Genomic DNA, 141,634 nt, shown 5'->3' with positions numbered 1-141,634 from the left:
GGGATGCAAGGACCACGCCTTTCTTCCAACACCAGCATGGTGCCATATAACAGAAGCACAATAATATTTGTCAATGAGCAAGTCCCATTTTTCTTTTTCCTATGCCTCCATTTCCCCAGCAATGGCATCCAGGACTGGGAAAAGGCTGTCTGGAGTGTTGTTACTGCGGGCAAAGCTTCCGACCACCAGGCCAGAGGGAGACCACTGATGACAAATGGAGGGACGCGGTCGCTGATCGTGCGTTGGCAGGGAGAAGAGGGACTGTAGGGTTCACTTTGATCCATTCCCTCATTTTATAGGTAGAGCAACAGACCCAGAGAGAATAGATTGACTTGACCCAAACTACACCAAAAGGCAGGAGAAGGGCTAGGGAAAAACACCGTCTTTCTAGAACCTGAATTATTTAAGGTCAACCTCTTTCCACGCCAAGGAAGCTTTCCCTCCGACTGCCACCCAACTTAGTCCCAGACCCAAGACCTGCCACTGATCGAGTCCACGACCCTCTGCTCCTAGGTCTTGAGTACAAAGCAGGAGCAATCGATTGGTTTTCCCTGTCAGGCGCTACCGAGCGCTGATTGGCTCTGGGTAGGACCCATGCGTGGGAATTGAGGGTGGGGAAGAAATCGCGCGGGAACTGGAAGGCTTGGGGCCCCGCCCCGGCGTCGCCGCAGGGAGACAGCGTCCTGAACACCGTCTGTTCCAGGAAGCCCAAACGCTTTGTCCGGCCCCAGGGAGCAGGAGAGGGTCCACTCACTCCTTGCTGAGTGTTTTAAATCGTCTTCCCTTTTGGCTGCTCCTCGGTGTCCTCAGAGGCCTTCCCCAAACCCTCAGGCTCCATCGCCTCCATCATCAGAACTCCTCTTCCCTCGTCCACTATCTGTTTGAAGCAGTGGTTTTCAACAGCCGTGCAATGAAAATTGCAAGTGGTCCTGCCCAGCTGAGAGCAGGGAGAACATCTCCCTCTTTACCTCTCCCCTTTCGCTGCAGCCCTCCGAAGCCCCTCCTTGAGGAAAACTTAAGGGCAAGAAGTGGCTCTTTATACGGAGTAGTCCGCTCCTGCCAGGGCGAGGTTTCTGGAAATGCAGATTGGACCAAGCCAATCCCCTGGTGCATAGTCAATGGCTCCCTAGCACCTAGGGCAGTGGTCCCTAATCTGAGCGCTGCCGTTTGAGGGCAGAGAAGATTTGGTTTTGTTGTGGATTTGATCTTAAGCATCCTTCCCATCAATTCCCATCCCACCCACGTCCTTCAACCTGATACACAAGCGTCCAACCAAAAGTCTGGCTTGGGTGGGAATGTGTGCAGTGCTGCCACTAAGATCTGGGTGCTGTTTCTGAGTGTGTCTTTTTCAGGGCAACGCAAACCTGAAACTCATCCAACCATGAAAGAAACAATTTCAGCTTTTGGCACATTTGAAAGACTGAGAAACAGAAAAGGTAAATAATTAAAAAAAATCAGAAGAGTTTCATATAGACTGAGTGAAAAGAAAAGGAAGGAGTCGTGGGGCAAGTGTCAACTTTCTTATCCCTGGACACCAGCAGCGGGGAGACATGTTGTCATGGTGGCATGGATAGAGCAGCTTCCTTCAGGAAAGGAGAAATGTAGGTGAGGAGCAGGGGAAGGCGGTGGACGGGTTTGAAAGTGTGTGGACCCTTCTGGGTGCAGGTGCCTTCACTAGTCATGGTTTTGGGTTTCCTCCATTGTTCTGTCTGGAGCCATCAGTTCACCTGTGCTAGGTGGTTTCACTCATCTTGCTGCTCCTGGTGGTCCCCACAACTCATTGTGGAACTCATCTGTTGGTCTGTCTGTCTATCCAATCTTCCAGAGTGTCGTACTCTTCTGGTCTCTGAAAGCAGCCCTCTGGGACCAACAAAGGGGTATTGAAATTCACAGCAAAGGGATGGACCGTTTGTATCCTTTGAGAAACTTCTGGGGTAGGTTCAGGCAGCAAAAGCAATTTGTGCTCATACTGAAAGCCCAAGGATTCTGATAAAGAGTTTACAGAACAGGGCCAGAAAAATTGAGAAGCAGGGGTGATGGCAGTTATAAAAATTAGTCCCCAAGCCCCAACATCTCTGGGAAACAGTTTTCAAACTCCAGGAAAGTTTGTTAAATTGAACTCACTCATTCTAACTTTGGTTTTCTTTTCTTGAAATAGGGCTATTAGGGTGAGTGTCCAGATTCCTTGGCAGAATGGGAATTTCTTTGTCTACGTCTGTCACCACAGGCACATGTGTTTTTTTCCTGTTGAGGTGCTTTTTCAAATCTAAAGCCTTGGCCAACCGGTGGATGATGCTGTTTTTTTGTTCCCCTTAGGTGACTCATCTGTAGCTGATATTTCTTACTCAACATTTGGAAGAGGACAGAGACTCCTTGAAAATTTAAATCACCTAGGTAAGCCTGTATGGTATGTTCTAATCGCTGTGTCAGCCATTAAAGTACATTTAATCTGTTTCATCAAGCACAAATTTTTAGTTATTAGCTATCTCCGCATGTTATCCAGGTCCTCCCTGCTCTCTTCCTTTTGAGTCACACAACTTTTGTAAATAGTCAGATCCTTTTCAGCCTTCCCATACTCTGTTCTCTCTGTCTAGAATTTTCCTACTCTTCTTGTAGGGTTTCTAGGTTCCTTCAGCCCTCAGGCAAGTTTCATTTCTCCAGCAAACGTTTTCCTCATCTTTTCTCTCTCAACCTGAATTAAGCATCTTTTCTGGGTTCCCCAAATGCTTTGAGCATTTGCCACATTTTATGGCAAGTGGTGTGTATATGCCACACTGCCCTGAAGCACAGGGACCTGCAGGTGTTCCATTGTGGCCACCATGTTCGGTTCATAGTTGAAACAACAGCCCAGATTGGTAGTCAGTGGGCTTTGTGTGTGTGTGTGTGTGGTGCTGGGGATTGAACCCAGGGCCTTGTGCATGCGAGGCAAGCACTCTACCAACTCAGCTATATCCCCAGCCCTCAGTGGGCTTTTTTTTGTGTTTATGTGTGGTATTAGGAATTGAACCCAGAGGCTTTTTACCACAAAGCCACACCCTTAGCCCTCTTTAATTTTATTTTTTATTTTGAGACAGATTCTTTTTTTTAATATTTTTTTTTTAGTTGCAGATGGACACAATACCTTTATTTCATTTGTTTTTATTTTTATGTGGTGCCGGGATCAAACCCAGTGCCTCACACATGCTAAGTGAGTGCTCTACCACTGAGCCACAACCCTGGCCCCTTGAGAGACAGATTCTTGTTAAGTTGCTGAGGCTGGTCTTAAACTTAACCATCTTCCTGCCTCAGTCTCCTGAGTCACTGGGCTTATAGGTGTATACCACTGTTCCTAGCTATTCAATGGGCTTTATAAAAGGAGAAATAAAGGTGTTTATAACTTCATAGATCACCTTGCCTGCTTATGTTATACTTGCAGCAGTTCCGGTTTTTTTCCCCCCAGCTTGTTTGTTTTGTTTTTGGTACTGGGGATTGAACCCAGAAGCATTTTACCACTGAGCTACATCCCCATCCCTTTTTTATTTTGAGACAGGGTCTTGCTAACTTGCAAAGGGCCTCACTAAGTTGCTGAGGCTGACCTTGAACTTGTGATTCTCCTGCCTCAGCCTTCCAAGTTGCTTGGCATGTGCTACCATGCCTGGCTAGCAGTTATGTTTTGTATATGATTGATGGGCTTAGGAGGGCACTGTTTCATTCTCCCTGTGCCATGCCCCCTGGTCTGTAGGTAACTGAGGCTGAAGCTGAGCTTCAGTTTTCTAGACTGAGAAATATGGAAAGGAGGATGGAGAACTTATAAACTGTAAAGCACTGTGCAGATGTTAGTGTTAGTTCACCATTGTCATTCCTGCCAAATCGTGTGGAAGCTTTTTATAGACTTAAGACTGTTTGGCTGCAACTAGCCTCAGCCCTGGGAACTTTTATTTCTCTAAATAAAATATATCATGCCCAGTTTAATGCTCTCTGTACTCTTTATATTTGTGCTAGTTGAATAAAATTCAATGGCATACTGGTACAAGAATCACAAAGAAATTGGAGACAAGCTTGCATCTATGTTTAACTCAGAAATTGTCTCACCTTGATGGTGTCACCTGGCTAGATGTGAAGCATTAAGTGATGTGTGGATTTCAAATGTTACGGAGAATCAGTGTCCTTGAAAACTGCTTATTTTGTTACATTTGTAACAAGAGTCAACTTCCACTCATCTTTCCCTGTGTTAATTCAGATTGATTTATTTTCTGCTGTTCATTATTGTTTTGAAGAGGATTCTGTAAGATTGAGAAGTCTGTTGTTCAGTCTGCATCACTCACAGGTGGTGATCAGTTGACAGCAGAACAAAGCTCACAAGAGCATCTGTTGGTAGAGGCTGCCAGCTACTCTTAGGGATTGGGGTGGGTTTTGTGTATTTGTTTGGTTTTATTTTCTGATACTAGGCATGGAGCGGAAGACATTACTCATGAGCTCTACCACTGAGCTCCAGCTCCAGATCCTGTTAGGAATTACTGACCCATCCCAGGATGAAGCTTCTGAAAATGAATTCCTGTGCTGCCTGCTCAAGCCCCTGCTTAGTACCCAAAAGCCTCTTTTTCCCAGAGACAAACTAGGGCAGGGAGATGCTTGCTGGAGTCCTAAGCAAGGAGGGTTGATCTGCAGGTGGACTCAGGGAATTTGGGCCTTCACTGTCATCTATACAGATAATGTTTCCGATGTGTTGGGGTATTCAAGATGGCAATTTTCTTGTGGAAGGAAAGCTTGACATTCATTTACTATCAATTTTTTTAATTTAATTTATTTATTTTTGGTGCGAGGGATTGAACCCAGAGCCTCACACATGCTATTGTACACTCTACAACTGAGTTTTACCCACAAGCCTATTTTTAAAGTTAAATTAAATTCTTAACTGACACATAAAAACATGAAAAAGCATACATATTAGTGGGCTAACAGAATGTTTCTGCACCTGTATACATGGGATGATATTGACATCAGGTTAAATATATCCATCTCCTCAAATATTTGTCATTTCTATGTAGTGAAAACTTTTCAAATCTTTAAAAAATCCTTTCTTATAACTTTTTGAAATATACAGGACATTATTGCTATTTATAGTGACCCCACTGAGCAAGAGCACACTGGAATTTCTTGCTTTTAACTGTGGCATAGTTTTCATTGTTCAGTCTTTTCCCATCCCTCTCCTGCCTGCTCTCTCCTGCCTTTCATTGTCCTACTTTCAACTTTTGTGAGATTGATTTTGCAGATTCCACTTGGGACATCAGGTGGGATTTATCTTTCTTGCCCATATTTCACTTAACATAAAGATCTCCAGTTTCATCCATGTTGTAAATGACAGGATTTCATTCTTTTTATGGTTGCATAGTATTCCATTGTTCATGTGTGCCTCATGTTCTTTATTCATTCATATCCAGGCAGGAGAAATTTTCTCTTACTCAGGGGAGGGTTAACCATTTGTTCTAGTCAGGGCTTCAACTTACGTAGGGCAATTTGCTTCACTCAGTCTATCAGTTCAAATACACACACACACACACACACACGCACACTTTTTTTTTTTTTAATGGTGCTGGGATTGAACCCAGGGATGCTCACATGCTAGGCAAATACTCTAGACCTGCCACAGTCTTGGCTGGGCACAGAATCACGAGCCACCACACACCTTGTAGATTCAAACAGCAATTCTTTATTCCCGAACTCACACCGGCCTCTACACACGTTCTGGGGAAATCCAAGTTCTGCCGCCGCCCAATTCACCTACTCCACGAGTCTTTCTTTTCCAATACTTTCTGAATCTCACGAGAACTCAACGGGAACTCAAAGATCGGGCGTGCCTGAGGCAGCAGGATACGCCCTATTCCCCCCCCCCCAGGGTATACCTTAAACCTGGAACTTCCCTAAACCCAAGGACGGGATACTCCCTAAAACCTGATCAGCTCTAAACCCAGATCCGCCCTGGTCCTTGAGCAAGGTCACCTTACTAAAGCATACATGCAATGTCCCAGGGAATGTCCTCTAAGCAACATGGGGTACGCTGGCAAGGAAATTTTGATGCATCATTCCTACTTGGCAATGGCCCTCAGCATAGACCCAATCCCCCAATTTAAATAGTAATCTCATCCTGAACATCCTCCAAGAAATACTTAGAATAATGTTTGCTCCAATCTGGGTACACTGTGGCCCAGTCAAATTAACACATGAAATTGACCATCCCAGTGATACATGCTATAATGGGTATAAAACTTGAAAATTTTATGCTAAGAGAAAGAAAACCACACGTATCACAAAGGACCACCGGTATGTGATTCCATTTATATGGAATATTCAAAGCAAGCAAATATATAGGGCAGAAAGGTTAGTGGCTGCCTAGGGTTGAGGGGATGGTAGGATTTTGAAGTGATGATTGGCAAGTGGCCAGGGTTTCTTTTTGGGGTGAAAATGTTCTAAATTTGACATGGTTCTATGGTTTGTCTCCCAGAGGACATGCAGGTGTTCAATACCCGAAGTCATAAGTCAATGGTATTAAGATGTAAAGGTAAAATTTCTAAGCTGATTCTAAGCTGCAAAAGTCTGAGTTAAAGTGCAAAAGAGTAGGGCATTGTAAAGCTTCTAGATTACAAGGCCTGGGCTAAAAGGTAAAAGTCTATTGTTACAATTCCTCTGCTATCCCCGGAACCTGTAATCTCTGTAAAGTTGTTAGGACAATGTGGGAACTGCCCAGTAAATATCTCCATTGATTCCCTGGTTGTTTAATAGCTAAGGGCTCCAGGTAGCATATAGGCCCCAGAACCAATCAGTTTAAATGTGTACCCCGTTTACAAGTGACCAATCACCCCTGCCCAAACTGTTCCCACCAATGAATGGACTAATCATGTATCAGAATTGTTGTTCAATTTTCCCGCGCCTCATGATGATTTGTTCTGATGCATGCAAAGCCCACTGCCCTCTCCAAAAAGTGTACTTAAGCTCTGTTTGACCTCTGCTCTGGGCTCTGGGCTGCTCTCCCTTCTTGAGTGAGCACGGAGCCCCAGCACGCTGGAATGGATCCCTAATAAATCCCCCTTGCCATTGCATGAAGCTAGTCTCGTGTGGTCTCTTTCTCCGACGCTTCGCCGGACCCTTACATTTGGTGCGTTGGCCAGGAACTGCGCATCGCCGGACAGGGAGACCCAACGAACTGCTTCGGGGGTAAGTAAGGCGCCTTTCTCTCTCTTTCTCTCTCTCTCTCCCCTCCTTCTTCTCCTTTTCTCCCCCTTGTTCTTTTTTCGTGATCGCTCAGGTGCGATCGCTCAGGTTCGGTCTCTGGCGGCTCAGTGGTGGGCGTAAGTCCCCAGAGGGCATAATCTCTCAGAGCCTCGGGTGGGGTTGGCAGTGTGTGTGTGTGGCTGTCAGTGGAGAGCGTAAGCTCCCCCTGCCGGTGGCAGGCAGACGTGTCTAGGGAGGCACAGGCCACCCCCCCAAGGGACGCTTTGGGGGACTCGGGGGGACGGAGGTGCCCCCCATCAGGTAGAGGGGCGGATGAACCCTCGTCGGTGTGTTTTGCTGCCAACCCGTCTGGCTTTTTTTTCCTCTGGTTAAGTCGACTGTCTGCCTTTAATTTTTGCTTCTGAATTTGTGTTAAACATTTACTGTGTGTCCGTGTTTGCGTCACGTTTGTATTGTCTCTCTGCGCTTCAGAGTGGCCCACCCTCGGAGTTGAATGGCCCCCAGGAGAGTCCCTCCATCTCTCTCTCTAATCTGCAAAGTCAGAGATATTGTCTTTCAGCCGGGGCCGCATGGCCATCCAGATCATGGCTTCTAACCTTTCAGGACCTCTGCGAATCTCTTCCTGCATGGGTGGGGTCCGCGCAGTCTGCTGGGAGGATTCCACCCGCGGTATGGTGGATCTGTCCTGTCCCTGTTCCTCCCGGCCCCTCCACCCACCTGTCCTCTCCGCCCGTGGCCATCTCCCCTCCCGGGAGGGGGGGGAATGCTCCCGCAGGTTTAGGGGACGGGTGGACGGAATCGGGGGTGAGGTCCGGCAAATGGTTGCCAACGGGCACATTTGCACCACAGCAGAGCGGGCGGGGTTGGCGGGGGACTGCCCCCCACCTCCATCCGCCCGGTGAGCAAAAAAAAAGTGGCTCGGGGGCACCTGGCCCTCTCCCTCCCTCATGGGGGTAAAAGGGACCGGGTCCCCAAACCACAGAGTGTTACAGCCCTCCCTGGCCACAGTGATCACCAAATCCCGGGGCCGAACAAGCGAACGGGTCTTCCTAGAGTCGGGCTGCTTGGAAATGCAGCCCAAGGCCGGTGATAAATTCCAACTAAGGCTAAATACTGAGACTAGGGAAGCAATGTTTTCTTTCCCTCTCGTAATCGGCTTGAATGCAAATAGAGATGCCTGCTGGGGATTTAACAACTTTGACATCTCGCTTTGAATAGAGATGCCTGCTGGGGATTTAACAACTTTGACATCTCGCTTTGACTTTTCTCAAAGCCCTGTCCTCATTATTAAATTGGTGTTAATTGGCTTTAGAGATGGGAACCAAATTTTCAGTCACAAATTTGAGTCTCCACTCTGCTTTCTTGGGGAAGCCTAGCACTCGAAACAACTGCAAGAGGAGGATGAGCTTTTTGGGAGCCGGCTACTAAAAAGTTAGGAAAAAAAAAAGCCTAGTGCCTAAGGTCAAACCAAATTGGAGGAGCTAATCTTGTGGGTGGGAGATAAGACTAAGGGACTCCCAGCAGCTGCCAGAGCCATTTTGCTTTGGGGAACTCCCTTATCTCTTATCTGTACTTTAAGGATTACTCCACCTTTGTTTACTTAAAAAGAAGGGACACTGAATGCAGTAAAGCCAGTCACACTGAGACCCTTGATTTTATACCTATAGTTGCCCCTACGTGAAAACATCTGGTCCACTTGTGGGAAAGTCTATGGTGCCACTGATGGGAGTCATAATTAAATGAGAGTTCAAAACCTGGAGGGATATAGTCTTATCTGGTTGTCTGATTGTTTCTTAAAGATAAACTAGGTTAAATGTGTGTCTAAAAAAATAATTTTTTTATTGTAACAGTCTGGTATCTGAATGGGTTTCTAAAGCATTACACTATCTTGCAGTTAAAAGTTGGGTTTAAGCAATTGTTTAGTTTGATTTCAGATAGTTCTAAAGAGTTTCAATTTTGAACTGGGTAGCCTAAGGAGATTTCACTAGGTATACAGTGCATTGATTTGGGCAAGGATAGTAAATTATGATTTGGTATCTGTTTCTCTCAGTGTGTAAAATTTAAAAAAAAAGTGTTAAATTAAAACGTTGGTTTGGCTTATTAAAATAACATTAGATAATTAAATAGCAACAGTCTTAGAAATTTTTAAAGCTTAATTTCAGATATGCATGGTAGTGTGTAGTTCTTTTTTTTTAAATTTTCAGGCAAATTTAATGTAACAATGCTACTTTAGAAACTTCAGAACAAGCAAAGTGGCATAGAGGTTTTAAAGAAATTTCTTCTGATGGTAGAGATCCTATTTCCAGTTTTATGTAAGCAAGTTTTTCTAGTGTAAAAAGATATAAAATTTTGGGAATTGCTTCTTAAATTTGTATCATAATTTTCAACATCCAAATCTGGAAAATGTAACTTAAGGTTAAAATGCCTTAGGCCTAAAGTGCCTGCTCAAAATAGCAGTTTTTCCCTGCTCCTTCCAGACTTTAGCCAGGGCTTAAGCTGATATGCAAACAGAAGAAGCTTGGAACTCAGGCCCAAGGAAAAAAAAGGGTAAAAGTGTCTTTTTATGGGAACTCAAACTAGATTAAACCAAAGAGTAAATTGTATGGCATTTACTAATTACTGGCCGGTCAATTTTTTCTAGGACTTTTGCCTTTTCTTAGATTCTATATTTTTTTTGAGCTCATGATTTTTATCCTACAGACAAGTTAATGTTTTTCTGATAAGTTCTATTTTTGATCAACTGGAGTTTTTTTAAACATTGCAATGAGATTTCACCTGAGAAAGCTGCAAGGCCTTTTGTGTTATGTGTTACTCTTGTTATGTGTTGTATGTCGGTATGTCTGTATGTGTGTATGTCCATATATCCTGCAGTGATATGACAATTAACAGATGAGGAGCGCTCATAAAAAAATTAAAAATGGATCCAAGTATCTTTGATTCACGTGATTCAAATGGTTCAATTTAGATTGGGTAAACAGATAAAAGTAAAGATGTCTTTAAAATCAAACTTATAAGTTTCTCTAGGTGTTCAAAAAAGGCCCTGATAAAATGTTAACTCTGCTTAAATTTAAAAAGTTTACAAGTATTGTTTCAAAATGTGAACAAAAGGAGGTTAGTAGATTAAAAAAAAGAGAGAAACTAAAAAGTTCTAGGTATGGAACTAATAGAGAAAAAAATTGTGTTTCTAGATAGGAGAGTCTATGTGACTAAGTAATCAAGAGGGTTTAAGTAAGGGATGAAGGAGGTTTATGTAAATTGGTTATGTGTATAAGTTTTTGAGTAAGTTACACAACTTTGGTTAAACAACAACTGTTGTTTTTCAATACTTTTCTTGTGCTCTCTTGCTCTGCATAATGAAGTTCCTTCAAATCCGATTACAGAAAGTCTCAAATCAAACTTCCAACCAGCTTCTGCTTAGGCACTACCAGCCTCTGATGACCGATGGACCCCCAACATCTTCAAGAGAACAATTCACTCAGTGCTGAAGCTCACTACCAGGCACGATGGAGTGCAGCGGACATGGGACAGCGGGAAACAACAAGTTCAGAGAACCTCTTAATCTGCCATCCTGGATTCATGAGTCTTTATGTCCTTCTAAGCTTCCTCATGGTTCTTGGTCTCTTTTCTGTCAGCCCCCCAACATGGAACTTCTGCCAGAAATTGATCTTTGCTCTAATTTTTATCTTCATTCTGTTCTTATTCGCTCTGATGTTCTTCAGGTGCTGGTGATGATATCTGGAAAAACCTGCCAATAGACGGGTTGCCTGCTATTTATCTAAGCCCTGCCATCTCCCCCTTAGTCATTTCTTTAAAAGCCAAATATGGTTAATGTAAAATTATCAATGTAATTATGGTAATTTTAATGTGTTCATATCTTCCAGGTTTACAAGTCTGTAAGGTAGAAGCTTCAAAAAAACATTATATCAAGCTGGTGTTCTAAAGTTGTATGGTAATTTTAGGCTTAAAAAAATGTTGGAGATTTATTTATATCATTTGTGTTCTATAACTGGACTTGTTATCAGTAAGATATGTAAAGTTCTATGTTGCTTTCTACATTGAGACACAATTTAAATGTGTTTTTAAGTCAATGAGAGCCTAATCTGGGTGAAGGTTTTATTGTAAAACACAGAAATACTTTGCTACTTTCCAACAAGAGGTTAGAAGCTTCCAGCCTTCCTTTAATTCATGTTTTAGATGTGATATTATGTTGTGTTAGCTAATATTCATGTAAACTTGAGCAACAATTTATGTAAACTTTTTAAAATGATGTCTAAAAAGCAAAGATCAGCTTCAGAACTATAGTATTTAAGACTTATAAAGCGCCCCACCTTACTTGAGATAAGGCTCTATGTCCCATCTCACTACATGTGGGAGCGACTAAAAAAAATAGACCAGATTTCAGTGCATTTAAAGTTGTGCCCAAAAGTTGGTTTTTGTCACGATTGCCAGGATATCAAACAGGGGATTATAATGTACAACTCTGCCAAAATTCTAGGTAGCTATTACATAGACTAAATATGTTTTTACCCTAGTTAGTCTTGTTTTGTAGTTTGCTTTTAGATGGACTAAGGATTGCCTGTTAATATTTTAAAGAGGTACTGCTTTAAGAACTCACAACCTGGGTTAATTTAAGATAATGAGTTATAGGGAGTTGCCACGTACAGGATAGAGAGATAGACATTAAAGTTCAGTACCCTTAATATAAGGCTGTTGACTTATTTGCTAGATGTTTAAGATTAAGTTTTAAAATTAAAAATTTGGCTCTTGCCCTCTGAGTCAGTCTGAATCAGGGAATAGGGAACTTTTTCAAAGGGCTCTGCAACTCTAGGCCACATAACTTCCCGAGCAGGGAGATTAATGAGACCAGTGGAGGGCAGAAGGCCAATCAGTGCATTTGCTGTAAAGAGGAGGGTCATCAGAGAAGGGAGACATCCCTGATGCTTCTGAGGGAAGCCGTATGGTCAAGCAAGGCCTGGACCCATCCTAGCGCAAATGGCACTAGCAGAACTGAGAAGCTGCTGTGAAGTTCCCGAGGACTCCCTGACTGTTAACAATAGGTAGAACAGAAGTCAGTTTGACTTGCTTCATCTTAAACACTTAGCAAAGACAGTCAAAGCCAAAGCACAGCTGTTCCTGGACATCTTAAATGATAATAATAGTTAAATATAACCTCCAACAATAAGTAAACTGGAGGTTACAAAAGAGATTCTTAGACAAAAATGCCTGATAACTGTCAAAGGGACTGCTAGAGTAGTTTTAGTCTAAGGCCTTTATTTCTAACCAACGCAGGTAGGCTTGATGTTTGCTAACATGGTTATCCCACCCTAAGTAGCAGAATTAAAGATTTCTCTATTAGACACAGAGGTCATACTAGTAAAAGGATTTTGCAGGATCAGGTGGCATTAAATTATTAGACTATATCTTAAGGAAAAAGACATCTGTAAACCTAAATGTTAGTTGTTGTGTTTACATCCCTGACATCTCTGACAATGTGACAAATATCCTTAAAGATTTACATGCTCAGATGGAAGCCATGTCCTCAGCAACTTTGTCGTGGAAACAATATCTTAGCTCCTAGTTCCTGGTACTGCCTGATGGAAAACATTGTTAATCTTTGTCTTGGTTATTATACTCATTGGCATATTCTTGTGCTGTGGCATTTATTACTGCATCAATATGGTTCCAGTACTAATGAGTTCTTGTTTCTCTTATAGACCACCTATCATTCAAATGGCTCTCCAGCCTATTACTTCTCAATTGGACTTTTATCATGGACCACTCGATAGACCCGATATTTTTAAGGGGGACTCCAAACTGCTTGTCCCACGCCATCCCTTTTCAGCCTGAAGAAGCCAGAAAGATTCTCTTCTTCCCCCTTCCTCACAGCAGTAAGGAGTTCCCAAATTAGAGGGGGGAATGAAGCCAGATTTAAAGTTAGGTAGTCAGTGTAGCTAGATAAATCGGGGTCTAATATCGAGTGAAATCTAAAATGGAGGCCATGCTGAAATCGATTCTAGGAAACGCAGGACAACTCATAGTAATCAGACAACAATATGCTCCACTGGCAGAAATGAAAAATGAGACCTTCCAATAATTATGATTCAGTACTTTTAAGATTAAAAGTAGTCAGAAAAAGGAGTGGGGAATGTAAAGGTAAAATTTCTAAGCTGATTCTAAGCTGCAAAAGTCTGAGTTAAAGTGTAAAAGAGTAGGGCATTGTAAAGCTTCTAGATTACAAGGCCTGGGCTAAAAGGTAAAAGTCAATTGTTACAATTCCTCTGCTATCCCCGGAACCTGTAATCTCTGTAAAGTTGTTAGGACAATGTGGGAACTGCCCAGTAAATATCTCCATTGATTCCCTGGTTGTTTAATAGCTAAGGGCTCCAGATAGCATGGCACGTAAGCATATAGGCCCCAGAACCAATCAGTTTAAATGTGTACCCCATTTACAAGTGACCAATCACCCCTGCCCAAACTGTTCCCACCAATGAATGGACTAATCATGTATCAGAATTGTTGTTCAATTTTCCCGCGCCTCATGATGATTTGTTCTGATGCATGCAAAGCCCACTGCCCTCTCCAAAAAGTGTACTTAAGCTCTGCTTGACCTCTGCTCTGGGCTCTGGGCTGCTCTCCCTTCTTGAGTGAGCACGGAGCCCCAGCACGCTGGAATGGATCCCTAATAAATCCCCCTTGCCATTGCATGAAGCTAGTCTCGTGTGGTCTCTTTCTCCGACGCTTCGCCGGACCCTTACAAAGAGAGTAGAAATTTAATTCAACAATGGCATTTAGAGGTGGGGCCTGTGTAACGTGATTAAGATTCAGTAAGGTCATTACAGTGGAGTCCCTGTGAACACAGACTTGCCCTTTCTTTCACAAGATATAGTGTCTGATTGACTAATCCCATCACACACTTTTTGGATGGGCATCTTCTTTACACTTCTTGGGTTTCTCTTTGATAGGGAGATATAAACAAAAAAGAATTATTATAAGGGAAATTGCATCTTCTTAGTTGGACTAACAAGGTAGACTTTGTTATGGATGGGTACATAAAACCTTTGTTCTTTCTTTCTTTTTTTTCCAGTACTGGCATTGAATCCAGGTATCTGTGCATGCTAGGCAAGCATTCATTCACAGAGCCACATTCCCAGCCAAAAACCTTTATTCTGATGATATTCCTTATGAGAGAGAGAGAGAGGGAGGGAGGGAGGGAGGGAGGGAGAGGGAGGGAGGGGAAAGAACCACAATTGTTTCACAGCTGAATAGCTTCAGGCGCAAACAGAATCAATTGTGAAGATGTTTGACAGTCCAGAAACTGCAAGGCAAATGCAGTCAGCCAGGGATGGTCAGATACTATTGGACTACCTGCCAGACAAGCATGGATTTAGGCAGGAAGATTTAGATACAATCTGCTGGTATGCAGAATTCCAATATGAATGTGGAAATTACCCAGGAGCAGCAGAATATCTTTACTTTATTAGAACTTTGAACCCAATGACAGATAGAAATGCTTTGAATTCTCTCTGGGGAAAAGTGGCTTCTGAATTCTTAATGCAGAATTGGAATGCAGCCATGAAAGGCACTTACATATTTAAAAGAGAAATGACATAGATAATTATTCTGTGAGTTCTCCACTCTAGTCTCTTCAGCAGTGATCATGGCTCATTTATGGTCTCTTGTTTTCTTCAACCACTCCAAAAATTGTGATAATATGATTGATTTCTTCCTTTACCAGCCACAGTATCTTAAGGCAGCTCAGGCAGTGTGTTCACATATTTTCTGCCACATGACTCCTGTGGTCATAATGAACAAAGATGTTTGACAATGCTGGAAATACTAAAGAATCTAGTAAAAGTTATGCAGTCAGAGTCTCATACATCCAAAGACCCTATTACAGAATTTGTTGAATGCCTATATGTTAACTTTGACTTTGATAGGGCTCAGAAGATGCTGAGGGGATGTGCATCAGTGCTGTGGATGAATTCATGAGAATTTCATTGAAAATGCCCCATCTCTTCCATATTTGAGATTTTTGGTTGTATCCACCAATGTATCAGTATTAATATGTTGGTAGATTAAACTGAACATGACTCCAGAAGAGGCTGAGAAGTGGATTGTGAATTTGATTAGAAATGAAAGACTGGATCCAAGATTTATTCTAAATGAGGTTGTGTGATATGAATAACAGTGCAGTCTCACTTTATCGGCAAGTAATTGAAAAGACCCAAAGCTTTTCTTTTAGGAGCCATATGTTGGTCATGAATATTGAAAAGAAACTTATTCAGAATAGTAGGTCAGAGGCTCCTAACTGGACAACCCTAGATTCTGGGTCTACTAAAAAACAGTAAAGAATAGATGAAAAAAAGAAAGATGAAATAATAAAGCCATTATGTAAAGGGTGACCTACATTTTAAAAGCAATTAACATATTCCGTATAAATTCGGAGCAATAGAATAAAATTGGCCCCGATCCATTAAAAAGAAGGAGAAGGAGAAGGAGAAGAAAGAAGAAGAAGGACAGAAATCAAACTAGGTGCAATGGTACATGCCTGTAATCCTAGTGGCTTGGGAGGCTGAGACAGGAGGATCTCAAATTCAAAGCCAGCCTCAGCAAAGATGAGGCACTGAGCAACTCAGTGAGACCCTGTCTCTAAATAAAATACAAAATAGGACTGGGGATGTGACTCAGTGGTCAAGTGTCTCTGAATTCAGTGTACCCCCACCCACAAAAGAGAGTCAGAAACCAGACACATGAACATGCTCCCACCATGATGCATTACAGCCAAAGGGAAGTCTCGGTAAGAATCTGTGAGCTGTGTATGCAGTGGTGCACACCTGTAATCCCAGAAATTTTGGAGTTTGAGGCAGGAGTATTACAAGTTTGAGGCCAGCCTTGGCAACTTAGTGAGATCCTGTGTCAAAAAAATAAAAAAGGGGCTGGAGATGTGGCTCAAGCAGTAGCGCACTCGCCTGGCATGCGTGCAGCCCGGGTTCGATCCTCGCACCACATGCAAACAAAGATGTTTTGTCCACCGAAAACTAAAAAATAAATATTAAAATTCACTCTCCCTCTCTCTCTCTCTCTCTCTCTCTCTCTCTCTCTTTAAAAAAAAAAAAAGTTGAACGCCAGCCTGGGTGCTGAGTCTCAACATAAACATTTAAAAAATAAATAAATAAAAATAAAATAAAAAAGGACTGGGGTTGTAGCTCACTGGCCAAGCACCCCTGCGTTCAAATCCCCAAATTTAAAACAACAACAACAACCACAAAAGAAGCTGTGTCATGCTGTCTGGTCAGCTTCCTATAAGGCAAAAATAAACTCTTTTCTTTATAAAGTGGTCTGCTTCAGGTATTTCATTATAATATTGAAAAATAGACTAACAGGCATCATGATGGTTATGCAACTTGGATTTACTAAAAGTCACTGAATTGTACTCTTTAAATGGAAGAATTGTGTGGTACATGAATTATCTCTCAAGAAAGCTCTTAAAAATAGCAATTACTCATTTTAGCCAAGAGAGAGGTATATTTGGTATTTTACAGATGATAACATGGTAATTGATTTTGTCTGTCCTTAGACAAAATTATGAAGTGGTCTTGTTTGTCTCATTTTATCATGGCCCCAGAGTAACCTTATCTGAGGTTGGTATTCCAGGAGACTATTTGCATCCAAAAGGAGAACAAAATGACCTGACTGTGTCAGACCTGTTAGTGACAACATCACATGGAGGTCTAGCTGGGAATGTCAAATCACTTGTCAGGGGCTGCTTTTTTTTTTCCTTCTTTCTTTCTCAGCTGACACTTAGGAATGTCTCAGCTGACGGTCCCTTGGGGACACATAGGAATGTGAGTAAACACACTTGGAAAGTCCACAGCTCTGGTCCTAGCCTCCTGCTGGTGTGAGCCTGGCCCCTGTGGCTGGGACCTTGGGAGTTGGTGGGGATTAAGGGTGTGCTGGGAGAGCGCACGTGCTATTTACATGGTAGGGATTTTCTGCGCTTCTTTTGTTGGTTGCTATTTCAAAATATTTAAAAGCAGAAGTTTGGGGCTGGGGATGTGGCTCAAGCGGTAGCGCGCTCGCCTGGCATGTGTGCGACCCGGGTTCGATCCTCAGCACCACATACCAACAAAGATGTTGTGTCCGCCGAGAACTGAAAAATAAATATTAAAAATTCTCAAAAAATAAAATAAAATAAAATAAAAGCAGAAGTTTCCCTGCCTGCTCTGCCAGGGAGGCTCCGTCATACCCCAGCGACCTGCAATCCTCTTCCCCCTCTGTTGATCCCCAAGGATTCCCCCAGTTGTTCGGGGAGGGTTTGTGGGATGGAGGTGAAAGGGAAAGGTCAGGGGCTGCTGTCTTTTCAGGCCCTGGCAAAATAGAAATTTTGCCTGCCTTTCCTCTTTGTTGTAGAAATCAAGGCTGATTGACCCTTATGTCTGCATAGACATTGAGGGGCACCAGAGGATGCCAGGACCCCACATTGGGTAGGGCAAAGTGTTTCACTCAGCCCTGCTTTTGATCCAGTGGAGACAACATATATACATACATATATATATATATAATGCCGGTGGCGCCAACAGCAGGAAGCAGTATTTCTCCCATTAGACGCTGTAGCTGGACAGTGTCATAACCACCCCTTCTTTGAGTGGCTAGTACTTTCTTACTGAGAAATGTGTTTTGGTTTTTTTTTCCCCTGAAATCATAAGGCATCAAAAGCTTTTCTGGTACAAAATTACATCAGTAAGAAGGATGTATCCCACCCACTCTTGTCTGGAGGGTCCAAGTCACTTTGAGACAGAAGCAACCTCAATTCCCAGCCCAGTGGGGAGCTTCAGATAAGGGTTTTCTGAACACAACATTCCACATTTATCTAGTTTCCAAGGAAAATAATTAGACATTTATCTAGTTTAAATTAAAATTAAACATTTATCTAGTTTCCAAGGAAAATAGAACATTGGGCCCGTTGCACACATCACTGTTATGCGTAGTCTCTTTAAATTTTTTTTTTAATTTAAATGTCATCTAAACTTTACCCTTCCCCCTAAACCTATAGTGACTGTCTTCCTCTGGTGAGAGGCTCTGGTGGGTGTTCCTCCTGACTTGGTTGACTACAGGTCAAGTCAAGGTGATTGGGCCAGGATAGTCCATTTTTGGGGGTGGGTACTAGGGATTAAACTCAGGGGCACTCAACCACTGAGTCACATCCCCAGCCCTATTTTGTATTTTATTTAGACAGGGTCTCACTGAGTTGCTTAACACCTTGCTTTTGCTGAGGCTGGCTTTGAATTTACAATCCTCCTGCCTCAGCCTCCCAAGCCGCTTGGATTATAGGCGGCGCCACCACTTCTGGCCAAACCACAGTTCTGGAGTAAGTGCTGTCTACTCCATTTTCAACTTGGGGACACTGAAGTTGAGGAACATGAAGTCTTGTCTCTGTGTTGTTCTTGATACTTGAGCTCAGAACAATGTTGCTCCCAAAGCTCACTCCAGCCTTCTGTCTCATACTCTTGTCCAATACCCCTGACCTCAAGCCATACTGGGTTTCTGTTTGGGGTGACAGTTGGAGCTTTCCCTGGGCAGTCAGCATGGCGGTGCAGGCCTCTGCTCCCTGTGTTTCTGCTCCAACTCTGGAATGCGTCTAGCAGAACTGTATCCAAATCTTGCAAATACCCACCCTGTCACTAACATCCAACTCCCAGGTCTTGGGGTTGTGGAAATACCATGTCACACGCTCTGATTCCACAGACAACATAGGGGTTAGACTCATGTATCATGGGCCACAGAGACCCAACCATCCTCTCCTTGTATTAGGATAAGAGCCCTGTTATGGTTTGGATGTAATTTTTCCTCTGAAGGTTCATGTGTTGGAGGCTTGGTACCCAGTATGGTGATATGGGAAGCAATGGGCCCTTTGAGAGATGGAACCTAGTGAGAGGTTCTTAGGTCAATGGGGACTGTTCTAATGCTCTTGGAAAGGATTATGGGACTCTAGACTCTAGTCTCTTGCATTGAGATGTAATCTCTTGCTATGGTATATACTCCCATCATTGCCATCTGCCATGATATGAAAGCCAAGAAGCCCCTTATCTGAACTGAGCCAGTGCATGTGCCATGCCCTTGAACTTTCAGAATTTTGACCTAGATAAATCTTTTTTTTCCTTATAGCTTGCCTCAGGTGTTTCATTATGACAAAAAACAAACAAACAAACAAAAAAACAGACTAATTCAGGCCTTTCTGGCAATACCAGGTTCCTGAGACCCAAATCAAGCTGGACAAGGAAAGGGTCTAAATCTCAGCTCTTGGACTTCCCCCAACTTTCCCTATATACAGAGTACCTAGGAAGTGCCTGTTGTTTTCACCTCTCAGGATTGTTCAGCAGACTAGGCCCTGACTTGGGCTGAGGTCACACAGCTACATGTAGTGGCCCTCTGAGTAGTTTCTAGGGATTTGGGCTGGGCTTGATATGTTTGTTTTTTTTTTTTTATGTTGGAGATTGAACCCAAAGACAGTTCACCACTGAGCTACATTCCAGTTGTTTTTGTTTTTTATTTTGAAATAGGTTCTTGCTAAATTGTTGAGGCTAGCCTGGAATTTGTAATTCTCCTGCCTTAGTCTCTCTGAGATTATTCACTGAGTTTACAGGCATGAACCACCCTTCCTAATCCTGATGTTGTTTTAAATTTAATTTATTTCTGTTCAGTAGTACTGTCCAGGCAGCAGTTGGGGTAAAAAGTGTTCAATAGGATTGGATTTTTAAAATGTTTGTTTTTCCTGTACTTAATATTTTACTTATTTCTCACTTGCTTAGTTTATTTTATAGTTTATGTATTTTATATCATGTTAAAGAAATATTTCCCAAACATAACCAGGTGTGATGGTATACACCAACATTCCCAGCCACTCAGGAGGCTGAGGCAAGAGGATGCAAATTCAAGGCCAGCCTCAGCAACTTAGTGAGACTGTCTCAAAATAGAATTAAAAGGGCTGGGGCTGCATGGCGTGGTGGCATATACCTGTAATCCCAGCAGTTTAGGAGGCTGAGGCTGGAGGATCCTGAGTTCAAAGCTAGCCTCAGCAAAAGTGAGGTGATAAACAACACAATGTCTCTAAATAAAATATAGAATAGGGCTGGGGATGTGGCTCAGTGGTAGAGTGCCCCTGAGTTCAATCCCTGGTACCAAAAAAAGGACTGTGGCCAGGCATGTTGCACACACCTATAATCCTAATGATTCAGGAGGCTGAGGCAGGGGGATCATGAGTTCAAAGCCAGATTCAGCAATTTAGTGAGGCTTTAAGCAACATAGCGAGACCCTATCTCCAAATTAAAAAAAAATAACAAAGTCTGCTGGGGCATGGGGGCTGTGGTTATAGCTCGATGGTAAAGCACTTGCCTAGCATGTGTGAGACACTGGGTTTGAGCCTTAGTACCACATAAAAATAAATAATAAAATACAGGTATTTTGTCCATCTACAACTAAAAAAATAAAAAAGCTGTTGGGGATGTAGCTCCATGGTAGAGTGCTTGCTGAATATGCAGAAAACCCTGGTTTTAATCTCCAATATTGGAAAAAAAAAAGAAAACTTTCCCAGGACTGGGGTTGTGGCTCAGCAGTAGAGCGCTCGCCTAGCATGTGCAAGGATCTGGGTTCGATCCTCAGCACCACATAAAAATAAATAAAATAAAGGTATTGTGTCCAGCTACAACTAAAATAAATAAATAAATAAATAAATAAATAAATAAATAAATAAATAAAACCTTCCTAAACTACCACTCCCATTTTCTTCTTCAGCTTTATAGTTTTACATTTTACTTTTAGGTCCATGATCCATTTACAATTATTTTTTCCATATAGTATAGCCTTGTGATTGAGGATTTTTTTCATGTGGAAATTTTGTTGAAGGGGATTATTCTTTTTTATTTATTTATTTTTTTAAAAAAATTTTAAATAATTTTTTGAGAGAGAGAGAGAGAATTTTTAATATTTATTTTTCAGCTCTCAGCGGACACAACATCTTTGTTTGTATGTGGTGCTGAGGATCAAACCCGGGCTGCACGCATGCCAGGCGAGTGTGCTACCGCTTGAGCCACATCCCCAGCCCTGAAGGGGATTATTCTTTCACCATTGAATTACCTTGATATATTTGTCAAAAATCAATCATATTAAATTTAAGTCTATTTCTAGATTCTCTATTCTGTTTCCATATATTTATTATTAATTAATTCCAAGTGTGACCACAAGAACTGGGAAACATCTCCAGTAATATCAGCAAATGCAAATCCATCATGTCTAATATATCTTTTTTTTTTTTTTTTTTTGAGTACTCAATCTAGGGGCACTCTTATGGCTAAACTACATCCTTGTTCCTTTTATTTTAAATTTTGTTTTGTGATAGAGGCTCACTAAATTGCTGATCCAAACTTGGAATCCTCCTGTCTCAGCCTCCTGAGTCTGGGATTACAGGTGTGCATCACCTCACCCAGTTTGCTGACTTCATCCTCTGCTCTTCTCAAACTTAAGTCACTATAGTCACAGGGATCGTCTTGTTCTCTCAATGTGACAGGCACATTCTGGCCTTCTGGTCTTTCCTTGATACTCCCTCTACCCTAGATCTTCTTATGTCTTTCTCTTTCATTTCTCTCTTTCTTTCTTTTTTCTTTTTTTATACCCAGGAGTGTTTAACCACTGAACCACATCCTCAGCCCTTTTTATTTTTTATTTTGAGGCAGGTTCTCACTGAGTTGTTTAGGGCCTTGCTAAATTGCTGAGGCTGGCTTTGAACTTGGCAATCAACCCTCCTGCTTAAAACTTCCGAGTCTCTGAGATTATAAGAGTGCACCACCATGCTGTTCACCATTATGTTCTTGTAGCAGGCGATCTTGAAGTGCTTACCTATGCACTTCATGCGTACCACCACCACGTTGGTCCAGGGGATCTGGTTGGTGAGGTTGAAGATGGACATGGTGGCTGCTCACAGACTTTGGTGGGAGAACGAGGGCTCCATGCCTTGGGGCCACTGGCTCCAGGCTCCACCAGCCCTGGGCATGCTCAACCATCTTGTTTTGATTTTTTTTGATGGGGGGAGGGACAGGGGTCTTATATGTTGCCCAAGCTGATCTTGAATTCCTAGTGATTCTCCCAAAGTAGCTGAGACTATAGGTGCATATCATCGTGCCAGGCTGTCTGTTGAGGTTATTGTCTTTCATTACAGGAGTTCATGAAAAAGTTGATGTCCTTTGGCTATTTCTGTGAATGTTTAGGAGAAAGACGTTAAAAGTCTACTCATAAATTCCCACAGAAGGGGCTGCACCCCAAGGAAACAAGATCAGAAATTAGACTAGTAGGTCTTGGTGTCTGGGGCTACCCTCCTTCTTCAGGGGGCCTTTCTGCCTGTTCTGAGCTCACAAAAGGGGCAGAAGAAGAAATGGTATGTTAACTTTATGTCACTATAATAAATAAGATAATCAACTTATAAGGAGAATTTTAGAGGTTTTAGCTCATGATTAATTGGCCTGTTTCCTGTGGGGAGGCAGTGCCTCATATTAAAGTATGTGGTAGAGCAAACCACTCACCTCACAGCAGGGAATTGAAAGAGAGAAGGAGGAAGAGGCTGAGGTTCCATAATCTTGAGGGCATGGCTGTGGTGACATGAAGACCTCTCTCCAGGCCCCAGCTCTCAAGGTTTCCACCACATCCCAAGAGCACCATGCTGGGGATCAAGCCTTTAACACTTCGGCCTGGGGGACATCCCAGATACAAACTGTAATAGATGAGGACCCCTGGACCCATATATGGAGATGCTATTTTCTCCACTGTCCAGTGTGATGTTCCCCAACATAGCCCCAGGTTATCCTGATTATGAGATTCTTCTGGTGCACATGGACACCCAGTCATTGAATTTGGCAGGACCTTGCCACCCTGGGCTTCAGGAAAACCCTCTCTTGGTGGCTCCTGGTTTTCTCCCCTTCTTTCCAAATATGTCAAGCATGCTCTTTATCAGGCCTGCTTGACATATTTGGATTCACATTCTTCTCCAACAACAGCTTGTCCCAGCTGTGGATCAACAACTGCAATAAGAAGATGAAGCCACACTTTGTAGCTCACTGCCTGAGGACCCGGCAGGTGTGAGGGCAGCCACATCCTAATGTCTACATTTCTTCCAGGTCCCCTCTTCCCCAGGGTATTCCCAGCAGTCTCCTTTCCTCATCAAGTGCTTTTCATATCCTTGTCATGACTGACAAGCTAGGCAAAGGGTAACATGTCGGTTCTCAGTCCATACAATCTCCTTTTGACCTCCTATGGGATTCTGTTCTTAAGAGCTTGGAGTTTGTTAACTACCACGATGGCCACAGAAGTTTGGATTCTCATTAATGTTGGATGAATTGGAGAACAGGGACAGGGAGAAGGGCATTGGAGTGAGATGAACATCAGAAGTTGATTATAAGGCTTTCTCTAGGGCCTTGGTGAGTATCCCATGTCCTCTCTGTCCCTTCTTGCCCCATCTACCTAATTGGTTTGCTAATAACCACTTTGTCTACCTTAGAGAATCACTATGATACTCAATGTGGCAATAATTTTCTATTGTTTTCTGACTGTAATTTCAAATCCATTGTCACAGAGTTCATGGTGTGGGGCCCATGAGGAAGCCTAGGCCTTCCCCCCTGTGGTTGATTGTCCACTGTTGTCCCACAGAGGAGTATCCTCTGTTTGGGCCAAGCAGCACCACCTGCCTCAGACATTTATCCAGACTATACCAGCATATACTCTCGATAAAGATGGGGGCAGGCTTCAAGGGTCAAGCAACATGATTCAGCCCAGTAAGGATCTTCATTCTGGGAAGGCTTCATCAATTCTTACTACCTGCTCTTACCCTATGATGTAAACTGGGCCCAGCCATGGCACCATGGGACTCTGTACCCTAGGTCTAGCCAGAATGCTTTTTACATTTTGATTTGGAGCTGCCTAGAGGTTGTAAGCACTGGACTGAGGTCCCTGTACACATTTCTTCAGACCAGGACATGACACTTTTTTTGCATCTTCCAAATGAGTGCTGGCCACAGGCTCCTCTCCTCTGGATTTACTCTCAAAATCCTTTTGCCTATAATCAGGCTTTCTCCTGGCCTGCTCTGAGCCTTGGATGACCCTAAGAGTGAACCCATGGTTACCTGAGATGAGCCAGGGCATGACCTTGGGCACCAGCATGGTCATCTGACTTCCCCTTCTAGTGTCCTATGGGCCTCTTTTCCAATTTGCTGTATCCAGGAGCTGTATCTAGCATCTTTAATGCTCTCCAACATCTCTCCCATCACCATAATACTTACCACACTAGAAACTGTGTCATTTACTCTTTCTAGGGCAAGATTCCAGACCCAAAGTTGCAGCACCCTTCACTGGGGACATCTCATCTCTTTGCCTGCTTGGCTTTGGAGGAGAGGGAAGGGGTTTTAGTTATCTGTGGAAGGAAGCTGGTTGGGTACATCAAGACAGGAGGGAGAGGCATCTTCACTGCTGCCACGTGTATGGGGGAATTCCAGGGAATGACTCTAGGCCCTGTCCACCCCACAGGTAGCAGTGCTTGCCAGGTTTGGAGACTGGAAGGAAGGCTTGAGTTCCTGGAAAGTACATGGACCTTCCTCTGGGCTTAGTCTCCCACAAAAGTCATAGGACAGGTCTGGAGCTGGCAGTGAGGTATCTATAGTGTGAAAACGCTTACAGGCTCCAGGATAGAGCACAGAAATGGAGTTCTGTTTTCTCTTCTAAAATGCTTGGCTTGGGGACAGGTCTTGGCCTTCCCGGGGCCTTCTCCAGGGAAGCTTCCACCTCCCAGGCCATTTCTGTTTAAGCTTGCTGAGGTAATCGATAATCCTGTGTATTAGCAGCCTATGTGGAGGCGACTTGGAGCCCTCCAGGTTGAGATTGCTGCCTTAGGCTGGGAAGTCAAACCAGCAGTTCCCAAACCGATGGGCCCAGAATGTTTCAGCACCGCGGGCTGGACAGCGCCTTAGGGGCCGGCGCGCGGCGCCATCTCTGCACAATCGACTGTCTACACCTCAGCCAGAATTTCTTACTGAGAGGACGAGGCAGAGGTGGTAGGGCTGGCCCTGAGCCTGGGGAGATGTCGGGTGCCTTGCCTGGGAGCTGGCGGGACCAAGAGGGAGAGACTTTGATGACAGCAGTGCGACTCAGGGAGGGCTAGCGTAGTGGCCCAGGAACGCTTAACAGGTTAGGGCTGCCTTCGGGATCAGGAAGGAGCCCAGGGCTCTGGCTAGAGCATCGGTCTTTACAGGTCTCCCATCTCCGAACCTGACCTGTCTAGGCCAGGTGCATCCCGCCTGCCCAGACTCATTCCAGGCAGGTCCACGCCCCAAGGCTCCCGTTTTCCAAATCTCCTGGACTTGCTCTGCTTGACTGGGAGTTCCTCGTCCTGCGCTACTGTCCTTTGGTGCAGAGGCCCTGCTCAGTCTTTCCACTCCCACTGCGCGGCCCCAGGGCCTGCTCAGGGCTGGGCACACTGTAAAAGGAGATCCATGGTTATCCGTCTGAGGACGAGTCTCATCTTTCTTTCCTCCAATGAGGATGACTTGAGTGGAAAGCAGGGCGGAAGGGCGGGTACTTGAGCAAAGCAAGGTCTGCTTCGCTGCGAAGCCCAAATCCTGGGTTTGTAAACGCAGCGCGGGGTTGTGCAGCTTGGTGTTATGTAAAGGACGTGAGCGGGGAGATCCCCACTCCGCCCAGAGGCCACACCGGGACTGCAGAGCCAGCCTTTCTTCCCTAGCAATGCCGTAGAGGGGGCCGCAGACCCAGAGTGGGGCTGTGAATCGCCTCACGCTGCCCAGCGAAGTAGGGGAGGGTCCGCGCGAAATGGGGCCTGAAGCTTTGGGGAAACCTCAAGGAAAACATGGGCGAAACCGCACATCAGCTTCCCTGAGTGCGTGGCCTCAGATTGTCCTCCCGCTACTGTCATATGGACCCTAAATCAGTGGTCTCACTCCCCTTCCTGCCTTTGGTCACAAGAATCTCCAAACAAACAAACTATATATATATATATATATACATATATATATATATATATATATATATATATATATATATATATATGTATTGGGGATTGAAGGTAGGGGCACCCCAGCCTTTTTGTTTATTTTATTTTATTGTTTATTTTATTTTATTGTTTGTTTGTTTGCTGAGGCTGGCTTTGAACTAGAGATCTTCTTGCCTCAGCCTCCAGAGCCACTGGGATTACAGGCTGCGCCACCTGCCCAGGTCCAAACAAACTCTTAAAGTTGTAAAACAAAAACAAACTCAAATCACCACAAACTTAGAGATCTAATTGACTTTTATTAGCGATTCATAAAGTGGGTAGAACCTCATCTAAAGATTTAGAGAAGATGTTCAGATTAGTTGAACAGAGGAGATTGGCTTTATAGATAGGAAAGGGCAGAAGCAGAAATAAGGAACAAAAGGCAGATTTTCAAAGTTAACTTGCCTTAAAGGATTATAACAGGATTTCCTTATCGTGCCAAACTGATTGGTTACTATGAATCTCTGGTTTTTTTTCCCCCTGGGGGTTCAGGGAGGATGTCGGGGACAGGGTGGGAATTAGTCCTTTTCAAAGTTCATTTTGAATATATGGCAGTTAGCAAGAGTTTGGTCTCATTTCCTCTGGAATGGTGAGACCTACTTCAGGGGCTCAGTCCGAAACCATGGCTTCCCAAAATTTGCTTTTTTTTTTTTTTTTTTTTTTTTTGAGGGGAGAGGGGTACCAGGGATTGAACTCAGTCAGCAGCACTCAGCCATTGAGCCACATCCCCACGCCTATTTTGTATTTTATTTAGAGACAGGGTATCATGAGTTGTTTAGTGCCTCACTTTTTGCTGAGTCTGGCTTTGAACTTGGGATCCTTCTGTCTCAGCCTCCCGAGCTGCTGGGATTACAGGTGTCTGCCACTGTGGCTGGCTTCCCAAAATTTTCTATCTGTGGTTGTTTGGATCCATGGATATAGAATCCATAGATATGTAGGAATAACTTTATTTCTCTAAGCTCTGAATTGTTGGAGGATTGTTCTTTTTTTTTAATAGTTTTTTTTAAGAGAGAGTGAGAAAGGGAGAGAGAGAATTTTAATACTTATTTTTTAGTTTTCGGCAGACACAGCATCTTTGTTGGTATGTGGTGCTGAGGATCGAACCCGGGCCGCACGCATGCCAGGCGAGCGCGCTACCGCTTGAGCCACATCCCCAGCCCCGGAGGATTGTTCTTAAACATAATTTCTCTCTTTTATGCTGACTGTAGAATTTGTTTAACATTGAGAAAGCATAGACTATTTCAAGCCTTTTCAAGTTATTGATTCCTTTAGTAACACTTTTATTTTCCTCCTTTTTTTGTTTGAGACTGAAATGATTAGAACTAATTCCTAGTTAACTTGGAAACATACCTAGGGGTTTTCAGGAGACCACCACCTTGACAGAGGAGAGTATGGGACTGTTGGGCTACAGGAGGCAGAGAGGGCAGCGAGAGACTGGTACCAGCAGACCTGGGTCAAAGCGCTGGCTCCACCACTGCTAGCTGGGTCACTTTAGGTAACTCGTTCAACTTCTCTGAGTCAGACACTACCAATAGTGTAGTGTCTTCTTTTCAGTTCTCCTCTATTAGTTATCTTCAGATCCTGAGAGTTCTAGGACTTGGACTTAGTGTGGTGTGTTAGCCATTAACATAGACCACACACATTTGTGCCTTTCCACAATATCAGAATTTATTGAATAACAATCAATTCACAAGCTACACCACTATCAGTAGGAGCTGTTCACTGAATACTTGTATGTCACCTGATACTAATAAGCCGGGCAATCACAAGTCCTTTTATGCCATTCCAATTTTAATTTCTAATGTCTGTGACATAGCATATATCCCACAATGATTATGTGTGTGTGTGTGTGTGTGTGTGTGTGTGCGCGCATATATATAGTTCACAGAAAGATTAAAAAAGGGTTAAGGTGGCAGCAGTATTATAGGATGCTATGCCAAGAGCACAAGCAGAGAGAAATGAATGCAAAGAGTCAAGAGTCACTGTAGGTGGTCATATAAGTTCATATAGGGATTTTTAAAAATATATATATATATTTTTATTTTTTAGTTGGACACAATACCTTTACTTTGTTTATTTATTTTTTATGTGGTGCTGAGGATTGAACCCAGGGCCTCACATGTGCTAGGCAAGCGCTCTACCGCAGAGCCACAACCCAGCCCATATAGGGATTTTAATGAGCCAGTTTCATAGAGTTGTCAAGGCAGAGGGTCTGGATAGACTGCAGTTTCAGTTTTAGAGAAGTGTCAGCTTGGAATGGACTTTGTGTCCTCATTACAGGCTAGAGGAATTGTGCTGTGCTGAATCCCCAAGGGACAGGAATAGAGTTTTGCCACTGTGGAGATTTTTCTGGGCAAGGCTCAATGACCAGGTGATAGGGTCAGGGTGCTGCTGTGTCCAATCTTGGGGTGCTCTTCCTTTTATGGGCCTCTGGTGAGGGGGTAGCTTCATTTGATGGTCTGGTGTGTTGGATAAGCTTATGGGCCTGGTTTTTCCAATATCAGTTTGATACGCCCATGCATCCATGTGCTTCTGATTAATTTGTTAAGTTTACAGGTTGTCATTTTTACTAGCATAATTAATCTATTTATCAGTTTGTTCCTTATGGTTGGACTAGGCTGATGGTGGTTGTTTACTTGTACAAAGTTTAGAGTCACTCTGCCTCAGCACTTAGACTCAAAATGGAGTAACTCATGGCAAACTACTGCTTCGTAAAATGGAGTAACTCAGGGTTCAGCACAACCTGAAAACTACTGTTCTCTACCTCGTGGAGCAGGACACAGTGTGCTTACCACACTTAGGCTGCATCCTTTTCTTCCTGGGCCTCTGTCCACAGAGCTCTGATTGAATCATCCCAAAATCGGAGGCCTAAAGTGTGACTAGACTTAATCCAGAGTAAGAAACACAGGCCCATTCAATGGCGATGGTGCTTCCTAGTCAAAGACTTTTTATGGGAACTTTTTTCTCCCCAGCAGTGATGGCAATCTAACATAGCCTTGTGAACTCTAGGCATGCCCTGCCACTGAGCTACACATGGGGACATTTTAAAGTTTCAGACAAATTGGAGGATAGTTAACATTTTATAGTATGCATGACTGTTGTTCCATAACTCTTTAAAGTTTTTCAATTATTATATAATTTCCTTGACAAAATTTTGGAATAGTATTTCTAGATTCCCCCTCAGGAGTACTTTGGAAGGGAACTGTGTAGCCTCTTGGACAAAGCCAGAATGGATGGGAGAGGAAGTAGAGATTAGGCATATTGTTACCTTTTTTTTTTTTTTAAAGAGGTACCAGGGATTGGACCTAGGACCTGGCTCATGCTAGATTAATGTTCTACCACTGAGCCACATCCCCAGAACTCCCCAACTTTGCTTTATAAAAAATTTTATTTTGAAGCCAGGTGCAGTGGTGCATACCTGTAATCCCAGTGGCTTGGGAAGCTGAGGCAGGAGGATCACGAGTTCAGTGACAGCCTCAGCAACACTGAGGCCCTAACAGTGAGACCCTGTATTTGAATAAAACACAAAATAGGGCTAGGATGTGGCTCAGTGTTTGAGTGCCCTGAGTCCAATCCCTGGTACCCCCCCAAAAAAAATTTATTTTGAGACAGGGTTTCACTAAATTGTCCAGGCTGGCCTCAAACTTGCGATCCTCCTGCATCAGCCTCCCTAGTAGCTGGGATTGCAGGTGTGCACCTCCATTTCCATGTAGTTACTTTGGAAGCAGAATCAAACCTTAGTATTTTATAAATAAAAGTTTGCCAAGTGATATAATCTTTTATGATGTTTATCTTAACCCTATCTAAAAACCAAACATTTTATTTTTTTAATTTTTTTAGAGAGAGTGAGAGAGGAGAGAGAGAGAGAGAGAGAGAGAGAGAGAAGATAGAATTTTTAATATTTATTTTTTTTAGTTCTCGGCGGACACAACATCTTTGTTGGTATGTGGTGCTGAGGATTGAACCCGGGTCGCACGCATGCCAGGTGAGCGCGCTACTGCTTGAGCCACATCCCCAGCCCTAAAAACCAAACATTTTAAAATGATCACTTGACAATAAATGCATGTCAAGTTTTCCTTCCACGAGGTATTTGTCACCTTGAGTACCCAATGCATCGGAGACATTATCTATGCAGAGAGAGTGAATGCCTGAATTCCCTGAACCAGCCTGTCTACACCTCTGCAAAGCAGTCCACCTTGCTTAGGGCTCTAGTAAGCCTCTCCTGGCATACCTGGGCCCTGGGAAAAAGAGGCATTCAGGTGGCAGGAGTCAAGCAGAGGCTGAGCAGGCCGCAGGAATTCATTTTCAGAAACCTCATCCTGGGGTGAGTCAACACTCCTCACTGCAGCATGCAGGTGCAGGGTCCGGGCTCCTGATGGTGTGCTCTCATGAACTTTGTTCTGTTCTCACCTGACCAAGGCTGATCATCTCCTGTCACCATGCAGATTGAGCAGTAAACTTCTCAATCTTGTAGATTCCTCTTAAAAACAATTAACAGCAGACAATAAACTGATCTAAATCAACACAGGAACAGGGAGAGCTAGGTGATAGGTCACTATTTTATCACCTGTAAACAGTTTTCAAGAATGTTATGGCCCCTGAACATTTTTAATGCACCCTTCACCTACTGCTTCAGTCAACAACAGGCAGTGGCTGTCTGAGGCAATTTCCATGTTAAATGCAGTTCCAGGCCCGGGTTCTGTTCTTTTCTTTTCTTTTCTTTCTTTCTCTCTCTCTCTCTCTTTTCTTTCTTTCTCCTCCTCCTCTTCCTCCTTCTCCTTCTCCTTCTCCTCCTTCTCCTTCCTTCCTTCCTTCCTTCCTTCCTTCCTTCCTTCCTTCCTTCCTTTCTTTCTTTCTTCTTTCTTCTTCTTTTTTTTTTCCAGCACTGGGGTTTGAGCTTAGGAGTGCGCTACCACTGAGCTACATCTTTGGTCTTTTATTTTATTTTGAGATAGGATTTGGCTAAGTTGCCAGGACTGGTCTTGAACTTGTGATCCTCCTGCTTCAACCTGCCAAATAACTGGGATCACCAGCGTGCAGATCCTATTCTTCATGTTATTCTAATTATTGTGCCATTGTAGCTGAGGATAACTATTTAATATATTCATCCCTTATAATTATCCTGAGAATAGCTGTTGGGAAAAGTATAAACGGCAGCCGTACCCCAGAGAAAAAACCCCAACATGGCGCCTAAGGACTTCTCCTTCCTACCTTCTTCTTCTCTGCAGTGGCGCGAAAAGTTCCCGCCCTTGTGAACTCTCCCAGCGGCGCCAATTTCAAACCTCGCTGGCGGGGAACCTTAGCCCCAATGAGAACTAATGCCTGGGCGCAGGAACTCATATCTGGAAGAACTTGCCAATAAACGGGTGGCCTGCCATTTATCTAAGCCCTACCATCTCCCCTTTAGTTCTATATAAGCACATAGCTTTTTGCAATAAAATTGGAATTCTCCCGGCGAAGTGTCTTTGCGTGGGGAATTCTTTCAATAGCCAGCTATGGTAGATGGTAGTATATGCAAGTGGGGAGGCTAAGGCAGGAGTATTACAAATGCGAGAATTCAAGGCCAGCCTCAGCATCTTAGTGAGATCCTGTCTCAAAAAGAAAAGCGGGTAATAGTGCTGGAGAGGTAGCTAGTGTAGAGTGCTCATGTGTTCAATCCCCAGTACTGTAAAAATAGATAGATAAATAAACTCAGAATGAAAAGCATTTGATTTTTGGCATGCTGTATTTCCTTTCTTTATATAATAAATTAAAGTCCTCTGTGCTGAGGACAATAGTATCCTAAGTGGTATAAACAGTAATCTGGCTGGGCAGATATATGTGGTATATGCCTATAATATAGTGGTAAATACCTATAATTCCAGCAAATGGGGAGGCTGAGGCAAGAGTATTGCAAGTTTGAAGCCAGCCTCAGTGATTTAGCAAAGCCTTAAGTAACTTATCAAGACCCTACTTCAAAATAAAAAAATAAATAAAAAGGGCTGGGGATGTGGTTCAGGTAAAGTGCCTCTGGGTTCAATCCCTAGTATAAAAAATAGTAATCAAGCTTCAGGAAGAACTAGTAGCAATGAACTAATAGTAATATTTGTAACTGCTTCATAGTTTATAAAAATGTTCACACTATTTGCTATGTGTCTCAAACTAAAAATATCTTCTGCTCATCTCCATCCTCAGTCTTTTAATAGCCACTAACAGGACCCGGGGCAAAGCTCCATGGTTCAGCCTGTCTCAAAGCAAATACTGTGTTTACCAATCTCAGCTGATAGCCAATTGAGATGAGCACTGAGGATGTGGGAATAGATGGAGGTATCTTCCCTATAGCTACTGGGGGAGACAGATACAAGTTACTATGAATTGTAGGGAGTTGTGAAATAGTAATAAGCATGCAGAATCCAGAAAATGTGCCTAATTTTACCCAAGAGGAAAAATTATAGGATGTTTCCCTGAAGACATGAAGCTTGTACTAAGACTTAAGGAGGAGCAGGAATTTTTCAACCCAACAAGGAAATAAGAGAATTCCAGGAAGAGGGAATAGAGTATAGGGAGGTAAAAGGATTGTAGAAGACTGGCATGTAAAAAAAGGGTTTGACTGGAGAGAAGGGCAGCCCAGGATGGCCTCTGTGTGACATGCCAAGGTATTTGAGACCTTTAAAAACTCATAGTCTAGGGATGGCAATGTGGCTCAGTGACAGAGTGCTTGCCTGGCATGTGTGAGGCCCTGGTTTCCATCCCTAGTACTGAGGGGGGCGGGAAGAAAAGCTTAGCTTAGGATAAAAAATTGTAATGCATCTAGACAATGATATATTGTTCAGCACTAAAAAGAAATGAGCCATAAAGAAGACAGGCTTGGTGGCAGGTACTTGTAATCTCACCTATTTGAGAGGCTAAGGCTGGAGGATTACAAGTTTAAAGCCAGTGTGGGCAACATAGTGAGACCCTGTCTCCAAAATAAAAACTAGAAGGGGCTGGGGATGTGGCTCAGTGTACAGCACCCCTAGGTTCAATCCCCAGTACTGCCAAAATTTTTTTTTCCTCATGAAGAACTGTGGAGGAAACTTCAACACCCCCGGACCACAGCCATGACCTTTCTCCCCTCTGCCTCCTGCCCCCATGTTTTCTCCCCTGCAGGAAGTGTCAGGCTGAACCCTCAACACCACCCTTGGTGATTCATGCCTTACTCCTCAGGGTTGAGGGGGCTGCTGCTCCCTAACAAGCCTTCTCCACTCCCTACCCAGCCAGCCTGTGTCCTTTCTTCTTTCCATTCCTTTTATTCTTTTTGAACCACTCCTCTTCAGGTTTGTGACTTTTGTCTTCAAAGTCTTTGTCTCTCTTTCTCCCCCCTCCCCAAAGTACTTGGTTTGAACCCATGGGCTTGTGCATGCTAGGCAAGTGCTCTACCACTGAGCTACATCCCCAGCCCTTCTTATTTTATTTTGAAGCAGAATCTTGCCACGTTGCCCAGCTGACCTCAAATTGCAGTCCTTCTGCCTTAGTCTCCTAAGTTTCTGGGATTACAGGCATGTACACTTCTTTTTTGTTTTAAAATATATATATATTTTTAGTTGTAGATGGACACAATACCTTTGTTTCATTTGTATGTGGTGCTGAGGATCGAACCTAGCACTTTCCACATGCAAAGCCAGCGCTCTACCACTGAGCCACAACCCCAGCCCAACATGTGCACTTCTTTGTCTTCATTTTTAAAAGAAGTGGAAAGGAAGCTTAGGCTGTCGGTTCCCCTTTCTTAGCAAAATTTCTGTGGATCTCCACCATGTGGAGGTAGAGCTGTGTTAAATTTTCAGGAAAGCCTGGGGCTCCATTCCCAATCCACCTGGGACCCTTAGTCTTTTTGGAGACGTGTTGGGACATTCCTGATTCCTTTGACCCCTATGTGGCCTAGGGAATGTAGGTGGGAGATCTATATAAATTTGTAAGACAGATAAAGTGTGAAAATTTCAGGAACCAATGGTGACCTCTATTGTCTCTGGAGTGGTAGAGAATGCAATTATTCTCCATTTCTTTCATCTTTTGGAAATTCCCTCTCAAGTCTAACTGTAGGTTATGCTGTCATTGTCTAGAGTTGGAGGATGGCTATAACTTCATGATTATGAAAAAACACACAAGGAGTTGGAAATCAATTACTTGAGTCCACCTTACCAGAAGTTCAGGTCCCTCATCAACATCCTTACTCACTTTAATCTCTCTTATTTACCAGATGAGAACATGTCAGCAGTCACTAAGAACCCATCACAGACACTTCTAGTGCTGATCCTGGGCTCCCCCATATCCTGGGAGGGATTGAGGTGTTGTAACTGCAGAAAGGAACTGAAATTTAATAGGGCTCAACCTTATCAATCCCTGGCCTCCAATCAGGGCAGCACTTGTGACATATGTAGGGAGATTAGAACCATCTGCTCTCCCCATCAGGGCGACAGTGAAGGTACCAGTCACTGAGTGACTGTGCCCTAGTTATTAACCCAAAGGCTCCTGAAGTACATTCAACTGTTATTAGGCTAATGTGGGGGGCCAGTTTCCAGTTGAACCTCTGCCCTCCTGGGACTGTACGGTAACTCAAGGTGATAGGGTGGGGCACCATGGGAACCTGCTCCTGGACAGCCATTTGCTTTGGGAGCCTTAGGCTGGGGCACTGCCTGCTTTCTCTCAGGAGGCATCCCTGCCCATCAGGTTACCAGCATTGCCCTCATACTCTCAGTGCTCTTTCTCACCACCTGGTGATGTTCGAGGTGCCAGCCAGCACCCACAGTTGCGGGTCAGACAACCTAGTCACCTGCACAAGGGGGTGTGTCACCCGGGCTACATTCCAGCAGTCTCTCTACCAGAGCCAGTTGACCTGCAGTGCCCTCTGGTGGTGCTGGAATGGGCCTGGGACCCATGGCCATTTCCAGGAATTGGTATTGGCTCTGGGTTTGGCTCCCTAGAATCCTCTGTTGGCTAGGCCAGGGAGCTCTGAAAAAACTCATCTCTCTTCAGATGCCATATTACATCTCAGGTTGATGCCAAGGACTACCTAGGCAGCCGGTAATTGCTGGGCCTAGAGTCATACTTGTCTTTCTTTTCTGAACTGGTTGTCACCCAGGGGAGTTGTACTGGGCTTCTTGGCATCCACCAACCTCAAAGCCATCACAGCTGAGCCCACCTCCTCTTCTGGACATTGGAGGAATAGGAGGGATACAGAGGTCAATGCAAACTGGGGACACCCAGAGTAGAGGGAGGGATATCTTCACAGTAGGGGATAAGTATGGGAGGAATTCCAGGAATTTTCTCTTTTTTTGCACCATCTGTAGACTGACACATAGAGGAGTCATGATTTGTATGTGGGTTGGGGGGTGTGGTCAAGCCTTTGAAAATTATGGAGATTCTCCCTGGCCTCAGTCTTTGCACATAAATCATAGGAAAAATCTGAAGGCATCAATAAGAAGAAGCAATATCTTCTTAGCAGGCAAATTTCAACAAGTTCCTACAGGACACAGGATTCAAATGTGGCCCTGGACAAGAAACTGGGCTTCTCTGACCCAGATAAACTTGGATCTTCTGGGATGCTGCAGGTTCAAACCAGCAGTTGTTCAACTGTTGAGGGACATGAGGAACTGTGAGTTATTGGGTCAGCGTGGAAGCATCTTGGATTCCCAATGGTTCTTGGGTGGGGGTTGGAGGCAGGGAACCCTGAGCTGCCAGAGGGGTCATACTACTTCAGCACTGAAGACTGGACAGCGTCCACAGGAAGTCCATGATACTGAAGATCATCACTTCCCACAGAGGTAGAAGGCAGATTGGAGCTTCAGGACCTGGGCTGTGAGTGACTTGGGCCCTGTCACCTGTGCTCATAGGGTTTGGTCTGGAGATTCAGGGGAGTTAGACTCTTTCCAGTTATCACATAAATAACACTTTAGAGTTCTTTAAATTACTTTTTACACACGATCTCTTTACCTTATATAGTTCAAGAAAGTAAGCCCGAACATCCTCTTTAATAGAAGAGGGAGCACAGAGGGAATAACCAATCCATCTAAGTCACACAGCCAAGGACAAGTTTGAACCAAGAAAACTTCAGCATCTGCTGAAGTTGTACCAGATCCATCCCCACACATGGAAACTATGGTGAGAATTCCTTATTAAGGGGGGCACCAGAAGCTGAACAGCCAACATAGAAGAGAAGTCCCTTGGTGGGGTTGAGTGTGACTTAAAGCCCTAGGAGGGCCAATCTGAAATTAAGGTGAGAGCCATGGTTAGGCTGGGGCTCACACTGGCTTTGAGGAAGAGTACCCAGGCTCTTAAAACAAAACAAAAGAACCCCATGACTGGGCTGGGGATGTGGCTCAAGCGGTAGCGCGCTCGCCTGGCATGCGTGCGGCCCGGGTTCGATCCTCAGCACCACATACCAACAAAGATGTTGTGTCCACCAAAAAATAAATAAATAAATAAATAAATATTAAAAAAAAAAAAAAAAGAACCCCATGACTGTCTCTACCTGAAGTCTGTGATGGCATTCAAGACCCATCATAGTCCATCCATCCAGACTAAACTTCCCAGCATCCACTCATTTGGGCCAGAGGTCATCTGCTTTCTGGTCAATCTACACTGGGACTGGGGTGAGGCAAGAGAGGAGTCAAGGGGCAAATTTCAGAAACACTAATTCTCAGGTTCGTGCAAATGCAGATCAGAAGAGGCACGAACCCAAGAATGAGTGTCTTCTCTCCTTCCCCCAGTTTTGCCTTCATTATAGGCCTTAAGCTCCTAGGGAACAGAGACCGTCTTCTAACCTCTGAAGGTCCTCAGTGCCTCCGCAGAGAAGGTCTCACAGTTAGAGCCCTAATAAGCATTTTTCCGGGCCAAGCCTCAAGAAATGTCTTTTATTCCTTTAGGAAGAGTGGCCTAGGATGGGAAGGGCAGTTTCCTGTGTGCTACATGAACCAGTCGATTCCAGTTTGATTGCCAGAGATGAGATGGACAGGAGAACCCAATGTTTGTGGAGGAGGTTTAGTTCTATTTCTTTTTATACGCGTGCAACAATCCTATAGAGTGGTGGTGACTTGATCTAAGCCACACAGCCTCGTAAGGATAGGGATAGGGCTAGATAACAAGTTCTTTGACGACGAGACCTAATCAAGACAAGACCTGGTGATAGCTACTTGAGCACATCGAGTATATCTACGCTCTACTAATGAGGACTGGACGAGGGAGCAAGATCCATCCATTGCTTTTGACTGCCAATAAGTGCCGAACGCTGATTGGCTCTGGTTTAGAAAACGAGCGGAAGGGCGTGCGCTAGGAGCTGCTGCGTGAGAGGGGCGTGAGCCAGTTGGTCTGGCGCCATGGCGTCGTTCAAATGCAGCACCGTGGTGTGCGTGATCTGCTCCGAGAAGCCCAAGTACCGCTGCCCCGCCTGCCGCGTGCCCTAGTGAGTGGGGAATTCGTGGGGGTCGGGGAGCGCGAGTGTCCTGCCGGGTCTGGGCTGGGCTCTGCGGGAGGGCCGTCGCCTTCTGGGCTGACTTGGGCTGTGGTCTCTGTCGTTGCAGCTGCTCGGTGACCTGCTTCCAGAAGCACAAAGGTAAGGCCCGGGTGTCCCCGCTTTAGCACCTGGCCTCCTCGTGTGTGGCACCCCCCCACCCCACCCCAGTGCCTTCAGGGGATGTGGGCCTCAGGCTGCGCCTCCTCCAGGCCTTGCAGCGCCGGATCCGCCCGGAGCCCCTCAGACCTCCCAAGCAATTCTGTCTCACTCGGGTCACCATTTGTTCTGTGAGAGCCTTGCGTCCTCAGTCTGTCTCTAGTGTCCTGTACCTCTCCTTGTGTGGGGGGACCCCTGTAAATGCTTTCTCGGTTTTTAACAGTCAACCTACTTCTATCCTGGCTTTATTCCTACGTGCCTCTGTCGTTTTCTTTTTAAAAAAGAGTCGACTGCTTTAAATCTCCAAAATTGTGATCTAAATAAACCTTTTCTAAGTAAAAATCAAACAAAAACCCCTAGACTGCTTTCGTAGCAAAATCCTCCATAGCTGTTCTTAGCATGCTAGCGGGCCTCTCACCTTTTGGCAGAAGCTGCTCTGCTGAGGTTAACTATAATGTTTCACTCTCGCTCTTTTTTTGTGGTTCCGGGGAGGCATGCACGCAAGGCAAGCACTCTTCCAACTGAGCTTTATCCCCAGCCCCAGTTTCTCTCTTTTAAATAGTATCTTATTAGAAACAATGATGTAGACCTATTTACAATAAAAGGAGCAAAGTCCTTGATAGTGTTTGCACTTAACAATCTGCACTGTATCATTAAGATCTGTAAGGTATCTTGAAACTGACATATGCGTGTAGAAAATTTAATTGCCACTCTCTAGTTTGTTTAAATTTGTGGAATTTTCCACGTTTTATATTAGTTACATCTGGGGAGGAAACTCAGCAGTGGAGTGCTTGCCTAGCATGCTCTAGGCCTGGGTGTTCTCTCTCTCTCTCTCTCTCTCTCTCTCTCTCTCTCTCTCTCTCTTTATATATATACACACACACACACACACACATATATAAGTATATACAAGCATATTTATATGTGTGTATATATATGCACGTGCACACACATATACATGTTTTACGAAGATAAAATACATTTCTGCTTTTTTTTTTTTTCCGTACTGGGGATTGAACTCAGGGGCAATTAACCACTGAGCCACATCCTCAGCCCCTTTTTTATTTTTGAGACAGGGTCTCACTAAGTTGCTGGCCTCGGACTTGTGATCCTCCTGCCCCCACCTTCTCAGTTGCTGGGATTACAAGTATGTGCCACTGCGCCTGTCTGCATTTTTTTTTTAAGACAAGGTATTTTAGCCAGGCATGGTGGTAAATGCCTGTAGGCAGGAGGATCTCGAGTTCAAAGCCTGTCTTAGAAGTGGCCAGGTACTAAGCAACTCAGTGAGACCCTATCTCTAAATAAAATACAAATTAGGACTGGCTTTATACTGCCAAGTGGCTCAGTGGTTGAGTGCCTCTGAGTTCAATCCCTGGTACCAAAAAAATAAAAGACCAGGTATTTTAGAAAGTAAAACTCATTAGTTCTACTACCCAATAAAATTGTGGCTAAAAGCTTAATATAGATTCTTTCAGATTATTTCCATTCTTGTGCCATTACATAGGGCTTTTTTCTTTAACTTATTATTTTTCTTTATATATATATTTACTTGTTCTAATTAGTTATACACAACAGTGAATGCATTTCGACACATCACACATAAATGGAGTGTAAGTTCTCATTTGTGTGGTTGTACATGAGTTACACAGGTCACGTAATTATTTATACACATAGGGTAATAATGTCCAATTCATTCTATTATCATTCCTACCCACTCTCTCTTCTCCCTTCACTCCCCTCTGTCTAGTCCAAATCACCTCTATTCTCCCACCGCCTTATTGTGAACTAACATCCACGAATCAGAGAAAACATTAGGCCTTTGGTTCTTTGAGATTGGTTTATTTTTACTTAGCATAATATTCTCCAGTTCCTTCCATTTACTGGCAAATGCCATAATTTTAATCTTTTTAAGCTGAGTAATATTCCATTGTATATATATACCACAATTTCTTTATCCATTTATTTGTTGAAGGGCACCTAGGTTGGTTCCATAGTTTAGCTATTGTGAATTGAGCTGGTATAAACATTGATGGGGCTGCATCACTGAAGTATGCTGATTGTAAAGGACTTTTTTTTTAATCCCTCAGAATTTCAGCTATGAGCTGGGAGTGGTAATCCCAGCAGCTCAGGAGGCTGAGACAGGAGGATCATGAGTTCAAAGCCAGCCTCAGCAACTTAGTGAGGTACCTAGCAACTCAGTGAGATGCTGTCTCTAAATAAATGTGGCTTAGTGGTTAAACACTCCTGGGTTCAATCTCCAGTACCAAACCCCCCCAAAAAAACAAAACAAAAAAACAAAAAAAAGAATTTCAGCAATGAGATTAGACTACCTAAACACACCCTTATTTGATTTTACAGCATATTTTGGGCACTTTAAAAGAATCAGGATATAGAGTTTTAGTTCATTGATTTAAAGGACGTATTAGATGGCTGATATAACCACTGTTTAACTAGATCCCTACTGGTGGATATTTGAGTTGTTTTGCTATTCCTGATACAGGCATTGTTAAAGTATGATATCTAAAATATTTAATAAAGGAATCATTTCTGGGCTGGCGGTGTAACTCAGTGGTAGAGCACTTGCCTTGCATTCGAAAGGCCCTGGGTTTGATCCTCAGTATACACACAGTTTTCTAACAGGAATTTCTTTTTATTTCTCACTGCTAGGGATTGAACCTAGAGGCACTCTACCTACATCCCACTCATTTTTTTATTTTGAGATGGGGGTCTTACTGCATTGCTGAAGCTGGCCTGAAACTTGTGATCCTCCTGCCTCAACCTCCTGAATCACTGGGATTACAGGCATGTGCCAGCTCTAAGAAGAGTTTCTACACATTTGTTGGACACTGTTCATTTGTTGTCTTGGTTTCTGTGAATATCTCTTGTGCTTGACTTCTCCCTTCCTGAGAGTAGTGTACCTCACTACTCTCTGGGGCTCTTGCCTCCTTTTCTTTTTATTGTATTTTTGTGTTATTGTGGATTGAACCTAGTGGTGCTCAACCACTAAGATATATCCCCTGACTTTTTTTGTGGGGGTGGGTACTGGGGATTGAACCCAGGGATGCTTAATCACTGGAGCCACATCCCCAGACCTTTTTATTTAATTAATTTATTTATTTTGAGGCAGGGTCTAAGTTGCTAAGTTGCCAAGACTGGCCTCAAACTTTTTTTTTTTTTTTTAAGAGAGAGAGAGAGAGAGTTTAGAATTTTAATATTTTATTTTTTAGTTATTGGCGGACACAACATCTTTATATGTGGTGGTGAGGATCGAACCTGGGCCGCACGCATGCCAAGCGAGCGCGCTACCGCTTGAGCCACATCCCCAGCCCCATATTAATTCTTTTTTTTTTTTTTTTTTTGGATGGTGCTGGGGATTGAACCCAGGGACTTGTGCATGCGCAGCAGACACTCTACCAACTGAGCTATATCCCCAGAACTTCAAACTTGTGATCCTCCTGAGTTGCTGGGATTACAGGCATGCACCACTGTACTCAGCTTAAACATTTTTTTTCTGGACAAGACCTCACTAAGTTTCCCAGGCTGCCCTTGAACTTGTGACTCTTCTGCTCAGCTTCCCTTGTAACTTGACATGGTAGGCATGTTCCACTCAACCCAGCCCTCTCTTCCCTTTTTGAATGTTGTTTCTCCGTTACTTCCCTTTGCTTTCCCATGAAACTTGGGATTCTGTCTTTGACCTTCTCTTTTTTTGGGGGGGTGGGTACTGGGGATTGAATTTAGGGGCACTCAATCACTGATCCACATCCCTAGCCCTATTTTGTATTTTATTTGGAGATGGGATCTCACTGTATTGCTTAGTGCCTTGCTTTTGCTGAGGCTGGCTTTGAACTTGAGATCCTCCTGCCTCAGCCTTCTGAACCCTTGGGATTGTAGGTATACACCACCATGCCCAGCGTATATCTTTCTTTTCTCCTTTTCTTTTCTTCCCCCTTTCCTTTTTCCTTTCCTCTTAACACCCAAATATATAGCTCCGTTTACTTTTTGGGGCCCTAGAAACCAACAGCTAACTCCAAAATCTGCCCCTCCTTTCATTCCCTCCTGAGGTGTAGCACAGCCTTAAAGTTAGACCTAGATTCAAATTCTGCCTCTGCCACTTAACTCTGGACCTTGGATAAGTTTCTTTATTATAGGAAAACCTAATTGTCTCATCTGTAGTGTCTTGAATGCTCTGAAAGGGTCCATTGAGACACTTTATCTGACAGGGCACTTGCTGATTAGTCACTGACACTGGCAGCTATTGTAACAACCCCCTTTCTGATTAGATGCTTGCCCCTTTTCACAGCATATTGTTTACTAATCTTGTTTCTTTAATCTGCCCCCATAACCCTTTCCTATTACCATGTGCTCTGTTGACTCTTAAAGTTCTTCATTGGTTGTTTTGCCTTTAGTTTTATCCCCTGAGTCTCTGGTTTACCAGCAGTACCACCTCCCCCATTTCCTAATATCTCTGGAACATTTTCAAAGAAACCAGGCAGCTCAAGATAGGAAAGAAGTGAAACTATAGCACTGGAAGCAGGGTTGGGAGTCTGAGGTCCGCAATGCTTGTCCTGTATCCATGTGGCAATCAGAAGCTTATTGCCCTGCGACCTTGTTGGTGCTGGGGCGATATTTCTGGAAATGCAAATTTTACTCTCCTATGCTAAGAACTCTGGCTTTCTAGTATGGAAGGCAGTGTTCTCTAAGGAGACACATTGTCAACGGTGTCACTGTTATCAACTTGGTTGAGCAGAGATTGGTGACACTATGGAGAATTGGTTCTGGGGCTCAAATGTAGATAGTGCAATGTGAGAGACCATTCTGCACCACTAGAAAACTTTTCACCCTAAAGGCCAGTGGTGCTTTTGCTGAGACATTGGTGGGGAAAGACAGACTTCCTGTGGGGGCCATTCTTTTGCTCTGGCTTCCTCTTTTGCTCCAAGTACCTGCCAGGCTGCCCTGTCAATCAACTGGCAATTGCTTATCACTATCTCCTAATTCCTGACTCTGCTCTTTTCTGCCTAGGCATAGACCTTTTCCTCTGCCAATAATGCTCTTCTTTCTACCTAACGCTCCTCTAAGAGTCATCTTGGTGATGTCTCCTGGTTTTCTCAGGTGGACTTAGACCAGATCCTTCTTCTGTGTGTCTAGCTATCTCCCATGACTAAACCCTTCAAAGGTGGGAGTGGTGACTTTCATCTGTGTATTCTCAGTGGCACTGGTACATATAAATTTAACATCTGAAATTGCTGAGAAAATCATGATGCTTATTGAAGACACTGTGAGCCACTTATCATAGTGAAAACCCTGTAGATTAGGGAAGGAGAATGAGAACAGGTTCTTGAAATGTGTGAACATAGCGTCCTTAAGCCCTTCTGTTAGGCTTAGGGTTTTTCTCATCCTGTCCCTCTGATGTCTCCCTTCTTCCATATCCATCTCCACCCAGTACACATGCTTCTCCCTTGGCTTGGTGAGGAGGTGCAGCCTTATCACTGAAATAGAAGGTGTGTGTGTCTGAGATTTGTCTTTTTCAGAGCAGTGCAACCCTGAAACTCGTCCCATTAAGAATAAAAGATCAGCTGCTCCTGTGAAAACTACACAGCCTGAGGAAAACAAAGGTATGTTGTTTGGATGATTGATTTCAAACAAACCTAGAGGAGTTTTCAAAGACAACTAATGGAAAGAAATGAATCTAAGACATGGGCTGCAGAATGGCTTTGTTAGGGAGCAGCAGTCTTCTCATCCTTGACCCCAAGAGTGGGTCATGAGTTGTCATGGGTGGTGAGAGAACAGCCTGACACTTCCTTCATGGGAGGAAACCCAGGAGCAGGAAGCAGTGGGGAGAAAGGCCATGACTGTGGTATAGGAATGTGAGGTGGGTTCTGCTGGTAGAGGCCTTTTCTGGTCACAGCTTTGGGTTTCCCTGCCTGAGCCTGACTAGCTGTCAGTTAACCTGAGCTAGGCTGAGGCAGGTTTCCTTTGTTTTGGGTCACTTCACTGCTGCTGGGGACTCCTCCTGCTGGGGTGATGGGCTGTCATTCCATCTATCCTATCCATTCATGTAGAATTTCCTTCATATGTCCTGGGTTATGCATTATTCCAGGCCTCTGGTTCCACTAAAGAGGTATTGAAGATCATAGCATAGGGATGGGCCATCTCTGCCCTTTGGGAAACTTCTAGTTGGGTTTAGGAAGGGCCAGTAATTTCTGCCTGCGTGGAAGCTCAGGGACTTATGTTTGGCATGTTTCTACACATCAGCTAGTTCACTGGCCCATGGAGGTGGGGTGTTAAGAATTAAAATACCATGTTCCAAGCTCAAAGACCAGAGGGAAACATAGTTTAAGTGCTAGGATGCATTTAAGTAAAACCACCATTTTTTCTTTCACCTGCTTTTCCTTTTTTATACAAGAGTAGTATAATTGTGAATTCCAGAGATATTTTTAACTACTTGTATACCCCATCACTGTTGGGTATGCACTTTTTTTTTTTCCTTCGGGAGTACGTGTTAACATCCGATGCACTGGCTTTGACTGTTAAACAGATTATGCTGTGTGTTTCTTAGATGATGACTCCTCTATAGCCGATTTTCTTGATAGTGATGAGGAAGAAGACAGAGTTTCTTTACAGAATTTGAAGAATTTAGGTAAGTCTGTTCTGTATTTATTTCCTTGTTAACCATTGAGATAATTTTATTGTATAGAATTTGTTTTTGGTGGTGCTGGGGATCAAATCCAGGGCTTGTGCATGCAAGGCAAGCACCCTCCCAACTGAGCTGTATCCCCAACCATCTACCCACCTTTTTAAAAACGCATTGGAGATCAAACTCAGGGACTCACTCATGCAGATAGGCACTCTATCACTGTGCTACACCTCCTGCCCCAATTTCCTTATTAATTTTTGAAATATGACTTAAGCTATTAAAAATGGTGTGGCATACAGGGCCTTTCCTTTCCAGCTGTACAGTTCTGTAAACCTGAATGATTTCACATCTCCTGGCCTGGCCACAATGCCCATTGTTTCTTTTGTCTAGAATCTGGATATTGCAGGTTGGCAAAATTCTGTCCTTCCTTCAAAGTACAGTTTAAGTTTTCTTGGCTCAACTAAGCTTTTCTTGACCCATGTCTCTCAGAATTAGGCACTTGTCTTTGCATATTGCCTTGAGCTTATCAGTTAATGTACCACTCATATTTTATGGTATTTTGTCTTATACATCAATTTGTAGGGTAGGGACCAGTATTTCCCTTATCTCCTGTGCTGGATTTATAGTCCATTCCTTAGTACAGGCTAGTATCACAAGATTAAAATTTTCAGGGGGGAAACAGATGTTAATAATGTACATTTTGGGGGGCTGGAGATACAGCTCAGCAGTAGAACACTTGTCTAGCAGGTGTGAGGCCCTGTGTTCATCAAGACTATACACACGCAAAAAGTGTGTAAAAATAGCACATTTTTTTGTAGTACTTCTTAGTCTACTATTTGTATGAGTTCTATGTAAAATTAATTTCATTCTTTCCAGTCAGTCAGGCTAATGGGTTGGTCTTAGCACTTGATACCACTGTAGTGATGAGACAGTTGTAAGGCAGGGTTTGGTTCCAGCAGAAATCATCTCTAGGATACTAATACAATGTAAGTATACATCTCTGGATTACCTAATACAATGTAAATGCTGGGTAAACAGTTGTTATGCCGAATTATTTAAAGAATAAGGACAAGGAAAGTCTATATATATTTGTATAGGCAAAATTTTGTAACTGAAAAATTTTAACATTTTCAACCTGATTAGTTATATCCATGGATGAGAGACCTATGGAGCTGGGGGTATGACATAATGGTTTACAGGGATGCAAGAGTTTATTACATTTAAAACATTTAGCTTTTAGCCATCTCTACATGTTCCTACTTGAACTTAGGCTTTTTTGTTGTTCTTTTTTAAAGGGGAATCTGCAACATTAAAAAACTTATTGCTCAATCCACACCTTAGACAGTTGATGATCAACCTCGATCAGGGTGACAACAAAGCAAAGCTCATGAGAGCCTATATGCAGGAGCCCTTGTTTGTGGAGTTTGCGGACTGCTGTTTAAGGATCGTGGAACCACCACAGAATGAGGATTCTTAAAATGCATTATTGTGCTCTTTGGTCAAGCACATGCCTGACTCCCAGACTTTGCAGGGGGGTGGGTCAGGAAGCAGCTAACGTTGTTGGCCTCCAAACATGGAAGGTGGCTTCCCAGATGCAAGCTGACTGCTGAGGTTGTGCAGGTATCTGTTTCTTGACAGGTGTGTATGTTTCAGGCCATGGGGAGTACTCAATATAGCAAATCCTTTATGAAGAGAGCTTGACATTCATAGGGTTGTTTTCAAATGTTTTATTTTTGGTACATAACTTATTTGTCATGTTTCATACTTATTTCAGTTGAAAACTGATCAGTGTTACTAAGTAAAATCAAGATATGGTGGTTCTCTTGTACATTGCATTGTTCATTGTCCTTGGTCCCTGATTTGATTGTTTGAAATTAAATAAGTCAACAACTTATTAAATAAGGTTTTGTTCCTTTGAGGAACTAAATGCAGTTTTTCCCAGCCAAAGTTCTAAAGCCCACGTTTGCCTGTTTTCTAAAGTGCTTGTGGGTGAATGGGTGCCCCACTGTAGTGACAGATCAAACTCTAAAACAGCCTCATCTGCTACCGAGTTTGATCCATGAAGTAGTGAGTGAAATGGTAAGTTCTCTGTGGCCTGAATCCTGGCTTAATCACTAGCAACCCTCACACCTCTCAGTGCTTAGGCTACAGGCCTGGGCCTTGCAGCCTGGAGTTGTTTCACGTGCATACATTTACAGTTGCTGTGGGATAGTTTGGCAGTTGTGTGCTGATTAAATGTCTTTGGCAAGGCATCTGGCAGGAAAAGGCCTCATGGAAACAAAGGCACTACAGATCACTCAGCCAGGTAAGAGCAGAGGGTGAGAGGAGGTCATACATGGATTGGCCTGTGTTTTTCTAGCAGAATCTGATTAAAGCCAGTAACACTAGAGGGTGAAGGTTCAGGGCAGGTGTCGGCGTAGCGCAGTGGAGACTTTCTGCAGTGAAACCTTATCGAGCCCTGGGGAGAAAGAGATTTAGCTTAGCCCCAGCTCCCAGGAGTGCCAGGTCTTAAAGGTACCTCACAGAGCCAATGTTAGAAATGTGAGGTGTGAACAAGTACTGGTCTGAGGGCCATACCAGTGGCAGGACTTCATTAATGTATTTTTTTAGAATTCTGAAATAGAATCCAATATCATATTTCACATCCATTCAGTATGAGACAGATGAGGAAACCCTAGGAAGGGGTAGAAGTTATCACTTGTCACATTCCTATGACTGCTTCCAGCTGGAAGATCAAAACATTTACACTTCTGTTTACATTTATGCTGGCCTGTGAGTTTTCATGGGAGTGAGACTCAGGCACTCAACCAGTGAGCCACATCCCCAGCCCTTTCTTGTATTTCATTTAGAGATGGAGTCTCACTGATTTATTTAGTGCCTCTCTTGCTGAGGCTGGCCTCCCGAGCCACTGGGATTATAGGCATGTGCCACCATGCCCAGCTTCATGGGAGATTTTATTCAGATTATGGCCTATAGTAATTCCTCTGCTTTGGAAATTGACAAAGCAGAAGGAAGGAAACAATTTCGTTTGCTCCTTGCTGTGGCCCGTGCAACACACCGAGTGTTAGCTCTCAGCTTCACTCAGGTCATCCAGTGAAAGGGGCAGAGCCAAGACCCAGATCCTGAGGTTCTGCTTCTGAGCGCTAACACACCTATCAACTTTCCTCAGCTGATTTATGAGGATAGGCTTGCTAGGGTGAACTAAAAAGCTGTGTGTGACATGGGCTTCCTGAATGCTGGCTCACTGTCTTCTCTAGCTGCTCATATTATAAAAGCAGAGGACTTGGACCATTGATACCCGTTTCTCATTTCCTCAGCTGGAAAAGGAGAGATGAACCAAGTAATGAGGAAAACATGGTGCCAAATCCAGTGTTTTGTGAAGTGACAAGTCAGTCCCACTTGGGATTAAGTAAAAGGACATTCAAGCTCTGTATGGTGGCACATGCCTATAGTCCCAATGACTTGGGAAGTTGAGGCAGGAGAATCAAAATTTCAAGGCCAACCTGGGCAACTTAGTAAGACCCTGTCTCAAAAACTAAAAAAAGCTGGGGGTATGTAGCTTAGTGGTAGAGGACTTGGCCTAGCAGTAGCAAGGTCCTGAATTCAATTTCTAGTACCATAAGGGGTGGGGACTAGAAGGTTCTGGAAGATAGAGTCCCAGTTTCAATAATGGAAATAATCAGAACTTGCAGCTGGTTGGGAAGCTCAGGCTTCGGGTTTACCCAGAAGGGTTAGGGAAGGGTCTCCTCCCAGCCTTAGTCTCCCTGCATTCCCTAGACAGGTGTGAGGAGCTGGACCTGTGGTAGGTTAGGACTGCTATCCCATCACACATCTTACCTGAGGTAGTGCTCGGATGGACCTGACACCAGCCTGGTCTTGTTGTGCTGTCTGGACACTGGAGCTCCTGGAGCTGCCTGAGGGAAGCTGGAGGCAGGCATGGACTACCAGTTTTCTCTGAAAGCCGCGTATACCCACAGCTGCATTGGCCAGGACTAGTCCTAGAGGCCAAAGCCGGATTATTGCCCCTAGGAGCCTGGGCTGCATTGGGGGCAGTGGAGAGGAGTTCGGGGAACCATGAGCTTGGGAAAAGTGTTTTTCTTCCAAACCATCCAGTTCTTTAGAAGCAAGGAAGGCCATTCTGATCTTAAAAAGAAAAAAAAAAATCTTTTTTAAACTTTAGATTTCTCTAGTCTTTTTTTTTTTTTTTTGAAGGGGGGGGCGTTCTAAGGATTAAACCCAGGGGTTCTTAACCACTGACCCTAGCCCTCTTTATACTTTATTTTGAACCAGGGTCTTGCTAAGTTGCTGAGGCTGGCTTTGAACTTGGGATCCTCCCGCCTCAGCCTACTGAGCCACCGGGATTACAGGCGTGCACCACTATGGCTGGCTTTCTAGTTCTTTTAATGGAAAATACAAACCAAACTATTTTTAATAAATCAGTTTAACAAGATGAATTGAAGGTACCTGATGTGAACAGCTGGATGCCAAGAAATAGAAGGGGTCCATGTGGCAGAAAATAAGGCAGTTGCATAAGCAACAGCCTTTCTGATAGGCCATAGAAGTTATGCATTTAAAGTACACAAATCCATGGTTTAGTATGTTCCAGGAGTTAAACTCATGCCACTGTTTATTATCACTACCACCACGGGAGGAGCTGCCTCTGCCTGTCTTGCACAGGAGGAACACAAGGCTGAGAGGCTGAACATCCTGCCCGACACTGCCCCCCACCCCCATTCCCACCCACTTGGGTCTGTCTGGTGCCAGAATCTCTGTGAGCTGCCCACCCTGACTTCTCAAGTCGTACTCACTCTCCACTTCTGCCATGCGTGCTTGATGACTGTGGCTGCTATGTGCAGCCTCTGGATGTGTTTCCGAGTTAACCAGGAACGAACGGCTAAGAGGTTTGCCCAGAAAGAGCAAAGAGATAACAATGGTCATTAGAGCACTTGGCAACCTGGCTGTGCCAAAACACCAGAAATGTGTTTTATCTAAAGTATTGGTTACCATGTACTATTATATAAAGTTCTAAAGTCAACACATGAAGCAAAATGGGGCTTGTTTTTCCCTGCTAGTACTGGGAATTAAACTCAGGGGTACTTTACTACTGAGCTGTATCCTCAGCCCCATTTTATTTTTATTAAAAAAATTTTTTTGTAGTTGTTGATGGACAGAATGCCTTTTTTACTTTTATGCGGTGGTGAGGATCAAACCCAGCGCCTCACATTTGCTAGGCAAGAGCTCTGCCACTGAGCTACAGCCCCAGCCCTCAGCCCAATTTTAAATGTTGAGACATGATCTTGCTAAATTGCCCAGCTGGTTTAGAGTTTCAATCCTCCTGTGTGGCTAGGATTATAGGCACATGCCACTGCACCTGGCTTAAGATGGGTTTTTAAAAACATTTCACACGATGGTGGAATGAGATGGACAAATATCATTAGACTGCACATATGGTGTGATACTACATCATGTACAACCAGTGAAATGAAAAGCTGTGCTGCAGTTGTGTACAATGAATCAAAATGCATTCTGCTATCATATATACCTAATTAAAATAAATTAATTTGAATTAAAAAAAAATAAACACTTTACACTCAGAGCCTACACACTGAGTGATACCTGGGAGGCTTTGACTGGCCAGGCCCAGAAGGATCACCTCCATCTCATACTCAATCCCTGGCAATGCCAGGAATGAGAGGGTTTTGGATCATTTCTACTTCCCTGGGTTCCATCCCTGGTGCTGCAAACAGGAAAAAAAGTCTCTTAAAAAAAAAAAAAAAATGAGAATGGTACTACATGCCTGTAATCACAGTGATTTGGGAGGTTGAGGCAGAAATGTGTTTGAGGCCAGCCTTGGCAATTTAGACTGTCTCAAAACAAAAAAATAAAAATGGATGGGGATGTAGCTCAGTAATAAACTGCCCCAGGTTCAATCAATATTTACTTGTTTATACTAAATAAATGGATAAATAAAATAAAGTCCTCAAATTTTCTTGCTTGCTTTGAGTGTATGATACAACATCATCATATGCCCAAATGCTGATAAAATTAATTACTGGCTGATGGGAATTTCTATTTCCTTCTCTTGAGATTTCAGCATATTCTAATTTCTTTTGGTATGATTATATAGAGAACAAAGGATACTCCATTAAATAGCATTAAAAAACTTTAAAGACAAATACAAAAACCACCTGTTATCTCCCCAATCCAGAGAGTTCTACAGTATTTATTTACCTTTACAGTTCTTTTTATGCCTCTACACATAAACACACCTTACAAGGGTGGGATCATCCTTTATTATCCAGGAAGTGGTGTTCCAGTAAGTGCATAATAGTCCTCAAAAATATTTAGCTGTGTCATAGGGATGATCCATAATTTAGCCATGATTACATCCCTGTTAGCCATTTGGGCTATTTCTACCATTTTTTCAAAATAAGACTGGTATGAATCTTTTCCTTTGATGAATCAAATGCTGTCACTTTTACCTTCTTCCAAGCCCTGCAGCCTAGCAGGTATTGATTTATGAAAAAGGAGTGAAAAAGACAGTGGCATAAACAGCTATGTTGGTCTGAGAAAAGGGAACTGAAGGCAAACGTTTAGCCTAGGTAGGAATGATTTGGTTTCCATTAACCTGCGGACTCTGGGCGAGGTGCACAGGGGGGTCAAATCCTAGGGCACCCAGGGTTTGCCATCCACCTACCTGCCTGAATGAGGGTGGCAGCTCGCCTCTGCCTTTTCTGCTTTCTACGCTGGTGTTGTCTCCAGCCACACTGGATGCAGCGGGCACACTGCTCTAGCACCTGCGTACGTCCGTTTTCCAGAAGCTCTAGCTGGAAGGAGTTACGTCCACTGAGGTCCTCAGCCTCTCCTCCCACTGTCCCCAGGAGGGCCCAGACTGTCCTGCTGTGGACAGCCCGAAGCTGGCAGGCATAATCTCATCCCTCAGCCAGCTTACCATAAAGTCAGTCATGAACACCTTGGTCCTGCCACACTGCAGTGGAGCTGGTGTGCACTCAGCTGAATCAGCAGGTGTGGCTGCTGTCCCAATTAGTGCTGGCAGAATGTGGAGAATGTCCTGGAGGAGAGTCTGCAGTGTGGCCGCCTCATCCTGTGGTGGCTGTTCTGGGGGATGGAATAGAGACTCCATCAGTGCATGGTCCTCTCCGCATGCTTTGGTAGCCCTAAAAAACTGGCTTTGGTCTCTTCAGCATCTTCCAAGCCTCTTTCCTGCTCTTCTTACCTCCAGCCTTTCCTCCCTCCTCCCATTTTTTGGAGGAGACCAGAAGCAGTGGCTCTGTTGTCTCAGGGACCTGCTATTCTGAGGAGTCTTGGAGTCCCCACTGTGGCTATGCCCTAGAGTATCCTGCAGCCTCCATGGCCTCAGGTCTCTTTGGACAGGCTAGCAAAGGGGGTGATGCCAGTAGAGCAACTCCTTCCAACCTGGCACCCCAGGCCACTCAGCCTGCATTTATTTACGTGGTCCCAACATCCTGAGAGGCAGAAAGGGCAGCTGGGCCACTACTGCAGCTCCTGACCCCTTACTGCTTGCCATTTAGGGAAAAAGATAGAACAAATTCCAGTTCCACGAAGGCCCAACAGGTCCCACTGTTGCCCTCCCATGTCTTATGGGGCTAACTCCTGTGCAGGAGGATTTACCTGAGGGCTCTGAAAACCTTTAGCTGCTCAGGGCCTCCCTGGAGACACAGGCTACCAAAGCAGATGCCAGCGATCAGAGACAGCCGCAAAATCAAACGGCCCACAGGGGCTTGGGCAAGAAACATGAAACAGGAGAGCTAACCAGACAGAGGAGTAAGAAATGAGAGAGTGAAAAGAAAGTGATGAAACTGCCCAAGAGGGGAGAAAAACAAAGCAGAAATATCTTATGAAGTCCCATGGGCACTAGGGTAGTGCTGGGTGGGTGGGGGAGTAGCCGTGGCTGGGGACCTTGTGTCCCATTCCTGGCCTCCTTATTCCTGCAGCCTTGGTTCTGTCTACATGCCAGCTACCTACATCAGCCATGGGCCAGACTTCCCCTGAGGTTAAAGCTTGTCCAAGTGCCTTCTGACAACTCCTGGGACCTGGAGCTCGTCAGTCTTGGAGGGCTTTTGAGCTTCCCCAGACCTCTCTGGCTCTTCCTGTCTGTATACTGGTCAACCCCTACCAAGGCTGACCAGTTTCTTCCACACATCTCCCACCTCTCTGGCTTCTCTCCCCTTGGCAGCTTTGCAGCCTCACTCCCGAAACCTCCACAAGGCCCCCCGGCTGATGGAGCTGCTGGCTTTCTTCCCTGCAGTGCCACCTCTTCTGTCCAGAGAATAAAGTCTAGGTTCCCTGAGTAGATCACCTGTCACCACTGTCCTGATGAGCCAGCGAAACTGCAATGGCCTGGAGTTCCTCACACCCACACTGCTGTCTCACGCCTCTGTTCAGATTAGCCTATTCACCTGGCTACCCAACTTACCCTCACCTACCACCTGCTTTAGGAAGCTTTCCCCAGTCCACACCTGCCCAGCACTTCCCACAGCATCCTGCTCACAGCTCTGCCTTCCCACATTCCACAGCTGTCTTTGAGTTTGTTCCCTGCATTGAACGAGGAGCCATAAGGGCAGGGCTATGTTGTATTCAGTGACCTGTGTTTGAACAAAGGGCCCCCACTCACCAGAGTGCTCTTTGGCAGAATATGGGTTATGGAAACTTGAGGATGCGCGAGGACAGAGCCTTCTCAGTAACTCATATCGTTCCATAAAGTTCTGGTGAGAGACCCTGCAAGCCAGAGCAGGTGAAAGAGAATGAGTTCATCCGTGAGCCAGGTACATCACTCAGGGCTCAGTTCCTTCAGCATCTCTCAATTCCTGACCCTTCATTTCTCATAGGCCTGAGCTGCATAGAAGGGCCCTTCCCCGTTGGGTTATCTAATTAGCATTTTTCTGTTTCTTTCCTAGCACCAGTTGCACTTATTTTTCCTGACTCTATAGGAATGTATACCCCAAGAGGGAGAGACTCACCTTCCTTATTCACTGATACATTACCAAAAACAATGCTGGTAATTTTTATTGTTCAAAACAGTGTACAGTAAATGAATGGATAAATTAACAAGTGCTGCCTGTTGAGTTCCAGGTGGACTTCTATAGACTTGCCTCTTTTTCTTCATCTCTACCTCCAGCTCTCTCTTGGGCAGGCTCCTGTCTGGGCCAAGTCCTGTAATTCACCCCAGCAATGCCCTGTTCCCTGTGGTGGTATGACTCACTCACCGAATGGGGAAGCCAGCAGCACTGATATGAATGGTCTCTACAAGGCCACAGGCCTCCAGTTGGCTCAGGACCTATAGGGTGGGAAGATAGGGTAGGCACTTGTGGGACCAGAAATGCCATTCCTTCTGGCTTTTTCTTGGGCCCTAGCCTGTGTGGTGCTGAGGCTCTCCTGAGTCTTGGCTGATGAGGGGTATCTCCTTGGGGTGGCAAATCAAGGAACCCTGAAAAAATTTCCTCTGTAGAAAGAGGGCCCTGGTAGTTCCAAGTCTCCCCAGATGCCTGAGTTTTGATACAGTTGAGGGCTTTGATGGTCCTGGCTGTATCTCATCCCTTCCTTTGGGGAAGACTCACTATCTTAGAATGCAGCCCAACCAGATTTCTAGTTCTGATTGTTTTTGCAGGTAGCAGAGTGGTTCACAGCTAAGGGGCTGGGAGGTCATACTGTAAAGATTCTCCCACAGTCTGAATTCCAGTCTTTACCACACAGCCAAGTAGTCCTGGCTACCAACTCCAAGGCCACATCTACCAGATGACCCTGTGCTCCTTTTTAACACTGTCCAGCACTCACACCTCATCCATAGCCCTCAGAGTCTGGTACCCTGAGCAAAAAGGGTAGCTGCTGGCCAAAGTGCTTTTGCGTAGATTAGACAAAAAAAAGTGACACTCCAGTCAGAAATGGCTACATTGTACATGGACTAAAATAACACAGAGTTTCAACTAGTCACAAAAGACACTTATCAGTCCTTCAATCCCTCCTCAAGGCACCTAACTTGATGAGCAGAGAGCAAGAGACACTGGAGTCCCTACTTGCCTCCTCACCTAAGCCACTGCACAGTACATGCCACACAGCCACAATTGCACATGACTGCCCTGCCCCAGCAGAGAAGAGCAGCCCTCCCTAATGTCAGGCCCAGCCTGAGACTCCCAGAGACTCTGTTTGGAGATGTCTTGCCCTGCATCCTCCCAGGGCTTGCCAGATGGGGATCAGTGCAAAGCAGCTTTGGTCCAGTGTTTTTACCTCCTCTTGGAGGAAGCTCTGTGGCTGGCCCTGGCTGTTGGGCTTAATACAGCGAATGTAGTGGGGTGTGGTGTTCTGCAGGATCCGCAGGAGCTGCTCCAGGGAAGCCTGAAGATGGGAGAGTACATGGGTTAAACAGGGACTGGGGCTGCTCAGGGCCTTAGCCAAGCCCTGGTTAGTAACTGTAGCCAATGCCTCCAGCAGCCTTCTCAGCCTTGAGACCAAGATCCTCATGTGCCCTGGTGACAACTACCGGAGGATCTTACCGAATGGGGAAGACAGCAGCACTGATATAAATGGTCTCTACAAGGCCATTCCCAAAGCACACCCCCTTCGTACCTACTATTGCTCCTCACCCTTGTCTCTAAGTAACTTTTGGAACTATGACCTTTATCTGATCAGTTTGCCTGCATCTGATCTCAGCTTCCTCTCTTGCCCCATCTCCCCAGAGCAATCTTCTGGAAGAGAACAGTTTCAACCCCTTCCCCACCCCCACCCCATCCGCTGCCATTCTTTCAGGCAACAGTTGCCATTATTAAGCTTGCCCTGTGTGATGGAGGCTTGCAGGGACCAGGACCTAGGCAGTCTGCTGCTGTCTCAGAGCTTAGTCTCAGGGGCCACACACATATAGGACACCCTCTGTGGTGTCTGAAGCTGGGGTAGAAAAATGCTAATCTAACTGGGTACTACAGGGTGCCTCCTCAAGGAGGAGCTCTCTCCTCAATGACAGAGCAGAGGTTTGATGGATGAGTAGAAACAAACTAAAAAAATTTGTGTGGGAGCTGAAGGGCAGTGGTCAAGAGATCCCAGGTGTCAGGTGTGGTGGTGTATGCCTACAATCCCAGCAACTTGGGAAGTTGAGGCAGGTGGATTGCAAGCTCAAAGCCAGTCTCAGCAATTTAATGAGGCCCTAAACAACTTAGCAAGATCCCATCTCAAAATAGAATGTAAAAAGGCTGGGATGTGGGTCAGTGGTAAGCACCTTTGGGTTCAATCCCGATAAAAAAAAAAAAAAAATCCCAGGAAGGTACATGCAAGGGCAATAGCAGAAAACTGACAATACTGAGAAAAATGACAAGCCTGTGCCTGCTGAGGACAGGTTTGAGCAGGACCCACTCAGAGAGGTTCATTACTGTTCTGTGAGCATCCTATCATCAGTGAGCAAGAGTCCTTCCACTCCCCCAAGATGTCATATCATTACATCTGATGGCCTGTGTGTCCTGTCTTTGTTTCTACCCATGGGAACAGAGACCATATCTGCTTGACATATAACAAATCACTGAACCACTGCTCCAAGCAGATAGCTCCAGTCTTGGGAGGGGCTCAATAAACATTTGAGATTGTCATGTCAGAACCACCAGACTCACCTTGAACTTGGACACCACAGTCAATGCAGGGGTCCTGTTCTGGCCAGAGGGTTTTTCCTGGGTCTTCTCTTTGGGGTCAGTAGGAAATAGCACAGTGAGTAAGGAGTGCTGGGATTGCTGCAAGAGCCCAGTCAGTTCAGGAGGGATGGGGTCCTATAGAAAAAGGGCAAGGGTTGCAGGTGAGAACAGGTGGACTGCTTCCTAGAGCTGTCCATATGCCCCCCTGGATGCCCAAGCCAAGGCAGGGCTTCCAGGAGGGCAGGGCCTGAGTCCAGGCCAACCAAAGACCCAGACCCAGGCCAACAGGTCATTTCCAGGCAGGTCAGGCTGGATTTGCAGAGACCCAGATAGTGATCCTGGATTCTGGGTGGACATTTGAGAGAAAAAGGATACCTAATGTGAAACCACATGCATGAAGCACAGTGTCCTGCTTCATGCACCATCTCTTCCAGACTCTGGTCCAGGCTGAGCTCACCTTGTTCTTCTCCACCAGGCCTGCTGTGTGGTACCGCACAGGTCCTGCAAAATGCACCACCACAAAACTGGGCTCCCGGCTGAGCTTATTGTGGCCCAAGCAGGGGCTGCCTGCCAAGGCACTCTCAATGCGTGTCTGGAGCTGGGCTGCACTGCTTGGCCGATTTAGGCGGCACTCCTGTGGGGTTGGGAGTGGGCAGTCAGTCACAAAAACAAGAGGGTTTCATAACCCTCATAGTCCCCACTGTCCGGCTTCCATGGCAGCAGGGTTGTCACACAGGAAATATAGTGACCCCAAGAGGAGAATAGAGGAATCAGCAAACCCATTTGGCAGATGGAGAGATAGAGGCAGAAAGAGAGCACAGAATAGTTAAAACCACAGAAAAGCCCAAAGACCAATTCTGGTGCTCAGTTCTAGTGGACCCTCTCCACCTCGTTTATGAGGGAGCAGATGCTGATAGGGCTTCCCTCGATGAGATCCAAGCAGGTCTGGTTGTCCTGGTAATTGACAAATGACCACTCCAGGCCTTCCACTGCGTATTCCTCCTAGGGGAAAGACGGGGAGTAGGATTGAAGAAGGCCTCCCACAGCTGGCCTTGGTACCTCAGCATGTTCCAAAACAGCACCAAAGAAGGAACATGAGTCTATCAAAACATTACATTGGCCTGGGAGTGTAGTTCAGTGCTATAGCACTTGCCTAACACGCATGAGCTCCTGGGTTCCAAAAACAAAACCCACCACATCGTACATCATATATATAACTATTACTTGTCAAAAACAAAATGAGGAATAAAAGGCTCCCAGTCAGAGCTGGGCTGGGTTGAAGGACCAGGTGAAGTGAAGGACCCAGAAGAAGTACCGCCCACCTTGCCCTGCCGCACCTGCTGAGCCCTGAGGTAGTGAGCCACAAAGTGTTGCTGTAGCTTCTCATTGGCATAGTTGATGCACAACTGTTCCAGACTGTTGTCAGGAAATGACTCAAATCCATACACATCCAGCAGACCTGGGAGGAGGGAACTCATGCGGTCACTGCAGGAGTAGTGGGATTCCAAGACCCCAAGGTGATCGGGTCCTTGATAAGGTCTCATACTTGGTAGCCTGGGGATGAGGTAAGTGAGCCTGACACCTTCTTGGTGAGCTGAGAACACCACTTTTACTCTCTGCACCCCACCCAGGGTGGTCCCAGCTCTACTCCATGTGCTCTCAGAGCAGGCAGAAGAGCCAAGTGAAATATGAGGGGCAGTAGAGGGCATCAGGCCCATTTATGAGTCTGAATCCTCTGGTTCTGAAAGGCACCTTCTGTGAGGAAACCAGGTACCAGGGAACATTTTCAGTGTCAAATCTAATTCAGAAGGCCTCAGTCTCACCAACCTAGTTGGTGCCTAGAACACCACTATTCCACGAGCAAACTGCACTGGCACCTCTAGGCTTTACTTCCTTCATTCCCTGACTATCCATCCAGTGTTAGAATGATGTTGACCTGTCAGGTCCCCTGGTCTAGCTTTCATCCATCCCACACTTCTCTTCTGGGATTAGAGCTGGGTGTCTGGAAGAAAAGGGGCCCGTACAGCCAAGACACCAACCAAGTCTGTCTGGAAAGACATGAATGGTTAGGCGTGAGCATCAGTAAGTACAGATCTCACCCAAACGCTGGATGAATGGAAGAAGAGATGGGGGTACGGAGAAGGGATGGGCTGCTCAGAGCCTCACAGGGGACCCAAGCCTCTCTGTTCACGGCTCTACTGCTTTTTTCTGGAGGGTTCCTGACAGGGTAAGCTGCTGCTACCTATGAAAGTGGTCCATGAGTCGGGGTCTGCATAGATGCTACTGTTGATCACCAACACCAGCCAGTCAAACAGCCTGCAGGGGAGAAGAGTTGGATTGTGATGAGGGGCTGAGGCTGAGCCTGGGGATGACAAAATTGCTCTTCCAGCCAGGGAGCCAACCCTCAGGGGGCCTTGTATTCTGAGCCCAACAGACCAAAGGCTAAAAATCATCTTCCTACATATCCTGTCTTGACCTACTGTAGATAGAGACTCTGGACATGCATGTTCCCAGGTACACACAGACCTGGCCTGTCTTCCCAGTAGACAGAGCACAGGACAAGCTAGGTTCCAGGACAGATAGGGCACAAGTCTGCATCCGTCACACCAGTTGGTGTCATGACTAGAAGGGGCCACTGGGCAGGCTAAGGTGGGCTTCCTTAAGAACTGAGTTCATAGAATTCCAAGTCTACCTGCAGAGCCAAGAGCTCAACACCCTGCCACATCCTTCAGCTCAGTCCTACACAAGCAGACCCTGAGCCACTTAAGGCCCACAATGGCATCCTCTTTCTGGAACCATCACCAACCCAGAGAAGGTGAGGTTACTGTAGGAGGTGGTGGCATGTACAACACTGTTCAGGGTTTCTTCTTTATAGTTTTTCTTAAAAGTTGCTCTGCAACTTTTTCCCCCCAATTCAGTAAACAGCTCCTCTTTTTACAACAGGGCTTTAAACACCCATTTGAGCTGCTAAAAATGAATGACGTAGTGTTGCAATGACTGATGGTTTCTGTGTGTAAAATGTTCTATGGTTAGGAGCTCACTTTGTGACCTTCACATCTTAACTGCTCATTTTGCAGTAAAGCAAAGGCTTTCAAAATCACTGACCTGAAATTCTCTTAGAGGCAGTGGTATCTGAGTCTCTTGTTGAAATGATTTTAGTCTAGGCCCAGCTACTGGGGACCATTTTCAATTCAGAGGATCTTTTCCCTCAGTAGTGCTTCTGAAGCTCTTGACTCTTTGAGAAGTTCATGGAAAGCACAGGGACCCTCTCTCCAGAAGGCTGCCTGAGGTCCCAAATGCATGTGTGCACATATAAATATATATGTTCATTCCATAATCTCAGAGGATTCTGGGTCCCTGGAAGAACTTTTAAGGCACCCTGAAGCTTCTCAGAGCCTAAGGTGAGACCATCCTTGACCACATGGCCCGAGACTGGAGATGCTCATGTAACACACTGGGAAAGGCCAGGAGCCCACCTTCCCCACTGTGCTGCCCACACCTGTGGGCTGAGCCTCTGGCTCTACCACGATCTATCAAGCTCCCCAGATAAGTAACACAAGGTCTTAAGTGTCAGGGTCCAAGAAGAGAGTGGAACCTATCAACCCAACGTTCTAAACCTAGAACTATGAAGATTCAAGTTCACCTCTGGGGCGCTTTGCCAGCAGACAGCTAAGCAGGCTTTCCTTGCCTGTTGCCCATGACAAAGCAGGCTCCTGTAGCTGAATTGAGGTCAGGAATATGGCAAACTCTCCTTTAACACTCAGAAACAGAAGTCAAAGGCATAGTTCAAGAAAAAACATGGGAGGCATTCCCTGCTAAGAAACCAGTCTGCTTTATCTGACACCCCCCAACCCTGTGCCTGCATCTACTGCCTGATCACCAGTGTCTGGTCCAACATTTGTAACTGCTCACCGTGCATAGACCAGTTTGGCCAGACAGTCTCTGCGGGTGTCACACTCAGCTCGGGAGCAGGCCTTCCGGAACACCTGCTGCTGCCTGCCCGCCCTGATGGTTCTAATCTGCAATGTCTCCAGCAGCATGTTCTCTGGGAGCTGCAGTAACGAGGCTGATGTCCTGACAGAGCCTGGGAGAGGCAAATCCTCCTTAGGCAAACCACTCTTCAAACTACGAAGCACTGTGAAGTCCTCGCAGTGGAACCATGACTCACCCAACTGGACAGAGGAGACCTAGGCTTTGACAGGCAAAGAGACTTGCCAAAGGCCTCCATAAGTGGCAGAGACAGGACATGAACCCAGGACTTCTATATCCCCACCCACAATGCCACCTGTGGAACAATGACTTTATTAGACCTTTTTACTCTCATTTTCTCATCTGTAAGATGGATATGATAATGTTCACCTCCCCATAGATAGGGTGAGGAGTAGATTATAGCAGACAGTTTCCATCCTCTAGTTTCCCTCCTAACCCCCAATGTTGTAGTTTCTAGCCAGGGCCCACCCTACTCTCCTGTTCCCTCGCCCCTCACACTTGGCCTCTTCCGTCAGTTGGCAGGGCTGGGCTTCATCCTCTGAGTCTGCAAATTGGACATTGCCAAGGTGTAGCAGTCCAGCTAGGACCTGAGGGGGCAAAAAGGGATGGTCAGAAACAGGAGAGGACTGAAGTGAGCCCTCCTTCTGAATATAATCAGGACAAGACTGAAGAATAGCTCTCAACTACATCCAACCATGATCTGTACAAGGTATATGCATCACCTCCATTTTTCCAGTGCCCTAGAAGGCACGTGCTATGATGATGCATGTGCTGGAGATGGGAGAGGTAGACTGGGAGAGGCTGACTCCTAAGCCCAAGGATACTGTCTGAGGGAGAAAGGCAGGATTAGAACCCCGGGGGCGGGGGGGTCCTGTCTTCAGATGCCTCACAGAGCAGCCAGTGGGCCCCCATGTGTACCAACTACCTGCCCCTCTGTCCTCCACTCTCTAGACCACACTGTGTGGGAAAACTGATCTTGTCAGTTATAGGCCAGGGTCACTTCTGTGTCTGCTGGGGGCTTGGCTCTGGCTTCCTGGGGCCCTTTCTCAGCCCTGTTGGGTTTAGGATTCCCATCCTGGAAAGCAGCTGAGATCTTGGTCTCCATACAGTGTGTGCCACTCTTCTGCCTTTGAACACAAATGCATGGACAAACCCACAGGAGCTATGGAAAGGAAAAACCCCTCCAGGCCCAGCAACTTTAAAACCCTTGGACTAGAAGAAAAGGGCCCTTTCTGCCGTTCCTAGGCAAGTTACCTCCTTTTACTACTGGCCTTCTGGCCACAACCTACCCAGGTGAGAACTGTTATGCCCAGTGGGCAGTACGGCTGTGGTAGAGGGTGATATGATACACCCCCAAACCAGCAGCACTCCTGCCTGGACTCCTAGTGTTGTCCACTCCTGGTCTTGTCCCCATATGATGTCCTTCTCTCCAGCCTCTTACCTGGCAGTGTCCATACTGGGTATAATACCTTCCCTGTCTGAGCAGCCCCCATCTGGAGGTAGTCAATTTCCATTGCACTGTCATCTCCCTGAAGTAGCTTTTCTGTTCCTGCTGTCCCCCTATCCTATTTAGCCTGTCCTCTTGCTTTGGGGGCTGAGGATGTGAGGGGGAGGGAGGCAGTCAGTCTTGTCAGCAAAGGTGAACATAGGAAGAAGCCACTGTGGGGATACGCACATGACCAAGAGGGAGGGGCAGCAGATGGGAGTGGAGAGAGGAGAGGAAAAGAAAGGCTGGACTTTGGAATTACTATGTCTGATAAATTTATGACAGGTAGGGCATGCATATAATCCCAGTAGCTCAGAAGGCTGAGGCAGGAGGATCGCAAGTTCATAACCAGCCTCAGCAAAAGCGCAGTGCTAAGCAACTAGGTGAGACCCTGTCTCTAAATAAAATACAAAATAGGACTGGGGATGTGGCTCAGTGGTCAAGTGCCCCCCGAGTTCAATCCCCAGTACAAAAAACAACAAAAAAACAAATTTACTCTATTACAGAGTGATATTGACTTTAGGTACGTCATTTTACCTCTCTGGTTTTCTTAAGAGTAAAATGAAAATAATCTCCACACACAAGGCACTGTTGAAAAAAAACAAGTGAGCTAAGAGGTATGATTATGATTTTTAAGTTTTAAATTGTTAAGACAAATATGTGGTAGGATTATTTCTCTATTCTCATAACTGCAGTAATAACTGACCCAAGCCATCTTAGGTCACATAGGTCACTGTACTATGTTCTGGACTCTAGCACTATGTACTATATCCTGTCCTCTATGGCCATCTAGCCCCACTACTCATCTCCACGGAGAGGTGACCGATTGGCTCCTTGGAGACTGTGTGGTAGGGCCCAAAGCCCTAGATGTTCAGGGAAAGGCAAGAGTTTCAAGTCCAGGGAAGGATGTTACAGAAGGGGCTGCCTGGCACCTTTGCCAATATGAGCAGCATGGCTCTCTTCTGACCTTAAAGATGTTGTTCTGGGTGGGAGTATCGATGCCCAAATGGAGCATGGCCTCTCTGGTCACCTCAAAACAATCCTCTGAAAAAAAAAAACCCAGTGGTGAGCAGGAGCAACAGGAGGGCAAGGGAAGCAGACCCTGTGCAGAGTGGGCATGTGCTGTTGGGCTAATCCAGGGTGTGGAGTGAAGCTCCACTTACCTTCCAAAGTTCTCTCTGGGTTGGGCAGCCAGGAGAAGGTGGATCCCTTGGGGAGGTGCCACTGGACTCTCTCCTCCTCACTGGCTCCTTTGCATATCTGTGGAAGGGTGGGTAGGTGAACTGGGAGTGCAAGGGTAGCCCAGGCTCCACAGGCCTGGGGTTGGGATGATAGGAGAAATGGATATAATGTCACAAAACTGAGAGAGCCCAGGGTAGGAATGGGAACAAAAGAAGAAGCAAATGCCATCCTGGGTATCTCCCATCTGATGCACACACACACACAAAATCCTGCTCTGGGAAAGCCTTTAGTCCAGTGAAGAACTACAGCTCCTGTCTGGTGAACCCCTATCTTGATTGGAGTGCTACTTCTCTACCTAAGGATGCTCCCTTTCTTAAAACAAGGAGACTTCCAATCCATACCTTGGGGATGCCCAGTCTAGTAAAGGGGCACAAGTCTAGGTAAGCCTCATTCTAGTAAAGGACACAGTTCCCTAAAAACAGAATACCAGCCTCGAAGTCTTCTAGTCTGACAAAGAGGCAGAACATACTCTTCAGCCAAAACTGTGCTGGAAGCCCAGGTCTCGTATGAAGCAGAAGTGTTCCATATTAGTTTATAGGAATAAGCTGGGCACAGTAGCACTTGCTTATAATCTTAGCTACTCAGGAGGATTGTAAGTTTGAGGCCAGCTTCAGCAACTAAGCAAGACTGTCTCAAAAAAAAAAAAAGGGGGGGGGGTGGGCATGTAGTTCAGTATTAGGGTACTCCTGAGTTTAATCCCTAGTACATTAAAAAAAAAAAGAAAAAAGAAAAAAAAGAAAAAGTTGAGGAATAAGCAGTACTACTAAAATCAGATGAAGGAGCCAGGCATGGAAGACCTGGAGACAGACCCAGCCCTGCCCTGCAGGTGGGCACTGTAGGTCCCTCTTGGCACAGACCTGATAGAAGATGTGGAAGTTCCTCTCACTGGAAGCCTGGCAGGCCACACGAGTTTTCTCTAGGAGGTAGGTCTGGACTGCAGCTCCTGTCATCTGCTGGGCCCTGGCACAAAAAGGTAGGAGCCCATTAGTTGTGTATTTATTCAATAGCCATCTATTTAGCACTTACTGTGTACCAGACTGCCACCTAGCAACTCCCTGCCAACCTATTCTTCTTAGTAGGCTGAGAACCACTCAGAATGTCCTTAGGTATTCTGGGAACTTCCCCTGCATCTAGCTTAGGTGGGCAGGGCCATGGCCTCTGTATATGGCTTTTGTCCCATCCCAAGGCATGAGCAGAAGTTGTAGCTTAAAGCTCAGGGTTATGGCCCAAAGAGGTAGCAATTTATTTAGAAGTCCCTAAGCAAGGGTACAAGCTGAGGAATACAAAGGCCATGTCAAGAACCCTACTCCAGTTCCTAAGGTGAGAGCAGCTATGATTCTCAAGGTTCAAAGATCACTATAGAGTTCACTGATCCTAAATATTCTCATACACATACATGACAAATTCTGCCCAGAGAGGCGGCCAAGGCTGGTGACAGCCCCAGCAGTTTCCAAACCCTGGCCAGTCCTCTCACCCCCTACCACCAGGGCCAAGGAGGCAGCAGTAATTACCTGTTCAGCTGGAGCTGGATGAACTTCCCAAAGCGACTGCTGTTGTCATTCCTCAGCGTACATGCATTCCCTATAAATAACACCTATGTTTGCATAACTCCCCTAGGTTTTAGAGTTCCCAAAGGGACAAAAGGATGGGCATGGCTGCCCATCCTCAAGTCACCTAAAAGCCCTTTAGTTGGTTTCTATATCATGGGGGACAGGACTAGGGAATGGGCACTCAGGCCTTGGCAAGCAAAATGCAGAAGAGTTAGAACTTCCTGGCAAGGGGGTGGAATGAGCAAGCCTACGCCATCAGGAACTTTTTTTATTTGAAGGGAGGTCAAAAACAACACACTGTCATTATTGGCTTCAGACAGCAAGATATATCATCTGGGCTTCAGTCTCATCAAGGACACCAATAGCTATGCTTCCTTAGACAAATCTCCTTTAAACCATCTGGAAACTGAATGGAAAGATAGGATTTGGACTAGATGAGTCACCAGGTCCTCTTCAACACTGTTACATGTGTCTAGGATGAAGGCAAGATGACCAAATGACATCCCCTTTATTGGAAGGAGGTTGGGGGGAACTGGGAGAAGGCTGGGGGTCCAAGGCAGTGAAGAATACACTCATCCTCCAACCCCCAGAGAGGGTCTTAGAGCAGTGTTCCTCTTCATGCCAGGTGGAAGTGGGACTGAAGTATAATACAGAGGTTGCTGAACTCACCAAAAGCTTCCATGACAGGGTTGGAATTCAGGATCCGCTGTTCGATCCTCTCGGCAATCTTATGGTTCTCCCAGGAAGTGGGTGAGGTAGCTACGACAGCATAGAATTTCATCAGGCAGCGGGACGTCCATGTCTGCAGGAAAAAACAGCCTCATGGGAGCTGTGTCCATGTTCTTTCCTATTACCAAGCCTGCCTGAGGAAGTGGTGTCCACCAGAATGCTCTTCTAAGAACCACCATGTGTGTTGCTGACCAAATGAATGACTACTGAATTTAGCTCTGGCCTTGGCAATGCACTATTATAATTTGAAATGGGAGGGTGCATCTCAGTTCCTCTCAGTTCCAGAGAATGCACTAAGAATGAGGGGACCTGGGCAGTGTCTCTGAGGCTTCACAGCTAATATCGATTACTCCATGGAGGCCCTGAACTACAGAGGTTTTCTTCGCATTTTCTTACAAACCCTAAAGAGGCAGATATAATTATGCACATGTTTTTAAAATGATAAAACTTCAGAATTTAAAAAAATTAATTTATTAAAGATCAGTAAACGACAGAGCTCTGATTAAATGCAAGCAGCCCAAGTATAAAAATTCTTTAGTTTCAATCAGTTGAATGAGGTAAATTTTCACTTTAAATTTCCAATTATTTGTTGCTAGGACATAGAAATATAATTGATTTTTATATATTGGCCTCATGTCCTATCATTTCACTAAACTCTCTATAATTTTTTAGCTGTAGTAGTGATTTTTGTTTTTTGTAAATTCTTTATATCTTTCTATGAGGCTGGAGATGTTCCCTCTTTTCTATTTTCTGAAAGACTTTGGGTAGATTTAGTAACATTTCTTCCTTAGACGTTTGGTGAATACAAGTTGCCTGGGCCTGAAGCTTTCTTTGTAGAAAGGTTTTTTTTTTTTTAATTGTGACTTAAATTTCTTTCATAGATATGTGCTATTCAGGTTACATTATTTCTTCTTATGTGAGCTTTAGTAGTCAGGTGGGGGGTCTTTAAGTAAATTTCTCCTTTTTATCTTAAGTTGCATAATTTATTGGCATAAAACCAGTCATATTTTCTCTTATCAATCTAGGATCTATAGTGACAGAAAGAAAGAGAAGCTTTCTTTTTGATACTGGGGATTAAACCCAGGGACACTGAGTCACATCCCCAGCCCTTTTTAGTGAGACAGGGTCTCATTAAATTGCTTAGGGCCTTGCTAAATGGCTGAGGCTGGCCTCAAACTTGTGATCCTCTTGCCTCAGTCTCCCAAATAGCTAGAATTATAGGCATGTACCACCATGCCTGGCTTAAAGCCCCCCCTACCTTTTTGTTTGATACTGGGGACTTAATCTAGGGTACTTTATCACTGAGCCATACCCTTGCCCTTTTTATATTTTGAGGCAGGATCTCACTAAGTTGCTCAGGGCCTTGCTAAATTGCAGAGAAGACTGGCTTTGAACTTGCTATCCTCCTGCCTCAGCCTCCCAAATTGCTAGGATTACAGACAAGCGCCGGCATGCCAGTTTGGCTTAAGTACCTTTCTGATGTGCCCTTAACCATTATACTGGAATTCCCATCAGCTTACTTTATTTTCAGTGCTGGCACAGAACTTCAAGAAGAAGGGGAAAGTATTTTACCCCAGGTGACAGCAGAGCTAGTAGGAGAGCCTGCATTGGAACCTGTCTCTGGAATTCTGATCCAATACTTACCCACTATGGTATACTGACTCTCTGTGTTGGCCAGCCTATCTGTGAATGATAAGGCAGCAAATGACTCCACAAGGAAAGACCACTGCCTCTCTACAGTTATGAGTTGACAAGGTAGAAAAGTGGTCCTCCTACCTTTCCAGCACCACTCTCTCCACTGACCACAATGGACTGGTTAACTGGCTCAATCAGGCTCTTGACATTCCTGTAGGTCTGTTCACCCACAGTGAAGATGTGGGGTTTCAGTTTCTGAAACATCAAAAAGGGAATGGTCATGTGAGAAAATTTCTGTTTTCAAGAAGTAGTTGAGCCAATGATGGCTGAGATGGGGAGGCTGCCAACAGAAATGCCAGGATACTTTCTCCAGAAAAACTTCCTGGATTTAACAGTGTTAAGTCCAACTGTGGAACTTCAGTCAGTGACATTGATACTTTATGTTCCCATCTTATTATTATTTTTTTTTGGGGGGGTGGGTGGGTACTAGAGATTGAACTCAGGGACACTTGATCACTGAGCCACATCCGAGTCCTATTTTGTATTTTATTTAGAGACAGGGTCTCACCAAGTTGTTTAGCAACTCACTGTTGCTGAGGCTGGCTTTGAACTTATGATCTTCCTGCCTCAGTCGCCCAAAGCTCCTGGGATTACAAGTGTGCACCACTTCACCCGGCCCTTATGTTGTTTTATTTGTCTTATTCTGTTGCTTATTATGTTATTATACTTTGTAATCTGTAAAAAAAACTTTCTTACAAGTTACTAAGAAATCTGTGCATAAGTAAGGTTGAATAGCTAACATTTTATAGATGTGGCATCTGCGGTTCAGAGGAATTAAATAACCTTCCAAGGCCATTCAGTAAGTAAGTATTTCCATGTGATTTGAATTCCAAAACCATGTTCTCCTTTCCTTCAACAACTATTAATTTTCCTCAATGTGCTGGGTACTGGGGAAACAGAACAGACCATGACCTGACTTTTCCCTTTGAGACAACGATGACAGTATTTAATATCAGGACAGACTTCCCTGGATTCTACCTGGATGACTCCCCATGCATGAACTTCTGGAGAGCCTGGCCATCTACATGATGCCTGGCCAGTCCAGCCAGCAATGGTCACTTACAGCCTCCTGAAGAAACACTGAGGATGCTTTCAGAATTATCATCAGCCACCTCTCACCTGGACTATTACAAAGCCTCCAACTGTTTTCTCTGCCTCCTGTCACTTTCCTGAACTCAATTCCCAGAGTAATTGCTTCCCCAGTGGGCTCTGTTTGCAGTCTTACCTCTACCCAGATGAAGCAGCCATGTGGACTCTGCCTGCTGTGGGCTTCAGACTCTTCACAAATAGTCCCCACTTTCTCCTAGTCCTACTCTTATCTACTGCCTCTCTCCCCACAGCCTCCCTCCTGCCAGTAAGTTTGCTCTTGCCTCTCCCTGAACATATCAAATACTTTAACAACAAGGAGCCCATTCCCTGCTTACACCACCACCCCCATCCCTCAAATAATTTATTATTATAAACATGTGCTGAATTTTCTAGGGCACTCCTTTTGTGTATGATTTTATTCTTTTCTAAAAAGATGGTTAGTTAAATATATGTCTTTGAAAATCCTTTCCTATGAATAAACCCAAAATTAAGGGAAAAAACATCCTTCAATCTATATGCCTATTTTAGGTTCCAAATTTAGCTAAATATTTATTCCCCAACTCATACCTTCTTTCAATAGTAATTTCTTTTGTGTCCAAATTTCTGAGAGTGCCTGTTGGGCAGAGCCATGGCACCCAGTTTTGAATGACGATATGGCTGGTAAATAGATAGATAAGGATGGGGAATCTGCAGATAGGTCTAGGTGGAGCCCTGAGGCCATAGGAAACAGCTGAGCCTTACCTGGGGTTGAGATGCAGCATGGTACTCTCTCATCATTTCTGGAGAGTAGAGCCCAGGGACAGGCTTGAAGGGGTTCAAAGCTACCAAGGTGCAGCCAGCATTGGTGTAGAATGTGTCCACCATGTACCGGGCCTGCAGGCACCTTAGAACTAAGGTGGAGATACTTTTAGCAAAGTCTGCCTCAAATACAGATAATACCTCACACATAGACAGACCCACATCTGCCTACCAGCCCTCCCTCTGTGATTAATCAAGTTCTATTAGATCCTAGTAACTCCCTGATGCATAGGTACAAGATCTAATTAAGACGAGCCCCAAATCTGGACCAAGCCTGCCCTGGGGAGCCCAGGTGTAGCTGCCAGGCTCCCCTGGGCAGAAGTCTGGAGTGGCCTGCCTGGCTCCAGGTCAGAAGCCTTGCTTGCCTTGGTCTGACTGGGGAATCTGTGCTGGATACTCTCATTGCACCTCTGCCCCTTGGAGACTGCACTCTACAGGAGAGGGAGGCCCATACCTGTCTCCAGTGTCACAGGATTCACCTTGGTGAGGTCATCTAACTGGTGCAATGGGGCCTCCCCACTCAGGAACTCTTGTATGTCTTCTCTGAGGGACACTCTGCTTTGGTCATGAGAGCTGGAACTGTGGCCATTCAACTGGAAAAGAACAAAGTAAGGACCATGAGAGCTGGGACTCAGACCAGCTAGCAGCTAATATGTTGAGAGCTTCCCGAGTAGAAAAATAACAGGACTCTACAATCAGAGTCTAGCAGGGTTCAGATTTCAATTATGCCACTTACTGGTCCTATGAAACTAGGTAATTTACTTAACTTTGCCAAACCTTCTTTATTTGTAGATAATGTAAAACAAACTCAGGGCTTTGGGGAAGAAGAGATATACATTTAGTCAGGTCCTTGCACACAGTAAATGTTCAATAAATACTAAGCTATCTCCTCTGCTAAGAGCTTTAGCCAAGTCAGCTTCTATGGTATCAGACTTACTGAGTCTGTTTGGAGAAGCCAGAGAGGGGCTGCTGTAGGAGTATGGAAAGAGAAATGAACATGGATGGACCTTGTTTTAAAGAGACCATTCAAAAAAGTAGCCTCATGCCTTCGTCACCTGCCTCTTGAGACAAAATCTGGCCTAGTCAATGAATTGGTTCCCTCCAACCTGAGTCTGCTTGAGCAGATGCCTGGCTCGGAAGGCTGCAACAGGTCAAGAACCTGCACCAAGGGGAACAGGCTCCGTCTTTGCCTATCTTTGATGCCAACATTTTCCATATGTTTCATCTCCCTACTTTCCTCCCTTTTCATTCCTGTCTGTCACCTGGCAGAGGGTGAGAACGGAATAGAAAGGATGGAGTGGCAGGAGAAGACAGGCACCTGGCTAAAATCTGCTTTTGAAGGACAAGGTCTGTGACATGACATGTGTGGGTTTCCAATGAGACTGGTGAGCCCCAGAAGTTCAAATCCCTCAGGGAGTCAAGCCATGGTGGCAGGTTTCATCTGAGAAGCCCAGCAATGAGTTTCTTCCAAAGATGCTGCCAGTTCTCTGAACTTTGGGCCCACCATAATCTGCAAGGCAGTTTCATTCCCTCTAGGGTAACACAGTCAGCACAGCTGAATCTATGCAAACCCCTCTCTCTAGTGAAAAACAAAAAACTTCACTCACAAACATAGCTATAAGTTATGAGAAACTCTGATCCAACCAGAGGCAGTGGAGTAAAATGATCAAGAGCCTGCATTTGAAAGCTAGATCACCTGGGTCTGAATCCTGATTCTACTTAGTAGTTATACAATCTTATGTTTCTTAAACTTTTTCCATTTTGATTTTCCTTATCTGTAAAATGGAATGGTGACTGAACCTACCTCATAGATACTGATAAACATAGAAAAGTGTTTAGAAAGGCATCTGAAATATGATACATTTGTTATTGTTATAAAGGTTGGTCTTCTAATTAGGCAATAGAGCAAGGGCCATAAAACTATACATGTCTTTTTTTTTTTTTTTTTTTGTACTGAGGATTGAATATATGGGCACTTTACCACTGAGCTGAATCCCTAGTCCTTTAATTTTGAGACGGGATCTTTCTGAGTTGCTGAGGTTAGGTTAGCCTCAAACTTGCAATTCTTTTGCCGTAGTGAAGGAAAGGGAGTTGCTGAGTTAACAGGCATGTACCACCATGTCTGGTTAGAATTTATGATTGTAAAAAATGGACAGTAATCACAACATCAAGAGGGTAGACTGCTTAAATTTTGGAACACCATACAATGAAATAAAGCAGGTTACAAGAAAACACAATAGCTTACAAGTTTTAAAATATATATACTTGAGGGGGAAATCTAGAACAGTCTCTAAATGTTAATTATCTCTGAGTAGTAAGCTTATGGACAATTTTAATGTTCTTTTTCCTTATCTTTATTTTCCAAATTTCTGATAAAGACATTTAACTTCTTGGAGGTCTTAGTACCAGAATTGGGATACAATACCATTGTATAGTATATAATACTATATCTTTCTCATGGAGATGTTATTAAGAATTAAACAAAATTGCATGTAGCACAGTGCCTATAAGTGTTGAGCACACAACAACAGCTCAACACAGGGCAGATGCTAGAATGGTTACAGTGAACATTACTCCTTTTTTTTTGGCGGGGGGTACTGGGTATTGAACCCAGATGCACTTAACGACTGAACCACATCCCTGGCCCTTTTTATTTTGAGACAGTCTCCCTAAGTTGCTTAGTGCCTTGCAGTTGCTCAGGGTGGCTTTGAACTGCCTCAGCCTCTTGAGCTGCTGGGATTATAGGTATGCACCACTGTGCCTGGCCCATTACTACTTTTTAATAATAAAAAAGAAAATTAAAAAAAATTAAAAACCCAGAGCAGACAACAGTTCTGCCTGCTTCTTTCAAACTTCAAGCCTGTTTCATGAGCCAAACAGCAGAAAGGTCAAATGGCAGTATCTATTATAGCTTCTTTGGCTGGCCTGACCCACACTTGGTTATATTGCTGAGTCTCAGGCATTTATCTACCAAGAACACCACTAGACCATAAATTCCTGCAGAACAGGTACTATTTTAAACATCTGCCTCAGTCTAGTGCTGTGCAACACTTAATAAAACAAAATTTCAGCAAATATATTCTGTCATTCTCTCTGATTAGGAACTATATATGAAGAATGATACTAGTATGAGAAGATGCTTCACAGTGAAGGGTGATTTGGAATCCTACAGGCCAGAGGTGACAGTAGCTTTTTCAGAGAAGCAGAGGCCTGGAGTAAGAGCAGGTTTCATGCACCCCATGATCCATTAATCAGAATCCTTCTGTATATCCACAGTTATTCCCACATTTTTTTACACATGCTAATCCCTTTGCCTGGACTGCTTCTTTTCCTTTTCCACTTACCTAATTCCTTCTTATTTTTTTTTTTTAAGAGAGAGTGAGAGAGAGGGGGAGAGAGAGGGAGAGAGAGAGAGAGAGAGAGAGAGAGAGAGAGAGAGAAAGAATTTTAATATTTATTTATTTTTTCTTAGTTCTCGGCGGACACAACATCTTTGTTTGTATGTGGTGCTGAGGGTCGAACCCGGGCCGCACGCACGCCAGGCGAGCGCGCTACCCCTTGAGCCACATCCCCAGCCCCCTAATTCCTTCTTATTAAGACTCAGTCTCAAAGAACACTCCGAGAAAGCCTAAGGCTTCCACTGTTCTTCAACAATACATGCTGGTAGAGGCATCTCTCAGGATTCCCTCTCTGTTCACCAAAATGCCTAAGGAGTCCCTAAAGAAAAGAACTAAAAACTATAACAGAACTGATTCAAATGAGTTATCAGGAAAAGCATTAGAATACTTTCTGAAGACAGAAAAGAAAAAAGGCCTTCAAGGGTTCTTTTCCGTCTTTCCAGGTTAGGCCAGTGGAAGCTTCATTTGGGCAAACAAAAGATGGGAAGGTGTCTTAAGTGCGCAAAGGCCTGGGTTACAAAAGATTGAGGTTTTACCTGCTGGAGCATCCTGCTTCACTGTGGTGAGCCAGGGTCCTGGGTCGCAGGCACAAGGAGTGCTAATCACCTGGTCACTAGGCCACCAGCATGGCTCTAGCAAAGGGCTCAGGTCTGGAGGGATCTCAGAGAAGTCATCCCAAAGTCTGTGGCATGAGAGAGAAGACAAGGGCCACGCACAGATGAGAGCTTCTCCAGGGTGACTCATTCCTTCTCTTCCCTCTGAGGAGGAGGAATCAAATGAGAACCAGGGCAGGTCTGGGCAGAGAGTGAGAGTCTGTCCTTTCCTTTTGCCAATTAGGGAACAGGAGAAACTTTTGATGAGAGCCTCCAGAGATTCCCTGGGCTAACTGTTAATGCTGCCTTTCTAGTAAAATGTCAGGGCCAGTTTTATTTATTACAGCTTTAGGGTTAGAGTTGTGGTGGGGATGTAAATCTTCTGGGTAAGTATGCCACAGAGGATGAAGATACCTGGGTGTCAGAAAGCCTCATGCCCTATTTTCTTCACCCTACATGGAAACATCCAATTTCAGCTGGTAGGGGGGAGAGAGACTGGAGTCAACACCTGAAGCTCCAGAAAAGCTGCTATGTGAAAGGATATCACAGTTCAGCCATTCATTGGGTGTGTGACCTTGGGTAAACTATAACACCTACCTGGAACCCCCAACTTGAAAATGGGGATACATCACAAGTGGTTGTGAAGGTCAATAAAGTCATGGTTTGAAAGCACCATTCAAAGTGCAAATCTGAATACACACAGAGGATAAATATTGTTAACACTGCAAATGAGGGTTGATAATGTTAATTGGTAGAATTCAGGTGGAATCAGTGTCAACTTCAAGGTGAGAGGAGTGTTATAAGGCTAGACCTAGGTCAGTCTCTGAAGAAAGGTAAATTATCTTCAGATTTGGAATTTCCCAGGCCTCAATACCTCCAGCAAGAATAGATGAGGGCACCTGGAAAGGATTAATCCTGGTAGAGACTTCTGAAGGCTCTGGATACACCTAATTTTCAAAGAACCTAGAGATAGAGACTTCCTTGGAAACTGGAAAAAGGGGTAGAAAGGGGCAGTATGATTATGTTGGACACCTTAACTCTGAACACTGACAGTACCCCTCCAAGAGACAGCCAGGTCTCTAGAGACTCAAGGAGAACAAAGCTTCCTGAACTGAAAGCTCATCTTGAGAGAGCTCCATTGGGGGAGCATACCAGGTGTGGGGTTGGAATCCAAAGCTCACAACCCCACTACTGCAGATCACAGAGCTACCTTATTATTTTCATTTGCAAAATGAAATAATAATAATATCCAGACCTCACAGTGCTAAATTAAGGCTCAAATAAGCTACTACCTATGAGAGCACTTAGCAAATGTTGGTTATTACCATGTAGCGTCAGCTTTTAGCTGGAGTCGTCAGATTAGAGCGGTTTTCTCCAGTTCTCCGGGCTGCTTCAGCTCCTTCAGTTCGTGGTTACCACGAATTTCTGAAAAGGGCGTGACCACAGTGGGCAGAAGGGAGTAATGAATAGGTGAAACACCAAGTCAAGGCAAGTGGCAACTTGATCACCAGCTCCTCCTCCTATCCGGCCTCAGTTTCTTTCTTGGCTCCCAGAGCAGTGGGAGGGCAGCCGCGGAGAAGAGCTGAGTAAGGGTCTTGAGAGACCAGTTGGCTCCGCCCCAGGTTCGTGGCGGGAACTGGGCGATATGCCCATGGTGCCACGGCTAAGATGCCGCGCCGAAAGCACCTGGCACCGGCAGAGTGTGTCCTTCCCACGAAGGTGGACGCAACCTCGGCCAGGGCGTGGCTCCCTTGACCCCTCCCGGGACCAAACGCCCCTCCCCAGTGCTTGGATAGGGCTGGGAGAGGAGCAGGCGCCGGGACCCAAGCTGGGACTCCTCCCCCGCCCCGCGCAGGCAAGGTGGAAAGTGACCGTGAAAGGTCCTTGTTTTGGACAAGGACCACGAGAACTGGGAGAACTGGGCTGCCTCCTCCTGGGACACGAGAATGTCAAAAAGAAAAGAGAAGATGGAAAGAAAACGGCGATTTAGAGAGAAGAGGGGAAGATGCCCCCTCTACCATGGCCCAGTAGGAAAAACTGGCCTCCCTGACCTTTCAGGGCCGCTACAGATTTCGGATCTGGGCTGGGGGTGGCACTCACCGATCCCACGGCCCGACGGGCGAGCGTGCAGACCCCGCCCGGGGCGACTGGAAGGGCGGGCGGGCCGGCGGGAAGATCCCAGGGAGGGGAGGGGAGGGAGGGAAGGAAGGAGGGGAGGGAGGAAAGCCGGGAGCAAAAGCCTGGGAGAGAAAGTCCGACCGCCCGATCGCAGCCGGCCCGCGGCTCTTCTGGCTAAGTGGCCGGGAGCCGGCCGGCTCCTCCCCTGGGGCGGGGCGCGCACACGCGGCGCGGGGCGCACGTGGCCTGGGGGGTCCCGCCTGCGGGCTCCACCAGGGACTACTCCAGACCCTAGGGTAGAAGCGGGTGTTACGGCAGCCTCCGTTCCGGGGGTCTGGGCGTGGGGAACACGTGTGCCTCGGCCCGTTTGGTGGAGGTCGCCGTAGCCAAGCGTCACGCGGTTTCCTCGAACCCAATTTCCCTGACAGGGCTTCGCTGTGGGGTCTGAGGGGCTTTTCCGCTCCTCTCACTGACCCGCCCATGGCCACGACTCAAGTGTCTGGGCTACAGAAGCCCTACGGAGGACAGGCGTAGGGAGCCGGCGGGGCGGGGAAACATGCGACATCCGGCGGGGCCGCGCGGAATCTGCCGCTCCGAAGAGTAGGCAGCGTCCCAGCGGCCGGAAGCGCCGCTCGGAAGGCGGAAGCAGCGGGCTCCACTGGAGCCTGCTTCTCTGGCGGCGCGGACGACCCTCCTGCAGGCATGCCTGCAGCACCTGGAGCAGGTGAGGTAAAAGGGCAGGGCGTGGCCGTGGCGGGCGTCTCTCAGGAAAAGGACTTGTGCAGGCTGACCGATTCGGACCGGTTAAGGTGATAACTGTTGCAGGCATTAGTGCGCGCATATACTCATTTATTTAATTAGTATGGTTCGTGTTTGGCGAACAAAAGTGTTCTCCCAGTGTGCCGCCTTTCAGACGTTGATAAGTGGCAGAGAAGTGTTTTTTATCCCTTTAAAAAGAAGCCGCTAGGGCTGGGGTTGTGGCTCAGTGGTAGAGCGCTCGCCTAGCATGTGTGGGGCCCTGGGTTCGATCCTCAGCACCACAGAAAAATAAATAAAATAAAGGTATTGTGTCCACCTGCAATTAAAAAATAATTTTTTTAAAGAAGCAGCTAGCCCTTGTATATGCAGCGTGATGCATCTTAACCTAAAAATATGGCTGCCCGTTAAATGAGGGAAGGAGCAACCTGGGGCTCAGGAAGGCTCGCCCTTTGTACCAGAGGCTGTAGGTACAGAGGTTCTCAACAGAAACTAGTGACCTCAACTACAAAGTGTACTTACAGCTTCTCTCCCTCTTCCTGTGGTTTAAAGTGATTAGTCATGTGTATACAATGTTCATTAAACAGTGTAGAGTACTATGCGCTGTCCTAGAAATTTCTGCCTTTGATGCCAGTCTTACAGTTTGATCTCCCATTCACCTTTGTGAGTGTATACTGAGAAGAGCTTTCCACCAATAATTTCTAACTCTCTTGTATGACATGCCAATCCTACTACATCCATGTTGGCGTCTGACCACAGTCCTTGAAAGGAGAATCACAAGTCTTAGGTTCTGCACCTGATTTGAAGTCACTAGTGCTTAAAGTTTGGCTCTGAAATCTAGAAATGAGTAAAATTAAATTGGGTACATATGTATGCCGATTTCACAAGAATGTTGCTTTCCACAAATCTATATTTTTGCTCTTGTTTTCACAGGAAGGGAAAAATGTCTCAAAAACAGATGAAAGAAGCTTTTGTCAGTAACCTCAATGGAACCAGCGTGTTGGAAATCAACCAGGGCTTGTGCTTTCCTGCATTCTGTATCCTGTGCAGAGGCCTCCTGCTCATTTTCTCACAGCACTTGTGTTCCTTTTCTCATACCTGGAGAACTCGATTCTTCATTGACTTTGTTGTCTTAATAGTTCCCCTGGTGTACACTTTGACCATTTTGCCTGCAATTATCCTTCCTGAGCATATCACTATAATGATCTGTTGCGGAGGGCTGCTGCTCTATCAAATTTACCAAAGGAGAACTTGCTATGCCAGAATGCCTGTCCAGAAAATCCTTGAAAAATTCATGAAAATCAGTCTAGAATCAGAATACAATCCAGCCATTACCTATTACCGTGTAATTAACAGTATATTTACAGCTATTGCCATTTTGGCTGTGGACTTTCCACTTTTTCCCAGAAGATTTGCCAAAACTGAGCTCTATGGAACAGGGGCAATGGATTTGGGAGTAGGCAGCTTTGTTTTTGGGACTGCAATGGTTTGTCCAGAGGTCAGGAGGAAATATACCAAAGGGTCCAGATTTTATTATCTTACAAAATCATTGTACTCTTCTTGGCCATTATTCTTCCTGGGACTAGGACGGTTAATTGTTATAAAATCCATAGGCTATCAGGAACATTTAACTGAGTATGGAGTTCACTGGAACTTTTTCTTTACCATAATAGTTGTGAAACTGATAACATCACTGCTTTTAATGATTATTCCCCTAAATAAATCCTGGATGGTGGCAGTCAGCATTGCCATGTTATACCAGCTAGCCCTTGACTTTACCCCCCTGAGGAGGTTAATTTTATATGGCACTGATGGCAGTGGCTCAAGGGTTGGTTTCTTAAATGCCAACCGAGAAGGAATAATCTCTAATTTGGGGTATGTGGCGATATACATGGCTGGTGTACAAACAGGGTTACATATTCTTAAGAATAGAACACATATCAAAGACTGGTTCAAAGTAGCATGTTGTCTTCTACTAGCAGCCATTAGCCTCTTCATCTCTCTCTACATACTTCAAGTAAATGTAGAAGCAGTGTCCCGAAGAATGGCCAATTTAGCCTTTTGTGTGTGGATAGTTGCTTCTAGCCTGATCCTTCTTAGTTCTTTAGTACTGAGTGATATAATTTTGAGTTTTGCCAAATTTCTAATTAAAGGGGCTCTAGTACCATGTTCTTGGAAACTTACCCAAGCATCTTCTACAAATAAAAAGCATTCAGAATCTCTAGTCCCAGAAGCTGAAAGAAAAGAATCCAGTCTTTGTTTAATCACAGCTCTGAACAGAAACCAGCTGATTTTTTTCTTGCTGTCAAATATAACAACTGGTCTGATCAACCTAACAGTAGATACATTACACAGCAGTACCTCATGGGCCTTATTTTTACTCAAACTCTATATGTTTACTAACTGTTTAATTATATATTTACTTAATTTGCAAGGTAAAACTATAAAATTTTGGTAATCAGTAGCGACAGGATGATATTTGAGCAACATGATTTTAATAGGGAAGAATAAGTGTGGAGAAAAATCTGCTGTTAGCAACCCAGTCTTAATCATACTTTGTTATAAAGAATTCCAATCCTCTATGCAAGTAATGATTTTTGGGGGGGGGGGGGGATTGAACCCAGGATATTTTTACCACCGAGCTACATCCTTAGTGCTTTTTAAAATTTTGAGACAGGGTCTTGCTAGGTTGCTAAGGCTGAACTTGAACTTGTGATCCTCCTGCTTCATCTTCCCAAGTTGGGATCATAGGCATGTGCCACCATGCCTGGCTTATATTTTTTTTATTTGTACTTTTTAGAGATGGGGTCTCTATGTTGCTTAGGCTGGGCTCCAACTTGAGATCCTTCTGCCTCAGCCTCCTGAGTAGCTGGGTTTATAAGCATGTACCATTGCACCTGGCTGCTTCATTAATGCATCTCAAAATTACATAAAACACACCAATGAGGAAGAAATAAAGACTTCTGATTTGTTAGAGTTTATTTATTAAATGCCAGTATTTTAAAGAAACTTCACAGTTTTGACGCTTGGAAGATTGGACCGTGAGAACTTTTATTTTCCAAAAACTTCGCATTTGCCAGTCTATTTTTGATTGTACTACTCTTTATAGTGTTTGTTAATTGAAATGTTTACATTAAAATATTTCAGTATGAGCTGTGGACTGTCAATACTCCTTTATTGCTTAACTTTAGTCTTTTAATAAAGCCTAGGAATAAGAAGTTTAAAATCAAATACTTACGAAGTCAGAAAACAAATGCTCCAAAGAATAGACTATATTGTATGATGTAGCTTGCACCATAAGTATGAAACAATTTTTGCTTTCAAATATTTTAGCCTAGTTTGTGCTTGGGAGACAATGATAAAACAGATTTCCTGGTGTCTTGGGGCTTGCAATGTAGTTGGGGAAAACACATTAAACAACCGAACTGTTAAGTGATTTAAAAAAAAGTATAGGTGGCCTTGAGTATCAAACCAAGAACCCATTTAGTAAGGAATCAAAGTTGATGTGTGGGATAAATTTATCTGTGTCTGAGGGATGGGGTGGGTGTGGGGGACAGTAAAACAGCAGAGAGTATTCCAGATAGGATGAATCTTTCAGCAAAAGTCCATGAGGAGGAGGGAATCCAGCATATCAATAGAAAGAAGGCTGGAAATCAAGAAAAGGGAAGATGTGGGCAGTGAGCTGGAGAAGGTAGCAGGGAAGATCATTGACTATGTTAAGGGGAAAAGAACCAGTGGGAAAAGTGAAAGTCATCAACTGCCTGGTTTACTTTAGTAAAACTATGGTTATACTGTTCTAATGTCTGAGATTTGGAGTCATGTTCATAAGTCTACTCCAAGTAGACCTATGCTCAAAATCTAAAATTTTAAGAATCCTAAAAATCCTTAGTTTCCAGTTCTAATGTTCTATGTATATCATTTAAAGGGGGCAAAAAATCAATTACAATTTGCCTATAATTCCATTTTCAAGTAGAAATCTGATTACTACAAAAAGAGCTAAGGGATGGTCAGAAAGTAGTTTATATTTGGTAAGCAATTTGGATTACTTGTATAGTGTAGAACAGCTGGAACTTCCCCTAATATTAAATTTTAGATCACTGTTTTAATTTGTTGCTTCTGGAATTAGTTAAAAAATGTTTTACAGTGCTTGGGATTGGACTCAGGTCCTCTTGAATGCTAGGAAAGTTCTCTTACTGAGCTATAGCCCAGTCCCCAAATTTATTTTAATATATGTTTTAAATGTGACTATCATACTATTAGTTCACTTCAATTTGTTAAATGTATGGCTAATTTAACATTAAGGTGGTACTTTATATTTGCTAATTACAACCGATTACATTTGGAGTTAATGTATTATTGAGATGAATTTCCCCCAAAAGAAATCAGTATGTGGAATAGTTATAGAGCTATTAAAATAAAAACCAGATTTTATTTTCAGTTAAAAAGTAAGACTTTTGAAGTTCAACCAACAGTATTACAGTATGTAAATTAAGCAGGACTAGGAAAGGGGACTGGTTTTCCTGCTAACTATGTCACAGTGCCAATACTCCACAATTTATCTGTTCAAGCAATCAGAGGAGGGGAGAAGTGCTCAACCATATTATTTGCTCATTTAGAAAAAGTAATTTAAAGTAAGTTATAACTTTATGAGTATGTTTTATAATTGGTCTGTTTCTTTTTCTCACTAATTGCTCCTTCATACTTTTCTAGCTCTTACATGTCTCTAGGTTTAGGTCTCCCACCTGCCCCTTTGGTACTGGGGATTGAACTCAGGGTCCCTTAACTATTGAGCCACACCCCCAGTACTTTTTTTATATTTTATTTAGAGACAGGGTCTCACTGAGTTGCTTAGGCTGGCTTTGAACTTGCATTCCTCCTGTCTCAGTCTCTGGCTTCAGTTTACATCTTGGTTGTTACATATACTGAATCAAACAAGAACAAAGTGTACTGTTTTTTCCACCACACTTTCAGTTCTGAAAGTCAAGTAAGAAAAAGCTTAGCATTTATAAAAATGAGAATTGGTATGCAGAGCCACATACCTGATTCTAGTTTACAGAAGAAAAAGATTAGCAATGATTTACTGGGTTCTAATGTATCAGGATAGATGCTTATGATACAAACAGAAAATAAGACAAAGTCCCTGCCTTCAAGGAGCTTACATTCTAACTTGTGAATATTATTTTCCTTAAAAATTATTTAAGGGAAATTATGTTTCTTTTCTTTCTTTCCTTTTTGCAGTACCAGGGATTCAAACGGGTGCTCTACCACTAGCATATGAGCTATATCCCCAACCCTTTTGTAAAATTTGAGAAAGGGTCTCACTAATTTGCTGAGGCTGGCCTCAAATTTGTGATCCTCCTGCCTTTGCCTCCTGTGTAGCTGGGATTACACACATTTGCCACTGCACCCTGCATGTGTTTCTCTTTTTGACAGGACTTCCTCCTAATGTCAGCTCATGAAAAAGAAAATTTATAAATCCTCAGATTTGGACAACTAGTAATTTAAATGTATTTGACATTTACTACCACATCAAACAACGTAGATATCAGTAAAAACAATACAAAGTATTCTAAACAACTATCATTTTCTTTGCTAGTATCTGGTGTGTGTTTAGTAATGAACATAATTAAAATTGGCTACTACAACTTCAGCTTTTCATTCTCAAACATAATCCAAATGAAGTTTAACTGGCTTAAAGTAGATTAATTGGTAGTGTAAAGGAGCACTTCTAGAAAAGCCACAATATTTTTCTTGAATGTTTTTACATAAAACACGATTCTCTAAAAATGTCCAAATTTTGACTATGTACTCTAAACTGTCTGAAGCCACACTCACATCCTATATGCTTAATGGATTTAAGCTAATGATCACACTGTTCTTTCCTAACATGGTGAAGGTATAAATACCTTTTGGACTTAACAATGGTTCTTCCAGTTTATTATGTCACCTACCTTAACAGTGACCACACAATGTCATTAAGTCAACATGGCTAAGGATGCATTATGGGGTATTTTTATTGTTGTGAATTTCTTAGACTTCGTGTGATGACCAAAATACTTTTTAAAGGTCAGTATCAGCTCTAGCTCATTCTACCAGGACGTATAGATCTGTCCTAAAGATTAATCAGTTGTAATTGTAGCAAATGGCTCTATCCTTAAAAATCATCAAGACTTTCATAGGCAAGATACTTCCCAACAACTATTCTGGCTTTACAACAAGCATTAATGACTGCAAGGTAGGAACTGAGTACATGGCAGTGGGCTGCTTCTGGGAAATGGTAAGGGAAGGGCCTTTGGCCATCACCGGTACTTTGCCCAAGGGAATCCCTAAGTTAACATTAACTCAGCTTAATTAGTTCCTTTGGCCAGGCCACCTACAAAAGCCACTGTCCAGTCTTATATGCTTCTGGTGCAACAACAACAACAAACCTGTCAGCACATGAGTATTTTTCGTTACCCCTCACCCCCTGGCAGGATTTCGATGAGTCCGTGAAATAGTAATGCGGCTGGCCCGGGGTTAATCAGGGTTGGCAGGGCCCTTTCCTCCAATCTTCCTGTCGTGGAAGGCGACCTAGTGGTCAAGAGCCTGGAAACCAAGGCCAGAGTTTGTCTCTGAGCACCCATTTGCTTTCCCTCACTGTCGTTGTCCGCTTTTGCTGGCCAAGGAAGCCTCAGTTTACCACTTACCCAAGTCCTCACTGGGTCTCGACCCGTGGGTCGGCCTGGAGTCTGCCACATTTGGCTCCCTTTACTCCAGGCCCCGGGGAGAGCTGTTCCCAGTACCGCGCAGAAGGGGACTGAGGTTTAGATCTACATAATCCTCGTACCAGCACTATTTTGGGTTTATTGAAGTATCTAAACTCAGGGAGCACCCACCGTCTCTCATATCGTCTCCTCTGCGAGGATTTTGAAGGCAGCGACCAGAGAACAGCGGCCTGTAGTCTCGCGATAAGAGGCGGGGCCCCCGCCCGGAGTTCTGGGCCCCTCCCTGCCCCACCCTCCCCACGTCCCCCTCCTTCCTCCCCCACTCCCCGTGGCGCGAGCGGCTGACTGAGCCTGGAGAGGAAACGGCATTCGGAGCCGCGCTCTCTCCCAGGCCGGCCCTGACGCGGGCCTCGTCAGCCGGTAACGGGGAGCAGTGGGGGTCAGGGAGGCGACCGCGAAAACGGTGAAGGTCAGAACCGGGAACCCTCCTCCGTGAAGGGTGAGGAAAGGGTCTGGGCCTGCCCCCACCCCGTCTCCGCAGAGCTGAGGCGGGGTCGACCCCTCCCAGGGGCGGGGTCGTGCTGGGCAACTGCAGCCTGGGGACTGACTGGGCGGGGCGCAGCGAGAGGGGAGAAAGGGTCAGCCGTGGGCTGAGGGCATCCCTGCGGCGGGAAGCGGGGAGTGGGCTGTGGAGCCGAAGCCGGGCGTTAAGAGTCCTGGAGCCTGGACTCCTGTGACGGGCAGGGAAGCCCCCGGGCCAGCGGGTCCTTTCCGCCTCTCCTTTGGACCCTGACTGGAGGCCGGCGGGCGGGGGGGAGGGAGGCAGAGCGGCGCGAGGGGGCGGGTCCCGGTGCTACTTGGCGCTGATTGGCTGAGCACGTGTGGAATCGGGTGATGGGAAACGCAGCGCGGCTCTCCGGTCCCCTCCAGCTCCGCGCCCTCCCCCCCGTGGCGAATGTGCTGCGCGGCGGCGGCTGCTTACGCTCGCGGGGTTTGGCTGTTGCAGGCAGGAGCTGGGAGGAGGCGGAGGCGGCAGCGGCAGCGGCAGCGGCAGGAGCAGCAGCGGCGGCAGCTGGGAGGAGGTGGTGACGGTGGCAACGGCAGCGTCGGGGACGATGGCGCGACTGGTGGCAGTGTGCAGGGACGGGGAGGAGGAGTTCCCCTTCGAGAGGAGGCAGATTCCCCTCTACATAGACGACACACTCACGGTGAGCGGGCCGGGCCGGGCTGGGCCCGCTGCTCCCCTGGCAGCTGTTTCCCCTCCTTCCCCTCCCCCAGGCCGAGCGCTGCGCACTGGAGAAAGAGTGTGTTGCAACTCCTAGGCGAGGCCTTCTCTCCGGCAGGCCCCGTAAACTCGCCTTTGCAGTGGGTCTCTTGGCACCATTTGCCTGCCCCAAGCCCAGTGTTCCGAACGCATTTGGAGCCCCTCTTCCCAGGTTTTCCTTCCTTTTTGAACCTTCTCGCGTCACCCTTTCCTTTCAGGAGACGCTGCTTTTGGCAAAGCACGCTCCTTACAGAGGGTTTGAAGGATCTTAGGTGTTTAGGGCCTATCCCTTACAGAAACCACCTACCCTCAGGGAGACTTAATTATCTGGAAATGTCGCAGCTGCATTGCTACCTGTATTTTCTTAATTTTAATACCATAGCTCTCACTACATGAGCATAATTACCGAGGGCAGACTGACATGCTCTTACTCAGTGAAGATTCCACTAGAATGATTCGATGTCGTTGTAAGTAGTCTCATTGCCTGATACATGAAAACTCCTGAAATGATTGTGTTGCTAGGCCATGACTCTTCAAAATGGGTTTTCTTGGCATTAGTTCTTTAGTTTACAGGTAGATTTAAAAAAATTTTTTTAAATCATAAGACTAATATAAAAAAGCTGATTGCTTATCTGGAGTATAAAGACTCGGTCCTGGGTAGGTTTTTTTTTTTTTTTCCTGTTTTTCTTTTTTTAATAGAAGTTGTTGGTGGTATAGCTTTGCCCACCCTCTGCCCTCTATTTCTATACTATTTCCTTTAAAAGGAAATGCAGAAATTTGAATTGAATCTGAACAGGAAATGAGTGCAGTTGCTTGTCACTATTAAGAAATGAAATGAACCTTTTCTGAATAGCTCTTGAAATCTGCACTTTGATGATGCTGAAGCCTTGAATCAAACATTTGCCTATTTTGATAAGACTCCTTATTTTAGCACCTTTGACTTTTTTGCCATTCAAGGGCAATTGATCAGTTTTCTTCCTGGAAAAATATTTTTTTCTTTTGCACTTATCTACTGAAGGTTTTCACATTTTATATAAAATGCAAGTCATTGTAGAGATGCCAGTCTATGCCTTTCTTTTTGCCAATATCAATTAAGACTTGATAGAGCTGCAGTACTTTTAAAAGAGTGATTGAATGACTTAATTTGTTAGAACTTTTCAAGCAAAAGCATCTATAATTATCCAAGTCCTTTTTTTTCCTCCCTTCATGGAGAAAGCATGATTTGGCCTGACATAAAGTAAATAGAATTTGTGTTAATGCTTTAGAAATTACTTGTATGTCCTGGTTATGATGGTTTCTGCATTTTTTGCATTTGAAGTGTAATGGACTTTTATTTTATTCTTTTTTTAAATTTTTATTTTTTTGAGCTGGATGTCTCATTGTGTTGCCTAGGATGGTCTCAAACTCATAGGCTAAAGAAATCCTCCTGAGTAGCTGGGACTACAGGCACATTCACCCCTGCCAGCTCTGGACTTGTATTTTAAATAGTTAAAAAAGAAAAATAGCACTTTTGATCAAATTAAATGATGCCTTTCTCAGTGTAGAAACTCTTGACATCAAGAGTTTATTTGTTGATAATTTTTTTTTCCTAATCGCCCTCTTCAACATAAACACTTCAGAGGCACAGTTTGAACCTTGTAGGTTTATTTCCCAGAATGGCTTTAAAAAAAATTTTTTTTTTAAATCCTATGGACTTAAATATAAGATACTCTTTTGGTATCTTGAGTATATAATGTTAAAACATGGGGAAAAATATTGTAAATTTTGAGTATTTATAAAATTCTAAGATACTGTTCTCTCCTTATGATCACTTTTAATGTGAGTGCAGCACATTAATACACCTGTCATCTAGCACTTTAAAGTAACCAATATATATGATGCATTTTCCATAATGATATGAATTTCAAAATTTTCCGTAGAAAAAAGATGTAATCTTGCATTGTGGTTTAGTATGGTGATTACTTCACATTGCACTGAATGGTTGAGTTTTGCTTTTATTGTTCTGTGGACTTGTGGCCAAGACAAATAAATTTAAGCTTTTTATCAAAATGATATTTTATTTTGGGCAATTATTTTTTGAATAGGTTTTTATCCCTAGGGAATGAGTTAAATTTTATTTGTCTTGGACACTTCTACAGTCTTTGAGTGCTGTTGATAAATGAATTTTAGGGAACATTTTTGTCAAGGACGTGGTATTTAGGAAAACAAGTTCCTTTCAGGACCATTCTACCAAATATCACATAAAGAGTGAATGCAGGGCAAAACACCTGTTGGTAGAGAACTGGGAAGAGGAAGTGAAGACGTCTGAGGTTTATGCTCTGCGTTGGCCCATTGATAGTTTGAAGGCAGTGTGTGCCTGAATTTAATGTTTGGTTTGATCTTTGTTCCTAGGGTCTAGAGGTAATGCACTGAGGAAACATTGTGTTTATTTCAAGCACAGTAATCTTAGACTCTTGTTAACAGTTAGATGTTATTCTAGTTACAATGTTTATAGATTACAGGCAGTTATAAATTTTATCATTTTAGTAACTAGCATGCTGAAAATTCTAGCCTTAATAAACTGGTGGTTTTAACTTGTATTTATAAAGTGAAATTAAGAAACTTGTGTATGAAGAAGTCTCCTCTTTTATGTTATATCCACATTAGAAAGATTCCTGTGGTAGTTTAGTGGTTTTGAACACTTGAGTATAGTACTGATATAAATGTATTGGAGAAAAATCCCAAGTAAGTAAACTGGTGGAATGCTTAGGAAAGTGTTGACGTAGGTCGCCAAATGCTGTTCAGTGTTACTAGCTGATTAGAGATACCTTTGAAGAATTATAGTTTCTTTTTTTTTTTTTTTTTTTTTAAAGAGAGAGTGAGAGACAGTGAGAGAGAGAGAGAATTTTAATATTTATTTTTTAGTATTCGGCGGACACAACATCTTTGTTGGTATGTGGTGCTGAGGATCAAACCCGGGCCTCACACATGCCAGATGAGCGCGCTACCGCTTGAGCCACATCCCCAGCCCCAAGAATTATAGTTTCTTAAGCAAATAGTTTTAAAAGAACTAATGTAGTCAAAAGGCACACTCCTTATAAAATCTTGAAAAATAACCACAAATTACCCTTAATCCTACTCCCCAGAGATTAGCAGCATTTGATATATTTCACTTTTATGAAATATAGATAGAGTTATCTTTTGTAACATTCTGTAACTTTCTTTCACTAAATGTAATAATGAGAGCACTGTAGTTTCTCATTCTTTTTTTGTTTGTTTTGAGATGGAGGTCTTGCTGTGTTACCCAGGCTGATCTCAGACTCCTGGATTCAAGTGATACTTCTACCTCCCAAATACTGGGACTATAGGCTGAGCCATCACACTAGGCTTTTTGTCATTTTTAAACTTTTTTTTTGAGACAGATTCTCACTAAATTGCTTAGAGCCTCACTAAGTTGCTGAGGCTGGCCAGGAACTTGTGATCCTTTTGCCTCAGCCTTCCAAGTTGCTGGGATTACAGGCGTTTGCCACATACCCAACTTTCTTTAACATTTTTAATGATTGTGTAATATTATGTTGTATGATATTCCATAATTTATTTAATCATCATTCCATTATGGAACATAGAAGAGGTTCTAGTTTTTGCTATGAATAATACTGTAAGGATAGAAATAATGAGTTAAATCTTTGCATTAAAGTCCCCCCACCCCCTTAGGCTTTTGGAATCGGAATTACTAGATTGGAGGATAAGAACAAAAGTTCTGGGTGCATATTGTCCTGGTGCTATAATATTTTTGGAAAACAGTTTACCATTCCAATTCAAATCAGTCTAAATATGCTAAAAACCATGATAAGAATTTTTTAACTGTCTGAGACTTTAAAAGAAGGGTAGCATATGGAGAGTCATGGGGATAAGGTGTTTGGCAATTGTTAAAAGTTTAGTAGTTAATTTTTTTCAACACTTGATTTAATATTTAATTTTACCAGAGGTATTGGATATTACAAATGTTTGTGAATGCAGAAGTAACAGTGGAATCAAAGTTTTGATAAATACAAACTTAGTATTTAAGTATTTATTGGTTAGAGCTTGTGAGAATGAGCTAAAAATGGATATATATATATATATATATATATATATATATATATATATATATATTTTTTTTATGGTCAGGAAAAACCAGGACAGATACTTAAGAGTGAAAGTGGGTAATGGATTCAATAAACTTTACAAAGCGGTAATTGCAGCCCAATGACTTGTTCTATTTTTGGCTAGCTAGGATAGGCAACCTCATCATGAAGCTGAATATTAGTGATTTCTCTGTGAAACCACACCTGAAATACTTTACAAGACACTTTTCCTTTAGGTAACCAAGAATCTTAGATTGAGTCAAGGAAGTAGTTTTAAATAATGAAGAAAAATAATGCTACTAGTCTCTTTGCCTTCCCTGTTTTCTTATTGTCATCTCTTAAGCCATTGAACAGCATATAGTGATTGACTACAAAATAGTAAGATAAAAAGCCATTGTCCTAAACATTTGAAAGGCAAGGACAGATCAATTATTTAGGTCAGAGTCTCTAGCCAGTGTGGTATAGAGTAAGTTCAAGAACAAGAGAATATTTAGTATTATCCAAGCCAATGAAACCCAAGTGAGACACATAGTATTAGATAAGATTTGGATATTCATACTAGTTAGGTGAAAATAAAGTGATCTGAAATGAGGTTGTTGTTTTTTTTTTTTTTTAACTCTCTTACCTCTTAACAAAGGTAAGAGATATTATCCATATAATTGTAATTCTTTAAAGGTCAACTGATAAGTCTCAATATGTTAGATGTGTTCTTTGACCTATAATTTTTAAAATAATAAAAAAAAAGTTGATCAGAATAGAAATAGTTCATTTATACTAAATCTAAAGTTAGAATTTCACTTAAAACAGGTTGGAGAGACTTTTGTGAGGTGAGTGCTAGAGATCAAATACTCATGCATGGTAGGCAAACAAACACTCTACCAGTGAGATATATCTACAACCTGGCCAGAGAAGTTTCAGTTTGGTTAAAAAAGTAATATTCTTTGTTTCTTAAATTGATGGGACTTTCATGTTAAAATAGTGTAGGTAATTGTCTTAAATTTTTTGTTATAGTTGCAATTGGTTTGTGTTGAAATGGTATATATTTGGATTTAGTGAGTGAAAATGCAAAACAAGTGTTAGTTGCTTAAATGGTAGGTTTGGAGTGACTTGGTATGTTCTGTTGAGTTATATGGTTCTGTGAATTTAATCTCTTGCCCTTTTTTTTCTTTTAAGAACGTCTTGCTTGGGCTGGGATTGTGGCTCGGCTGTAGAGCGCTTGCCTAGCACGGTTGAACCCGGGTTCGATCCTCAGCACCACATAAAAATAAAGGCATTGTGTTGTGTCCATCTACACCTAAAAATAAATACTAAAAAAAATCTTTAAAAAAATTAAAGTTGCAGAGGCTGGTCTCAAACTTATGATCCTTCTGTTTCAGCCTCTCAAGTACTTGGACCATACCTGGTTTATCCTACACCTTTTTATGACTTTATAGTTAGATTTCTTTTTTCTTTTCATAGTGCTGGAGATCAAACTAGGGGCTCACACATGCCTGGCAGGTGCTTTGCCACTAGCCTGACAGTGCATTTCTAAGTACAGTATTTGTTTTGTTTTGGTTTGCTTTTCCTGTACTGGGGATGGAACCCAGGACCTTGCACGTGCTAGGCAAGCGATCTACTACTAAGCTATATCCCTAGTCCTTGGACCGGGATTTCTAATACCACTATTATTAATTTTTTAAAAAATTTGAGTAGGTTGTTACCTATAATAAATACATTGAACAATGTATTGTTAGATATTTCGACCATTTATTTATTCAGTCTTCCTCTCCTGAATATTTAGAGCTAGAGGATTACACTAGTGACTTCAATTTTATTTGATAGTGTTGGTTTTGGTAAAGCTAATATATGAAAGTGCTTGAACATACCTAGTGTGTATGAAGCTGTATTAAGTATTATTATTACTTTCATCCTTTGGAGGTATTAATGAAGATTGAGAAAGAAATCTAGAAACAACATATTGGGATTGATAAGCCTGAAAATTGGATATTTGGTTCTTCAGATAGTGAGATTTGGACAGTTCATCTATATGTATTGAAGAAGAAACTTCCAGAACAGTAAAATCTGTTGAGATGGATGCATGTCTCTGAACATGGGATAACAATTACAGAATTGGAAACCTGGAACACTGATTTTCTCCTAATAATAAATAGTACATGTGCATTGAAGTGAATTTAGAACACATAAAGAAAAAAGTCATGTATTGGCCTACTATCTAATCACATATATTTACTTTCTTTCTCTGTAAGATAAAATATACACATATAAAAATGACTCATTATACATGCAGGTTTTGATCCTATGAATTATAATATAATCTTTTGGATTGTTAAATTGATGTTTGTATTATTGTCCATTCTTTCAGGTGTGGTGTGCACCTTTAATCCCAGCAACTCAGGAGGAAGTCCCTGTTAAAACAAAGAATAAAATGGTCGCTTGCCTAGCACATGCAAGGTCCTGGGTTCCATCCCCTGTACAGGAAAAACAAAACAAATACTGTACTTAGAAATGCACTGTCAGGCTAGTGCTCAATGGTGGAATATCTGTTTAGCAAGTGCAAGCTTTGGGTTCAATTCTCAGGACTGGAGGGGTAAAAAAAAGAATCCACTTATTTCAGTCTTCTTCATTCCTTAACAATTCAAGAAAAGATTTTGTATTTATTGCTTACATTTTCCTTTGTTGTTGATGAGGTCCTATTTATTGTTAGAACAGGTATATTTTAAATCTTTTATTTCTAATGTGGAAGGAAGAGAATGGTCTCGTCCACTGAAGAAGCAGGTTTTCATGGTGTTGGATGGAGAAGGGAGAGAAGACCACATGCAGCCAAGTGGGATTTTTGTTTTTGTTGTTTTTATTTTTGGTTTTGCCTTAAACAGGTCTCTCTGTCCTGATTTCACTCTTTGGGTATGTAGCAGTTTGAGGCCCTTGTCATCTGGAAATAGTTTGTTCTAGCGCAGTATGTTCGATATCTTTAAAGTTGTTTTAGTTAAGATATACATGTGTTATTTTATTTCATTGTTATGAAGGTAGAAGTTTTATCCAGATTGTGTCTCTGGATTTGGGATGCTTCTGTAACTGATGACATCTTAACAGTTAAATGACTCTTGGTAGTACATTAACTGTGGTTCTTCTTGAAATGTGTAGCATTATAGCACAGTGGAATTTACTAATTACTAATTCCCTTTATGTGACATACTGAAACATCCTTAAACTTTAAGCTTTATATCCTCCTTCCCCTGTTAGTGTTTTGATTTTTTTTTCCCCCTGAGCACATCCCCAACACTTTTTATTTTTTATTTTGAGATAGATCTCACCAAGTTGCTTGAATCTTGCAGTTGTCCCGCCTCAGCCTCCCATATCGCTGGGATTACAGGCCTGCACTGCCATGCCTTGCCAAATTTTGATATCTGAGTAACTACTTCAGTGTACACTTTTAGTTCATGTTTAGAGCAGGCATTTACTATGCATCAGATACTGTTCTAAAATATGTAGGGTATTTTTTTAATATATATAATATATTTAGTTGTAGATGGACACAATATGTTTATTTTATTTTTATGTACTGCTGAGGATTGAACCCAGGGCCTCATGCATGCTAGTCTGGTGCTCTACCAATGAGCCATAACCCTAGCTCCACAATACCCTCATTTATTTATTTTTAAATATATATTTTTTAGTTGTAATTGGATGTAATTCCTTTATCCTATTTATTTTTATGTGCTGCTAAGGATCAAACCCAGCACCTTGCACTACTATGCGAAGCATTCTATCCCTGAGCCACAACCCCAGCCCCTATTTACTTATTTTTATGTGGTGCTGAGAATCAAACACAGGACCTCACATATGCTAGGCAAGCGCTGTACCCACTGAGGTACAACCCCAGCCCTATATAAGATATTTTGTGGACAGGAAGCGGGCAGTTTTTCACTACTGGAAACTGAACCCAGAGCCTCTCATATGTGAGGCAAGCACTATACCACCGAGCTATATCTGAATCTTGATATATATATACTTTTAAAGTATTTTAAAAGATTTATTTCATAATCATGAGGAGTTAACTAAAAACATCAGGTAATTTGTTTTAAGTACTGTTATTGGCTACTGCAAAAACAACAATTTTTTGCAATACTGGGGATTGAACCCAGGGATGCTCTTCCACTGAGCTACACCTTCAGTCCATTTTATTATTTTATTTTTTAAAATATTTTTAGTTGTAGATGGACACAATATGCCTTTGTTTTATTTATTTATTTTTATTTGGTGCTGGGCATTGAATCACATGCGAGACAAGTGCTCTACAATTGAACTACAACCCCAGCCCCCATTTTATTTTTTAATTTTTGAGACAAGGTCTTGGCTAAATTTCTAAGGCTGACCTTGAACTGAGTTGTTGGGTTTTACTGGCATGAACTATCTTATATGGCTACAAACACTTTAAAATATAACTTAACCTCACAACTATTCTGTGAGAGATAAATATTGGAAATTATAACTTAATTTTCTTTTGCAGATGAGGAAATTAAGAATCAGGTTAACTCATGAGTTATAAAATAAATGTTAAGTGACATAGCTTGAATTTGAACTCATGTCTGTCTGACTTCATTGTCCATGCTTTTAATGGTATGTACTATTCTGGGTTTAGAAGTTTGTATACTGCCTGGTGCTGTGGTACACGCCTGTAATCCCAGCAACTCTGTCTCAAAATAAAGAGTACTAGGCATATAGTTCGGTGGTTAAAAGTCCCTGGATTCAATCTCTGGAACTGAGGGGTCGGGGAGGAGATTTATTTATTTATTTTTGTGCATGGAATTGAACCATGGAGTGCTCTACTTTTTTAAATTTTGTTTTGAGAGAGGGTCTTGCTAAGTTGCTGAGGCCAACCTTGAATTTGTGATCCTCTTGCCTTATTCTCCCAGTTGCTAGAATTACAGGCACGTGCCACCAAGCTGGTAGTATATTTAGATTTTTTAAAAAACCTTTTTGTGTGGGATGGGATTTTGAGGTCTTATTTCTGTCTAGGAGTTTATAAAATAGGCTGTATAATGTGTTTGAAGAGAATAAAATATTTGATTCCTGTTCTTTTTGCATTTTAAGATGGTGATGGAGTTTCCTGACAATGTGTTAAATCTCGATGGGCATCAGAATAATGGTGCACAACTAAAGCAGTTCATTCAGGTAATAATTTTTAAAATCGGTGTTTTCAGTAGTGTGTGTATTTAAAGAATCATTTAGAATTTAGCTGTAATAAATAAAATTAAACTAAGTTTAAGTTTTGTTTTACCTATAGTTAAACTGAAATGTTTTAGTTTTTACTATTGCTGTGGTGAATATGTTTACATAACTGATATATGGGCTTGTCATGTGAAAGAGACACTGTGGTGCTAACATTTTACATGTCCGTAAGGTTCTGCTTCACCTGACCTTCTTTCCTGTTTTTTTAACTCAGGGGCACTAGACCACTGAGCCACGTCCCCAGCCCTATTTAGAGATAAGGTCTCACTTAGTTGCTTAGTGCCTCCCTCTTGCTGAGGCTGGGGCTGGTGATCCTCCTGCCTCAGCCTCCCCAGCTGCTAGGATTACAGGTGTGTGGCACTGTGCCCAGCTTTTCCTGGTTTTTAAAGATAGGGTACACAGCTTTTCATCAAGAACTTGTTGGGGAATGGGGATATAGGTCAGTGTTGGAGAGCTTGCCTAGGATGTATGAGGGCCTGGGTTCAATCTCCAGCACTGCACACACACAAAAAAAGAATTTGTAGGGTTTCTTCTGTATGATTATTTTGTTCAAGTTTAAAAAATAATCCTATTATAATGAGCTTTCTGATTTCTATTTAATTCTTAGGAAATATGATATTTTATAAATGCATTTAAATATATAACATATAATTAAGATAATGGAAGATTACTTGTTAGTTTACTTCAGAACTCGATTTCTACCTTTAGAGAAAATTTTAAATGAAAAGTTAAAGGTAAATGTGAGAAAGTGCTTCTTGTTAGTTGTCTTACCCCTCCATCTATTTTTGGTAAATCTGAAAGTGTTATTGTACAGTAGCTCTTCACTCCATTTGGTAGAAGTTATTTACTAGCGTTTTGCCCATTTCTGAACAGCTGTGGTTTTTAATCGTTTTTCTACCTTGTCATAATCATCAGATAATATTCATATGCACCAGCATATTACCGCAGGCTCCCTCATAAGTAAGATGGCCCTTGTTCTCTCCCACTAATTCATAACACATGTGTCTATACCTCCAGGTTGTGAATTGCTGCTCTTCATGATCACCATGCTAATTTGACTCCTATAGCTAAACATAGTGTGTTGTTTAAAGTTGAAGAGAAGATATGGTAAAGCTGCATTGTCACCTTATTTTTATTATTATTTTTAATATTCACTGAACAAGTCCTCAATTTCCAGATGCAGCAGGTGCAGGGCTTCTTTTTGCTATGTCAGGGTGCATACTCCTTAACCTTGGCATGCTTGCTCAATGGTATTTTAGAAGTTTGTATACTACCGTTTTTATACTGTAGATTGAGTTCAGTTCTTTTCACTCTGGATTCTAGAGCAGAGTGGTTTGTGGAGCAAATTCTGTACAGCACAGACAAGGCTGATCACTCTGCCTTTCTAACTCAGTTGTAGATAAAAGTGGTAAGCCCTTTGGCAGGTTGTACTTACTGTACAAGGATAGGAACCCCAGTAGTGGTGAAAGAGTACATTTTATGTCTTAAGGATTTTTCACTTTACTTTTTTTCTTTTTCTTAGCGACACAGTATGCTTAAGCAACAAGATCTAAGTATTGCCATGGTTGTAACATCACGTGAAGTCTTGAGTGCACTTTCTCAGCTTGTCCCATGTGTTGGTTGTCGTCGCAGTGTGGAACGCCTCTTTTCCCAGCTTGTAGAGTCTGGAAATCCTGCCCTTGAACCCCTGACAGTAGGACCCAAGGGAGTCCTATCTGTAACTCGAAGCTGCATGACTGATGCAAAGAAGCTTTATACATTATTTTATGTACATGGGTAAGTATAATAAATTAGGAGAAATGATTTTGTTAACTTCTAAACAATTTGTTAACAGTGATGGTAGCTTTTTTCCTAAATTTGGTTGGGGCAGTAATTAAAAGAGGGATACAATAAACATATAATTTGCAATTTATAAGTTACATAGTAGAACCAGTAGAGAGGGATAGAGAATGAGTATGTAGAATTATTAAGAAAGGTGGTTAGGGAAGGCCCTTCTGCTAAAATGCATTGAGTATGGACTTGAATGAAGGGAGTGAGGGAACCATATAGATATCTAGGGGAAGGAAGTGAAGGAACAGCAAATAAAAAGGTTTAGAGGTTGGAGTTTTCTTGTCATGTCTGAGGAACAGCAAAAAAGCCACTGTGGCAGCAACCAGACGAATGAAAGGAACAGTAAAATAAAAGATGAGATCAGAAGAATAATAAAAGGTCCTATCATGTAGTACCTTGTAGATCATCCTAAGGTCTTTTTACTTTTAGTGAGGTGAAAAGCCTTGGAAGGTTTTGAACAGATGAATAACGTAGTCTGACTTAAAGTTTGGCCTGCTGTGACCTCCTTATTGAGAATACAGTGTATATGTCGGGGTATGGTACAAAGGTAGGAGTAGAAGTAGAGAAATGGTGGCTATTTAATAATTCATGAGAAAGATGATGGGTGACTTGGGCTACAGTAGTAATAATGGAGATTGTGAGAAATGGTAGGATCCTGGCAGTATTTTGAGGAAATAGTCAGCAGGATTTAAGATAGATTAATTGAAAGAGAGCTTTGGGCATGTAAGGATTGACTGATTGTGTCCCTTACTGAGATGGGCAAGTCTGCAAGGAACAGTTTGATGAGAGCTCACTTTTGGATTTGTTAAGTGTGAAATACAATTGGATATCCACATACAGAGAGATGGTATAGAGCTATAATAGTGGGTCATTTAGTGAGAAAAGAGGTCTGAAGGCCAAATCCTAAGGCTTTCCTGTTTGAAGATGGTGGTAGGTACTTCTTCTCCAAAGAAGCTTTGGAGGGCTGGGGATGTGGCTCAAGCGGTAGCGCGCTCACCTGGCATGCGTGCGGCTCGGGTTCGATCCTCAGCACCACATACAAACAAAGATGTTGTGTCTGCCAATAACTAAAAAATAAAATATTAAAATTCTCTCTATCTCTCTCGCTCTCTCTTTTAAAAAAAAAAAAAACAAAGAAGCTTTGGAGAGTTTTTGAACAGATGAACAACATAATCTGATTTTATGTTTGAAAAGGATCACTGGCTGCTAAGTGAAACCTAGAATGTAAAAGGCAAAAGGTGGTAGACCATTTAGGAGGCCAGCTATTTGCAGTTGATAAACTAGAGTTGGGTGGGTTAGACAAGGATAGTGGGAGTATTAGAATTCTAGATAGGTTTAAAAGTTAGTTGACAAGTTGGAGGTAGGGTGTACACAATAGCGTTACCTGGCATTCTGTAAATTACATTAAAGATACATTCTGTATTTGCATAAAATTTTTGTTGATGGATCCTCATTTAGGTTATGTATTTAGACAACATTTGGACAGAGGAAGATAGCTGAGAGTCATGTTGTAGCAGTAATAAAATATTGGAGTGCCAAGCACATTGCTAGATAAGTGAAACAGGTATAGTCTGGGGGAAGCATTGAATAGAGCAGGTTTATTTCAACATTTTGACTGGCTGGGAATGGAAAGGGGAAAATGAGTGTATAGTCTCTTTTTGGACTAGCATATGTTTGATGAGAAATTTTCAGAGTAAGTGAAAGTGTCTCTCACATTGCCCTTATTATGAAATGGCAGTAAGTAGAGATTTCTAAAATTTAAAAGAAAAATGACTATTAACCTTTAAACATTTATTTTTCATTAGGTCCAAACTAAATGACATGATAGATGCTATTCCAAAAAGTAAGAAGAACAAGAGATGTCAGTTGCACTCCTTAGATACGCACAAACCAAAACCTTTGGGGTAAGTGGAATTGAATACCAAAGTGCTTCATCATTGTTAATATTATAAATGTAGATTATATTTAGTAGAAAGAGTAAATACCTTGCTAGTTTCAATTCATTAATTGGTTACACTCTAATATTTGTCAAAATAAGTATGCCCTCTGGTTCTCTAGGTCTTTCTGCATTGAAACCATATAGTGTCTCTATAGTTTTGATTTTTAAAATTTTTTTTCCTTACATTAAATATGTTTTAGGAGAACGAGATTGAGATTTTTGAGGGATTTTCTGTAACTAATATTAAGATTCTCAACATAGTGGTATCATTCTTTGATCAACAGTCATAATGTATAAATTATTTTTCCTATTTTGTTTTTATATCTCCCTAATAAATGGGTCAAGAATTAAAAAATGTGCCTTGTTATGGCACATATGACAGTTATGGCAGTATATATCTATGTAACTGATGTGCACTTTTTTTCATGGTGTTGGATGCTACCTCATCCAATGGTGCTTTCACCCCTATCTCCAGGCACATTAGCACAGTTGTCTCTCACTAAATTCTTTGGGGTGGGATTGTTAAGGAGAAGACACAGAATTTGAAGGGAGTTTCTAAGAAGTAACTTTCTGTTTTGGAGAGAATGGGATGATATAAAATTCTAAGTCTGAGTTAGTTTTTGAAGTTAAGTTTTTAATATCTCAGTATCATTGGTAGTACTGTATAGACATTTTCCTCCCTAATATAAAGACCTGGATGGTCAGGTGATGGTAATGTTAATAATATATTATGAGTTTTTTTTTAATTGGTGCATTATAATAGTGGGATTTGTAATGCCACATTTGTACATGCATATGACATAATTTGATTAATTTTACTCCTCAGTAACTTTTCTCCCCTCCTCCCTCTTCCTGATCTGTATTAGGTTTTTTTTTCTCTCTCTCTATACTTGGAAATGAAAAGTTTTTAAAATTTTATCATGAAATCCATCATAAATTCAGAAGAGAAGACTATACAAGTAGTACCATATATTTTTTTTCTTTTTTGAAACATGGGCTCTCTGTGTAGTGTAGGTTGTTCTTACACTCATGTTCAAGTGGTCCTACCACCTCAGTTTCCCCAGTATAAGTAGAGACTGTACAAAGACTCCCCAACCCTTGTACCTTCACCCAGATTTAATAGTTACCAAACTCTACATTTGTTTCATTTATATACCTTTTCCTTTGCTGATGTATTTTGAAGGAAGTTCAAGGCATCATGGTATTCGGCTCTTACGTACTTCTTTGTGCATTTCCAAATACATGGACATTTTCTTTTATAATCTCAATGCCATTATAATACCCATAGAATTAACATTATGCAGTCAGTACTCAAGAGTTCCCTTAGTATTGTTAAGTGTCTTTTTGCTTTGGTTTGTTTGAATCAGTATCCATATAAGGACTCACATTGCATGCTATCTAAACATGGGAATATGCTAAAAGCAGCAAAGCTTTATATAGCCTAAAATAGTTCCTAAGGATACTTGTTCTTTTACATATTTATCAATATCTTTAGAGAATTTCTGATTTTCTAAATGCAGAATTTTGTCAACGTTTTCTCATGTAGAGAGTGATCTTTTGACTGAAGGAACAGAGTAGTATAGGATAGTAAAAAGCCTGCCTTCTGCTTCTTTTTTTTTTAAATGCACATTATATTGGTTTTTGAACCTTAGGCTTTACACATGCTAGGCAAGTGCTGTACTGTTGAGCTACACTTTAGCCCCTTTATGCATATTCTTCATTGAGGAACTAAAAAGCAACAGGTACCCCACATATTATACATCTGTACTCATTGCTGCCTTCATTTAAAGACCAGTCTTTCCAGTTTTGCTTTGGATTTCATCTACTCTTTTGTTCTCCAGTGACTTTGCTTTGTCAGTTAATTTTTTATTTAATTGACATATAGCTGTTTTCCTATATTTTAGCTTATAAACAAAAACCTCCACAGAATTCATATCCCCCTTTAGCTATATCCTCAATATATGGGAAGTCAGATGTTTTTGAAAGTTGTTTGCTAAGTATGGAATCAGTTGAATAGAATTAATTGATCTTAAGCAAAATCTCTCCATTCAGGTAGTTTTTTAGTTATTCTAACATGCTATGTGGATAGCAGGCCATTGAGTGAGTATAGTCTCTTTAGTCAAGTCACCCTCTCTACTTTGGTTGGTCACCATCATTTTATATATTTTCATTGTTATACCTCCCTGATTTTTTTAATGCTTTCTCCAGGGAAAGTATAATATGACTCATTAGGTTTTAGCCTAATAAATGGCAACAATCTATGTCATCTTTTCTGAGAGTGTTCTCATATCCATGCAAGTAACCAGGTTATTGTCTATCTGGGAGTAAGTTTGAGATCTTAAAGAAAGGTTTAGTCCAAAGTTCTTGTATGTCTGTAGCTGAGGATTATCTTAGAGAATGATATGTAAAATCACCTGGAGAAAGAGTAGGTTAAGAGAAAAGAATATCAGGGAATTTGGTTTAATGGTAGAAAAGAAGAAGCTAGTAAAGAAACTAGAGAAAGAGTGGCCAGAGCCAGGTGGGTTGGTACATATCTATGTACATCCTGGCCACTTGGGAGGCACGAGGGGAGACTGAGGCAGGAGGATGTCAAGTTCAAGGCCAGTCTCAGAAATTTAGCAAGGCTCTGTCTCAAAATTAAATAAATTAATTAATTTAAAAGTGAAGGTATTGAGGATGTAACTAAATGGTAGAGCATTCCAAGGTGGTCTGGTCAGCTGTGCTGAAATGATTCATTGAGAGCCCCAAAGTAGACACTGGATTTGAGAACTGATGAGAAGAGCAATGGTTGAGTGAAAGCAGAGTCTATATTGGTGTAGGTGGAAAAGTGAATACACTGTGAGCTTGTGATGGATTAAACTGTGAATGGAAAAGATAAGAATAGAACAAAGTAGAAAGAAGACTACTTTTTCTAAAAGTTTTATTTTATTTATTTATTTTTTTAACAGGGGATTGAATCCAGGGTTGCTTAACCAATAAGCCATATCCTCACCCTTTTTATTTTGAGATAGGGTCTCACTAAGTTGCTTAGGGCCTCACCAACTTGATGAGGCTGGCTTTGAACTCATGATTCTCCTGCCCTTAGTCTTTTGAGTTGCTGGGATTCCTGGCATGTGCCACTATGCCTGGCTTGAAAGTTTGATCTTGAAGAAATGAATTCATAGGACACAATAGAGAGATTATGGCTAATTTCCTGATTTGAGCTGTGGGTCATGAAAACAATTAGAAAAAGAGGAAATATGAGGGCTGTGAGTAGAAGGATTTAACATAGAAAGTAGAGCAGGAGTTGAGGTTTTTGTTGAACCTTGGCCTGAGCCCTTGTGAGGGAGTAGGGAGCTGAATTATTTGTGTGAACTTAGTTGGGCTGGGGGTTGAGAAATACCTATTTAGCTATATAAAGTAGTTTAAGTAAATACATATTCAGAGGTTTTTCTATCATAAGTATCTAGGCAATGAATTTCTAGAGCATTCCAAGGTGGTCTGATCAAATGTGCTGAATGTGCTTCTGATTTAGGCTGGGGGTTGAGAAATAGGACTGTAACAAGTCCTGCAGAAGAGTTGCTAGTTGTTCAAGAAAAATCGACTCTCCTTGAGTGGAATATAAGACGCCCATTTCTCTTGGAATGAACACATGTGACAAAGCAAAGTTCATGACCAAATACTACATTGAATCCAGTGGGGGAGTTTTAAGTCGATTTTAAAATAATTATCATATAGTACTAATTTAGACTATGTAAAGTATTCATCTTAGTATACCATCTTTATTTTAGTAAGTGTAAAGCTTATTTACTATAATAAAATTAATCTATGACTTTCCCTCTAATTGTAAATATGAAAGTAGATACAAGTTTTGTTGCCATGGACTAGCTTTTTTAAAAAAATTCAATCACATTAAGTAGATTAAAACTTATTAGAATTTTCAATTTGTGGAAGGTTGATCCATGTTTATAGGTAAAAATATAATTTTTTCAGCCCTTTCATCTTTAGAACATACCAAATATATTTGCTCATAAAATGCTTAAGTTTATAAACCAATTGCTATCTTGATGACTGTAAATATTGTTGTTAATTTATATTAGGTAAACTATAGTCAAGCTCAAGTTTTTATATAAAGATGTGAGCACATATTTAAATAACATTTTAATATGATTAAGTATGTAATCATTATACAAATTTGTAAATGTACCCTACTAATACTTAAATATATTAATGAGTTCATGCTTTTAAGACTGTAGAAATTATTCCTTCAGATTATCTCAGTGTCACTAAGCTTTGTACTATACTGTACTACAGTGAAGGGAGCAGTAGCAGTGTCAGTTCAGAGAAGTTAAGTACAGATAAGAGAAGTAGTGAAGACCACAGGAAGGACAGCAAGTGTAGGATCATTTTCCATTATGGACCTTTCCAGGGAACAGCCAGGTAAAATCAAGCAATCCTTTATTCTGCCTTTTTTTAACGTTTTACCTTTATGTATTCCTCCTTTTCACTAATATGTTTGTTCTTTCTGCAGAGGTTGTTGGATGGATGTATGGGAACTAATGTCCCAAGAATGCAGGGATGAAGTAGTTTTAATTGACTCTAGTTGTCTTTTAGAAACACTAGAAACATATCTGCGAAAACACAGGTAAGTCTAAAGGTCCTCATGATATAGTGTGGAAGGTGCCTTAGCTGTCAGTCATCAAGAGTGGCCTATCACTGCCCTCCTTTGTATGATAGCACTCCAGCCTTCCCTGGCAGTAGGCGGAGCTTATTGTTAGGGTAGGCAGTTCTTTTATGAGATGACTTTAGAGTTAGCCTTGTTTGACCCAGTGTCTCCTTTTTTATACTTTTTATCTATTTGTTCTGGACCAGCCTTTCAAGAAACACAGATTGACTGAATCAAAGTATACTTAATCACTTGTTTTTATGATAAAATCATTTTATGATGGCATTTTCAAAATTAAAGTAAAGTTAGTACTTTTTACTTTGTAATATTTTGAAGTATTTCTTCTATAATTATTTGCCAAGACCTTTAAGTAGAGTTGGAATTCATGTGCTTCATGTACTATAAAAGTAACTTCAGATTTTTCTTTTTAGAATACTACTTTTACAAAGGAATTTTCTAAGTGTCATTAACATTTGGAAATTCGTAGGGAGGGAGAGTGCAGTAGGAAAGGAAACTGGTAAGGGAGCCATCTAGAGGTGGCATTCTTGGGGGGAGTTCTACTGTTATGAATTTGTCACATGTTGGGTTTGTGGTTATGTGTTCTTTGACTTTGGGACAGATACACACAATTACTTTGGGGCTACTTCTAAAAAACATAGGTAAATGCTTTTTACAACTGGTGTTATCAAGATTGGTGTTTGATATGGCAATGAGCTAATGACTTAACCTACATACTAAAGTTCATTTCTTTTTTCAGTTACAAACTTCCTTGTAAGGAAGTTTGGTTATATTCCAAAGAGTAAAGCATATGTCAATTATTTGGAGCTGGGGGAAACTATATAGAGACATAAAACATACATCCTTCCTCTTTATATATGATTTGGTTTACCCAAAAGATAGCTTTTTGGTGGGTTGTGATAAGTTACTATTCAGAACTAATGTTTTAGAGTTTCCTGTATTTTGGGGCAGTGTTTTATATTCATAAGAAAGTAGAGTCTATTTTATAAATATCTTCAGGGTGGAGATAAAGTATGGTAAGACAGTAAGGGAGATTGATTTGATTCTGAGTTCTATCCATTTTAACTTTCTACAAGTTATTTTTCTTTGCCTGTTTTTTGTCTTCCTTAAGATAAAAATGATGGTATTAATCTTGTAGGATTTATTGTAGGATTAAGTTGAATTTGTCAGCATAGATGATACATAGTAAGGTTTACTTGGAATGATATCTGACAATGTAGGAAGAATTATCAGTGAACGCTTGCATGCTGGATTTGCAGATCTTTATTATTCCTATTTCTAGTTCTTGTTTCAGGTACAGTTTGAGTTTTTGAGGTATAATCAGATATAATCATTACCATCATCATTTAGACATTTCAGAATGTCTAATATACTTTGTTGGCAGTATGTACTTTTTTTTTAGAGCTTTATAATAAAGATTTAACAACACCATTTAGCTAGTTAAGTATTATGATAGTACATCATTAGAAATGAGGTTTTAGGAAACTGAACCCTCTGCTTTAAAAGTTTTAAAATTCATGGGCAATATTTCTTTTGCATATGGGAAAAATCACTTTCATTTCTGCTTCCATAATTTTTTTCTTTCTTTTTTTGGGGTGTGTGTGTGTAAGGGATTAAACCCAGGGCCTCATGCATGCTAAGCACTCACTCTACCACTGAACTATGCCCCAAGTCCCATATAAACCCAGGGCCTTTTGCATGTTGGACAAGCACTTGCTGCATACTTAATTATAGTTGTATAATCAAACATATTAAACTACTCTGAGGATTTAAGGCAATAAGATAGGGGAGAAGTATTTCAAGTTTTATTCTATTTGTTTACTTGACTAAAGTTACCATTTCTAACCTGAAAAATGTAGAAGTATTGTTTTTTCTGTGTTCATTTTTCCTCACCGAAAGGAAAAAATTTCCTTTTTTTCTTTATAAAAGAACAAAAAGCATAAATTTACCCTCCTAACAATTTTTTGTTGTTGTTGTGTTTTGTTGTTGGTACCTGGGATTGAACCCAGGGATGCTTAACCACTGAGCCATATCTCCAGCCCTTTTTTTAAAACTTTGAGATAGGATCTTGCCAAGTTGTTGAGGCTGGTTTTAAACTTGCAGTCCTCCTGCCTCAGTGTCCCATGGCACTGGGTGGGGTTATAGGTATGTACCACCATGCGTGGCTTCTCCTAACAATTTTTAAACATGTTACAACATTGTTAACCATAGTTATATAAAAGATCTTCAGAATTTTTTCATCTTACATAACTAAAATTATACCCATTGAACACACTCCCTGATTCTCCTTCCCCTATCCCTTGGCAACTTCCATTCTACTTTCTGTTTTTGTGATGATCTGAGATAACTTCACAAAAGTGAAATGAGTATTTTGAATTTTTGTGATTGGCCTATTTTTGCTAGACTTAATGCCCTCAAGATTCATACATGTTGTAGCATAGGACAGAATTTCTCTTTTAAAAATTTTTAATTTTATTTTTTGGTACTTAGGGGTGCTTAATCACTGAGTCATTCCTTCAATTCTTTTTATTTTATATTTTGAGACAGGATTTCACAAAGTTGTTTGCTAAATTGTTGGGGCTGACCTCTAGTTTGTGATTCTCTTGCCTCGGCCTCCTGAGTTACTGGGATTACACCCAGTGTGTGCCACCACACCTGGCTTTTCTTTGTTTGTTTGTTTGTTTAAGTAGATGAGAGTTTCGATATAGCTGGTGTCAGACTCTGGGCTTAAGTGATCCTTCTGTCCTAAGTATCTGGGACTACAGACATGAGCCTAACCCTAACCCTAACCCTAATCCTCTTTAAAGCTGGCTAATGTGGGGCTGGGGATGTGGCTCAAGCGGTAGCGTGCTCGCCTGGCATGCGTGCAGCCCGGGTTCAATCCTCAGCACCACATACAAACAAAGATGTTGTGTCTGCCAAAAACTAAGAAAAATAAAATATTAAAATTCTCTCTCTCTCCCTCTTTCTCTCTCTCTCTCTCTCTTTAAAACAAAAAAAGCTGGCTAATGTTCCAATATATTTCTATAACATATTTTCTTTATCCATCCATTGATGGATATTTAGGTGGCTTCCAAATCTCTATTGTGAATACTGCTGCAAATATTTCTTATGCCCAGGAGGGGGATTGCTGGATCATATGGTAGTTTTATTTTTGAGGAACCTCCATAGTGGTTTCCATGGTGCTCTACCATTTTGTATTCCCACCAATATTGTGCAGAGATTCTAATTTCTCAACATCCTTGCCAACACTTGTTATTTTTTGTTTTTTAATAGAACCCATTCTAATAGGTATGAGGTCTTTTCTAATTGTGGTTGACTATTTGTATATCATCTTTGGAGAAATGTCTGTTCAGTTCATTTATCTTTTTTCCCCCCCTCATTGCTGAGGATTAAACCCCCAAACTAGGACTTCTAGTACTATAGGGTTGCTAGAGCAGTGCTCTGCCATTATGATTTATCAGGTTATTTGATTTTTGTTGTTTTTACAGAATTGTGAGAGTTGTATATTAACCCCTTATCCAATATATGGTTTACAGATATTTCTCCCATTCCATGGTTGTCTTTTCACACTGCTGATTGGTCCTTTCTTATACAAAGTCTTTTTTTGTTGTTGATGTGGTTTTGGGGATTGAACCCAGGAATTCCTGCATGTTAGGCAAGTACTCTGCCAATAAGCTATATTCCTAACCTTTATTTATTTAATATTTGTGGCACTGGGGATTGAATCCAGGGCCTTGTGCATGCTGTGCAAAAACACTACCACTGAGCTATATTCCCAGCCCTTTTTATTTTTGAGACAGTTTCTTTAAGTTGCCCAGGCTCACCTGAAACTTGCAATACTCTTTCTTTAGCGTTTAGGAGTAGCTTGGATTACTGACCATTTGCCTGCCACCACTCCCAGCTGTGCAAAAGTTTTAAAGTTTGAGGAAATCCCTATTGTCTTGTATCAGTTACCTCTGCTTTTAGTGTCATACACAAGAAATCATTGCCCTATGTAATATGCTAAGACTGGCCTTGAACTTGCAATCCTCCTGCCTCTATCTCTAAGTCACTGGTATTACAGGTGTGTGCCACTGCACCTATATTCATTTTTAAAGTGTTAGGTAAATAAAATGATTTAATGTTGCTTGTCAGCATTATTGCCTCTGTTTATCCAGGGGGGCCTCTAATTTAACCTTTATACATTTAAAGAAGCACAGTTATCCACTATCAGGTCAGAAAGACATATGCACCAAAGTAATGTGTGGCAATTATAAGAATAAATACTGTAGTAAGAAGCATGAATCAGAAATAATAGCAGACTGGCAAGGTAGTGTGTACCTGTACTCTTAGCTATTCCTCGCTACTCAGGAGGCTGAGACAGAAGGATCACTTTGAGTTCAGGTGTTTGGGGACAGCCTGGGCAATGTAACAAAACCCTGTTTCCTTCTTTAAAAAAACCTGGGCAGGTGGCACATGCCTCTAATCCCATCAATTCAGTAGGGTGAGGCAAGAGGATCACAAGTTCCCAGCCTCAGCAACTTAGTAAAGACCCTGTCTCAAAATAAAAAGTGAAAAGGACTGGGGATATAGCTCAGTGGTAAATACCTCTGGGTTCAACCCCCATTACCTACACCCTCCCTCCAAAAGAAAAGAACAAAACAGAAATAATAGGAATTCAGAGCATTATTTTCAAACGGAGAAACAATACTTTAATAAACAACAAAATAATATTTATAAATATTATTTTGGTGTGAGAAATGCATTAGCACCAGCAAGAGTGGAATTAAGGAAGCCAGTTAAGCTTTTTATTTTTATTTTATTGCTTTCTTCTTGTTCAACTTTTAAAACCAGGGCTGAGGGAATCGAAAAGAAGGGACTTACAAGAGATGTAGAAAAGACAGAATGAATGTTAATTGACTCCACCCTTAATTGGCGGACTTGGGGGAGAATTTAGAATTAACTGAGGTTTTTCTAGACTGGTTGACTTTTAAGAGGGATCAAGAGAGAACACAGAACAGTATTTCCTATCTCTGCTGTCTCACTATTTTCAATATGGGTTTGGCCTTCAGGCAAGAACAGAGACTTGAACACAGCTATAGTGTCATGAGTCATTATAGACATGTTGGCTAAAGTCATGGGAGTTGTTGGGTTCGCTTGGAAGATGAATTTAAGTCAGAGATCAAAATTTCCTAGTTCTATCACAGCTGTTCTTAGAGAGCCAGTTAGTAAAATTGTGAGCCTGATTTCTTTCTTTTTTTTTTTTTTTTATTAAGCCAAGTTCTTACTTGTTTCAGGAATTCAAAGATGAAGAAACCAGGCTCTATTGTTTTATTTCTGATTGATAAATGTGAAAACATTCTTTCTCCTCTAAATTGACATAATTCTTCTGTACTTTTGACACATTATATACACTTCAGTTTGAACACGTTTCTGTGTATATGTTCTCTATATTATGTCTGTGTATGGAGATATATACATTTTTGGAAGAAATAATTTGACATTTTGGAAATTATAAGTAAAATTTGAAATGCCTGTAACACTTTGTCATTCTTCTCTCCATCCCTAGCCTCACCTCCAAATGCTTAACTAGTAATGTGCTAAAATGTTGTAATAAAAATTTATATCAAAGTTTATTGGCAGAAGATAACTAATTATTTTAAGAGATGGGAAGAAGAGAGAACTTGGCTAAGAGTCATTGGTTTGTTGCCTCTGTTGTTTTATTTCTGATCTGTACAAATAGCCCTTGAAAGAGAGATATGCTAGCCCTTGGTAACTAATACATTTTGGGCATGTATTTTATGAAATAATAAGTAAATATCTGCCTCATTCTTTTAGGCGATGTGCTTCTCTACTTTTAAAAAAATCACTTCCAAATGACAATCTAGCTATATTCATGTAATCCCAAATTTGTGTTTATCTTACATGTATATGTTTTTGTTTTGTTTTGTTTGTTTGGTTTTTGGGATGGGATCTTGCTGTGTTGCCCAGGCTGGCCTAGAATTCCTGGACTCAAACCATCTTCCTGCTTAGCCTCCTGAGTAGTTGGGACTACAGGCATGTGCCAGTGTGCTCAGCCGTGTGTATGTTTTTAATGTGTGTATGGAGGCTTTTTTTAAAAAATGCTCTATCTGGGAGGGGAGTGTATAGTATACTGTTATATGCTGCATGAAATAATTACATAGCCACTTCTTAATTTCGAGGTTTTAATTTTCAACAGGTTTTGCACTGATTGCAAAAATAAAGTCCTTCGAGCATACAATATCCTTATTGGTGAGCTTGATTGCAGCAAAGAAAAGGGCTACTGTGCTGCACTTTATGAAGGCTTGCGGTGCTGTCCACATGAGCGACACATACATGTTTGCTGTGAAACAGACTTCATTGCTCATCTTTTGGGTCGTGCCGAGCCAGAGTTCGCAGGAGGGTATGAGTATGTAGTTTGCTAGAATGGGCTATCTAGCGCTTTGCTTCATTTTATTACTAAGTTTATTTCCCTCATCTTCTGCCTCAGTACATATATGTATGAAGTATGCCTATATTGATTGAGTGAAAATATGGAAAAACTGTGGTGTGTGGTTTAGTCCTCTGCTCCTTGCTTGAAGGGAAGGGAGGCAGCCCCCCCCCCCCTGCTTCTTTTGGCTATCATTATTATAAATTATCATTTTCACTTGAAAATGATTAGAAGGATTTTTTTCTTCATGCATTATCATGTTTAGATTTTATTCACAGTGGTGGTGTTTGCATAGAAGTAAGATCTTTTTAGCAGGGGGTTAAGAAATGCTTTATTGAATGTAATTCATGAACTGTGTACTTTATATTATTGTTAAATTATATAAGGTTCTTATATGTTAGGTTCTAACATGTCATATCTGACTTTGTTGTGAAAATAAAATCAGAAGAACTTGTTCATAGCATAAATCAAATCCTTTGTGTGGTTTATATCTGTGGTCTAGGAAACCTCATTTGAGTGCCTACTTTCAACCAGGCATTTTAGAATTCAGAGACCTCTTTTATCATTGTAGTACTATGAACACTCTATTGAGACTAGCCTAGAGGGGTTTTTTTTTTTTTTTTTTTGCCCTTGATTAAATCACCCTGGCATTGCCTTTCTCTATTCTCCTTCAAAACCAACCAACCAACTAACCAACCAACCAAACAACAAATAGGCATTTTTGCTACAATTGGAACATGAAAGGAACTGTCATGTCTACTGTGAAGTAGACACTTACATGACTTCTCTGTGCCCTAAAACTCATCTCTTTAGAGCCAGTTCCTGAATTACTATTTTTAGCAATATTAGGATTATGTTCTACTTGTATATATAATTTCTTGTTGGTTACATACTTGTGTGCTTGTGTATTTATGTTTATATTGAATTTAAACATGTAACTGTCTTGTTATTTGGTAGATTTTGTTTAAATCTAAACTTGAAGATGTGTTATTCATCTCTTATTATTTTAGTTAAGAGTGTTAGGAATTAATGTGTGATTTATTCTCCTTTATAGGCGAAGAGAAAGGCATGCTAAGACAATAGATATAGCTCAAGAAGAAGTTCTAACTTGCTTGGGAATTCATCTTTATGAAAGATTGCATCGAATCTGGCAAAAATTACGGGCAGAAGAACAGACATGGCAGATGCTTTTCTATCTTGGTGTTGATGCTTTACGAAAAAGCTTTGAGGTAAGAACAGTAGACTGCCAGGTGTGCCTTCCTATAATCCCAGCAACTCATGAGGCTGAGACAGGAAAACTGCAAGTTTAAAATCAGCCTCAGGGGCTGAGGTTGTGGCTCAGCGGTAGAGTGCTCACCTCGCATGTGGGAGGCCCTGGGTTCGATCCTCAGTACCACATAAAAATAAATAAGTATATTGTGTCCAACTACAACTAAAAAATAAATATTAAAAAAAAACAAAAAACAAAAAAGCCCAGCCTCAGCAATTTAATGCAGCCCTAAGCAACTTAGTGAGATCCTGTTGCTAAATAAAATATTAAAAAGGCCTGGGATGTGGCTCCAGTGGTTAAGAGCTCCTGGGTTCAATCCCTTGTACCAAAAAATAAAATAAAGGAATAGTAGGCTGCTTCCATGTCCAAGAGTGCTCAGTCAAGTTACTGGATTGAATCTTAATTAATTAATTGAATCTTAATTAATCTTAATCTTAAACCACTTGTGCCTCAGAGCTTTGATTCACTTCTGAAGTTTCTTGGCTTTGAATAGAGAGGGGCCCTAGGGAACTGCAATTTAGAAGTTTGTAGATTTTTCTTTATTTTTTTAATCCAGTTATATCACCAGCCTTAGTTTTTGGACTTTCTTAGAGTTAGAAACTAAAGTGGCTGATTAAAAAGATGCTACTATGAAAAATAACTAATGAAAAGTTAAGAACAACAAATAGTAAGCAACAAAATTAGAAATCTTTAATGAGTTCCAGTTTGTCTGATGTCCAGTTGTTTAAAATAAATGGGATATGCATGCCATGATGCAACTTTTAGGGACTGAAGGTGTAGTTCATATAGTTCACTGGTGGACTGTTTGCCTGGCATGCACAAGGCCCTGGGTTTGATCTCCAGTACCACACACAAAATAAATATTTTTGGAAGCATACTGAAGGCTTTTTATAATGCTACTCTTGAATTTAGTACTTGTGTTTGGTAATGTTTTTTTCATACAACATACGTATTTGGCTAGCAAATATTTTGTATATGCCAAAGCATAGTTGTAGCGTTTTAACTGGCTCACTAGTTCCTTTTGGGAATGGATGGAAACATTTCCACAAGCCCATGAACTTTGAAGCACCCTGTTCTGGAGAGTTTGAGATTCATACTAATTTTCGTTGAACAGATTTTTAGTTCTTTTTCTCTCTGTATGTTTTGTGTCTTAAGAGATTAGATCATCTAATTAGGTTAAATACTCTTTTCTTTGTGTAAAGAAATGAACTATTATTCATTCTACATCATTGAAATTCTGAAATTTAAAAGAAAGAGATTGCTGGTTTGGAATAGGAGTTTATGTTAAGTATAACTTCCCAAGAGGGATTAGTCGTACGTTGACTTTCTGAATGGTTTTTTAAAATATTAAAACAAGGCCAAGGCCCTGGGTTTGATCCCTACCACTGCAAAAGGGAAAAACAGTGGTACTAAAGTTTAAAATTCTTTATGCAAACTGGTAAAATTGCAGCATGAAATAATATTTGTATGTGTGTGATATTGAAATTTAACAAATGGGAATTCCCATGGAAAAATGAAGTTATGATCAATGTTTACTCTCGAATTATTTTTATAATAGATGACTGTGGAAAAAGTACAGGGTATTAGCCGCTTGGAACAACTCTGTGAGGAATTTTCAGAAGAGGAACGAGTAAGAGAACTCAAGCAAGAAAAGAAACGCCAAAAACGGAAGAATAGACGAAAAAATAAGTGTGTATGTGATATTCCTACTCCTTTACAAACAGCAGATGAAAAGGAAGTAAGCCCAGAGAAGGTAGTATTCTTTAGTACCAACTCATATGTGTATAGATATTGCTTTGGATAGAAGTATTGTTTTTTGCTAGATTTGGGCATTTTTAAATTTTTTAATACTGGGCATTGAATCCAGGAGCACTTTACCACTGACTATGTCCCCAGTCCTTTGTATTTTTTATTTTGAGACAGGGTGTTGATAAATTGCTGAGGCTGGCTTCGAACTTGTGATCCTCCTGTCTCAGCCTCCCAACTCACAGGGATTACAGATATACGCCACCACCCTGGCTAGATTTGGACATTTTTTACTGTGCTTTTCCAGATGTGAGCTCCTGCAGATGGTGTGTTGGCTTTTTCTGTGTAAGCCAAATTTTTAATGTGTTGCGTTTGTTTTATACAATGTTGAATAGTTATCTCTTTACCTGACTTTACTGTGCTGTTAGATCAAAGTCAAAATGTGGAATGTTAGCTCTGTGTATGATCTAGAGCAGTTCTCAATTTTTTGGTGACAGGATCCTTTTATAGTCTTAAAAATTAAGGTACTCAAAGAGCTTTTTAAAAAATACTTAATAATACTTTTAATTTATTTATTAATTTAAAAATCATAATCCTTGCTAGGGTAGTAGCACTTGCCTCTAATCCCAGTGACTAGGGAGACTGAGGCAGGAGGGCCACAAGTTTGAGGCCAGCCTGGGCAACTTATTAAGTTATTGTCTATAATTAAATTAAAATTTTGAAAAAGGTGCTGGGAATGTAGCCCGGTGGTAGAGTGCCCCTGGGTTCAATCCCTAGTACAACAAAAAACCATAAGCCCATTATATGTTAATCAATTGACTTTTTTTTAATAGCTATTTGGGGGAAAAAAGAATATTCTTATATTTTTGCAAATATCTTTAATGCAAATATCTTTAAAAGGATCACTTAAGTTGTTTTATCTGCCTCTGCATTTACTTGGGTTGTGTTGTTAGCCTGGTTGGAAGCATGTGAATCAAGTCTGGTCTCACACAGACATATGTATATGATAGGAAATAGGGGGATTATTTTACTATAGCTTTTTCATATAGTTGAATATATTCTTTGATACTTCAACTCAAGAAGTATTCGTTTCTGAAAGATTAGTTGTAATGTGGATTGGACATTTTATAAATGCCCTTTAAAACATATTCTTTTATTTTTTTGTGTGGTTCTAGGAATTAAAACTTGTGCATGCTCAGCAAGTCCTTTACTACTGAGTTACATCCCCAGCCTTCATAATCTGTTAAATTAAAATCTTTTGGACTGTGTTACACTTTGTTTTTTTGTTGTTGTTGTTTGTTTGTTTGTTTGTTTTAGAGAGAGAGAGAGAGAGTTTTAATATTTATTTTTTAGTTTTCAGCCGACACAACATCTTTGTTTGTATGTGGTTCTGAGGATCAAACCTAGGCCGCACGCATGCCAAGCGAGCATGCTACCGCTTGAGCCACATCCCCAGCCCTATGTTACACTTTGAATAGGTCTTTTACTCATGCATGTAATGTGCATTGGAATTCATTTGAAAGATACTGGTTCACTGAGTTATACAGATCATCCAGATACTGACATTTCATTACATAATGTTGGATAATCACATATATTAAAAAATCACTACTTACCTCATTAGATAAGTGTTTAAGTAGTAGAGCTGTGTGGGGTACACATCTGTAGCCTTAGCTGCTTGGAGGCTGAATTGAGATCATGGGAGCCCACAAATTTGAGACCATCCTAGGAAACATGCTAAGACCCCATCTCAAAAGAGAAAAATAGACCTGTAATCCCAGTGGCTCAGGAGGCTGAGACAGGAGGATTTCGAGTTCAAAGCCAGCCTTGGCGAAAGCAAGACGCTAAGCAACTCAGATTCTAAATAAAATACAAAGTAGGGCTGAGTCTCAGTGGTCGAGTGCTCCTGAGTTCAATCCCCAGTACTCCTCCCCACACCCCGCCCCACACACACACACACACAGAGAAATCTTTGTATTAGGAAGCTTCAAGTTTACAACACTATATGCAGATTTTTAAATTTCTGACAATTATTTCAAAGGCTAAAATTTATCATTGACAATAATAGACCCCCTATTGTTTTCCTTGAAGTAACAGACTTCATTCATTTTAAAGGAAATACCTGCTAAATATCCAAGTCTGAATAACCATAGTTCTCTCAGTCATTCTTTCAAGTGAAACTGAGGTTCCAGGAAAGAAGCAACTAATTTAGCTTGCAGCTCGGTTGCACAAATATCTTTCCTTGAGATAGCCATTGTACTTTGGTATGCAACATAAGTGCTTTAAGCATACTTTCCATCTGTCATGTAGAGTGTATAAAAGACCTCTTGTTCATAGTTGATATCTAATAAAATGAATATTTTTACTGCTTCATCAAAGACATTCATAAGGTGGTATAGTGGCACATGCCTGTAACCCCAGCTACTCAGAAGGTTGATGCATGAGGATTAAAAATTCAAGGCCTGTCTTAGCAACTTAGTGAGATCCTGTCTCAGAATTTAAAAAATGACTTTGGGATTTAGCTTAGTGGTTGGGTCCTTGCCTAGCATGTGGTAGGTCCTGGGCTCAATCCCCAGTGATTGGGGGGGGGGGGGATATCTTTTATTTATTTTTGCTGCAAGTGCATGACAAGTGAAGAATATGATGACTTTTAGTGTACTTTTTAGTACACCATTGCTTTGGTGTACTGACACCAAAAGTATAAGTGTTAATATGTCATTATAAGTGTTAATACAGTGAAAATGCAAATAGTATCTAAGTATTAATAATAAAAATAGTTTTGACCTAGGGAACCGCCCTCAGGTCAGTAGACCACATTTTGAGATAGCTGCTATCCTAAATTTGCTTGGTACTATTAACTCTTAACTTATTCTCTGATAGTTTACTGTCTTGAAGTGGCTTGATTATTTTTCATGAGAAGAATATTTTCAATTGGTAACTTTGTAACTCCTAATTAGTAAAAGAAATTGAAATGTAGCCATTATGGAGATTAATCTTTTTACCATCTCTTAATGTTCATACTTAAAGGAAGCAGACTTCATAGAAAATAGCTGCAAAGCCTGTGGCAGCACTGAAGATGGTAATAGTTGTGTAGAAGTAATTGTTACCAACGAAAATACATCATGTACCTGTCCTAGCAGTGGCAATCTTTTGGGGTCCCCTAAAATAAAAAAAGGTAAGTAAATAATTTATTTTCAAAATTTAACTCTTGCTGGGCACAGTGGCACACGTCTATAATCCTGGTGACTCACGAGGCTGAAGCAGGAGGATCGAAAATTCAAGGCCAGCCTAGGCAATTTACTGAGGCCCTAAACAACTGAGTGAGATCCTGTCTCAAAATAAAATACAGAAAAAAAAAGGGGGCTAGGGGTGTGGCTCAATGGCTGAGTGCCCCTTGATTCAATCCTGGTAGTGCCCCCTTCTCCCCCCTCAGCCCCCCCCCCCCATGAAAAAAATCTACTGAGTTTGTTCTTTCTTTTAAATATAAGAGTTTGCTGGATGTGGTGGTGCACATGCTTGTACTCCTAGCTACTTGGGAGGCTGAGGCAGGAGGATCACAAGTTCAAGAACAGCCTGGGCAACTTAGCAAGACCTATTTCAAAATAAAAATAAAAAGGACTAGGGATGTAGCTCAGTGTAGAGCACTCCTGGGTTCAACCCCTAATACCACCAAAAAATATTTTTAAATGTAAGAATTTTTTTAAAGAAATCTTTTTAAATTATAGATGGACACAGTACCTTTATTTATTTTTGTGTGGTGCTGAGGATGGAACCCAGTGCCTTACATGTGCTAGGCTAGCTTCCTACCACTGAGCTACAACCCCGACCCTAAATATAAGAACTTTTTAGAGATTTTGGAATCCAGAATTTAAAAATTGCTTTATAGCCATGTATAGCGGTACATGCCTATAATCCCAGGTGCTCAGGAGGCTGAGGTAGGAGGATTGCAAGTTCAAGGCTAGCCTCAGCAGCTTAGAGAGGCCCTAAGCAACTTAATAAGACCTGTCTCAAAATTTAAAACAACAAGAAAAAAATTGCTTTATATTCTTGCTGAAAGCATATACTTTAGTCAGATGCTTAATATTTCTTTTCTCTTTGTTCTTTAATTTGTTATTGTTTGACAAAAGCACAAAGCTGTAAATCCCTCATCACATTTTCATTTATTCACTCATTTTCAATAAACCACCAATTTTGAAGATCTTCTGTGTCTCCCAGTTGGTTCTTTCCTTGTCCTAATATAAATCCTGGTATATTAATTTTAACTCTCATTTTTTTTCTCAGGCATATCTCCACACTGTAATGGTAGTGATTGTGGATATTCATCTAGCATGGAGGGGAGTGAAACAGGTTCCCGGGAGGGTTCAGATGTTGCCTGCACTGAAGGCATTTGTAATCATGATGAACACGGTAGGTTCAGATTAATCTTCCCAATTATTTCTACATGGCTGACTTAAGAACATAAATAAGAATGATTATTGATTTTTGCAGGTGATGACTCCTGTGTTCATCACTGTGAAGACAAAGAAGATGATGGTGATAGTTGCGTTGAATGTTGGGCAAATTCCGAAGAGAACAACACAAAAGGAAAAAATAAAAAGAAGAAAAAGAAAAGCAAGTTGTTGAAATGTGATGAACATGTAAGTGTCATAAATTGCAATTTAAACCTTTGCTGTTGAACGATCTATTTTCCTTGAAGTGAATGTACACCTTAGCTGCTAGGATTTGTTTTGTTTTTGTTGCTTTTAAAAATTTTTTAATTTTTTTTTTTTTTTAGTTATATATGACAGTAGAATGTATTTTGACATGTTATACATATATGGAGTATAACTTCCCATTCTTGTGGTTGTATATGATATGGAGTTTCACTGGTGGTGTTTTCATATATGTCTGATTCATTTTGCTTTTTCCTATTCCCCTTCCCTTTATTCCTTTTGGTCTAATCCAAAGAACTTCTGTTCTTCTCTACTTCCCTCCTTATTGTGTGTTAGCATCCATATTATCAGAGAGAACATTCAGCCTTTGGTTTTTGGGATTGGCTTATTTCACTTAGCATGATAATCTTCAATTCCTTCCATTTACTGGCAAATGCCATAATTTCATTTTTCTTTATGGCTGAGTATAGAGTTGTTTTTTTTTTTTTTAAGAATGAGTATTTCATGCACTTCCATTGGTTGCTCATCTTGTGGTTGTGTGTGTATGAAAGGGTATGGGCCAAGCGGGGGATGAGGGTATTTGTCCACAAGTCTACAAATTATAAATCTAGTTCATTCTCTTCATAATACTTTTTCACTTATTAGCTATGTAGTCTTGAGAAATTTGTTTAGTTTTTTCCAATTTGTAAAATTGGGTAATATTTCTATCTATTTTCTATCATTCTAGGGTCTATGAAGAGGAAATGAGATTATATGGCAGATTAGCATAGCATCTAAGATATGTTGTATTTAGTAATTGGCAGCTGTTGCTGTTACTGAGTTTTCCTTCTAAAGATTTAACACCGGGGCTGGGGTTGTAGCTCAGCAGTAGAGTGCTTGTCTAGCACATGTGAGGCCCTGGGTTCGATTTTTTGAGTTGTAGATGGACATAATATCTTTATTTCATTTTTTTTTTTTTAATGTGGTTCTGAGGATCGAACCCAAGTACTCTACCACTGAGCCACAACCCTAGTCTCTATTCTCTGCCTTTTACTTGGGAAATCTTTTGTTGTGGTTTTAGATCCAAAAGCTTGGAAGCTGTATTACAGATCCAGGTAATCGAGAGACCTCAGGAAATACCGTGCACACAGTGTTTCACCGCGACAAGACCAAAGATGCACATCCTGAAAGCTGTTGCAGTGCTGAAAAGGGTGGGCAGCCACTGCCTTGGTTTGAGCATAGGAAAAATGTACCACAGTTTGCAGAACCCACAGAAATGTTGTTTGGTCCTGATTCCGGAAAAGGTGCCAAGAGCTTAGTTGAACTCCTTGTAAGTAGTACATTATGCCTTATTGTGGATAAGGGGATAGTATTTCAGGGTTTCAGGTGGGGCATAGAGAGACACTTTTTAAAAAACATAGGGTAATATTCCATTATTTTGTGACTATTTCTCCCATTGGTGTTTTACATAACTGCTGTAGAGCACACTTTCTTCTTCATCTCAAAGTTAGAAGCGACTACTTGGGAGAATGGGATAGAGGTAGCATTTAATCTAGGAACTGCCTCAGTAAAGAGTTCTATAAGCAAATTCCACCTGAGTGGTAAGTTTTAGTAGCTACCCTTCTAGATCAGAAAAGAAAATATAGAATCTGAACTAGAGCTTGCATTCTAGTTTACTTCCTTTAGGTGTCATGTGATATAAAAGCAGAACTGAGCTTGGAAAACTCTTTATAATTGACATCAACTCCTGAGACTTTAATTATACCAGATCCATAAGTGATGGGGGTGGAGGCGGTAAGAGGGTCCCACATGCATGGCAATTTTGGTTCAGATTTGCTTAACTAGTTGTTGCAACCATCTCTAATTAATCATTTTTTTCAAAGGTAGACACCTATGGTGATACTCTGATGGACTCAGAGGCATCTAGGATAAATTGTAGATTCGGGGTTTCAAACCAAATAGAATTTAGATTTTATTCTAAATAGATAGATTTTATTCTCACTTATTACTTTCTAAGACAGAAGGATATGATGCTTATTCCGTAAATACTCCAACTAAAGACTTAGTGTGACTGAACTGAAACTAAAAAGCTTTAATTTTTAGCTGTCCTTCTAGTCTGTCAGCATAGCATTTTGCATTCTCAAAGTCATGATCTTAACTACTGCTTTAATTTGCAGGATGAGTCTGAATGTACTTCAGATGAGGAAATCTTTATCTCACAAGACGAAATACAGTCATTTATGGCTAATAATCAGTCTTTCTACAGCAATAGAGAACAATACCGGCAGCATCTGAAGGAGAAATTTAACAAATACTGCCGCTTAAATGACCACAAGAGGCCCATTTGTAGTGGCTGGTTGACAACGGCTGGAGCAAATTAAATAAATAAAATAGCTCTGTCTTTCAATGAAACACTCAAGATGACTACTGCGCCTTCTCTTTCAAAAAAACTTAATTTAGTGACTTATGGCAAAATTTTATCTTAAATCAATGTGATTCTTTCTTGTTTTGGGAGACGGTGGAGGTAACTTCATTAGTTTGTTCTTTCTTCAGGCTTGTGTCCTTAGTTTTGTGGCTGCGCAGGCCTGCCATATGATTTAAGCCATCTCTTTTCATTAAATGTTTCTCTTCCTGTGAGACTTACTAAAGCAACTTAGTGGCAAAAAGTAATGTTGTACTTATACTTCTGTACAGAAATGACAATGAGCTGAATATATGGTTTTACAAAGTAGACATCCACTTGCGAAATGTTTGGATGTAATGTTAAAGCGCGATGTGCAAAATTTAAAATAAAGAATATTTATTAATACGCATAGTAGAATTTGGTGTACGTTTCTACTTAATGTGTGGCAGTACTTTAGTATTTGCTGCCTGTACTTGGTACTTGGCCAGTGTTTATGTAAGGATGAAATGCATATGAGGATAGAGATATATGGATTGTTGAAGACAAAATTTTCCCTTGATCAGAGTTGGCAATTGAGAAAAGCAGTTTCTAGTCTTTTTCTCTGAAAGAATAAATTTGCTGCAATACCTTTAAATACTGGCTAGCATCTTACTTTTTCATAAAACTTTGTTATTATTTAAAATCCCCTAAGTGGTAACAGAAAACACCTCTTAGATTCAGAGGTTCCTACTGACCCAAAAGTAAGAGAACAACACTTGACAGAATTTCAGTTAAGGCTTATATAATAATTACTCAACATGTGTGACTGGGATCAGAAGGCTGCACTTGGCTCTGAGGCCTATCCCCTCTCCACCACCATTATAATCAGGTGTCCTTTTGAGATCTCTAAAAGCAATGGCTGGTTTTGCTTTGATATTTGTCCTTGGAGCAAAACACAGGATAGGCAAATGAATGTTCCTTGAATTAATATTCAAAGATCTTTTTTCTTTATCTCTCTCTGTTGCAGTGCTGGGGATCATCTTGGGGCCTTGTGCATGCTTGGCAATCCACTGAGCAACATCCTGGGCCCCAGAGACCCTTTTTCTTTGGAAGGATATAAAGAATGCAGAAATGAGGCAGTTTTCAGAACTTTGGTGGAATACCCTGAGTGAGCAGATAGCAAAGTGAGCTCTACTCTGAATAAAACCAACAACTCGAGAAGGTTTAGGAGCACATTGGCCTGAGATTACAGTGCTGTGGTCTATATCATGCTTTACCCCTTTTTCTATCCATATACTTATCTTTAAAATAATGGATAATGCATGGGCACAGTGGTGCATGCCTGTAATCCCAGTGACTCAGGAGGCTGAGGCAGGGGTATCCAGGTTTGAGGCCACCCTCAGCAAATTAGTGAGACCTTCTCTGAAAAAAAAGGAAAAAAAAAAAAAAAGGACTGGGGATGTGGCTCAGCAATAATGCACTTGAATTCAATCCCCAGTACCACCAACCCTGCCACCCCCAAAAAAAGGAGACGTGGGAAACAGGTGTGTGCACCTGTAACCCCAGCCACTTCGGAAGGCTGAGCAACATAGGGACACCCTGGTTAAAAACTGCATTTACTGGGGCTGGGGTTGTGGCTCAGTGGAAGAACGCTTGCCTGGCACATGTGAGGCACTGGGTTCTTTCAATACTCAGCACCACATAAAAATAAATAACGTGTCCATATACAAACTAAAAAAAAAAAATTTAAAGCATTTACTAACTGGTGATGTAGCTCTGGTGGAATGCGTCCATAGCATGCATGAAGTCCTAGGTTTGATAATCTTCAGCACTGCGCCCCCCACCCCCCAAAAAAAAAGATTTTTAAATGAGGATATTGGATGCAAGTGTATGTAGCCCAGTAGTCCAGGGCATGCATGAGGCCCTGGCTTTGAGTAGTGTGTGTACTATCTCAGAGTGGTTGTGCAGATTAGTTAATACATTTAAAGTGCTTTAAAAATTTGCCACAGTAAGCGTTCAGTACAGTTGTTATCTCTTGCTGTAATCTGTGGTATGCATCTTGACATCTGCTACAATGTGGGGAAGGCAGTTCCAGGACAGTTGGAGACGTAGGGCCACTTGGGAGCAAAATCCCCCAAGTGGCCCTTGCCGTTATTTCAATTTTTAATCATTTAGTTCTCCCTGGCTATAAAGCCAAGGTATCGGGTAGGGGGGACACTTGACCTTTCCGGGACTCTATCGTCTCCATCAGTCATAGACTGTTGGGAAGGGTGCTGGAGTCACCTCAAGCACTCTTATAGCCTCATTTTGGCTTTCCCAGGGTCAGGAACAGGGAAAGAAGACTGAACAAGAGGCCATGTATGTATGTGTCCTCTGGTCTAGAGAAATTCCCCGTTGGGCTTAAGTTTTCCTGACGCAAGGGGGTAAAGCTCACCCTGGAAGCATGACCCTCCCGCGCCCACCCGCACCGCGGAACGTACAGTTTCCGGGAGCCGCGGAGGGTGCGGGACAGGAAGGGCGGGGCGACCAGGCCTCGGCCGACCTCCGGCAGGATGTGGCCGGGAGCTGAGGACTGGAGGGCGGAGTCCTGGCCCGAGGCCGGCCCGCTTGGGGGTGGGTCGAAGTGCGGCACCGACGCCCGCAGCTTGGCCGCGGCTACCGCCGCAATAACCGAAGAGCGGCAGAGCCTTGGCGACGCGGGACTAAGCTCAGAGATTCTAGTGCCCTGTTCGCCGATCGAGGTGGGCGGGAAGCTAGGGATTATGGCCAGAGCCGGCATGGAGCGGTGGCGCGGCCGGCTGGCCCTGGTGACCGGAGCCTCGGGGGGCATCGGCGCAGCGGTAGCCCGGGCCTTGGTCCAGCAGGGATTGAAGGTGGTGGGTTGTGCCCGCACCGTGGGCAACATTGAGGTAAGGCCCGCCGGAGAGCGGAGACTCTGGAGGACATCGTTTCCGATGGGTAGGACTCCGGGTTGGTGAGGAGGAGTAGCCGGAGCCTGGTATGACCCTATCCTCACTTGCCTGAAATCCCGGGACCTTTTGCAACAGGCTTGGGAGCAGGAGTTGCCTGGTAGAAGAGGTCTCTCAGATCCCTAATGGGAGGCTTCTACCTTCTAAGTCCGGTCTTTAAAGGAGCCAGTTACTCCTAACAACCCCCTGCTCCATTGTACCGAGTCTGAGCCACCCGTGGCATTCTCTTCTGCTATCCCCTCCTGGGCACCCTCCTGCCCAGAATATTGGCCTGAGGGAAGGGGAAGCCTGAGGTCAGGGGCTAGGTAGGCAGGCCGAAGAATAGCAAGCTTTCTAACCTTAGTGGCTGGTTGGCTTCTGGTCTCCAGACCTCACCCTTCACACCAGGCAAAGTGCTGGCCAGAAGAAGAACAGGAGCTGGAGATTTTGAAAGTTTGATCTAGGACTGAGGAGGATTAGGGTGGGGTCTCTTCTGAAGAACGCCCTACCTCCCCCAAGTCTGAAGGTTAACCCATGCCCCACAGGCAAGAGGGATGAAAGCAGTATTTACTGGTACACTTTTCTCCAGTTAAGTTCCCCAGGTGGGACTGAGTAGATGAAACAGGGTGTCAAACATGTAAACTCTGAGGGGATAAAACAATGTGGATCCAGCAGAACTTCTGGTTTTTCTCTTAACATGGGATTGGAAACTCCCAGAGTTATGAGTGACAAGGGCTCAGAAAGGAAATGAACTTGGCTATTTGGGGGCAGGGAGGAAGGAGAGGAGAAATTTCCATTATAGGTTATCTGGATTTGCCCTGGCAAGACCACTCTCAAGGCATGGACTAGTGCTTAGTTGTAGGACACTATCTCCACCATCGCTCAAAGAGAAAAGATCAGGAGGCCTTGGGTGGGGACAGAGGGAGAAGGTATACAGGAAGGAAGGTTCCCTCCCCTGCTGCTGATCAAAGGTACTTTTTATAACCTCCCAGATAATCCTAAGGTCACCTGGCTCCATCATTGCCCCACTCTGCCTCTCCCTTTCTTTTCTTAGAATAAGCTCAGGGCCCAGCCCTAGCTTTGGAACCTAGAGGATCAGATCAGGGATTGAACAGAATCCCCTAATTCTGAAGCCACTCTTGCTTTCTTATATACCCCAAGCTAGCCAGGAAAGGGGAACCCTGAATCCCAAGAGGATCCCCAGGTTGATCATGCACCTCCACGAATGACTATCATGACTGGAGAATGCTCCTGCAGTGAGGGGTTTCAGTTTGGTTTTGAGAGTAGGTGAAGGAGGCGCAGTGAGAAGATAGCAATAGAGAAATCAGTTCTCAGCCCCTGAAAAAAGGGGGACGTTGTGTGCTGGGGCAGGTTGGCTTCCTTTGGTCCTCTGCTGAGCAGGAGCTAGAGGTTTTGAATGTTTGACCCAGGACTGAGGTTTGGGGTTGGTGTGGAAACTTTTCTAAAGAGGATCCCCAAATTCCAAGCTTTCTTACCCATAGTCTGCTTTTATTGATTGGTTAATTCATGGATATCAGAGCAGACTTTGGGTTCTGGCTTTCTTCAAAGAGAAACTATTTCCTGAGGTGGTTCTGAGCAGTAAAATCAGGCAAAGAGGGTGTTTGAGTCCCAGAAGACTCACAGAAAGAGCAGAAATGAATTTCTCCAGTCACCTGATTCAACCCTTTATTCCTAGTTTGGTTTGGGAGGAGGAAGGGGCTCCAGGCTAAGACAGCTGGCCAAGCTGGCCTTCCTCTAGGTACCCACTACCCCCACCACATGTCACCTTCACAAATCTCAAATGCCTTCTAGGCCATGTAGCCTGTTTTCTTCTTTCTTCTGAATACCAGCTTCCTCACAGCTGTCTTTCACTGGCTTTGCTTTCTCAGGTATTTCCTCTGGAGTTACGTAGAGGGTGCCCTGTGTCACCTGCCACCTACCACCTGCCACCTACTTGCCTCATAATCTCCAGGGAAACTTGGGGGTAGAGGGAGGTGTACTAGGGGTTAGAGGAATAAACAATCTGTCCTGACATCCTGACCCCTTCTGGAGGTAGAGGGAAAGAGGAGGTGGGCAGCTGGGCTTCAATGGAAGGTGTAGGTGTGAGAACACACCTTTGAATTTTGCCAAACTGACTGCAAGGGAAGGTAATGGTTCGGAGATGAGCCTTTCTGGGAGGGATCGATTGATATCAGTGGGGAGGAGAGAACTGACACCTTGGAGTAGCCAGCTCAGTGACTTGTGGAAGAAGCATGAAGTAGGGCAAAAGGTGCATCCTACTTTCCGGCAGAGGAGGTATTCTTGTGAAGAGGCTGAAAAGAGGACTCCCCACCCCATTCCTAGGATCCCTGCCTTGCTTCTTCCTCCTTAGAATTGAAAACTTGAGTTTATACGTGAGGTTCCTTCTTCTGATGATCCACTCAACTTTCCCCCTCCCTCACTCAGGGAGTGCCCTCACCCCCTGGACTTTGACCAAGGAGGACAAGCTTTGGGGGATGGGCAGCCCATCTATGTGGCCAAAAGGTGGCTGCCAAAGGACAGAGTCCTATGAGTGGTGACAAGGAGGGAGGTACAACTCCAGGTGGGGAGGTATGGGAATGTGCAGCTCACCCCAGTGAGACCCCTGTTGGGTTTCATAGGAGCTGGCTGCTGAATGTAAGAGTGCAGGCTACCCCGGGACTTTGATCCCCTACAGATGTGACCTGTCAAATGAGGAGGACATCCTCTCCATGTTCTCAGCTGTGCGCTCTCAGCATGGTGGTGTGGACATCTGCATCAACAATGCTGGCCTGGCCCGGCCTGACACCCTGCTCTCAGGCAGCACCAGCGGTTGGAAGAACATGTTCAACGTAAGGGGTCCAGGCCTGGGGTCTGGGTAGGGAGGAGAGCCAGAGCCAGGGGCCTATGAGCTGGAGGGCTGTTGGGGATAGGATATCTATGTAGTAAGAGTGATGTTATGGGATGACATTAGAATATGACAGTGTTTGGAGAAGTTGAAAGCAGTGTCTAAACAGGATGCTTCTTTCCCCCACAATCCTTTCCACGTCTGGTATCAATAGGTTTAGTATCTAGTAGATGCTTGGATCTGGAAATGAAGGAATGAACAATAAAAATGAAGCCCTGTTCTCAGAGTCTTCTGGGAGATCATGGTCGTGGCTCTTACCTGCAGCAAGTGGGTCTCTAAACCTTGACCTCAACTTGCCCATCTGTTAAAGAAGGGACTTATTAAGTCCCAAAGGTCCCTTTCAACTTGAAGATTGCCTAAATTTACTAGGATCATCCTAGAAAGCATCTTCTCTCCCCCGCCCCAAAACCCAAAGACCTGGGAGATTTCCTCACATGGTCCCAGGGAATCCATTTTTCCTTCTCCATCTAAACCACAACCCCACACTTATAAGAAGGGCAGAAACAAGGCTGCTTTTCCTGCTTCCAGCTCCTGCTGCTGCCCTAAGCACCGAGGTGGGTCCACACTAAAGGTGGTGTGTCCTGATTTTTGACTCAGACATCTGATAAAGAAATCTGTCAGCTGTTCCCTTTCTGTGCAAGAGGGGAGGTGTGAGGAGTTGCTGAAAACTCTGCTTGTCCCGGGGGTGAAGCTAAAGGGTGGAGTCAGGCAGGCGCTCTACAGCAGACACTGCTTTAGACCTCTGCTCCATGAAAGTGGGGACTTGGGGTCACCTCTGCCATAGAGAGCAGGAGTGGCAGTGACCCCACCCTCTGAAGAGTCTCTGCACCTGGGCTCTGGGATGGGACCCAGGTTAAAGACAGGTATAAAAGGGGGGCCTCTCCTTGACACTCGTGGTCTCAAGGGAGGAAGATGGCTGTGGATGGCAGGAAAGGCTGGGGTGCCTTCTTGGAGAAAGAGATTTTAAAGACATTTTAGGAAGGTTTTCAGTTGGTTGGGGAAGGAGCAGGGACAGGGACACTGTCCCTGAGAAGGTTGGCTATTTGGGGAAAGAAAAGGAAATGATTATTAAGGCAGGGTCTTTCTCATACAGCAGGGATAGCCAAAATGGTCTCCCAGGTCTGGATGGGTTTGAGGGATTTACATTTGCGGGTGGTGAGGCCAACCAAGAGGAGCTACCTCTGCCATCGTCTGGTGGGGGGCAGCTTTTAGTGGAGGGGAACCTATGGAGAAGACAGGGTGCCCTTGGCCTGCCACTGGCCTCTGGTTCAGTCACCTGCTTTGTCAGGCCCAAGCTGGAGATACCCCACTGCCCTCCCTGGCTTATAGGTAAACGTGCTGGCTCTCAGCATCTGCACACGGGAAGCCTACCAGTCCATGAAGGAGCGGAATGTGGATGACGGGCACATCATTAACATCAACAGGTGAGGGCTGGTGGCCTACACGGAAAACTCAAGTCATCACTTGCCCTCCAGGGTGGGTGATCTGCTGCTGCTCACTTGACCTCTTTGGACTTCAGTTTCCTTGGTGGGAAAATATCCAGAAGGTACAATTCCAATGAGAGAAACTGCTAGTCCCTGCTTGGCCAGAATGGGCAGTCTAGCTCCTTCCCTCTGCAGCCAAACCCCGGAACTCTCTTGGGACTGCACACATCCTGTCTTCAGGTCCTAGGATGAATATCCTATACAGGTGGCAGGTGGCACAGAGAAAGACTACATAGGCTCAACCTTTGGGGAAACCCCATGGTGACATGGCCTATTCCTGCTTCTGGAGATATTCCAGGATTCATCCAGGCATGGTGGCACACACCTGTAATCCCAGAGGCTCCGGAGGCTGAGGCAGGAGGATTGCAAGTTCAAAGCCAGCCTCAGCAACGGCGAGATGCTAAGCAACTCAGTGAGACCTTGTCTCTAAATAAAATACAAAAAAGGGCTGGGGATATGGCTCAGTGGCCAAGTGCCCCTGGGTTCAATCCCTAGTACCCCCTGCCAAAAGAAAAGTTAGATTCAGTGGGCTGTAGGGGTGACCACAGAATTCCACTTTAGATGTTTTCCCGTTGGCCTCTGGGTATGGGGTTGACCAGGATGGCAGAGGGCATTCACTGCCTGTTTCTGTGGAGATTCACTCCTCTTTCTCCTTCCCTCTTTCCACCCAGCATGTCTGGTCACCGAGTCCCACCCAACTCTGCGACCCATTTCTATAGTGCAACCAAATACACCGTCACTGCGCTGACTGAGGGATTGAGGCAAGAGCTTCGGGAGGCCCAGACCCACATTCGAGCCACGGTGAGGCTGTGGCCTAGGCTTGGTGGGGATGAGGTGGGCAGAGGCCCTCCTGTCACATGCTGCCCAGAAGCTCATGGTCAGGGTGGGTGTTTTGAGTCTGTGGGAGTGGACTGGGTACAGAACTCCTGGGCTCTGTTGCTCCTTGCATGGCCTTGCTCAGCTCTTGAGATTCCTCATTTCACCAGTGACCAGATTTAGACTGAAGACGTAGAGGGCTGATTTGAGGAGAACATGGTTGAGTGAAACTAGGGGAAAGCCAGGGATTGTGGGAAACCAGGTACACAATGGCTGGATGCCATAACTCTAGGCTCTTTCCTTGAAGGCTACATTATCTTGGGCAAGTCACTGGATCTCTCCAAGCTTCAGTCTTATTTGTAAAATGTGGAGTTTCACTCCTCTTTCTCCTTCCCTCTTTCCACCTAATGTTTAGGAGCCTTTAAGGAATGCCATTTTGTCAGTCATTTAGCTGAGATATAGGAAGGGCTCTGTTCATGGTAGGGAACATGTGATCTTTGACGGTGGCACCTTTGGAGGGAGGGTGTGTTTGCTGGACACTGGGCTGCCATCACCATGGAAGCTGGGGCCCTGTGACCTCCATCCTTTCCTCCCAACCTCCCCAAGGCCTTGAAAAGCTCACCCCCTGATTAGGCCCTTCTGTTGGCCCAGTGCATTTCTCCAGGTGTGGTGGAGACCCAGTTTGCCTTCAGACTCCATGACAAGGACCCTGAAAAAGCAGCTGCTACCTATGAAGTCATGAAGGTGGGCTTCCCTCTGGGCCTGGTAAAGGCACCCAATCCCTAAGTTAAGACAGGGAACCCTGGCCTCAGTCTCCACCCTTCGGTCCAGTTTGTCACCCCTCCTGGAGGGTTGGGGTGGGAACGTGGACACTGGAGAGGACCTCAGTGGTGGGAAAGAACTTGGGTCCGTTCTCTCCTTGTCTCAACCTTTCCCCTGGTACTCTCAGTGTCTCAAACCTGAGGATGTGGCTGAGGCTGTCATCTATGTCCTCAGCAGCCCCCCACATGTCCAGGTGAGTTTGGCTTTGACTGTCCACCCCCTGGAAGAGCCCAACCATCCCCACAGGAGGGGAGCAGGGAGGCTTTAAGGGGTGGGGAGTGTCCTGGCTGCCTCAAGCCTTGTGCCTTCCACAGATTGGAGACATCCAGATGAGGCCCACAGAGCAGGTGGTCTAGTGTCCTGTGGGAGCTCTTCCTTCCCTCCCTACTCCTGATGGCTTGGCTCCTGCCTCTGGATTTTAGGTGTTGATTTCTGAACCCCTGGATCCTACTTTCTGTCTCTACCCCAAGGGCTAGAAATTTTGTTTGAAGTTTTAATATCTTGTCAAATCATTTCCACTGCAAATGTGAAAAATGGGCTGGGGAGAGGAGGTGGGGGCCCTCATTGCTTTTCCTGTTAACACGCTGTGAATTTCCTTCTTGGTCTCCTTCACCTTTGCTCTCCTCAGGCTTCCCTTTGAACTGGCAAAGGGGATATGGCCAAAAGGGGGGCTCCCCCATCTTCTTGCATCCCAACCTCTGTCCTTCAAGGTTGGAGTGGCAGAGAGAGGCCCTCACCTTACATTTGAATGGTTACCCAGGGCTCCAGCTTTCCTTCTCTCCCTGCCCCACTGCTTCCCCTTCCCTTCCCGTTCCCTTCCCCTTTCCAGCTCTCCAGCCCAATCTAGGTTTCTGTGCTTCGAGTGGGACCATCCCTCCACTCTGACTATAGGAGCAGAATCCCAGGGCCTGGCTCCCAGTAGATTTCACTGTGATAATTAAAAAAGAAAAATCACAACCAACCTGAGCTTCAGGAATGTCTTTCAATTCTTCTTCCTTCTCTGTGATCCAAATGGTTTGTGTCTCAGAATTTCTTTCACATGGGTGGATGTGGGGCATCACTTCTGGACTGTGGATTACCTGAGGGAGCAGGAGAAGTTTGGGTTGGGTTTTAAAAATGGAGAGGAGTTTGCTAAAGACAAAGGGAAGACAAACAGGGTGTGCAGTGCTGTGTGAATAGCACGCTAAAAACTAAGAACAGGACGGATGTAGTGGGATCTCAGCAAGTCCAGAGGCTGAGGCAGGAGATGGCAAATTGGTGGCCAGCCTCAGCAATTTTGCAAGGCCCTGAGCAACTCAATGAGACCCCTGTCTCAAAAAATAAAAGGGGCTGAGGATGTGGCTCAGTGGTAAAGCTCCCCTGGGTTCAATCCCTGGTATCAAAAACGAAACAAAAAAACAGTGTAGGAGCAAGATGGGACTGAATGAATATATGGAAGGTTGAGGCAGGAGGAGATGAGTTCGAGGCTAGCCGGGGCAACACGCAAGACTAAAATAAATGAGAAGGGAAAAAAAGGCCCTGTGTATGTGCGTGCGTGCGTGCGTGTTTGTGTGTGTGTGTGTGAGAGAGAAGAGGTGTGTTCCGGATCACTAGGGATCTGAGCTTTGAGCAAAGGAGTCCAGCCATTACCTGTAGGTCAAGGACATCAGTTGGGCTAGTCATCAGGGACATGAGAGGTCGAGATATGACTTGGGAAGAGAATGAGCGGTCAAGGTTTGGGAAGTATGGTTGGGGTCCTATTAATTGGTGATGAGGTCTGACAAGGAGAAGCCTCTGGGAAAAGTCCCTAAAAGGGACGCGCCTGGATGTGGGGAGAGAGGCATCAAGACTGACTTGGTTGAACAGGAGGAAGGCCAACCCGTTCCGTGAATTCTCATTTGCTGGTGTGTGGCCGAACGCGCCTGCCCCCCGCGCTCTTGGGACTTATGGGGGGACAGCCGCAAAGCCGGCTCAGCCTCACTGCGGGTCCGCCAGCCCTCCGCTGTGGGTGGCGCTCTCGGCTCATCCAGCCCTGCAGAGAGCGCTGTGGGCACGTCCTGGCGATCCGGCATGCGCAGTGCGTCGCGGGGCAGGGGGTGGGGCTACCGGAACCCGGAAGCGCAGGACCCACGTGGAAACCTCGGGGGGCGGGGACTGTGTGGCTCAGCTCAGGGAGTCCTCGAGCTGGTAGTGGGGTCTTTTCGTCCCTGAGAGCAGCCATTGGGTCCTCTTCACCTGCACGTGGCGGTGACTCCTCGCCAGGACGCAGCTGGGGGCTTCCCGGCACGGCCCGCACAATGGGGCTGCTCTCGACCCTCACGGTCGCTACCGGTTACTGCTCTGGTCGTCTGGTGGCCCGTCATTTCTCCCGTGGGGTGCGGCCTGGCGGGGAGGAGCTAAGCCGCCTGAGGCTGGATGACTTGGCGCCGACCCCGCGGCTAGAGCTGCTGTTTGGCTTGTCCCCTTGTCTCCTGGCTCTGCGAGCCGCCCGCCGCCGAGTGGCCCGGCTCCTGCTCCAAGCCGGCAGGGCTGGACTACAGGGAGAGCGGGCCGAGCTGCTCCGGGAAGCGGAGGCGCGGGACATCCCAGTTCTGCGGCCCAGGCGGCAGAAACTGGACGCCCTGTGCCGCCACCAGGTGCACCAGGGCGTCTGCATGGAGGTGAGCCCGCTGCGGCCCCGGCCCTGCAGGGAAGCCGAGGAAGTAAGCCCAGGCGACGACCACCAGCAACTGTGCCTCGTCCTTGAGGGGCTCCAGGATCCCCGGAATCTTGGTGCTGTCCTGCGCTCCGCTCACTTCCTCGGAGTGGACAAAGTCATTATTAGCCAGAGAAACAGGCACGGGCACTCCTTATTCCCCATGTACCCAACTTGGAGGTGCAGTCGAGTTCCTAAGCACCTTGGCCTTTGGGTGGTTCCTCCCCTTTGCCAGAACTTGCACCCCTAGCCCTTGGGAGCCCGGGGATGGGTGGGGCACCAGGTTTGAAATTGACCAACCTAATGCTGGGGCCGGGAATCTTTACAGCTGCCCGTTTACTCCAGTAGTCAGCAAGGCCAGTGCGGGGCTATGGAAGTGATGGATGTGTTCTCTACTGGCGACCTGGCAGGTTTTTTACAGGTAAATGGAGAGGGGGAAGGAAGGGGAAAGAAAGAAATGAGCTTAACTCAGCCAGCGTTTTTAAGCAGTGAATGGTGGAAGGAGAGAGAAGGGTGCGTGTGCGCATTGATTCCTATGGCCTTCTAAATCCCATTGGGAAGGGAAGGGTCCTGGAGTTTTCAAAACCACAAAAAGAAAAGTTCTGAAGTTAGGGGCTTTCTGGCATCATTCCCTTTGCTGCACTCCTGGGTTAAGGATGTGGCCCAGTGGTCGAGCACTTGCTTAGCAAGCACAAGGCCCCGGGTTCAATCTCCAGCACGCTTCCCCAGAAGTCCTCTTTCCTGCTTTAAGGGTACTTCAGTGTCTCATTGCTATGTAGGTCTTAAGCGATGCTTGTTGTTTAGCCCTGGGGAGCTGGGGAACAGGAGATTTGTGGTCCTTGAGTAGGGGCACAGCTTGAAAGTATCATTGAACAAGGGGACCTGTATGCCTTTGATTTCTAGGAAGGGGTAAACTTGAGGGAGGAACTTCTGTGGTCCCTCTATCCGTCCAGTTGTTCCCCCCTGCTGGCCACAAGAGGGCAGTATTGCACTGCATTTGGCAGCCCCTCTGACGGTCGTCCTGTGAGAAATTCCCTCCTGAAACAAAGTTGCACAATAAAAACACAATGCCAGCCACGTAGTAACTTCAGATTTTCTACTAGCCATGTTGAAAAGTGAAACAGGTGAAATTAATTTTAGTAACTTGCCCTATTATATCCAAAATATTATCATTTTAAATATCATTAATATTTTACATCTTATTTAACAGTTTTCACATACAGCACATATCTACCTGGAGTAGTCACATTTCCATTGCCTAATAGTCACATGTGGCTTGTGGCTACTACATTGAACAGCACATCCCCAGAAGTGTTTTCTGACTATTCCTTCTTATACAGAGGAACTCTGGCCAAGCCTAGTAGGAGATGAAGTTTCCCTTCCTCACTCCCAGCCTCTCAACAAGTAGCTCTTAAAAAAACACAAACACTCTGATTCCATAAGCTCCATTCAGGACATCTGCCTCCTCCCACCAGCAGCTTGGCCCATAGGGCTGTCTTCTGTCACCATGGAAGAACTGGAGGTGCCTCAAGCAAAGGCCGTGCTGGGCCCCGGGCCTTCCTGCCCACTTAAAGACACTGCTCCAGCAAATTCTTTTTTCCTCCATATTCTCACTTTCATTCACAGATGTTCTCATTCTCTCCTGACCTCAATCCCATGCTGAATTGAAGCCTTTGACAAGGTCACTGGTATCCTCCATGTTGCTATAGTCAAGGGTCTGTTTCAGTCCTTATCTGACATGAGCCATCTGCAACATCTGGCACAGATGACCACTCTTTCCTCCGTGTGATGTTCCTCCCCTTATTCACCTAGGCTTTTAAAATGTTCAGTGGTGCTGAGGACTGAACCTAGCGCTTTATCATGTGAGGCAGGTGCTGTACCATTGAGCCGTACCACCAAACCCACTCTCTATTTCATTTTCCTCCTGCTCTGTTCTTTGTTTCTTTTTAATTTATTATTAGTTGTCAATGGATCTTTATAATTTATTTACTTATGTATTTATACGTGGTACTGAGAATCAAACCCAGTGCCTCACACATGTCAGGTAAGTGCTTTGCCATTGAGCTACAACCCCAGCCCCATCACTGTGTTCTTTCTTTCTTTCTTTCTGTACTGGGGGTTGAACCCAGGGGTGATTACCCCCTGAGCCACATTCCCAGTCCTTTTTTATATTTTATTAGAGACAGGGTCTCACTGAGTTGCTTAGGGCCTCTCTAAGTTGCTGAGGCTGGCTTTGACCTTTCGGTCCTTCTTCCTCAGCCTCCCCAGCTGCTGAGATTACAGGTGTGCACCACTGCATTTGGCTGCTGTGCTCTTTCTTGAAGTTGACTTTGGTGATTCCTTCTCGGCTCCCTTGTGCCCAAACATTAAATTTTCCCAGATCTCAGTCCTTGGATCTCTTTTCTGAATGTTCACTTTGTTGATCTCATCTTGTCTCATGGCTTTAAATACCACCTATATTCACATGCCTCCTAGATGTGTACCCTAGCCCAGCTCTCACCCCTGAATTCTAGATTCACTCATCTACCTGTCTCTGAAGCTCTTTTTTATTCCTAGTGGGCATTTCAAACAACATGTTCAAAGCTGAGCATCTTTCCTTCTGAAGCTTACCCAGTCCAACTGTGGCAACTCCATCCCTTTGGCTAGAGACCATGGTGCCATCCTTGACTTCCTGCTTTCATACCATGCCCCCATTCCACCTGTGGCCAACTCCTTTTGGCTTTATCTTGGAGTTATTGCCAGTGAGAGTTTCACTGCTCAAACTCTCCATTGCTACCATAGTCCAGGCCACGATGGTCTCTCTTTTTCTTTTTTTGTACCAGGAATTGTACTCGGGCACTCAGCCATTGAGCCACATCCCCAATTCCATTTTGTTTGTTATTTAGAGACAGGGTCTCACTGAGTTGCTTAGCGCCTCACTATGGCTGAGTCTGGCTTTGAACTCGTGATCCTCCTGCCTCAGCCTCCCAAGCCTCCACCACTGCCGGCTGCACCATTGTCTCTTGACTTGTTGCAGAAGCCTCACTGGTCTTCCTTCCGTCTGTTCTCTCAGCATGGCAGGCAGAGTGATTCTGCTGAAATGTAAGTCAGACCATATTACTTTTCTATCCAAACCTTTCAAAGCCTTTGCATCTCAGAGTTAAAAGCCCAAGTTTTTTCAGTGGCTTTCAAGGTCCTCCCTTATGTGGCCCTTGTTCTGTGGCCTCCTTACTGTTCCTCACATGTGCAGGTAAGCAAGGCCTTTGGGCCTTTGCATTCATAGAATGCTCGGAGCATTCTTCCCCCAAATGTCCATGTGGCGCCCCTCATCCTCTCCAGGTCTACACTCACGTGTCATTTCAACAAGGCCTTCCACAGGCCGGGATTCTGTTCTGTTTCTTTTGTTCACAGCCTCATTCTCGGTCCCTACAATAGTCTGAACAGTTCGAGGTGTTCAATAATTTGACAGAACTGAATGCATCTTTAAGCAAGGGCACATGTGGTGAAGACTGGGCTCCATTTCCCCAGGGCTCTGATGAAGATTTGTGAGCTAAAACATAGTGTTTTCTCTTTCAGGCCAAAGCCCGGCAAGGCTGGCTTGTGGCAGGCACCGTGGGCTGCCCGGGGCCTGAGGTTTCCCAGTCCTCCCAAACCCCCATCATGAGTTGCTTAGAGTTCCTCTGGGACCAGCCTACTCTCCTCGTGCTGGGTAGGTAGATGTCCCTGCTCGTCTTGCTCCGATGCACGTTTCCTGAGCACTTGGTGTCTAGCTGGGTTGCCTAACCCCCTGCCCTGTGCCCCGCAGGGAACGAGGGTTCTGGTCTGTCCCAGGAGGTGCAGGCCTCCTGTCGGCTCCTCCTTACCATTCTGCCAGGGCGCCAGCTGCCTCCAGGACTCGAGTCCTTGAATGTGTCCGTGGCTGCAGGTGAGTCAGCTTCTTCCCTTTCCTGATGGCCTCTAACCACACAAGTGCTGCTTTCCTCCCATCCCATTTTCTGACTGAATTCTAAACAAGCTACCTACCTGGTCCTTCTGTGTCAGTTGCTTCGTGTGCAAAATGGGGAAAATACTTCCTTTAGGGATGAAGTGAGGGAGAGCCTGGCATGGGTCAAGGCTCCCCGTACGTATTCCTTCCTCTCCTCAGTCTCTTTCCCTCGTCTGTCGGTGCAGGAATTCTTCTTCACTCCATTTGCAGCCAGAGGAAAGGTTTCCGTGCAGTGGAGAAGACAGAGAAGCCCCTCCAAGACCCACAAGAATCACCAGCTATGTCCAAAGGACTCTGAGTCACTCAGCACCCAGAATCGTCTTCAGGATCAGAAAAAGAGAGGCAGATGGGGGCTTAGGGGGCTGTCCACGAAGTGCACGTGATGGTGCTGGGACAGTTGCACACACATCCCCAGGTCTGGCCTGCTGGCCCCTGTTCCTTGATGTCAGTCATTAACTGTATGGCCAGGGACTCTGCAGTAAAGACCGGAGGAGTTCAGTCTCCTATTTTGCTGTGGACCTGCAGTGAAGATGTAGTTTGGTGATTTCCAGGATGGGCTACGGCAGAAGTCGAGTGGAAGTTGAGGCTTCAGAGGGAATCAGGCAGCCCAGTCCAGGGGTCCGACTGCTCCTGACCAGGTGTTGCCTGTGGCGAATGCTGAGTGTGAGGATGTGGAGGGGGGCCGAGGTCTTCCTGTGGGATAGACAAAGTACAAATCAAGGACTGTCCCCATGTGGGCCTTAAGTACATGTCTTCATCTTGTGGTGCCCAGGACCTTGGTCTGCACCTACCTACCTCACAGGGTTATTGTGAGGAGCAAATAAAACATCATCTGGTATCATCCATTAGGCACTCCATGAATGGGCTGATCTGTCCCAATTCGTCCATTAGGTGGCAGCCTTGCTCTTTGCTCCACAGTTCTGGAAAGCTTTTGCAGCCACCTGGAGAGACTCCCGGCTGCAGTCCCTTTAGAATAAAAAAATTAGCAGTGACACCCCCTCCCCCATACACTTACACACCACTCATAGAAGCAACGCCCCTGCCCTGGGTGTGGGGTGGTGGGGACAGGATTGCTATTGTGCAAGCCAGACGGATTTGGTGTGCCTTCACCAAGGCCCCACAAGTGGTGCAGAAGTCACAGCCTAAGTAGTGCAGAACGCGCTTCTCAGCACCACATAAAAACAAACAACAACAGATAAATAATGGTTAAATTCTTTAAAAAGAAAGAAAGAAACAAGCCCAACACTGCTGCCAGAGTGCCCGTGCAGGGGTCTAGGCGCATCCTGATCATCAGGCTTTCTAAACTGTCCTCCCCCCCAAGATGGGTCTAACCGGCAGCCATGGCTAAGGGCCACCAGAGCAGTGCCTCTCAACCTTGGCACTACTGCCACTTGGGACCAGATAATTACTTCTTTGCTGTGAGCACTGTCCCGAGCATTATAGGACATTTAGCAACATTCCTGGCTTTTAGGCACTAGACACCGGTAGCACTGCCCTCCTGTCCCCTGTTATGAAAACGAACCTGTCTCAACATCTCCACGTCATCCCTGGTTGAGAACCACTGCACTGGAGCACGGGCTGGCAGAGCAGCAATCCCTAAGTTGTAATCCTGGTCACTGTGACTTGAGGCAAGTTCCCTACACACCTGAGCAATAGTCAACTCCTCCAAGATGGGAATAATACTACTTGCTGGATTCCTGAGGGGATATGGAGAGCAACAGGAATTCAGTATCTCATGTAGTAGATGCTCGATAAATAAATAGTTCCATCTTTTTCTTCTGGACTCCCATCTGCTGTGGATTTAGCTTGCAATTGTGAGGCCATTGCCAATTTAGAACAAGATTTGAATTTCCTTAAAAAGTTCCCAATATCATTTTAAAGTCATAGTTTTTCTTTTTTAATTTTTTTTTAAGAGGGGCTGGGATTGTGGCTCAGCGGTAGAGCACTCACCTAGCACGTGTGAGGTCCTGGGTTCGATCCTCAGCACCACATAAAAATAAATAAATAAAATAAAGGTGTTGTGTCCAACTATAACTAAAAAATAAAATATTAAAAAAAAAAAAGGGCTGGGGATGTGGCTCAAGCGGTAGCGCGCTCACCTGGCATGTGTGCGGCCCGGGTTCGATCCTCAGCACCACATACCAACAAAGATGTTGTGTCCGCCAAGAACTAAAAAATAAATATTAAAAATTCTCTCTTTCCTCTCTCTCCTCTCTCACTCTCTCTTTAAAATTTTTTAAGAGAGAGAAAGAATTTTTTTAAATATTTTTCAGTGGACACAACATCTTTATGGGGTGCTGAGGATTGAACCCAGCGCCCCATGCATGCCAGGCGAGCACGTCACTGCTTGAGCCACATCCCCAGTCCATAGTTTTTTATCTCAAGAAAGAGGACAAAGCCCCTTCATAAGCTCGACTCTTCCCTACTAGCATCTGTCCCCTCTGGAACTTTCTGATCCTAACTGCCATACAGGTTCTGACCTCTGCTGAGCTTGAGCGCAGCAGATACTAGGATGCCTCTGCCACCCCTGCGCCCTTGACCAAGAGCCAGGTGTAGTGATTTTTAACTTTTTAAGTTACTATTTTTACTTATTTAATTTAAAAGTTTTTAACTTTGGTGGAACCTTGCAGCCATGGGGCCAGAGAGAGAGAGAACTCTTAGTATTCTAAATACCCAGAAGGACCAGCCCCTAAGAAACGATCTCTGGGAAGGAACCAGGTTTCAGTGTTTCTTAAAGCTCCCCAGTTGATAGTGTACCACTGGGGTCTGAGACTCCCTTGTGCTTTGCTCCATGCTTCATGTCCAAGCAATGCTCCATGTTCACGCCTGTGTCTTTGAGCTCATGCTTGAAAGTTTGGGCCAGGATGATGTCTCATCTGTCCCTTAGGGTCTTTAGAAGATGTGCTTTCCGGTCTCGGCTCCATGACATACTACTTAGCTTCCCAGACTCCTCATCTGTAGATCAGGGATGGTGCCATTCCGAACAGCTCTGTCTACCCCTTTCCCGGTAGAGAAATTAGAAATAAAAGTTATCAGTAAAAATGTCCTGTTGTTCTGGGGTGTAGAGCACTTGACTAGAGTGTGCTAGGCCCTGGGTTTGATCCTAGCACCAGGGGGGACAAAGATGATCTGTAAGCTAAAGGACTGGGCACCCCAGGACTAACCCAGGACTAACACATTAGTACAAACTCTGATGTGATGGTTGATTTTGTGTCAACTTGACTGGAGCATGGGTTACCCAGGTTTGGGTCAAACATTATTCTGGGTGTTTCTATGAGGGTGTTTGTGGAAGAACTTAAGATTTGAATCAGCAGTGTAAAGCAGAGTAGCCTCCCTAATGTGGTGGGCCACATCTAGTCAGTTGAGAGCCTGAATAAAACAAAAGGCTGACCATTCCCCAGGCAAAAGAATTCCTGCCTTCAGACTCAGGGGGAAAAACTCCTCCTGATTTTTGAGTCTACTGACCTTTGGATGGGAGCTATGCCATCGACCTCTTGGGTTTCCAGCTGGGTGACTCACCCTGCAGATCTTGGGACCTGCCCTCCTCCATAATTGCATGAGCCAGTTCCATATAATCTCTTTAAACACAGGTACACATGCACCCTGTTGGTTTCTCTGCAGAACCCTGCCATACACGTGACAAAAAAGAACACAGGTATCCCAGTGCTCCCTCCCTGTGGGGTACAAAGTCCGCTCTGCTCTCTTGACCAAGCCCCACACGGAACCTAGAAGTTGGCTGAGATAAAATCAGAGAGAACAGCGTTGGTTCAGAGCAGGGCCATGGCTGTTAAACAGGGCTTTGTTGGAGTTCCAGCTCTGACTCATGGAAATGTGGACAGTCCCCTCAGTTGCCAGCCTTTGTTTTCATCATCTACAAAAATGGAGATCACAACAGTATCCACTTCAAATTGGTCTGGATTCAAAGGGGTCATTACAGAAAGCCCTCCACCCCAAGCCTGAAGGAGGATGGCAGCTTTTCCTTGGGACACCTAAATGCAGACTCTGAGGTCAGGGCGCAGCTGTGCTTTTCTTCCAGGCGGTGGGGCCCGTTTCAGCCAAAATGCACCATAACTTCCCCACCCCCAGGAGAAGAGCCTCTGGTATCCTCAGAGCAGCTGAGGAGGGGCCAGCACCTTGAGCCCCCTGCAGAGCTGGGATCTTTTGGTAGAAGGCTAAACTAGACCCTCCCACACACATCATTCCCGCAGGGTCAGGCGCCAGGGAGCCCCACAGTTTGTAAATGTAATCAACCTTGAGGTCTCTCACTTGCACAGGTGCAATTAGCACGCCCATCTGTTAATCCCTGATTAATGATGTTTACAAACATGGCGCTCCACTCACAGAGAGGCCTGGCTCCTTCCTGCAGCTGGGAGGCATCTGCCCAGCAGCCCCTGCCCTCTTCCTCAGCCCTCCCCAGTCAAAACCTTTCTCTCTTTGCTTTCCCCGGAAGTGGGCAGAACTGGAGTCCCCCGCCCCACCCCAATTCTCACTGCACAGACGGGGAGATGACAGGCTTGGTGTCAGGGCTGGGACCCTGCCCATCCTTCTTTCTAGCTCTGGAACTTGGAGGACACACAGTGGACATGCTGCCTTTCCCCACCACCCCAGCTCCAGCTGTGGAACCACACAGATGTGTCTTCCGTGTGGGGTCCGTGTGGGCGTGTGTCAGGGGCTTTACCCAAAGCACAAAGAACACAGACTTCTGAGTCAGTCCCGGGTCCCAGTGTCTGTTCTACTTTAGTCAAGTCACTTAACCTGATGGAGCCTCAGTTTCTTCATCCATAAAATGGAGATACGAATACTATTTACCATAGAGGTTTAAGGTTTATAGGTAAGGATTAATAATAGGATTATAAAAAAGATCAATAGTGCCTGGGACACAATTAGTAGGTGCTCAATAAATGTGAGCTATTTACTGCAGTGCAAGTAGTAATACTGATGATGATGGTGATGGGTGGGGGAGGGGTCAGGGCTTCTGAATCTACAGAGATGGACTTCTTCCCTCACCCCTCTCTGGGGAGAAGGGCAGGTCCCAGCTCATTACTGATGGGGGCTGGGATGGAGGTGTCAGATTGGAATCACTCCTGGGTCTGTTCACAGCTTCCCTGTTTCATTAACACCTCCCTGGTGGTCTTGGCTCATCCTGCTAGGAGAGGCGTCCAGAAAGTTCTAACTGCCTCCTGCCCAGCCCTGAGCTCAGTGTCCCTCACTTTCTGGGGTCTATGCTCCAGATGTGCACGGAGGGGTTTTTATGCCAGGAGAGGCAGCTACTGACCAGGAAGCCATCATTGTCCCTTCTTCTGAGGGTCCTAGGGGCCTGGTCAGGGGCTGCGGCTCCGCAGGTGGCCCATCCTTTACCTGTCCTCATCGAGTTCTGTCCATAGGTCCCATCATCCCAACCGGGCCACGGGCCACATCTCCTGCCTTTGAAAGGCTGCATGACATAGTGCGAATGTGCCTGTCTTGGGTTTCAATCCCCTCTCACCTCTTGCTACCTAGATGGCAAGTTGCTTATCCTCTAGGACATTAATTTGCCTTTTCTGTAAAATGCTGATGCTGTACCTCAGGGGTTAGCTGAGTGCCCTACAAATTGTAAATCCTCAATAACTGATAACAATTATTTTACTATGGAAAACTGCACTCAGAAACATCTTTTAAAATGCAGAAACTTGTTTAGACGCTTGGGGTGGTAGAGGGGAGGCAACAGAGGACCATTAGCAAGTCCCTGAGAAGCAGGGAAGGCATGAGCTCTGACCCCAGTGATTGGCCCAGCTTCTTTCCCATATTGAGAAGAGGGGCTAGGAGCTGAATTGAGACCAGGAGATTTATACCTGGGGCTCTGCCGGGGCTGCTTCTAAACAAGGATTCTCTGAACTACACTCCAAGAAGGATTTTTATGAAAACGCCTGTCCTCCACCCCCGCCCTTGCCCTGCTGTCATGATATTCCATTTCAGAGGACACCCTTCCCCAGCTGCTGGGGAGGGAGGACAGGTGGCGCCTGGGCCTTCTGCACCTCTGACCCCTCAGGCTTCTAGCTTTTCTGCTATGGTTTGTGGGTGTCAGAAGGGAGTCCCCAGGAAAAAGAGTACCTTTTGTGGTTTATCTGCAACCTCAAATAAAGTCCATGAACGGTGGTTTCCCTTAGAAAGCAAAAATGGAAGCCTGGTGCGGTGGTGCGTGCCTGTAATCCCAGTGGCTCAGGAGGTTGAGACAGGAGGATCATGAGTTCAAAGCCAGCCTCAGCAAAAGTGGGCCCTAAGCAACTTAGTGAGACTCTGTCTCTAAAATACAAAACAGGGCTGGGGATGTGGCTCAGTGGTCAAGTGTCCCTGAGTTCAATACCCAGTACCCAATAAAAGAAATTAAAAAATAAAAAGCATTGGGGATGTAGCTTAGTGGTGAAGTGCCCTTCATTCAATCCCAGTATTAAAAAACCAAACTTATGGGCTGGAGTTGTGACTCAGTGATCAAGTGCCCCTGAGTTTAATCCCCAGTACCCCCCCACCGAAAAAAAAAAAAAAAAAAGAGAGAGAGAGAAAGAAAAGGAAAAAAAGCAAAAATGGAAAGACAGTGAACTTGGTCCCTCCATATAACTAGTCTAAAAGGCCCCCTACCGCCTCCAGCCCTGCAGACACAGAAGCCACCCCCACACACACACCAGCCCCATTATCAAGGTGGGAATCAGTTTCCCAGGTCCCAGCACATGGCTGGGCACACATGGAGTGTTTAAAAATGACACTTGGACATAGGAGTGAATCCTGAAGTTGGGACTAATGGAGTCACCCTCCTCCTCTCTATTTCGGGTTGGAGGGGGAAGTCTCTCAGCCCAATTCCAGCCGGCCTTGACCTTCCACTTCCAGACAATGTCAGAGGAGGCACCTCACAAATTACCCAGCAGCTGCAGCTGCTCTTGATTCTCCTGAACAGGGAGCTAATTGGGGGCTGAGGGGATGCTCTGCAGACCCCCCTCAGCCCCTGGGCTCTGCTGAGACCATCTGCACCCAGACCTTGCGGGGTTCCTCCCACAGATGGGGCTACCCACATGTGGCTGGATTGTCTAAACCTGACCTCTGAGGCTGACACACATGCTTAAAACAATGTCACCTTGGTGGGTATGAGTCCGGGAAGCCATTTGGTGATGGTGATGATGATGATGATGATGGGACATGTATTTATTATGTACTGGCCACATGCCCAGGCATCTCATTTAATCCTTACTATGCTTGGAGTAGGCGCTCTCACCAACTTACCTCAGCAGGGATGTGTGACTTGCCCAAGGTCATGCTGTGGTGCTCAGGGGAGCAGGGAGTGGAGTGGGGGGAGAAAACCGCCCCAGCTAGTAGGCTGTTGCTGAGACCAGGCAGCTCTGCAACCCCCACCCATCCCACTCCTCCCTATGCAGGCCCTCTGCATCCCCCACCCGGCCCACCTCTCCAGAGCCATCTTGACAAGCTCTAAGTGGGGCATGGGGGTGCGCTGGGCTTCCCGCTAGGCCGCAGGGGGTGAGGGGTGCCAGGCTGGGAGAATAGCCGTGACCGCTCAGGGCTCCTGTGGGATGCTGCCAGGAGCCTCGACTCCTGACACCAGACCTGGGTTCAAATCCTGGCTCTGCTGCTACCCCTCCAGGTCCAGGCCTTGCATGCGTTTCTTAACCTCTGAGCTTAGTGTCCCCCCTGCAAGGAGGAGCCAGGAACTGCTTTCTCCCAGGGTGGCCCTGGAGCTTGCCCAAGGTGTCCCTGGCCCACGGTAGCCCTTCGCCAACCCTTCCTCCTTCTCGGGAGCCCTCCTCTGAGGCTGCTGCTCTGCCCTTCTCGTCTCATGCCTGGGGTCTCCTCATTCATTCATCTCTGCCTCTGAGTTTTGCTGCCTGGCTGGGTCGCGGGGGGCTCCCTGTGGCTGCCCCTTCTCTGGGCCCTGTCTACACTTCCTGCCTGTCCCTCTCCTTGCCTCTTTCCCAGCTCCCATTGCCCTGGGGGCTGATCGATGGCAGCCGCTGGTTATTGATTGGGGTGGGCATCCAAGTGTGGCTGCCAGAGGCTGGTATTGATGGACAGAATTGGTGCTGAGGCCGGGGTGGAGTGACAGCTGGGGACCCTGGGGCTGCGGGGAAAGTGGGGCTCCCCCTCCCCTACCAGGACCTGGGAGTGGGGATCCTTAAAGTGGCAGACCCCATCAGGATA

At 43.7% G+C, this 141,634-nt stretch overlaps 6 protein-coding genes and 1 pseudogene across 25 annotated transcripts; 6 read left to right on the top strand and 1 right to left on the bottom strand.

Moving 5' to 3' along the window:
• Window positions 1–13,990: 13,990 nt before the first annotated feature.
• Window positions 13,991–15,557, top strand: LOC308636330 (eukaryotic translation initiation factor 3 subunit E-like; annotated as a pseudogene). Its single transcript has 3 exons — window positions 13,991–14,014; window positions 14,172–14,254; window positions 14,347–15,557. The product of its transcript is annotated as a eukaryotic translation initiation factor 3 subunit E-like (transcript).
• Window positions 15,558–37,307: 21,750 nt separating this feature from the next.
• ZNHIT3 (zinc finger HIT-type containing 3) lies at window positions 37,308–46,373 on the top strand. Its single transcript, XM_081270022.1, has 5 exons — window positions 37,308–37,706; window positions 37,825–37,856; window positions 43,442–43,525; window positions 44,470–44,550; window positions 45,843–46,373. The coding sequence occupies exons 1-5, from the start codon at window positions 37,621–37,623 to the stop codon at window positions 46,022–46,024; spliced, it is 465 nt and encodes a 154-aa protein (XP_081126148.1). The 5' UTR covers window positions 37,308–37,620; the 3' UTR covers window positions 46,025–46,373.
• Window positions 46,209–75,168, bottom strand: MYO19 (myosin XIX). Of its 11 annotated transcripts, none has more exons than XM_081270006.1 (26): window positions 75,028–75,168; window positions 74,094–74,193; window positions 72,712–72,857; window positions 69,232–69,370; window positions 68,721–68,869; window positions 66,972–67,085; window positions 65,136–65,268; window positions 64,428–64,497; window positions 63,774–63,876; window positions 62,838–62,934; window positions 62,642–62,718; window positions 60,685–60,775; window positions 60,111–60,282; window positions 58,441–58,514; window positions 57,536–57,657; window positions 57,087–57,200; window positions 56,656–56,832; window positions 56,181–56,333; window positions 54,814–54,921; window positions 53,796–53,866; window positions 53,204–53,307; window positions 51,500–51,666; window positions 51,245–51,374; window positions 49,356–49,441; window positions 48,385–48,690; window positions 46,209–47,005 (listed from the first exon to the last, which is right to left on the bottom strand). In XM_081270006.1, exons 3-26 carry the CDS (start codon window positions 72,721–72,723, stop codon window positions 46,877–46,879), a joined length of 2,898 nt encoding a protein of 965 aa, XP_081126132.1. In that variant the 5' UTR covers window positions 72,724–72,857; window positions 74,094–74,193; window positions 75,028–75,168; the 3' UTR covers window positions 46,209–46,876. The 11 variants fall into 11 exon arrangements, 6 of the variants coding, with proteins under 6 accessions (XP_081126132.1, XP_081126133.1, XP_081126130.1 ...); XM_081270007.1 differs by lacking the exon at window positions 75,028–75,168 and adding an exon at window positions 74,869–74,987 and having other exon boundaries at window positions 72,712–72,933; XM_081270004.1 differs by lacking the exon at window positions 75,028–75,168 and adding an exon at window positions 74,869–74,987.
• On the top strand, window positions 74,535–78,794 carry PIGW (phosphatidylinositol glycan anchor biosynthesis class W). Of its 2 annotated transcripts, none has more exons than XM_081270019.1 (2): window positions 74,535–74,795; window positions 76,576–78,794. In XM_081270019.1, exons 1-2 carry the CDS (start codon window positions 74,788–74,790, stop codon window positions 78,098–78,100), a joined length of 1,533 nt encoding a protein of 510 aa, XP_081126145.1. In that variant the 5' UTR covers window positions 74,535–74,787; the 3' UTR covers window positions 78,101–78,794. The 2 variants fall into 2 exon arrangements, with proteins under 2 accessions (XP_081126145.1, XP_081126146.1); XM_081270020.1 differs by lacking the exon at window positions 74,535–74,795 and adding an exon at window positions 75,486–75,610.
• A 3,866-nt stretch (window positions 78,795–82,660) lies between these two features.
• Window positions 82,661–118,266, top strand: GGNBP2 (gametogenetin binding protein 2). Of its 5 annotated transcripts, none has more exons than XM_081270015.1 (15): window positions 82,661–82,845; window positions 83,353–83,554; window positions 92,808–92,888; window positions 94,468–94,721; window positions 96,581–96,679; window positions 101,008–101,133; window positions 101,225–101,338; window positions 107,580–107,783; window positions 108,865–109,039; window positions 110,639–110,833; window positions 113,854–114,001; window positions 115,108–115,233; window positions 115,315–115,463; window positions 116,539–116,787; window positions 117,635–118,266. In XM_081270015.1, exons 2-15 carry the CDS (start codon window positions 83,462–83,464, stop codon window positions 117,836–117,838), a joined length of 2,217 nt encoding a protein of 738 aa, XP_081126141.1. In that variant the 5' UTR covers window positions 82,661–82,845; window positions 83,353–83,461; the 3' UTR covers window positions 117,839–118,266. The 5 variants fall into 5 exon arrangements, with proteins under 5 accessions (XP_081126141.1, XP_081126139.1, XP_081126143.1 ...); XM_081270013.1 differs by having other exon boundaries at window positions 107,580–107,789; XM_081270014.1 differs by having other exon boundaries at window positions 82,665–82,815; window positions 107,580–107,789.
• A 2,150-nt stretch (window positions 118,267–120,416) lies between these two features.
• Window positions 120,417–127,745, top strand: DHRS11 (dehydrogenase/reductase 11; the record flags this gene model as incomplete). 4 transcript variants are annotated; one of them, XM_081272620.1, is made up of 7 exons in its annotated part: window positions 120,423–120,749; window positions 123,428–123,637; window positions 125,023–125,117; window positions 125,849–125,978; window positions 126,645–126,737; window positions 126,943–127,008; window positions 127,130–127,730. In XM_081272620.1, exons 1-7 carry the CDS (start codon window positions 120,603–120,605, stop codon window positions 127,169–127,171), a joined length of 783 nt encoding a protein of 260 aa, XP_081128746.1. In that variant the 5' UTR covers window positions 120,423–120,602. The 4 variants fall into 4 exon arrangements, with proteins under 4 accessions (XP_081128748.1, XP_081128745.1, XP_081128746.1 ...); XM_081272622.1 differs by lacking the exon at window positions 123,428–123,637 and having other exon boundaries at window positions 120,417–120,749; window positions 127,130–127,745; XM_081272619.1 differs by lacking the exon at window positions 127,130–127,730 and having other exon boundaries at window positions 120,422–120,749; window positions 126,943–127,083.
• An 876-nt stretch (window positions 127,746–128,621) lies between these two features.
• On the top strand, window positions 128,622–134,296 carry MRM1 (mitochondrial rRNA methyltransferase 1). Its single transcript, XM_081272623.1, is given in 7 exon segments — window positions 128,622–129,630; window positions 129,818–129,849; window positions 129,852–129,910; window positions 133,045–133,177; window positions 133,274–133,393; window positions 133,639–133,709; window positions 133,711–134,296. Coding segments are annotated over 7 exon segments (1,431 nt in total). The 5' UTR covers window positions 128,622–128,740; the 3' UTR covers window positions 133,837–134,296.
• Window positions 134,297–141,634: the final 7,338 nt, after the last annotated feature.

This window comes from Spermophilus citellus (assembly GCF_964194105.1).
Source record: "Spermophilus citellus genome assembly, chromosome: 17".
NCBI lineage: Eukaryota > Metazoa > Chordata > Mammalia > Rodentia > Sciuridae > Spermophilus > Spermophilus citellus.
The sequence above is the reverse complement of the archived record's forward strand: the minus strand, read 5'-3'. Positions and strand labels throughout refer to the sequence as shown.

What these genes read in the sequence shown, in the direction of transcription:
- ZNHIT3 (XM_081270022.1), top strand. Translation starts at nt 37,621, where the DNA reads ATGGCGTCGTTCAAATGCAGCACCGTGGTGTGCGTGATCTGCTCCGAG. An exon ending in CCCGCCTGCCGCGTGCCCTA is followed by an intron (nt 37,707 to 37,824) that starts GTGAGTGGGGAA and finishes CTGTCGTTGCAG; the next exon opens with CTGCTCGGTGACCTGCTTCC. An exon ending in ACAGAATTTGAAGAATTTAG is followed by an intron (nt 44,551 to 45,842) that starts GTAAGTCTGTTC and finishes TCTTTTTTAAAG; the next exon opens with GGGAATCTGCAACATTAAAA.
- MYO19 (XM_081270006.1), bottom strand. An exon ending in CTCATGGACCACTTTCATAG is followed by an intron (nt 57,658 to 58,440) that starts GTAGCAGCAGCT and finishes CCCTCCTCCCAG; the next exon opens with GTCTGCTGGATGTGTATGGA. An exon ending in GCCTGGTGGAGAAGAACAAG is followed by an intron (nt 56,334 to 56,655) that starts GTGAGCTCAGCC and finishes CTTTTTCTATAG; the next exon opens with GACCCCATCCCTCCTGAACT.
- GGNBP2 (XM_081270013.1), top strand. Translation starts at nt 83,462, where the DNA reads ATGGCGCGACTGGTGGCAGTGTGCAGGGACGGGGAGGAGGAGTTCCCC. An exon ending in ACATAGACGACACACTCACG is followed by an intron (nt 83,555 to 92,807) that starts GTGAGCGGGCCG and finishes TTGCATTTTAAG; the next exon opens with ATGGTGATGGAGTTTCCTGA. An exon ending in TTGTAATCATGATGAACACG is followed by an intron (nt 115,234 to 115,314) that starts GTAGGTTCAGAT and finishes TGATTTTTGCAG; the next exon opens with GTGATGACTCCTGTGTTCAT.